We start from the raw sequence: 144,179 nt of genomic DNA on the forward strand, positions 1-144,179 counted from the left end.
AGATATGATCTTTCCAAAGTGCTGAAAGTGGGAAATATATCAATACTTTTAACCAAGAACACAATACCCACTAAACTGTCCTTCAAAAGTTGTGGGGTGGGGATCAAGATATTCCCAGATAAAAGCTGATGAAATTCATGACCACCAGACCTACCTTAAAAGATTTGCTAAAGGAAGTCCTTCAACCTGGTGTGAAAAAATTCTAAACGGCAACACAAAACATATGAAAATATAAAACTCATTGGTACAGGTAAATATATAGACAATTACATACTCCTGAAATACTATAATGGTATCATGTAAATCACTTCTAATTCTGGTATTGAATTTAAAAGACAAAAGCATAAAATAACTACTACTCGGAGGGTGCTAGGGAATAAGATTGACCAAAATATGTTACATACATATACAAATATGTCATAATGAATCCCACTATTATGTAAAACTATAATGCATCAATAAAAAATAACTAACTCTAGAACTATATTAATAGACACAAAATACAAAAAGGATGTAATTGGTACATCAATGACATAAATAGGGTGTGGGGGGAGATATAGAGTTTGTATATTGCCGCAGTCTGGCTGGGCACAAAATAACCGACCTCCACAAGGCACTTGTAGGTTCAAACAGGAACTACTTTATTGCCTGAACTCTCACCCGCACTCCACGAGCGCTTCCAGGGGAACTCTCTCACCCTCCACCGGCTCAGCGAGAACTCCACGGAACCCAAGAGAACTCAACAGGGACTCAACCGGGAAACTCCCGGAGAACTCAAAAGTAGCGGGGGGCGCCCGAGGCAGCAGGAGCCGCCCTATTGCTGGACAGCAGGGGTCCATATACAACTGAATACACAGCGTGCCCCAATCCAGCATCATCCAGTCACAGCAATTATACACAGCTTAACTTAATTATCATCATCTTAATGGCGTGCTGGCGTCACCTCTCAGCCACTCCTTCTGGCAATGCCAGGCACCATCCTGACTTGGCTGTGGCTCTCAACAGTATATGCAATTGAATTTGAATTGCTGTAAGTTTAAAATAGATAGTTAAAACTATAAGATGTTTTATATAATTCCCATGGAAACCACAAAGAAAATAACTATCAAAGATAGACAAAATAAACCGAGAAAAGAATCAAAGTATATCACTAGAAAAAGAATTTAAAATACACAAAGGAAAGGAACAAGAGAGGGAAAGAGGAACAAAATAACAAGACACACAAAAAACAATTTAAAGCACAGCAGTAATAAGTCCTAACCTAACAGAATTTTTTGTTAGTTTTATTTTTTGTGGTGTTAGGGATTGAACCCGGGGCCTTATTCATACTAGGCAAGTGCTCTACCCTCATCCCAGTAATTACTTTAAGTGCAGAGCTCCTGAATCAAAAAGATGTCAAATGGCCAAATAGGTTCAAAAAAATTGAAAAAAAATATATAAGATCCAAGTGTATCATCTGTGAGAAACTCACTCTAGATATGAGAACAGAACCCAGGCTGAGAGCGAAACCACAGGGAAAGGGACTCCATTCAAATGCAAACCCAGAGCAAGAGCCGCTACACTTCCACAAGACAATGTGAACTTTAAATCAGAAACTGACCTAAAGACCAGGACTTTCCATAAGGGTCCATTTACCAGGAAGAGGTAATAATTACAAGAACATGTGCACCTAACAGCAGAGCCTCCAGATATATGAAGAAGAGGTGGACAGAATGGAAGGGAGAAAGAGATAGCAACACAACTATCCCAATACCTCGCTTTCACCAACACAGAGATCGACAGACAGAAGATCAACAACTTGAACAACCTCCCAGACCCACCAGACCTCACAGAGGGGTAAGAAGACGTCACCTAACAGCAGCACACATTCCTCTCAAGCACAGTAGATCCATGTGAGACCACAAAACAGTCCTAACAGGTTCAAGAAGAATGAAGTCACAAGTGTGCGTCCAACCACGATGAAGGAAACTAGAAATCAATAGCCAACGGAAAACTGGAAAATGAACAATAAGTGGAAATTAAACAGCGTACCCTTTAACGGGGGGGGGGGACACCTATATCTAAAATAAGGAAGATTTCAAATCAACAGACTAATTTCGCACCTCGGGGAAGGAGGAGGAAAAACAAACTGTACCCAAAGTTAGCAGTAGGAAGGAAATAAGGATTCGAGTAGAAATAAACAAAATAAAGGATAAGAACAAGATCAATGAAAATAGGAGTTGGTTTTTTTCTTAAAAAGACTAAGAAAATCAACAAGCCATTAGATTATGAAAAAAGGGACATTTAAATAACCAAAATCAGAAAGAGGAGACATTACAACTGAGGCCACAGGAATGAAAAGAATCCTAAGACATTACTGGGAACAATGACATACCAAGAAGTTGGATGACCTAGACAAAACTGAGAAATTACTGGAAACATACAACCTATTCATTCTGTCTTTGTTTCCTGAGTGTGACACAAATGTAGGGTGCACTGGAGACGACAAAGGAGTTCATTGAAAATGCACAATCTGGGGGTCTCCCTCTCACACTTTCCACCACAACATTTCCTTGGTCAGGGTTCTCTAGGGGAAGGGAACAAGTAGAATATGCAAGTGTATATAATTGTGACATGCAGACATGTGCGTATGTATTATGTCCACCTAGTGTAACGGGGGTGTGTTTGAATATGAAGGGGAATTTATTAGGTTGGCTTACGTGATCAGAGGTGGCCTGGTCCCACAATGGCGGTCTACCGACTGAACAGCCTAGGAAACCAGTGGCTGCTCAATCCAACACGTTGGAGCCTCAGAACAGGAGAGACCAACGATGTAGCCCTAGTCCACGACGGAAAACCTGGGAGCTCCCTGGACAGCTGCTGGTGTGAGCCCGCACTGAGGGTGTCTCAAGTCCATGGGCAAAGCCTTAGCAAGACGCACAAAACATTCAAAGAGCATCCAGTTTGCTCTGGAGCTGGCTAGCTTCCACCGTTTTCTGCTTTGTTCCACAGGAGTCCCCAGTCTATGGGACAGTGACACCCGCACTCAGGGCAAGTTACCCCCTCATTTTGGAGTCCCATGTGGTGCTCGTCTCTGGAGATACCCTCACAGACACCCCCAGAAGTGTGCTTTACAAATTGCCTAGACATCTCTCAATCCAATCAGGTGCACAATCAAGATTAACCATCACAAATATTCCGTGACCCCAAATCTGCATTTTCACCAAGTGGCACCACCTGAGCTGATGATGGGCAGGCAGTGTGCCGCCACACTGAGGTGGCCTATGTGTTCAAGCACAGTCTCCTGTCGTCCTTCTGTGGGGGTCAAGGGGACCAACACAGAACCTAAGTCCGGCCGCTCTCCAGGGAAGAAACTTGCAACACAGAACTTGAACACGTCCTAGGGAATGGAGAGTTCACAAACAGTGGTCAGCAGCTAGAGGTGTTTTATTTGTCGAAAGACTCCATTATTTCACCTCAGTTATTTCAGTGGACAAGAGATTCTTAAACTATAAATCATTGGTTCTCAACCAGGGGTAATTTTGCCCCACGGGAGACATTTGACAATGTCCAAAGATATTTTTGGTTGACCCCAGTGTGGGGCCAGGCGTTCCTCCTGGTATCCATTGGTAGAGACCAGAGATGTAGCCAAACATCCCTCAATGTGCTGAATAGCCTCCAAGACAAAAAGCTACCGAGCCCCAAGTGTCATGGTAGCCCAGATGGAGAAACCAAGAGTTTCCTAAGGCTGCTGGGACCAAGTACCCCTCTCTGGGAAGCTCTAAACAACAGAAGAGAGTCCCCGGTCACAGTGCCTGCAGGGCTGTGCTCCCTCTGAAGGCTGGACGGGTTGGTCTGTGCCCTTTTTCTTAGCTCCTGCTGTAGGTGACGCCTTTGACTGGCTCAAAAATCACCCCGATTTTTGCTTCTCCTTACAACTTTCTCCTTGTGTGTCTGTCTCTTTTCTCCTTCTTGCAAGGACACAAATCGTACTAGATTAAAGGCCCGCCCTCCCCCAGTATGACCTCAAGGTGACTTACATCTCTATTACATGTTGAAAGGCCCTATTTTCAAATAAGATCACATTCATAGCTATGAAATTTTGGAAATGCAACATATCATTTTTGCAGGTGGCGGAGGGTGTTAAGTGCACAAGTCAACCCACAGCAGAAACTATACCCTAAACTAAGTTATTTGTGTGTCTCGCATTTCCTAGGTAGTGGACAAGAAGTGCGGGGGGTGAAGAATGAACACATGGAACTTAGACCAGCCACGACATGTCGTGAGACCTAACTGGGATCTTCTGCTCCTCAACTGCTTTCTTTTTTCCCTTTCCACTCCAGACCTGATCAAGCACCCCATAGACTAAATCCACCTTTTTTTAAAAGAAATACTTGAGCCAAATATACTAGGACACAAGACTAAAGAATAATGGCACCTTGGAGTGGTGCTAGATTTGTTTTCTGGGGGGAGAAAAGTTGCATATCTTTGAACCAAAACCAAAGTGAACAGCGAAATTGCTGGAAAAATCAAAAGGAGACTCGGTCGTGAGGTCTCAACCAGGAAATTCATCTTTGCAGCCTCGGGAGGGAGACTGGAGTCAGTTGGTGTCCTGCAGGACTTTGTTCCACCTTTGACACCAGCTGGACGTGGCTCATTAACATGGACTTTCTCTGTGGCTGCAGGAGCCTGCATAGCCGTTGATGTCCTATCGTCAGACATAAATGCTGACCCAACAAGATTGTTGTTTCTCACACTCTGAGTGTATTTCTGTTACATTAACAGGAGTTTGGGGACTTGAATACATTTCAAAAACCATATAAGTGATCCCGATACAATAAAAGCTTACTTTAATTCAGGCCCTGGGCTTCACCCTGAGTTATTTATTAAGTTAGTGAGTTATTCAAGCCCTTCTCCACACGAACCATTTTATTTCTCTTTGTGTCCCAAAGCAGAGGGAGGGATATTAGTTTCCTCTGGCTGTTGCAACAAATTACCACAAACTTAGTGACTTGAAGCCACACAAATTTATTATCATACAGTCCTGGAGTCAGAAGTCCTAAATCAGTCTCACGGGGCTAAATTCAAGGTGCGAGCAGGGCTAGTTCCCCATGGAGATGTTAGGACCGGCCCAGAGGAGAATCTAAAGAACAGAAACATTCATCCATAAGGAATATTGAAGCAAATGCACAAATAGGTGTGCATTTCTACCTTGCAGCTGCTATAACAAATTATTACAAATCCAGTGGTTTAAGTCGCTGAGCGGTTAATTATCTTCCAATGATGGAGATCAGGAGTTCTAAAACCAAGGCTGGGCAGGGCAGCATCCTTCTTTCCTGGGGCTCCAGAGGAAATCTGTCTTTGCCTTTGCAACTTCTAGAGACTGCCTGGCTTCCTGGGTTCTTGGTCCCTTTCTCTACCTTTACATCCAGAAAGGCAGCCTCTCCAGATCTCTGTCTGCCTTCCCCCTCCCTCCTTGTCCTCGGCTTCAGGCTTGTCATCACTCTGTGACTCTGACTCTCCTGTCTCCCTCTTTTACTTACAAGGACACTCTTGATGACGTGGGGTCCTCCTGGATAATCCAAGATGACCTCCCCATCCCAAGGTCCTTAGCTTAACCACATCTGCCTGGGCCCTTTGCCATAGAAGATAACCTATTCATTGGATCCAGGAATTAGGTCCTGGACATCTTTGGGAGGCAGGGCATTTTTCCAACGATCACAAGAGAGAAGATGGGAAATGGGAAACCAACATGCCTCTAACAAGCGTCAGATGGGGGGTGAGCGTAGCTCTCCACGAACACGCTTCCTCCCTGTAGGACCCCACTGCTCACCTTCACAGAGACAGCACTGGGGGTTCCATTGCTACACCTTCCCCCGGGGGGACTCTTTTTAATTATTTCAACTATTTTCTTAGTTTCTTTTAACTTCATTTTTCAATTTAAAATACAAATAACTTGCCCCCTTTGTCTCTGGGCCTACAGTGCTATGAATTTCCATGCACGCAGAGCTGTGGGCCACCACCATCACCATCGGGACACAAAACAGTTCATCATCCCAGGAAGCTCTCGCAGGCCACCCTCCCTCCGTCACCCTGCATCGGAGCCACCTTCCATCTGTTCTCGGTCGCTGTGGTCTAGTCATTTTGAGAATGTCAATGTAAAACCTCTCGAAGTCAGACATTGAAGGCACATGTCATAGGCTAGGGCTCCTACTAGTAGGGCCTGAAGTGGGAGTGACTTGCTGAGGGAGAGCTGCCAATGGGGGCGGGGCTGGGGGGAGGGGGACCAGACAGCCCAAGAGTGAAAGGCTGGGTGATGCTGTGGCCTTGGCCAGACTCTGGCCGCAGCTGATGCCCAGGAGCTGCAGAACGCAAATTGGCCAGTCATTCCTGCGCCCAGGGAGTCCTGCACCTGTGTAGCACAGGCTTTGACTGCTGCTAGGTGGCTGGAAAGGACTGTGGCAGGGTCCCTTCCATATGACAGGATGCAGCTGGGACCTGGTATCTGGGGGAAGAAGCTTTAGTCTGTCTGAGTCCCTGGAAGCTCTCAAACTACCCCTGCTGTGTGCTTCCGTGGATGGGAAGGGAAGTGTCCATTCTTTGGATTCTCCTCTGCTCTGGTCCTAACACCTGACTAGTTCTTATTCCTGAGTTCAATAAAATCTTTAATGTATGTTTGCTTTTTTATCTGAAGGTTTTATCATTACCTAATGATTTTACCGTTTCTTTTTTTCTTTTTAATTATCTTTGACACTGGAAAGCAGAGTAACAAGTGGTAAATGAAGCAGCAGACCCAACCGAGATGAATCCTAAGCTGCCAAAAAAAGGAATCCATGCTTCCTGCAGAACCTTGGAAATATCTGGAATGACTGTCGCCAGAGAACTCTGCAAATAAAGGTAAAAGTGAGGCAAGAAAGGGAGGATTTAAAAATCTGAAAAGAGTTAGATGCCAGATTCCCTCCCTCTTCTGCCTTTTGGACACCCAACTCTGACCTGCTCAATGACTGCACTTCATTCCTTGGTTTCTAGACAGTGTGTCAGGTTGAGGGTCTCAGCAGGTGGGTGGGGAAAGTTACATTCCAAGGCTGAAACCCCCACACTTTCTCCCCTACTGTTACGTTTTGGATGTGAGCTGTCCTCCAAAAGCTCACGTGTGAGACAATACAAGAAGTTCAGAGGAGAAATGATTGGGTTGTGAGAGTTCTACCCAATCAGTGACAGTGAATTAGTCCCCTGATAGGGATTAATGGGTGGTCACTGAGTTTGGAGGAGGGGCGCTCCTGGAGATGTGGCTTTGGGGCATGCACTTTGTATCTCTCTCTCTCTCTCTCTCTCTCTCCTTTCTGATCATTATGTGAGCTGCTTCTCTCCACTAAACCCTTCCACCATGATAGTCTGCCTCTGCTCAAGCCCCAGGGAATGGAGCCAGCTGTCTGTGGATCGAGACCTCTGAAACCATGAGCCCTCAAATAAACGTTTCCTCCTCTATGATTGTTCTGGTCAGATCTTTTAGTCACAGCAGTGAAATAGCTGACTGAAACACCTTCTCTGTTCCAAGGGAACCTGCAGGAAGGATAGTATCCTCCACGCAGGTGAGTGGACAAGTGTTCTCTGGGAAAAGGAAATACACACATGTCTGGGGGTGGTCAGGACACAGCCAGGCAGGTCAGTCTCCACGGATGCCCAGGTTTCCTCTATGTTCTCAGAGCTGTCAATCAGCCGTTTAATACCTCTTCCTAAAGACTGGACAGCCAACAGGCTCAAGACCTTTAAGAAAATCTAAAAGGCAAAGGCCAAAACAACCCAACAGACACAAGGCAGGTCACAGGGTGGGAACTAAAACCCGGCAGGAGGAAGAAACTCCCTCCCCCAACACATTAACAACCTCCGACAGACAAAATGCTGTCCCCCCTCCCCACAAAACAGGAACAAGACACTGATTTCTAAAACTGCAAACAGTAGAAGAGTTCTGGGGAGTTAAACATATGAGAGCTGAAATGTAAAACTGGAACTCTTGAAAGATCCGGTTGAGGAAGCTTTCCATAAATAGCAAGAAAGAAAAAAAAAACAAGACATGAAAATTAGAGAGAAATAAATGATCCATTGAAAAAAATGAGGAGACCACGGGGGGGGGGGGGGAGTCCAAACACCAGGAGATTCAGAAAGAGCACAGATAAGCCAGAGGTGGAGGCAAAAATCCAGCAAATTCCTCAAAATCTGAGAACCCAAGGTGGCAGGGCTCCTCTGAGCACCCCATGCAACAAGGGAGTAGATCCAACAAAAAAATCACCATTAAACTTCAGATTCCTAAGGGACAAGGAAACGCAGCTAAAAGCTGGCAAAGAACAAAGTGACCAGAATGACACTGCGCTAACACCAGCAGCTCGAGGGACTCAGTGGTAGCAAGCAACATCTAAGGGACAGTCTCAGTCGGTTCTCACTATTCACTGGATTCCGCATTTAGGAATTTGCCTACCCACTAAAATTTATTGGCAACCCCCAAAATAATACTCTTGACCCTTTTGTGGACAAGTGTGAGCAGCAAACGTTTTGAATTTCCCAAAGCACATATAACCAGGTCAGGCCGATCCTCCGGCCTCTTGTTCAGGCTCATTCTGGAAACAAGGGTCCTCTTTGGGATCTGTTTAGTGCTTTTTTTTTTTTTTTTTTTTTTTTTTTGCATTTCTGTGTTTTTCTGTGCTTTCATTGGTGAGCTCACTGTTTAAAAGAACTCCCAAGCTTAACCTGAAGTGGCATCTGGTGTTCCTAAGTGCAAGAAGCCTGCCATGTGCTGAGGAAGAAACTGGTCTTGGGGTCAGCCTGGTTCAGGTGTGAGTTAGTGTGGTTCAGCATGAGTCCCATGTTAATGAACGATCAATACACATTACACACGACGTCTTTAAATAGAAGCCCACATAAAGCAAGGTTCTATAATGATTGTTTGGTGAAAATGTTGTGGCCAGGATTCATAGGACCCTAATTCTATATTTTCCTAAGGGAACTCTGGTCCAATATTTGTTGATTCAGTGTTCATGGTGACTTTTGGAACTTGAGAATCAACTGTGCGTCTACCCTAGATGTTTTCGGTTATGTGAATAGTCTGTCATATAAGAAGCTTTTTCTTTCAAGGTGCAGTCCTGTGAATTTTAACACAGGCACAGATTGCATAACCACCCCTGCAATCAGCAGAGAGAACATTCATCACTCCCAAAAGCCCCTCCAGCCGCCCCTTTACAGTCAAGCCCCCCTTCACCTTGAACCCTGGCAACCACTGACCTGTTCTCCGTCACTGTCACTCTGGTCTTTAGAGAATGTCATATAAATGCATAGAGTACGCAACCTTTGGAAACTGGCTCTTTTTATCAACATAATGTCTTTGAGATTCATCCAAGTTTGGACATGTGTCAATAGTCCGTGGCTCTCAACAGCCTAGAATTTTAAATGCAAATGATCAACAAAGTCTGAGGCTATACATGTGAAATCTTAAAACGTCCTTCACTTGTACTTTATCACAAGAATCTACTGCATCAGGAAAGGAATGACCCAAGAAGGTGAAGACACAGGAACTATAAAACCAGGAATGCGACATGAGGGAGAAACTGAGAAGTCCCAGAATGACATTCCAGAACAATCGCTGCTCAGCTGCCCCAGTCCAGACTGAAGGATCTTCTTTGGTTGATAGAAAATCAGCCGAGATGGCTGTCTCTGAATACATTGAGAGAGGATTTACACAACCACTGGTGAATAATTCAGATGTGTTCATATACAGAAAAGTAAGCAAGCAAACAAAAGGAAATGTTCTTAACGCTAATGAAAACAAAAAGTTGCGCAGAAAAGCAAAAGTAATCGGAATACACTATGGCTCAGCTGTGGATAGTGTTTACATAATGTAAACACGGAGTATTTGCTCAAACATCATTACCCTGTGATGAGTTTTGTAGCGGGAGAAAGAGGGAAGGAGACCTCTGCGTTTCATAACAAGCCTTATAGATTAATTCTTTGAACTGTGTGCCTTTCATATGTAGGTAAAAATCGAAACTAAATTTGAAATTTTAACAGGATGAACTATTTTTTTCTCCTAAATCAGAGCTAAGAAAGACACAAAAAGCCATTTCTGATGGTATCCTGCTTAAAGTCATCTCTGAGATGAGAACCATAGATTCCCTTCTTGATAAGAAGCCAGTTCGAATTTGGGTTCCTCTCCTTAGCAACCGAAAGGATCGTGACAAATACAGTTAACTATGGACCCTCCGTAACAAAAACCAGAATCAGTCCTCACTCAGGTCCTCCACTGAACAACGCTGATCTCCATTGCTGCATCCACTGCTCTGTTGAACGGTATCGAACTTCATGTGTTGAGTGTCAAAGTGCTCCTCTGGCTGCCTGTGCATCTCAGCAGGGCTCGCTGCTAGGTGCAGGGGCCAAGGGGCAGTAGGGCCGCTGGAGGGTTTATGCTCCAGTTGCCCAGGGAACATGGCCCCATACCAACATGGCCTGGATTGGGGGTCTGGACAGAATTCCTGATAATTGTCCCAGTTTGCAGACGTGTCTGTGCTTTCTCATGGAAGCTCTTTTAGTGGCTTTAAGCTTCAGGGAATTGACCTAACCATGCCTGTGTGTCCTACCAGTGAGAGTTTCATCATTATGGAGAAATATGTGATATTCCATCAGTAAGTCAGGTTGGACTTGCGAGCCATCCACATTATCATAAGAGATTTCAATATTTGTCCATGAAAGACAGGAAGATGCTTGCTCAGAGAGCTCTAATATAAAATGATAGTGTTGGAATTTTCTGAAAAGTTGTCTTCATAATTAGTTTAATATTTTTATAGAGCCTCCTTGTACGGGTATGCCTTTCATGAACAGTGCTTATCAAATATGTGACAAGAACATCAGTTTAAAAAAGCCTAAACAGGAAGTATGTGTAGCTACTTTAATCATATAATCTGACACAAGAAATTTGCATCCACGGAAGCTAGTTCAAATTCCTCATGTAAAAGTCTGGCAATTTGTAACTGTATTGTCAATTGCTATATGTGCTGTACGATCATTATCACTTTATTATTTGCCCCATTGTGAAAAACTGTTGGGAAGAACCAGCTCAAATCATAAGGACATTTTTTTAATGTTATTTAATGAAATCCAGGAGGCAGACAAGACCAATTTGGCTCAATGGCTCAGCAAGAACCAGGTTCTCTGCATCCTTGCTCCCTACCCCAAGCTTGCCACAGGAGGTCCCCAAGATGGCAGCAGCAGCCCTGAAACTAGGTCCACTCCCGGAAAAGGCCAGAGCAGAGAGAATGGAAGTAGGAAAGAAAATAGAACAGGGCTTTCTTTTCATGTGCCTCTTTCTTCTCAGGAAGGAATTTTTTTTTTTTTTTCTCAGAAGCCTCCAAGAGATTTCCTCTATGTCTCATTAAACAGAACTTGGTCACGTGATTGTCCTCTGGTAGAACAATCCCTGACAAGAGAAAATGAGATTTTCCTATATAGATGGAGACTGGGCACAGCCTTAGACAAAAAATTAGTCTTGACCAATGTAACCAGTCGAGGATCCCCAGTAACCAGGCCTGTCCAGCTCCTGGAAGGACAGATGGCATTGGTGCCTGCAAGCATCCCTGAGAAAAGCTCTCGTGTATCCAAAGGTGTCTTCGCTGAGTCAGGCTGACAGTCGACTGTGAAGATACACTGTGGAAAGCCCTGGAATACCGCCTTACTTGGGCATCTGGAGCGGGGATCCTAGCCCACCCTAGGAGAGCCTGAAAGAGGTCTTCATAAGGGAGTTCTGCAGCACAAAAGGAAAACGTAGGCATGGTCCTGGGTCATCAGGTAGGAAACTGAATTTTAGTTGGGAAGCAAGGACAGAATACACATGGTACAGAAGCTGAGAGGAGGAGTTCCGTATGGTAGGAGATGTCTGCCATGACTGGATCACATCATCACCTTTGAGACGACTGGGATTAACATGATGTGGAATATGGGAGAACCGTATTCCCCACAGGAAGACCTGGGGAAGAAAGTAGTCCTGTCTGTTGGGTGCAGAGCAGGCTGAACTGTGTTGTCTGCAGGGCAGGCTGAACAGATGTTGGCTGCAAGGTAGCCCACGCACTCAAACCCCCCTCTATCTGGTCCTTTATCACCTGTTTATGTCAAGTCCCGCTCAAGGCTGAGCACTCAACCCCCCTTGGGCCAACAAGGCAGCTTGCAGACCCAGAGGCCCCCATTAGATTTGGGCTATAAAAACTCCCTCCTGCCAGGCCCTCCTCTCTCTTGCTCTCTCTCTCTTGCTCTCTTTCTCTTGCTCTTTCTCTCTTGCTCTCTCTCTCTCTCTCTGACTTGCTCTTTATCTTTCTTGCATGCGCTCTCTGTCTCTTGCTCTTGCTCTCTCCCTGTTCATCTCTTCTCTTCTTTCTCTCTCTCTCTCTCTTTCCTTCCTTCTTTTCTCTTTGTTGCACTGCTGCAATAAAGATCTTTTGGTTGCTCCAAGTGTTGTGGTCACTTTCCTTTCACTGTCCACTAAGGTGAGCTAAGGAAAAGCTTAGATTCACAGATCTCCTTATGACATATCATCTGCGTTAGAGAGCCCTTTCCATGGCGAGACAACCATCAGAACCACCTGTCCATCAAAATGTCCCCCACCCCACTATAGAGTTGTTTCCCAGCCCCACCCCCTTGCATTCAGCAGGACCTCCTGACTGGACTCTGCCAGGGGCTGGAAGTCAATGCAGGAAGGGAGTGGCCTTCCCAGGCCCAGCCTGGGGGAAAGGAGAGGCACACGCAAAAGGGGTCCAGGCCCTTGAGAGAGACCCTCCTGCTGACAGAAACACAGATCTCAGACTACTGAGAATAAGATAGAAGATTCTAGACTTTCAGCCCCCCTATTTGGGTACTTTTGATTTTAGTTGCCAGTTTGGCCCTGACTAAAATACTTCCCAGGACATTTTAATGAAAATCAGGATTATCAAAACAATTGCAATAGGGATACTTTTGGAATGGACTGGGAATTCGGATGAATAAGGAGCCTCTAAGAATAAATCACCAAGATTTGACCAACCACCCTTCTTTAGGAAATTAGTATGCAGAGATACTCTCATGTACAGATTTGATTCAGATATAAATCTAGATATTAATTGCACCTGGATTTGTAGTAGTAAAAAACTAGAAACTGAGTGTTCCCTAGTGAGGGTTGCTTAAGTAAACATTGATATATGTTTTATATATAGCAGAAAGCTAGACCCTTCCTAAATCCAGGAGGCAAATCTAGATGCACTTGTAAGGAGTATTTTCCAAAATACATTCGTATGCAAGAAAGCAAGGTGTGGAAGGCTGATTGCATCCCAGGGAAATGTTTAAGAAGAAGGGAAGAATATGCATCTGCCATTTTTATATGGGTAAGAGTTTTTTTTAGAGAACACCCAGTGAACTGGTTGTAGTGGTTGTTTTCTGAAAGGGAAAGGTTGGGGAGGCACCCATTCTTCACCGAACACCCTTTATATCACTTGGGTGTTTCCACGCTTATGCATTAATTATATAAAAGAAAAAAATCAGGCCTGTGCATGCTGGTTCATATGAAGTTAAATGAGCGAGTATAATATTAAATCACAGGTGTGCCACCTCAGTGAGGAGCCAGGCCAGATTCCAAGTCAACTCTCATCCAAATAATTAGTTGTGTACCCTCCATTTATTGCCCAACAGGTTCAGTCTTGATCATATCCCATTACAGAGGGTTTGGTGTTTATTTTTAGTGTTTCTTCACGGACATTTACTAAAGGGTTGCGGGCAGTTGCTAAACATTGTTAGTGAATCCATTTTGCAAAAGAAATTCCCCCTGGTCCCCTTCCAAGATTTCAGATCAGGGGCTGGGGATGTGGCTCAAGCAGTAGCGCGCTCGCCTGGCATGCGTGCGGCCCGGGTTCGATTCTCAGCACCACATACCAACAAAGATGTTGTGTCCGCAGATAACTAAAAAAAATAAATATTAAAATTCTCTCTCTCCCTCTCTCTTTAAAAAAAAAAAAAAAAAAAAAAAAAAAAAAAAAAAAAGATTTCAGATCAGGATTCAATAAAGTCAGGAGCCCATAGAGTCACCTGAGGTGTGTCTCCACCCTGCAGGCCTGGACCACAGCACATCTGGGTGGTGCCCAAGCACGTGGGCTTCAACAAGTCCCCTCAGAGCGTCTGAAGCGCCCTCTAGGTTAGAGCACCTACAGAGAGGTCAAGAAAGCCAGAACAAAATTACATACTCCATACAGCTTAATCCAACTGTGTCAGTCAGGGTCTGGACAGAGCAAAAGAAGCAACTTGGGGGATTTCAGCAAATGTAACGCAGGGAACTTGATGCCAGGTGGTGAAAGCCGAGAAGCCAAGTGGGATGATTAGAACACCTGGAAGCCACTGTCTTCCCTCACCCTGGGGTGGGATAGGGAGAGCAAAGGGAAGGGGGATGTTTTCAGACATACACATCAGGGACCAGTCACTGGCAGAAGATGAGGCCCTTAGGTCCCTTCTGTGGGATCTGGAGCTAGGGAAGAGACAGAGCCACTGCCACTAAAATACGGAGGGGACAGGTGGGGAATATCTGGCTTCTTCCTTCTACCCATTAACCAGACCTAAAAGGAGGCTAGACGTCCCAGAAGCCTGGAAAAGAAACAAGGTCAGGCTTCCCCAATATGTGGAGCTGAGCAGAGGACCAACAGACCTGGGACCCGTCAGTCTTGATTATCATTTCTCATAATATGTTTTGAGTAGAGAGGCTGCTGACACCAGTACTTTTGCAAATGTAAAACCCTGAGTTAGTCATCATTGCTAACCTTTGTCTAGAAAAATAAGGGAAGTTTAAAAAATAACAGTTATCATAAAAGTTAAGTGGAATCTATAATTTTTCTATATTTTGACATCATATCACATTTTTGTCTGTGTTTTTACTGAAACAAAGATTTGCATTTTTAGTATCTTCCATTCACCCACTCCTCCACACCAAGCAAGGTTGTAGATGCTGTACCCAAGCAAGAAAATAAGCAAGATTTCTTGCCGTGAGAACTTTTTTAGTGAACAATGAATGATTGCTGCGGGAAAGTGCATTTGTTAACATGTTTATCATGGAAAAAAACATTGGTCCCTTGATAGACTATTTTATTAAGGATATCTTTGCTCGTAAAACTTATGATAGTTAACTCAGTCAATATGTCCTCATTAGTTTTGTTACTATAGACATTGCTAGGGGAAAAAATGCTGTATTCTCTTAATAATTTAAGAAAACATCTGGAAGTCTCCTGCCAGACATTATTTAAACAAGGAAATAATTTAATAGATTGGCCATCTTAGTTAGATACTGTAAGAAAGGCTCCACAGAGCCTTCAGAGTGTCCCTCTCCACAGAGAGTCCCAGGAAAGAACATCTTCAGATAAGAGAAAGAACTCTTCGAGATGGCAGGCCAGATAAGGGAAAGGACTCTCAGGGAAAGCGACTGTGCCTTTGACTCTGCCCCTTGCCATGGCCTAGTTTAGGAAGACCTGGGCTTATCCAAGCAATAGCAAGGTGACCTAGCTGCCTGAGCAATGCAGGGGGGCAGAGGTAAGTTTCACCCCGTAGGCAATCCATCCAGTTCTTGCCAGCCTCAGGGATCTCACCCCCACAGTTTCTGGGGCTAGAATTGCCTCACCCATCCTCACTTGCCGCCTCCTTGTCAGCTCTTAATGCAAACAGGGCCTGCTCTGGGAGGCCGCCCTTACCAGCCCGCAGCTCTAGCATGTGGGCTTCAATTTTATGATCTTTGGAGATCTTATCACAATCAAGAAATGGCACTGCTGATTGGATAACAGTAACGTCTTACTTAAGAACAGGGATGTGTCCTGAAAAGGATTTGATTAGACAATTTTGTCATAGAGTATTCTCACACACTTAGGTGGTAGAAGTCAACCATGGGATGCAGCCTACCAGGACAGTGAGGCTGCACACACATGGCGGACTGTTTTGCAGTAAACTTTATTTAAGAAGTAGAAAGAGTACAGTCTAAAATGACAGTAAAAAGAATAATACACAAACCATTAACATAATTTTTCTTATTTTTATCAAGTATTAGATACTGTATATAATTGTAGGTGTGAGGCTGGAGTGTAGCTCAGTGATAGAGTGCTTGCCTGGCATGTGCAAGACTCTGGTTTGATCCCTGGCACTGAAAAAAAAAAAAACCTGTTTAATTTCCATAATTGTATGTGTAATATTTTGATACAACTGTCAGCCAGTATGTTTATTTACACAGGACACATGAGGATGAGTTTCGAAGTCCCTGGGCAGTAGCAATTTTTCTGTCAATAACCAAAATGCTACAGGAGTGGACTTCAGTAGACTGCCGCCCTGATCTTCAGACAGGCAGTACATCTGTCTGGAGGGCTGATGTACCTCCAGGCCTAGCACAGGGCCCAGCACACTGTGAGCACATGAATAAGTCATTGCTGGAGGGATAAGCACACTCTTAGAGGAGCAGCAGGGGAAGTTCCAGTAGTGACATAAGACGTTAACTATTGAAGGCCGACTATGTATCAAGCATTAGGCCAAGTCAGTCATTGGGGGGTACCTCAAACAAAGAGATTTTCTTAAATCCTTAGTTCCATGGGTACTTATTAAAAGTAAGGGGGTGGAGGAAATATATCTATTTGAATGTCTTTCTGAACACATAGGAAGACAGAGATACTAAGACACACAATACATGACAAGTGGCAAGTTCTAAGAGGAAAGATAAAGTACACAAGGGCAAGGGGGCTGAGACAGGGAGCACCGGCGCCAGGAGGAGGGGGCTTGCTGTACTAACAAGGGCCAGACAAGGCAGAGTGCCTAAGGCTGCGGATTGGAATCAAGACCCGTAGGGGTCAGGGCGGTGGCAGGTGGCAGGTGGGTGCAGAACGAAGAGAAAGCATCAGCGTTCCGGGCTGGAGGGAATGGGCTGCAGGAGGAGAAAGTAGAAAAAGAGGAGGCCGAGCGGGTGAGGACACATCAGGGAGCGCAGTGTCCTCAGAGTGTGGACACCACCCACATCGGGGACCTCACCTGGGAACTTGGAAATGCTCGTTCTCGGGCCTGCCCTCAGACCTACTGAATCAGAAACGCTTTGGAAGGACAAGCCTCCTAGCGACTGTGGAGCGCGATAAAGTTGGAGGGCCCTGGACTAGGATCTTCCGCGTTAAGACCCGAGTTACCATTCCTCTCTTCATCCACCTGGTCACGGTCCTCTTGATTCTACCAGCCGGGCAGGGGACCCACCTAGCGCTCTGAGGATTTGCCCAGAGCCACGTCCCGCCAGGTCCTCCCAGGCCCGCCACCCCGCGCCCCCACCCCGTCTGCAGCCTGCAGCGGTCTCCCGCAAGCCACCCGGGCGTCCCGGGACCGCGCCACCGCACCGCAGCCTAGGGGCCAGACGCCCGGGGCGGCAGGTGCAAAGGCGGAGGGTGGCGGCGTCCGCCGAGAACCGCAGGGGTGCGACCCGTCCTCCTGGGGCCGCTTGCCCACACCGGACGCGCTCGGCCACCCAGAACCCGGGGGGTTTCCGCGGCCTGGGATCGGGATGGGCCGCCGCTTCCCCGGAGAGCGCTGATGCAGAGCCAGGTTGGGGCGGCCGGCCCGGCCAGCGCCCTCTAGGCAGCGGAAGTGGAGCTTGCTTTACATCCGTCCTCCCCGCCTCGCAGAGTTGGGAGAAGGAAGGTTGGGGGGTGTGGAAAAAATAAAAGGAAAAGTCCTTGCACCATGTAGAGCAGCGCCCCCAGCCCTGGCACCGCAGCCGGCCGGGGACCTCTCAGTCTGCGGCCATGAACGCAAGCGGCGAGGGCGAGAGCTTCCCCGGCTCCGTGCAAAGTAAGTGCTTTTCCGGGCGCAGTGCGCGCTCCAGGGCCCAGTGCGCGCTCCGGGGCCCGGGCCCAAGCACGTCAGCGACGCAGCCACCAGGCCCGGGGCCCCGAAATCGGGGTGACGGCGGCGAGCCGCGTCTCGGGGAGCCGGCGGGCGCGGTGCAGGGGGCGCCCGACTGGGCTTGGGGTGGGGGCTCGCCCGAGCTGGAGCCAGACTGGGGGAGCCCTCCTGCGCTGCGAGACCCCCGGGAAGGGAGCGTGGGGGAGGGCGTGCGGCTCAGACAATCGCACCTCTCGGTGCATTCCCGCCCCGCCAGGCGGAGTTTGGGACTCGGGGAAGGAAGAGGGGAACCCGGGTAACCAGGGCAACCCTGATGGGGAAACTTCTGCCTCGATGGCTCAAATTTGGATTCTGGGAATTGGAGAGTCTCACGAGGTCTTGAGGGCGCATTGCAAAGCCTTTTCCACATTAAAGGTGGGGATTTGAATGGGAAACGGGCAGGGGTCGCTGTTTTTGAGTTTGGGGTTCCTTTTTATTATCCTGTTGAGGACGTCAACCTTTTTAAGTCCCCAGTATTGCCCGATGCTTTGTTTCCCAAAGTGTGGTCCAGGGGCTGAACTCAAACCAACCACCTGGGAGCGAGAGTGCGTATTTAAAAGGAGCTTTCTGCGCCCCACCCAGCTGATCTCGGGGTGGGGCCAGTGATCTGTACCAGCTGTCTGGGTGATTCTGAAGCACAGGAAGTTTTGAGAACCCTGGCCTGGCGCAAGGGTTTGCAGACACCTGGCACATAGTAAGTGCTCAACTTGTTGGCCGTTACAGTTTGGGAGACATTGACTCTCAAACTTGGCTGGGTATTTTCTGCATAATTTATGAAAAGAACAGATTTCCCTAAACCCCAACCCCTCACTCCCAGACCATTATAACTCAGTATCTCCTAAGTGGGGTTCAGTTATGTCCATGTTTGAAGAGTAATGACCCCACCAGGTCACAGGCTTGGGGAGAGGGGGTGCTGGCCTTTTACCAGCACCATCTCATTTAATCTTCCCAACAACCCTAGTAAGTGGAAAGATCTCTTCTCTCCATTTTGTAGAAAAGCCAAGTCCAAAGTCACTTTGGTAAGTGAGAGTGTCAAGATTCTAATTACGGTCTAGTTCATTCCTTGTGCACTTCCACATGCCAGCAACATTGTTTGGTATTCAAACTCCTTTATCCTGGGGATCAGCCCTGCTCCATCATTAAGGAATCCTCAGCAGTGCAAGTCACTGTGTTTCTCCAGTCCTTGTTCACCTGTTAGTCCCATGCAGGTGATTCAGTAGCTGCAGGGAGACTGTTTCCTTCCTTCCAGCCACTGATTTCAAAGGACTTCAGTGCATAGGGCCCTCTGCAAGATGACTGATGTCACCATGCTCAGCAGTCTCTCTCCTGAGCAAGTCAGCCAAATTGTGTTTCTGCACAGAGACTTGTTATCTTAGACATGGAGAAAATTAGACATCATGTAAATATCTTATTTTCAGAAAATTATAGTGCATGGATACCAGTCATCTATGCACAAAGGTAGTCTTGTACTATTTAACTTGGGGAAAGTGAAAATAATGTAAATACCTTATTTTTGCAGAGATTATATACTGCACAGGCACCGTGGAATAATGTGTTGCCATTAAGTAATTATACCTATAAAGAGATTATTATGGTATAGCACCATGTTAATGTAATATCATGTAAGAAGTTCTGTAATACATTAGTTCTATAATATATCATGATCATGTGCAATTTTTAATTGTAAATATATTTGTAATGTTCATGGGTGATACAAATGGAAAAAATATGCTTCTTTATGTTTCTTCCAAATCTTCTTTTATAAACATGAGTTTTCTCATAATAATGCAAAGAAAATTTTTAAATAAAAATTGAGATTCTCATATTAGGGACATTAATTATATACCTTATCTAACAAATATTTAGATAGTACTTTCTAATATAGGGCCATATAATACTGTGTTAATATTTGCTAAATGCTTTGCAAATAGTAACACAGTATTAACTCTTGGTATTACTATGGTAAAGAAGCAATGCCCCTGTCATTTAGGAATGAATTTTGGCTACAAGTAACAGAAACTTGAAGTACCCTGGCCTAACAAGAAGTCTGGGATTAGTTGAGTCTAGGACCAAATTAGGGGACCAGTGAAGTAAGAGCCAAAGTCAATAAGAATCTTAGCATTTTCCTCATATTTACAAGATGGCTGCAGAAGCCCCAACTACACATCTACATTGAAAGCCAAAAGAAGAGGGAACAGTGCCAATTTTTCTGCACCCTTTTTATCATGAATGCTAACTGTTCCCCAGAAACTCTTCCAGCTGTGTGCTGGAAGGGCTCAACAAATATGTAGGGGACCAAGATTATTTTGGCTAATGGTTCTTATGGTGGTGGTTGTTTGGGTATGTGGGAGGACTGATTTTCATAATAACCATTTAGTTGGGATAGGAGGTGGCTGCTGCTTCCTGCAAAGTGTCCGGCAGCCCTACACATCAAAGAATGTCCTTGCAGAAAGGCACCCGGGGCAACAGGTCATCCTGAGCCATCCCTTGGATCTGGGTAACAGTGGCTAGGACAGCTGGGATTCTATTTGCAAGAAAGAAGAAGGGTTTGAGGATATCGGCCTGGCACCTGGCCAGGTCTGCCACGCTGCCCCTTTTCCTACCAGGAATCAGGTTTGCAATGTAATTTAAAGCTGTTTGGAATTAATCGGTGACTTTCCCCTTTGTCCCATGGAGTTCCAGGCAGCACAACCGTGCTGGTTGAACTGACCCCGGACATCCACATCTGCGGCATCTGCAAGCAGCAGTTTAACAACCTAGATGCCTTTGTAGCTCACAAGCAGAGCGGCTGCCAGCTGACCAGCGCGGCGGGAACGGCCCCCGGCACAGTCCAGTTTGTATCGGAGGAAACGGTGCCTGCCACCCAGACTCAGACCACCACCAGAACCATCACTTCAGAGACCCAGACGATCACAGGTACGGCTGGGGGACTCTGGGCTAGGGGTGGCCTGGCCACCTCCCTTCCTGGAACTTGTTAAAAATACCTTGCTGGGGCCCAACCCCTGGGGTGGTAGATTCATTATTTTTAACAAGCTCCACTGGGAAGCCAGCTGCCCAGCCAGGTTTGGGAGCTGCTAGGTTAAAGCAGTAAGTGTTAGCAGTTAGAAACGTTGTCACATGTTAAGCAAGACAGACAAAAAACAGGTTTCAAAACCAAAACTATATACTAAGAAAAAGGTACTTGCAGAAAATATGTCACAGCGAAATAAGTGGTTTTCTTTGACAGTGGGTGTACATGTATAAGCCCTGAGCTTGCATTACTTGAGTGAAGGAAGGAAAAACATATTGTTTTTGTTTTTTTGCATTTTAATATGCAAACAGGCATCAGTGTCTCCCTTTCTTGTGCTACAGACTAAGAAAACAGAAAAGCCCATCCCTGCCCTCCATTGCGTCCACTCTGCCAAAACAAACTACAGACTGGTCAAAAATTTAAATGTACAAAGTGAAGCTGGGCACAGTGGCACGTGCCTGTAATCCCAGTGGCCCAGGAGGCTGAGGCAGGAAGATCCCAAGTTCAAAGCCAGCCTCAGCAATTTAGCAAGGCCCTAAGCAACTCAGCAAGACCCTATCTCAAAATAAAATATAAAAAGGGCTGGGATATGACTCTGTGGTTACATGTCCCTGGGTTCAATACCTGGTACCAAAATAAACAAACCAACAAACAACATGAAACTACTAAAGTAAATATAATACACACAGAGATACACATACACACCCGTACATGGACCTATAATCCCGTACTTAGATTTATCATCTATCTAATCTGTCTTAAGGAACCAGACAGAAAGAGTTTAAAGCAAGCCATTAATGAGATACTTACAAACAACTGTGGGTCCTGTAGGGAAATGGAGAAGGCATTAGTTAAAGGCATTCAAATACAAATTGAAAAATATATTAATGGGCTTCACCAAGAAGGCAGGTTGTGGACCACCCCCCAAGAAGGAAGAGTCCTAAGTCTGATTGGAAATGAGGTTACAGCTTTCCCAAAGTAAAAAAACGAGTCTAAAGATGAACAAACAACCTGGAAAAAAAATTTACAGCATGTGTGACTAAGACCCAGCATCCTTCCTAGACAAAGAGCCCCGAGACCCGGTCACTTCAGAGTCAAAGGACAAATAGATGAGGGAGGGAGGGGCAGCAGTGTGTGCTCTGGGGAGGTAAATTCATAAAACCTGGGCAATTTTGATATCCTTGGGATTTTCCACCTTCAATCTCTCCGTTTTATGATCTACCTAAACGCATTGACTCGTGAGCCTAGGCCAGGTATTGGTCCTGTAAGGGGGTGCTCAGGTACAGTAGGTACCACTGAGAAAGGGGGGAGCTTTGGCGCGGATGTGAGAGTCAGAGTAGAGGTCGCAGTGCAATGTGACTTAGCCTAGGAAAGGGGAGCCAGGCCTGTGTGCAGACATAAAAAGATTCTCGAGGTTAGTGCAAAAAAAAAAAACTCTGCATTTGTGTCATGTCGCACTGTACTCAAGGGAAGCTTCTGGAATGGGGATGAGACAGGTGCCGTGAATGAGATAGCAAGGCTGCATGGGAGGCACTGGAATGTCGCAGGGACTGTGGTCTCGGGGACTGTGGTCATGGGGGATCACACAGGGCTCCTCCCCAAGTGCAGCAGCTCTTTGAATCCAGGTGGTTAAACATCTAGATTTTTCAGAAAAATTGAAAAATGTGAAATTTCTCAATTTTAAAACTCTGTTGGCCAAACAGATTACATCAACAAGGCTAAGTCAGCCCACAAGCTATTCTAGCTTTTTCTAAATGTTTAGCAAAGAGATCACCTGGAGTCAAGGGGAGGAGCATTTGAAAGTAGGGGAACCAACTTTCACTGATGAGCTGTACCATGGTGTGATGTTGAAAGCTTTTGTCAATTAGCAATATTTTGTGAATCCAAAATAATGTTTCTTTTTTTTTTTTTTTTGAACCATAGATTGAACCCAGGAGTACTTAACCACTGAGCAACATCCCACCCTTTTTTATATTTTACTTAGAGACGGTCTCACTGAGTTGCTTAGGGCCTCACTAACTTGGTAAGGCTGGCTTTGAACTTGGGGTCCTCCTGCCTCAGCCTCCCAAGCCTCTAGGGTTACGGGCCTGCACTACTAACACATCAAAATAATGTTTCCAGTGAGTTTTTAAGACATGAAAATAATCACCTCAAAAACCTTCATTAAAGAAACTTGAGGTCACCCCACTCTCTCCAGAGTTTAATTCTCATTCTCAAGGAAGTGACCAAGAAAATGTGAAAGCTCGAGTGTGGTGTGGTGGTGCACACCTGTAATCCCAGCAGCTTGGGAGACTGAGGCAGGAGGATCATGAGTTCAAAGCCAGCCTCAGCAAAGGTGAGGCCCTAAGCAACTCAGTGAGACCCTGTCTCTAAATAAAATTCAAAATAGGGCTAGGGAGGTGGCTCAGTGGTCAAGTGCCCCTGAGTTCAATCTCCAGAATCAAGAAAAAAGAAAATGTGAAAGCTAGAAATCACCTTGGAGATGAGCCAGGTGCTTCTTATTTTCACAGTGGAAAAAAAAAAAAAATCAAGCAACTGTGCGTGTGGGGAAGAGGCAGGACCACTGTCCCCCACCGTCTCAGTCCTGGGACGCGAGTGTGTTCCCCTTCCTCTAGTGTTCTTCTTCTTGAAGGGTCAGTGCTTTTCCTGTCCTCAAAAGCCCAGTCCCAGTAACGCACATGCGTGTGCGACATGTGTGAACCCAGTCTGCCACTCGATGGCCCTCACCTGTGGGCCGGTCACTTCCTGTCTCGCTCACTGCCATCCGTCAGAAGAGGGGCAAGACCTGATGGGCCACTGTGAGGCTTCTGTAAGGGTTCACATGAAGGGCCAGGACCAAGTCAGTGGGTTCGGTGACCACTCTCACTGATGCAGACATCCGTGAAGGGACAGTGCCACCACCCTGCGTCTCTTCTCCACCTGGCTCAGCGGCTCCTCCCATTGTGTCTGCTCCGGGGCCAGCTACTCAAGCAGCGTGCTGCTGTCTTTTCCCTAGAAGGTTTTCTGGGCTCCACTCCCTCAAGTTGGGGCTTCAGGGTTCCATTATCTAGCAGTCCCAGCCCCTACCTGTGGACCAGGATCCCCAGGGAGCTTGTTAGAGGTGCCAGTGCCTGGCTTCACTCCTGAATGAGACACTCGGGCATCTGTATTCTTAACAAGCTCCCCGGGGAGCCAGGTCTCAGCCAGGTTGCAGGGTCACTCACTGCCCAGGGCCACAGTCTGACCCCTGCACAGCCATTGCTGGTAATCCTCATCTGCTCCCAGACTGCTCTGTCCTTGATGGAGCCAAACCCCTCCTCCCTTGGCTCCCACTTCTCCCTGTGCCATAGTTGAATATGAAGTAAAACTGATTCTCTGCCTTCTAGCTTCGAAAGCTGTCTGTTGTTTCACATATGATTTAATAACTTGCACCTAGGAGAAATAAAAATATATGTTGATGCCGGTGAACAAAAAACTACCGACCCACATGCATTTTCTAAGTTCACTGCTTAAAATCGTGGGGCTCTGTCATCAGATCCCTGAGGTGTTGGGGTTTTTGCTTTGGAGGGAGGGGGTTGTTTTTTGTGTCTTTTTTGCAGAGTTGGGGGTGGAACCCAGGGCCTGGCACATGCTAGGCAAGTGCTCTCCCACGGAGCCAGGCTTCCAGCCCAGGTTCCTGAGTTTGGATCTTGACTGCCTAGATCCTTAGGAGCCTTCTAACCAGGGCAAATCCCAAGAGTCCTCAGTGTCTCATTTTAAATGTCCATAATAAATGGAAAGACAACAGGGTCTGTTAGTTTAAGAGTCTGGAGTTCTGAGACAGACTGCCTCAGCACAAATCCTGGCTGTACCATTTGCCAACCATGTCACCTTGGGCAGGGACCTCACAGGACTATGCCTCCATTTCTCCCCCTCTCAGGCTGCAGGGGTCCTACGAGGAAGACACTTCTAGCTGTCAGTGTTGCCTCTTGTACTCACCAATCAGGAGGCTAGGAGATTTAACTGAAAAATGTTAGCACAGACAGAGGAACGGTCTTTCCCACCTCTTCTGCCTAATTTCTTCTCTTCAGGTCCAAGTTTAAAAATTTCCTCCACCTAGAAGCCAGCCCTCGTACACCTGAGGTTAGGTATCTCACCTGTTTTTTCTCTGTGCATTCATCACAGGTGTGAGTAATTAGTTACTTGATGATAAAAGCTGAAGGGGTCAGGCAATGGCCAGGTGTGCAGCAGCCCAGCAGCTGATCAAGAGGGAAGAGCAGCCGGCACCAGCCAGCAGCCAGTCCCTGCAAGGTCCAGGTGTGGCCAGGAGCTGGCCTGGTTCTCACTGGTCCACCATGTCCTTTTCCTGTTGAACATAAACAGTTTCACAGAACATCAGCATCAGACCAAGACATGTTGTGACTATTTTGGAGCAGGACCAGAACAAGACCACTCTGCCACTGTGGCTGAGTTCAGAAAAAACAAAACAAAACAGGAACATTGTCCAAGCCTCCCTTCTTTACCTATTAAGAGCTTTAGCTGTTTTCTGGTCGTTTCTCCCTCTCAATGCTGTTCATTAAGATGCAAATCACAGAGTCACCCTTGCTTGCTGATAGCTTCCGGTGCAGGTTTTCCCCACACATACATCTAACATGGTGGAGGTTTCCTCACTGCAACCAGGGGTGTGTCCCTCGTGATCTTTGGCCAGAGGATATCAACATAAGGAAGGCCCAGCCACATAATTGATTTTGAAAGCCTTAGGACAAAATCTGAAGGCCCATCTTGGCTTATGAGCCCCAAATTAGTGGTTCTAGGCTTAAATCTCCCTACAAGCAGGGACCTAGTCAGTCTTGTTTTCCTGTCCCCAGCAGCAGGCCTGGCACATCTTGGGCACTTAACAGAATAGCCCTTGAATGAGGGCAGGAGGGGGCAGAGGGAAGGATCAAGCCTGTTAATGTGCATGAAGCACAGGACATAGCCTGGGCCCATCAGGAGGGGAGCTTCAGCATGGTCTTGTGCCAGGTGCTTGGGCTGAGATCCTAGGGGTGCACCTTGCCCCTGGAGAGGCCAAGCCCCTTGGAGAAGGGAGGAGGACTTAGTCATAGGACATACAACCCCAGCAAGTGCTGCCTTAAAGGTGCAAAGAAGTAATAGTACATCAGTCCTGAGCAGGAAGTGAAGGGGTGGAGGGGTGTGTGAATAAGACCAAATGTGTAACAGACCTTTGGGAGGAAGGTGATGGGAAGGTAACACTTCTTCATGGTCTGCTGGTGGAGAAACTTGGAGTAAGATTTGGAAGCAGGGGCAAGAGAGAAATAATTCAGGGCATAGGTATGTAGCAAAAGCCATGCTTTCACTCTGGCCTTATTTCTGAAAGTTGCTGAGCATATGAATAATTTAATAAGACAAACTGTGCAGGGATTGCCCGGAGGACCTGGCAATAATAATAATTCTAATGCAGTGCTAGTTTGTGTGCCATGCACTTTTCTAAGTACTTCAAATGAAGTAATTTTTCACAACCATAAATTAGGTACTAATAATGATTACCACCCATTAATGAACCTGAGGCATAGGGCATTATATAACTTGTCCAAGAAGGGTGTGGTGGTGCATGCCTCTAATCCCAGCAACTCAGGAGACTGAAGCAGGAGGATTGAAAGTTTGAGGCCAGCCTGGGCAATTTAGCAAAACTCTCTCACTTGTTTTTTTTTTTTTTTAAGGGCTGGGTTGTAGCTCAGTGGTGGCATGTCTCCTGGGTTCAGTCCCCAATACTGTAAGTAAATAAATAAATAAGTCACTTGTCCAAAATGACAGGGACAGAAAATGATAGGACTGGATCTCAGACCCATGGTATCTGGCTGTATAACCTGTGCTTTCAAGGGTTAAGGGAAGCCTCGCTGCAGTGTTGCTCAGGCTAATTGTTTGTAGCGACCACTGGAGGTTTTGATGAAATGCAGACTCCTGATCCTCATGGGTTTCGGGGATTCCTAGGACACTGAACCAGCTCAGGAGTTCACATGCTTTCTGATGCTCTTCAACCCACAAAATTAAAAGCAGGATGAACAGTGGAGACGTTTCCCACATCCGGAAGAACAGGAAAGGCCGATCCAAGGGGGCCCTGGGGCTCATTGGTGGCACGTTCTTTTCATTTTCTTGTCCTTGGCAATGGGCATTTATCCTGTTCTTGCCCCTTGTGGCCACAGATGGCTGTTCCTGCTTTAGACTTCAGATCTCCTCCCAGACACTTCCACAGACAAGAGAGGAGCAGCTTACCTTTATAAGGGAGGAAACTCCTGATGCGCCCCAGGAACTCCTCATACCACCCTCCAACACTGGGACATGTGGAAATGCCCAGTCACACAGTAATGGAGGTAGCAAGGGGCAAAGAAGAGGGGCTCAGCAGGGAAATTCCAAACCCAGGGCCCCTCCGCAGAGCCTCACTCCTACCGCAGCCCCGTTAAATAGATTAGAGCAGTGTGCCAGAGAATTACCTGAAAAACTTGTGAAAAATACACCGATAGATATCTCTCCCTACAGACTTCACCCTAGATCTCTGCATGGGCATCTCTGGTGTGTGATCAGGTTGAGAACCACCGGACCAGGAGAGGGGGGAGTAAGGAGGGACAGCCAGCACCTCCAAGTGCCCCACAGATCTGAGGAATAACGAAATGGAACACAAGGAGGAGAAGGAAGAAAGGGGGGGGGGAAGGAATCATTATTCTTAGCCTTTTTTGTTTGTTTTGTGTTTTTCCTGTTTGCTGAGTTCCCATCCTAGTACAGGTTAATTTTCTGTCCCTGGAACTCTTTGCCCAGCACAGCCTCCTGCCTTGGTACAGTCTAAGCCAAAGGGGAAACTATATAGAAGGATGGGAAATGATGGAGAATTGAGGTCAGAGACTAACTGGGTCTCAAAAACGCGATTGAACTAGAAGCTAGACGTGTGTTAGGGCTTCCTGGACCCTCACAGTTTAGAGGCTGGATCTCAGGGCCCGTCCAGACCTACTGAATCTGACTTCGTTGTAGCCAAATCCCGGGATGGCACGTGCGCACATGGCCTCTGGCGGGTGCCCTGTGTCAGTTCCCGAGGTTTAGGCCTTGAAACCGGGTGCTGGATTCCAGGGCAGCACGTCTGATTGGCCCAGCTGCCATCAGGTGTCTGCAGCTGAGCCAATCAGCGATGGGCAGGGGGGAGTGGTCAGGGGCCCCACCCAGAGGCAGAGGCTCACTCCTGGGATCCAGACAGACCCAGAGGTGCCCAGCTGCAGAGAAGCTAGGGTTACATTAAAAATCCTAGAGAAGTGCTATTTATAAAAATAGATAACTAGATGCCCAGCATTTTGGTACATTCCTATAATCCCAGGCTGAGGCAGGAGGATTGCAAGTTCAAAGCCAGCCTCAGCAATTTAGCGAGGCCCTAAGCAACTTAGCGAGGCCCTGTCTCAAAATAAAAATATTTTTAAAAAGGGCTGGGAATGTGGCTCGGTAGTTAAGTGCCCCTAGGACACTAGTTCAATCCCTAGTACCAAATAAATAGATAAACACCTAGAAGCCTCTTCAATTTCCAGGAAAGAAAAATGGTTAATCATGTCTAAACAACAACTGATTAAAATAATTATTTTATTTTAAAATAATGAAATATTATGTTGCCCTTAGAAATTATATATTGGATAAATGATAACATGGCAAATGCTTTGGTGACAAACTTGTATAATTGTTTAGCAAAAAAAAAACAAAAGAAGAATATAAAGTACTTTAAGCCATGATTCCAGTTTTATACTCCCAAAATCTGCATGCAAAGAATATGGTAGCCATTTAGTTGATCGTTAATTCAACAAAGGTTCTTTGAGACCCTGCCCTTCGCCAGGTTCTGTTTTAGACAGGGAGAGGGAGGACTACAAGGTTGTGTGTCTCATCCTACCAAATGGAAGGAAAGATGGTTATTAAATAGTTTCTCCTTTTTTTTTTTTTTTTGAGGGGGATTACTGGGGTACTTAAACACCAAGCCACATTCCCTGCTGTTTTTCCCAGGGCGGGGGTGGGGGGGGTGTAACCAGGGATTGAACTCAAGAGCCTTACTGAACCACATCCCCAGCCCTGTTTTGTATTTTATTTAGAGACAGGGTCTTACTGAGTTGCTTAGCCCCTCACTTTTGCTGAAGCTGGCTTTGAACTCTCAATCCTCCTGCCTTAGCCTCCCAAGCGGCTGGGATTACAGGCATGTGCCACTGCACCCAGTTTAGATAATAATTGAATTGCAGTAGAGCTAAGTGGTTTGGAGAGGCACAATCCGCAGTGAACACACATGATGTGTGTCACATATGATGAGAGCAATCCGGCCATTTTTCTATCTTCTTGTACTTTCCAAATTTGCCAACAATTAGTGTTCACTTTTATTTTGCAAAAATAATAAGACTTATAATTTTTAAAAAGAGAAAAGGATTTTTAATGGAGTTTCCTTTTTCAAATATTTTTTAGTTGTAGATGGACACAATACATTTATTTATTAACCTTTATGTGGTGCTGAGGATCAAACCCAGGGCCTCACACATGCTAGGTGAGCCACAACTCCAGCCCCTTTAATGGAGCTTTTTAATTGAAGAAGAGAAGAGGAAACGGGTTGACTTTGGAGATGTGAGAGCAGTCTTCAGACAGTGGAAGGGTGACATGTGGAAAAGGAGGTGGGCACATGAGCCCATCCACTGAGGGCACTTAGTGAGAAGGAGCTAAGGATTTCGATTCCCTCTGGAATCCACATGGCAGGCTTACGTTTTAAGCAAATGTATGACCAAATAACTAAAGGCGCAGGATTTCCCTGCTACAAACCAGGGCTAAATGTGACAGCCTCTCAGACTCACCTGACCACACAGGAAAGCCAGGGACATCCCCAGGAAGCAACAATCAAACCAAAAGCCCCCGCAAGTGTGTGAGACTCAGCTGCAGGGCCAGGAGATCTTCTCTCATTGAGCAGGGACTTGATTTTAAGGGCCAAGCTAGGGGGGGGGGGGTGAGTCATAGTGGACCTTGCTATCCCCCTTGGCAGATCTGGGGCTGTCCCTGCTGCCTTCACTGCTGCTTGGTGGCCTGAGATTCCCCAAGGCTACTGCCACTCCGTCTGTAAAACCTAAATGCAGGACCAGTGAATGATGATCTGTTATTGCATCAAGTTTCAGCAATATCAGCTGATAACTGAGTGTTCCCGCTCAGGACGTCTTAACCTCCTTGAGTCTTTACTAGAACAGTAAGCTCTCAGCTCTGTGGTCTCCACTTTACAATTTGACTGACCCAAAGTAACCCTGAGGAGTAGAGAAGTGACTTGGTCAAGGCCCCAGAGCTGGTGAATGTGGAGAAGTTGGTTCCAGGTCAGTCTTACTTCTGACCACCCCCCCACACACCCCACTCCCCACACCCCACCCCACCCCCACACACACACTGACACCTGGGAATGGGTGGTGACTCCACCATCAAATCACATGCAAACACCCAAAGGGGTTGAGGGAGGCAGTTGGTCACCAGCAGTCCCTTGGTGTTCAAGGCCACAGGAAGGGTTTCCTGGGGTACCTCCGCAACAGGCGCCGTCCACAGAGGACCCTAGAGAGAAGCCAGGTTTGGAGGCATGACCCTGAGGATGCAGCCAGTTAGGCAAGCTGCCTATCTGTGTGACACTTACTGTCACCCACTGCCTCTGGGTTGCTGTGAAATTCCAGATGCCTTCAACAGAAGACCATTTTATTTATTTATTTTTTCTTATGTGGTGCTGAGAATTGAACCCAGTGCCTCACCCATGCTAGGCAAGCACTCTGCCACGGAGCCACAACCCCAGCCCCCAGAAGACTATCACCACAGTAATCATATGCCTCCTGTTTTGTGTGCAAATGGCCCCCAACGAGGCCTTCCTGGACCTCCCTGCCTCACGTTGCAAGTCCCAGCACCCCTGAGAGCGCCCTGCTTTGCATTTCTCCATGGCCTGTGGCACCTGTCGAGCCGTGTATTTCAGTTAGTTCTGGCCTGCACCAGTCCCAACTAGAATGTCACCTCCGTGAAGGCAGGTTGGTGTCCCTTTAGATCACTATTGTTTCTAGTACCTAGAACACTGCGTGGTGCACAGGAGGCACTTCATGAAACGGAGCTGAATAAATGAATGACGAGTAGCGAGATCCTAGCAGCTGCGGATGCCAACCCTGAGCCTCACAACAGCCCTGGGAGAGAGACAGGCCCTGGCCCCGTCCCCAGGTGAAGGCACTAAGGGAAGGTGACACTCGGCAGCCCCTGCTCCTGAGCAAAGACTTTCTGGTCCAGTGACTGTCTTCTTGGGTGACACATGTTACACCTGACTGGCCACACACCCAAAATGATCCCCGCAGGTGGGTGCTGATGCCCTTTGTTCTGTCACCTTCCCACCCACGATGCCTCCTGTGGCCCTGCGACAACCGAAGCCGAAACAGACACATGGAAATGTCAAGCTCCCGAGCAGCACAGGGAACAACAGAGTGACACGGCAGCCTGGGGACAACCTATGCCTGGGAGGGGCTTCAGATCCTCGGGAGCCCAGGCTGCCCCTGCTGGGACTTGTCCAGAGAGCAAAGCTGATGCTGGTGGCAGGGCAGCGCAGAGAGAGAGCCACCCGTTTCCAGAAACAGAAAGGGGCAGGCGGAGCCAGCACGTGTCGTCCAGGAGGGTTTTGAGGCCCCTGTGAGGTAGCCTGCCAGGAGGGCCAGCCCCACTCTGGGTGCCTCCCGCATGGGGGCCACCTGTTCAGGGAGTCCAGAGGTCCAGTACCTTTGGAAACCCCTCAGTCCCAGTTAGGGACAGTGGGCCACCTAGGTCATGACCACTTGAGGGGAGGGTTTGGTGCACTGGGCCCAAGTCCAGATCTGTTCAACTAGAGTAGCTGGTGCTTGTTGTAATTTAGCGGTGGCCACATCCTGATATCAAATTCTCTCATGAAGCTTTACATCCACCTCCTCAGGGGGGCGTGGGGATTATCCCTAAATATGAAATGGGTGAGGAAACTGAGGCTCAAAGGGAATTCATAACTGGCCTGAGGTCACACAGCAGCAGGCTGCTGTACAGGACCTGAATCAATTCAGAGGCCCCTTGGCACCCACCTGAGGCAGTGGTGGGCTAGGAGGCATTGGCCAGAAAGTATCCTTCTGTGCATGGGAACAAACGTGATCACAGTTGATCCCATTCTTGTCACCTCAGGCTTTTGCAACTGCTTGTCTTCAGTTTACCCACTGCATAAAATCTCTCCATGATGGTTCAGTTGTGGTGAGAAGCGCTGTTCCCAGCTGTGTACCCAGAAATGCCTGGAGACAGTAACAGGGTTGATCTGATATTAATGAAGCAAACGCTCCTGGGAAGAATGACTGAAGTTCCAGTTCTCCCAAAGCAGCAACCAGGGGAGCAGATTCCCTGTGTGTGTATGTGTGTGTGTGTGTGAGAGAGAGAGAGGGATGCTGGGGGTTGAACCCCAGGGCGCTTAGCCACTGAGCCATGTCCACATCCCCTTTTTTTGTTGTTGTTGTTTTGTTGTTTTTTTTTTTTTTCTGAGACAGGGTCTCACTAAGTTGTTGAGGCTGGCTTTGAATCTTTGAATCCTCCTGCCTCAGCCTTCCGAGCTGCTGGGATTACAGGTGTGCACCACTGTACCCAGCAAGATTCCCTCTAGACCAGGCCAGGTTAGCGTTTACTCTGAGATACTGGAATAGGGTGGTCTGTGCGGTGGCTTTCAAACTCGGGCATGTGACCAGAATCAGCCAGACAGCTGGTTAGAACACTAGGCACCTGTCACCCCCAGAGGGTCTTATTCAATGCCTCCGAGGTGCAGGCTGAGAATTTACCTTTGAAGCAAGTTCCCAGGTAGCTCCAGTGCTGCTGGCTTGGGACCACACTTTGAGAACCAAGCAGGGCACTTGAAAGCAGGCATGACCGGCAATAAATCCCAGGCTGTAAGTGAAAACCTCTCAGCCAGAGGCGGGTGCTGGCGCGTGCCTCAGAGAGGTCACGCGTCGCGATGGCAGCTTGTCAGGCTCTGTGGGCTGACTTTAACCCCCACGACATATTCCTTGAGAAGAATGGGAACCCTGGGTTTGCTCAGAGAGCAGGTGCTGTCAGAACCCAGGTGTTATTTGACAGGAACCAGCCTGTCAAATGGAGGAGTCAGGAACCGGGTTTCCTGTCAGATGTCAGAAGACTAAAGAACGCATTTAATATGAAATGAAATTTCCTAAGGAATGAGAAAGCATTGGGGCATAATGCATTTTATTGGCCACATTTTCATTGCTTATAAAATAAGAACATCAGGGCCGGGGCTGGGGCTCAGTGGTAGAGCGCTTGCCTAGCATGAATGAGGCACTGAGTTCCATCCCCAGCACCACATTAAAAAAGAAAAAAATTAAATAAAATAAGAACATCATCTAATCGAACATCTTAGATTCAAAGAAATACCGTGTTTGTATAAAGAGAATATGCAGTTAGCACCTTCAGCCTGTTATCAGGGAAGTTACTGCTTTGGGCAAGGCTAAAATCAATAGTGACGTTGGATCTACATGGAATTAAATAAGTATATTCTGTACATAAAACTGCAAAATTTTGAAGATGGTTCCTGGGTGCCTGGGGTTTGGAAAACCGTAGGATAGCAGCTCTTAGAATCACCATTAGGGCTTCTCAGCTTGATAATGTCCACCCACTGAGAAACCCACTATTTACTTATTCCTCTTCAAGGCCAAATCTTCATGTGACAGATTATAGTCTAATAAAGGAAAAAAAAATATTATGACATTGCCTATTTGTGCTCGCTCTCTTGCTCTCTCTCCTTTTGCCTAAAAACTTCAGCAAGAGGACAGGAATACTATATGTGGAAAATGTATGTTAAGAAGAATGTTATCAGAATAGTCTTACCCAGAGTCTTTCTATCAGTTCTTTTCTGGTAGTTTGTTAGGATTTTTTGTGATAAAGCTTACCAGCGCGCCTAGGGCATCTGCTGCATTTAGCATAAAACTTACCTGGTGTAAATTGTAGGAACACTTCTTCATTCGAGGGGTCTGGATCTGTTGCTTCAGAGCTGTCTCCCAGCATCTGACCCACTTACTTTCTCCTTCTGGTGACTGAATGGCTGCCACAGATCCAGGCATCCATCAGAAGCCCTGCAACAAATGTCCTCTAGTGTCTCATTGGCCTGAACTGGGTCATGGAATCGCCCTTAAACATCAAGGGAGACGGGGATGTTCGTTCTCTACAAAGGAAAAGGTCAGCAAAGGGAATGGCTGGTGGATATTTATATGATGAAAATTAATAACGACCATGTCTTTTTTTAGTTTCAGCTCCAGAATTTGTTTTTGAACATGGCTATCAAACTTATCTGCCCACGGAAAGCAACGAAAACCAAACGGCCACTGTCATCTCTCTCCCCACCAAGTCATCACGCACCAAAAAGCCTTCAACCCCACCTGCTCAGAAAAGGCTCAACTGTTGCTATCCAGGTATGGCCCCCACATGTTCTGCCTGTGTACAGGACGTGACATTCAGTCGGGGTCCAGGGCTCTTGACAGCTGGGTATGGACATGACACATACTGTCTGGCCTGAAAATCAGAGCCTCACCGCATGGACGTCACCACAGGCCCCTTCTCTCTCTGTCACTGGTATTGTGCCCAGGGGTACTAAGGCTTATAGCCACAGGCCTTCCGAAGGGAACTTGTGAGACTATACGATACTATGAATATTCTTCCTGCACTAATCCAGGGGGAAAAAAATGCTCTTTCTTTACTTTTGCTTAACTTTTTATTTGGGAATAATTTCAGGCTTACAGAAAAGTTACAAAAATAGTACAAAAATGTCCCTGTGTATACCTTTCATCTGGATTCCCCAGGATGCTAACATCTTCCACATTCATTTTTGCCATTCTTTCTAGATATATATCTATATATTTTTCCCCAAAGTCTCTTGAGAGTAAATTGTGACCTGAAGGTCTCTTGCCCTGAATACCTCTGTGTTTTCTAGAAGTAGGGCCTCCTTATATATATAACCACAGGACAATCATCAAAAGCAGGAAACTAACGTGTGTGTATGTGTGTGTGTGTGTGTGTGTGTGTGTGTGTGTGTGTGTGTAATCAAATTTACTGACCTTACTCAGATTTCGCTGTCCCACTCATGTCCTGCTTCAAAAGAAAAACACTTCCCTGCCTGGTCTGGTGTCTAACCCGTGACCGCATGTTTCATTTGGTTCTTCTGTGTCTTTAATTTCCTCTAAGCAGGAACAGTCAAGCCATTGTCTCCGAGGGGCTTGACGTTTTTTGAACAGTACAGGCCTGTCAGTTTGCAAAATGTGCCTGGACTTAGGTGTGTGTGGTGTCTCCTCAGGATTAAACTTGAGGCTCCACGGTTTGGGCAGGGGCCCCCAGAAGTGATGCCGTGCCCCTGGGGTGTCACCTAAGGGGCGAATGACATCCCTTTGTGCCCTTAACTGTGCTGCTAACCCACATGGCTTGGAGTAGGAAGTTTCTGCCAGTGTTCTCCACTCAAAAGTAACTGTGTTTTCCTTTGTAGTTAATATTTCCTTGTTTGTTTGTTTGTTTGTTTTTAGGTTGCCAATTCAAGACTGCCTATGGAATGAAGGATATGGAGCGGCATTTAAAAATTCACACAGGTAAGTCACGCGTCTTTGGCCTCTGTGTCCTAAATCCCTTTTTCTAAAGAGGAGAAAACGGTGAACATATAGAAAGAGAAAAATGAGCCGGATGAAGTGGTGCACACCTATAATCCCGGCTGCTTAGGAGGCCCGGCAGGAGATCTCAAGGCCTTGGCAACTTAGCGAAATCCTGTTGCAGAATTTTAAAAAAGTTTTTTAAAGGGGCTGGTGGTGTAGCTCAGTGATAGAGTGACCCTGGGTTCAATACCTAGGACACAAAAAGAAAGAGAGAGAGCAGGCCAGCAAGCAGGGAAGAGGAAAGTGGCTATTTCTGATCATTTTAATGTTCTTTAATACAGTTTGTCCTTCAGGATCTTCAGGGGAGTTGACCAGAATTTGAGAAGGTTCAAGTCCTTTACAAAAATGAGACTTGTAAAAATAGTAGTTTTATAGATGCCACAGGTGTATCTTTTCTTTTTTTTTCTTTTTGGTACAGGGGATTGAACTCAGGGGCACTCCACCACTGAGCCACATCCCCAGCCCTTTTTTTGTATTTTATTTAGAGACAGGGTCTCACTGAATTGCTTAGCATTTCACTTTTGCTGAGGCTGGCTTTGAACTCGAGATCCTCCTGTTTTGGCCTCCCGAACCGCTGGAATTACAGGCATGTGCCACTGTGCCTGGCCACACGGGCACATCTTACATATACTTTGGATCACTATAGATTACTCTCAACACTCAGTGCAATGTAAGTCCTATATAAATAGTTGTTGGCTGTATTTTTATTTGTACTTGTTTGTTGTTGTGGTTTATTTTTCGAATATTTTGGATTGGCAGTTGCTTGAATCCACAGATGCATCACCAGTAGAGACAGAAGCCGACCGTGTGTTATTTTTGTGTTTCCCAGATGTTTTGCATGGAGAAAGAATGGCTTCTAGGCGATTTTAAATGAAGGGTTAGATGTTCATGTTCAAAAGATTGTATTATACATGGTCAAAGAGTGTCAGTGTGTCTAGGTGAGGGACGCAGTGAATTTGACTTTATTTTCACTAGTTGTCCAGAGTCTGCAGTCGAGCCCAGCCTTGCAAGATGAAGCAGCCAACAGTTATTTTTTATATTCCTTGGCCGGAATGACTGAGAGCCTTATTGCACTGGGGTCACCATCCTATCTCATCTGCCCCACTGTGTCATGTCATTTAGATTCATTCTAATTATCCAGACCTTAATTTCATGTATTGGCAAGCATTTTCATGTGAGAAGCAATAAATCTTTCCATGTGGCCTTCAGAGGTTGAGGCTTCAGCCATCAAGCACAGCATATTTATCCTTGAAAGAGTTAAGGACCGTGATTCCTGGTGGCGACTGGGAGACCATTGTCAAAACAAATGAGAATGACTTAATTTCTGCAGATCTGCAGAGAACGCCCACATGCAGCCAGCCACATCTGTGTTTGGAGGGTGGTTCCTGATTAACTGAACTACCTCCATCATCGTCTTCAGCTCCAAGAATTGACTAGGTAGCGACCTTGCTAGTTTCCTCTGAGACAAGGGTGTGCTTAATAACCCCTGGGGACTGGTGGACAGCAACAGTCACAGGGCTCTTGCCCATAAAGCTGGCCAGAAGCCACCCGGATGCACCAATAAGCATCTGCCCCCTATTGCACACAGACAGAGCAGTGGCCACAGGGATTGCTGAGCAATTACTATTCCTGGATTTTTAAATTGACTGCTAAGGTTTTTAATAATAAAAATGATAATCTATAAGAAAATTTTAGAAGTATTTTTAAATCCCAAATGTTTGTTCTAAGATGATAGTGATCACTTTTGGCTAACTAACAACATAGTTCAGCACCTGGCTGTGTGGGACTTGGCCAAGTACATATTTGATACATATAGTAAAAAAAATGAAAAATCCCAACTCTCAGACTCTTCTAATCCTTTGACTCAACTGAACGAAATGGTTTACTATATCATTCTAAAGAATCGGCATGCCTAGCTGGGCGCGGTGACATATGCCTGTAATCTCAGCAGCTCAGGAGGCTGAGACAGGAAGATCACAAATTCAAAGCCAGCGTCAGCAAAAGCAAGGTGCTAAGCAACTCAGTGAGACCCTGTCTCTCAATAAAATACGAAATAGGGCTGAGGATGTGGCTCAGTGGCCAAGTGCTCCTGGGTTCAGTCCCTGGTACCCCCCCCCCAAAAAAAAAAAAAAAGATTTGGCATGCTTATGTGAAACTAAAAACATTCACATTTAAGTAGCACTGTATACAACTTGCTTCTTCGTTTGCTGCTGGACCTCTTCCTACATCAGCGTGTGAACATCTACTTCCTTCTCTTCAGTGGCCCCGTAGGGAGTTGATTTCAGTCACTGATGGCACATGTATAAAATACATATTTCTGGGCTGAGGTTGTGGCTCAGAGGTGGAGTGCTCACCTAGATTGTGTAAGGCAGTGGGTTCAATCCTCAGCACCACATAAAAATAAAATAAAGGTATTGTGTCCGCCTACAACTAAAAAATAAATGTTAAAAAAAAATAAAATAAATATTTCAGGTTCAAAATCATGTTGTGAATATTTAATGAGGTGAAAAAGAAGATGACCAAAATTACTTTAGGTACAAGAAAGTAGGCAATTGGGCATCACTGTAGCATGAGGCTAAATAAACAAGATGGTCCTGGGTTCTAATTCCAATTGTTAAGAGGATTAAATAAAATAATTCAGAGCTACAATACTGTTCAAAAATCTAAGCATTTAAATTAACGTCAGCCAAGAGAATTTTTTTGTGCCAAAAAAGCACACATGCACCAACAAACAATAATGATTAATCATCATCATCATCATCATCATCATCAAAAAATACACATCAAAAATGAGCAGTTGTTCACCACGACTGACATGTGTCAGGTTCAGATTAAGCTGCTGTAACAGAGAAACCCAAACACCAGCTCAAGCAGGACAGGGGTTTGTGCGTCTGTCACATAACCACCCACAGATAAGCGGGTAGGGTGGCCTCTCTGTCCCAGAAGGGCATGCAGGAACGGAAGTCCTTCTGTCCTTAGCTGCATTCTCCCACCATCTGTAGGGGCCCTGCCCGCATCTGCCTGCACTTGCTGACTCCGCAGGTGTCCCAGTTACAGTCGGTGATAAGGAGGAAAGTGCTTCCTTTCACAAAAGGGACACACGACTTTCCCGCCATTGCCTTAGACACAGAGCTGGGAAATGTCCTCTCTGGCTGGCCAGCCATGACCTCTGCTAAACCTTAGGGGTTTCAAATTTTAGGGTTTGTCTAGTGTGAAAAGAGAAAAGAGAATAAATACAGGGGACATGAGTTGTCCCCGCTCCCACACAGCTGGAGTCTGAATTTTTATTTTGTTTGCCTCCTGTTATTAATTGGGAATTCTCATTCATCATAGAAAGAAGTTTCCAATAAGCAAAAATAGAAGAAGAAACTGCCCCTCCACCACGGTGGCCCTTTGGGCACCCTCTAAGTGGCTTTGGGGTTTTCCAGATATCCTCAGGGAGTTGCGTAATTCCTCTTTTCCAAGGTGGCAGGAAATAAGCTGTTTCTTCTTTAATCTTCTTTCCTGCTGCCCTTGGTGTGTGTGTGAAGGAGACAAACCCCACAAGTGTGAAACGTGTGGCAAGTGCTTCAGCCGGAAGGACAAGCTGAAGACGCACACGCGGTGCCACACGGGCGTGAAGCCCTACAAGTGCAAGACGTGTGACTACGCGGCAGCCGACAGCAGCAGCCTCAACAAGCACCTGCGCATCCACTCAGACGAGCGGCCCTTCAAATGCCAGATCTGCCCCTACGCCAGCCGCAACTCGAGCCAGCTCACCGTGCACCTGCGCTCCCACACCGGTAAGTCCCGCCGCCGCCACGCTGCGCCTCGCCTCCCTGGCTGGCAGCGTTGGGCACCGCAGAGCCTCTGGTCACAGAGGAGAGGGGAGGTGTCCGATCACTTCCACTGTTGCAATTTTGCTTTTCTTCTGCCTAGAAGAGCCTTTCACAGTTAAATCAGGGAAATCGTCAAGTTTGCAACTTTACAGATATTTTTCTATAACATGACGTATTTGCAAGTAAAACATAATAATTGAGGAGGAATGCTAAATGAAATAGAGATATAAGCAATGGATACTTATAAACTTCTGGTTTATGGCCAGACATTTTGATAATGTTTAAATTTTCCTCTGAATAGTTCAGCACGAAGCAGCTGGATCAGCAAACACACCGGGTGGGATGTAGCTCAGTGCAATGTGAGAGGCCCTGGGTTCCATCCCCAGCGCTGCAAACACGTGCGCGCACATACACACACACACACACACACACACACACACACACACACCAGCACAGAAAAGTGAACTGTAGATGACTCAACAAGTTATTTTTCTTTCAGGGTGTGTATAAGCTAGCTGTTGATATACAATGATGCTGCATAACACAACCCAGTCTCAGTGGCTTCATATAGTAAATACTCATGACTCAGGTACTTCAGGTCAGCAGGGGGCTGCTGTGGATGTTGGCTCAGCTTAACCATGTGTATAGCAAAGGCTGTGTCCACAGACCTTGGCTGAGATCTGCTGGCTGCAGGCTACTGGCTGTCCTCTGGCCTTGGCTAGAATGACCTGACTTTGCTCCATGCATCTCTGATCCTCCTCCTAGGACTGTGGCTGACCTAGACTTGTCCTCACAGTGATGGTAGAGGGACTAGCAAGCAATCCTTTCTGGGTGAGGCCCTTTCAGGCCTCTGATTACACAAGTCTACTTATGTCACATTGGCTACAGCAGGCAAGCTACGTGCTTGGTCCTCGTGTCTGATGAGCTCACCCACAGTGAGAGGTTACCATAAGGTCACATGGCAAAGGTCAGGGACATGAGGAGGGTGAGGACTTGGGACCCTTGTGCAAATGCATTCCACCTTCATCCCCATCATCATTCACATCTCTCTCACAGGTAAAATGCATCCATACCCACCCCCAAAGACCCCACAAGTCTCATCCTGTCTTAGGGTCAGACTTGAAGGCCAGGGTTGTGTGGTCTCCAGCAGGTCAGGATATGGTTCCACTTCGTCTGGAAAGAGCCAAAATAAAGAGACTCCAGGTCCAGTGCCACACACCCAGCATGCAGGGGTCAGACAGCCAGGACAGCCACAGTTATCCTGCTGTTTGGGAGGGGGTGAATGGAGACCCCACCACCCACTGGTCCAGAGCACTTCTGAAACCCTCTGGGCAGATGCTCCCAGGTTCCCCCATTCAGGAGACAGGACAAGTTTCAAGATTAGGCCTTGGGTTAGCTGCCTGGTTCTTCCCTCTGCCTACTAAATCATCCTTCCCACTTGTGATAAGGGTTGGAAAACATCCTCCCAGGAGCTTCTCAGCCTGCTTCCTGCCCTCCAGAATTGGGGGGTCTTTTTTGCATTTTATGCTGGCCTAGGCTGGTGACGGTTTTGCTGGTAGAGCCATCTTAAAAACATGGTGGATTTCCTGTGTGCCTGTATGCCCGAAGCCACACACCTCTTCTGGAGTCTTGCCTCTTCGCGTGCCTCAGAGACTTCCTTCTTTAATGTCCCCCAGGTGCCGGAAAGCCTTCCGTCCAGCTAAGGGAACCACTTCGGAGTTTAACAGAATCCTACATCCAGACCCTTCGTTTCTCATTTGTCTTTTCTCTTAAGATCAGTTCCCTGAACAGGATCTTCATCTTACTTTGAAAATCTGGTTGGAGATGAAAAACTATATCCAGCAAATCTTTTAACTTATTCTATATTCCCTCTAAATTTTGCTTTAGACAATGAAAAGCTCTTTTTCAAGCTTTTCCTCCTCACAGTACCTAATCATAGGCAGCTTCTGAAACACTCTCCCTATTCTGTCTAGAATTTCTCTTTCTCAGAAAGCTCAAACTCACATGCCTTCTGCCCTCTAAGTTATCCCAGGTGGCAGTTTCACCAAATATTTGTCATGAAATGCTTGCCATTTAATGGGAATTGTCATCTTTCTAGTCTCCACCTGCAAATCAGTCCCCAAACCAGTGCTACATGTTTTGGTCCTCTGCTTTGGCAGTACCTCATTTCTAGATACTAAGATCTATATCTGTTTGTCACTATGATGCAACATATTAAAAAAAAAAAAAAGAAAGAAAGAAAGAAAGAAAAAATCTTCACCAAACCTATGTAGATACAACAATATGTCTTTTCTGTTGACATCTTTGGGATCAGCTGGGGACCACCAGGTAACTACTGACCTTGACTGGGCTCACAAGTCTGAGAATCTGCTGGCCATCGGCTGGTTGGCCACGACCCTTGGCTGGGGTAATTCATCTTTGTACTACTTGTCTGTTGTCGTCTTGGGATGAGAAGGCTAGGCCAGGACTGATCACCGCGTAGTAAAGACTGAGATACAAGCAAGCAAACTCCATAAGGCCATGTCAAGCCACTCCTTCTATCAAGTGTACTTAGGATACCATTGGCCAAATCCAGTGACATGGTTGAGCCCGCTACTGTGGGTGATGGCAAGCCACCCTGCCCGCAGTGGGAAAGTGCACAGAATCACATACACAGCAGAGGCCGTGGCCACAGGGGTGGGGGCTGGGGAGGGGGGGGACTTAGGGACACTTGTGTAAGCTATTAAGCAAGCTATGACATTAGCATAACTGATGCCCAACCGATTCTTCAGTATTCTCCCTCAGACTAAGCTAGAGAAAGTCAAGGATTTGTTTATGAAAGTGATTCCCTGCAACCTATAACGATGAATTTTCCACTCAGAGCAGTATGTTTTCTAAAAATTTAGGTGTATGCCATTTCTGCATTGTCTCCATGGAATGTTAATTTTTCTATTGTATAAATTGGTGACACTCGTAAAATTGTACATTAATAGGATTCTATTTTTACCTTTGAGTCGATTCAGGATACTAAATTATCAGTCATTTCAGTACCAACTTAAACTCAAGAAAGATTTTTCAGCTTGAACGTATCAGTGCCTTCTTCATTCAGCAACATCCCTTAAGCCCACGGTGTGCCAGAGCCCGAGGGGATTCCGGTAGTAGGTAGGAAAGTCAGTGGCTTTGAAGACCTTACAGTTCAGTGGTCCTGTCTGACCAGTACACTTCATTTAAGAAATAAGTTTGTTCTTCTAGAACAAAATACAATGACAGAAGAGTTTAGATCCTTTGCTTTTCAGGTCAGAAAGTGCTGTTACACTCTGCAACTTAGCTCTGAGATTTGCTCATCTGGTTTTTCTGGTTTTCGGTTCTTTTGATTGTTCAAGAAATGAAATGACTGTCACAGTAATATGAGCAGGGAGGTATCTAGAAAACTCTTGTAGAACATCCTGAGCAGGCGTTATTGCTCATGATTCTTTGTAGGAACCCATGAATAGAATTTAGGAGGTAGGCCCTTGAACTTGAATGTGAAAAACTTATTACTTCATTTTCGGAACATTTACTGGAAATAACTGTGTCCTTCAGTTATGAAAACAGGCAACCAGTCTGGTAACACAGCACATGAACTTATTGCCAGCAAAAATCACAGATGCTTTCATCACACTCGTGCATCTAGATGGAAATATCTTTAGCACACTTTTCTATTTAGAACTGTTGTTACAAGACCCGCCGCTAGCTCTTGTTATTGAATACATTGATAAAGCGTACACATTGCCACATCACAGAGTTTTTTCTTTTTTCTTTTAACATTTTCAGTAACTGTTTCAATCTAGTTGGCCTCTTTTGTCTTCCTGTTGTTTTTTAGTCTATTTTGGGCATGTAAAACATATTGTTAGAGGGGTTGTAAAGGCTTCACTAACCTGCCAAAAGGGGTGATGACATAAAAAAAGTTAAGAACAACACTCTAAGGCAGAAAAAAGGAAATTTTTTTCAGAAAGGGTAAATACCTTAGGCTTTGAAGGCCTTACGGGCTCTGTCACAGCTGTTTCCCTCTGCCATGAGACTGTGAAAACAACTGTGGGTAAACAAATGGCTGTTTCCAATAAAACTTTATTTACAAAAACAGGCTGTGGGCAGCATTTGGCCCACTGGCTGTGGCTGGTCATTTTTGTTCTCAGGTCAGTATGCATGATCTTGCTGGTATTTGGTCATGCAGTATATTGTGAAGACTTAGGCTTCCCAATTTTCAAGAAGCATGTTAAATTGCTCCCTGCCACCTCTATTGAATTCATCAAGCAGCTCATGGTTATGTTGTAGGTTTTATACAAAAAAAAAAAAAAAAAAACTGGAACATAATCCCAATCTTTTGAGTATATGGCCTTAGAAAGCAAACATTCATTAAATAAACAATTACTTATTTGGCTCCAGAATCAGTCTGGGTCGGAATCCAAGCCCTGCCACAGACCACTGGGTGACCATGAACAAATTATGTAGTCTCTCTGGGTCTCAGCCCTTCTGTACAATACTATTAGGACTGATATTAATAATAATGTCCAAAAGAATAAAATAAAATATAATAAATACTAGCCCCCATGCCATGGGATGTTGCCACTGAAAGGAGACCATTCGGTGGAGAGCTCAGCACAGTGTCCCCAAAAGCAATGGAAGACTGTTAGCTGCTGTTATTTCCTTTGGTTAAGCAATATCGAAATGAAGGGTCACCAATTTGCTTGAATTATCAGTGCCTTAGATAATTTGGACTTGGCGTTCATTGAGAAAATAAATTTTACAAATCGTGTCCATCCAGATGTTTGCAATTTCACTTTCCCTGCTCATCTTTCAGCAAATATGATTTTTTTTTTTGAAAAATCAAGCAGCTGGATTCTGTAACTTCACAAGTAAAGAACGCAGCTGGCCATGTGGGATAAATAAACTTTGTGCAATAAACTTGTCTCTATTAATAAAAATCTGCATGAAATATAAGCTGGTGTTTCTGTCACTGTAAAAAGAGAGTCCTCGGATGAATGCAGCGTGGAGCTAACCCATTTGGAAATGTGTTGTTGACTCAATTACAACATGTAACTCAATCAAAATCGACGGATTATACAAAATTATGCAACTGTGAGCCATTAACTAGCAAAGTGGGTGCATTAACTGTATGAAGATAGTTTGATTGTGTTAAATATAAACGAGTATGTTTGCAAAACTTTTTTGGGACTATTATATAGCTCCTTTCCAACTCCCATTTTTCTTCTGGGCTTCCTAAGGGCGGTAGTGTGCAAAAGCACGTGGTGGTGGTTCAGGTGTTGGGGAAGAAGAGAAGTCCTTCCCTCCTCCCAGGGGCTGCTGGGAGCTGCAGTTAGAAGGTCGCCTCGCGCTCGCCTTGGTTTAAGCAGTTTTCTGGTGTGTGCTACGGGGGGATCCTCTGTGGTTGTTGCTGCCTGTTCTTATGGAAACCTCACCTTGTGTTGACAGGGGACGCCCCCTTCCAGTGCTGGCTCTGTAGCGCCAAGTTCAAAATCAGCTCGGACTTGAAAAGGCACATGCGCGTGCACTCGGGGGAGAAGCCTTTCAAGTGCGAGTTCTGCAATGTCCGCTGCACCATGAAGGGGAACCTCAAGTCGCACATCCGCATCAAACACAGCGGGAATAACTTCAAGTGTCCACATTGCGACTTCCTGGGTGACAGCAAAGCCACCCTCCGGAAGCACAGCCGCGTGCACCAGTCGGAGCACCCGGAGAAGTGCTCAGAGTGCAGCTACTCGTGCTCCAGCAAGGCGGCCCTGCGCGTCCACGAGCGCATCCACTGCACCGAGCGCCCCTTCAAGTGCAGCTACTGCAGCTTCGACACCAAGCAGCCCAGCAACTTGAGCAAGCACATGAAGAAGTTCCACGGGGACATGGTCAAGACCGAGGCCCTGGAGAGGAAGGAAACCGGCAGGCAGAGCAGCCGGCAGGTGGCCAAGCTGGACGCCAAGAAGACTTTTCACTGTGACATATGCGACGCCTCGTTCATGCGGGAGGATTCGCTCCGGAGCCACAAGAGGCAGCACAGTGAGTACAACGAGAATAAGAACTCCGATGTGACCGTCCTCCAGTTTCAGATCGACCCCGGCAAGCAGCCCGCCACGCCCCTCACGGTCGGCCACCTCCAGGTGCCGCTCCAGCCCAGCCAGGTGCCCCAGTTCAGCGAGGGAAGAGTCAAAATCATCGTGGGGCATCAGGTGCCCCAGACCAACGCCATCGTCCAGGCCGCTGCGGCCGCAGTCAACATCGTGCCACCTGCCCTGGTGGCCCAGAGCCCAGAGGAGCTCCCAGGGAACAGCCGGCTACAGATCCTGCGCCAGGTCAGTCTGATCGCCCCTCCTCAGACCTCGGCGTGTCCGAGCGAGGCAGGCGCCATGAGCCAGCCGACTGTCCTGCTGACCACCCATGACCAGACCGACGGGGCCACGCTGCACCAGACTCTCATCCCCACGGCCGCCGCCGGGCCCCAGGAAGCGTCCGGCAACCAGACGTTCATCGCCAGCTCGGGCATCACGTGCACTGACTTTGAAGGCCTTAATGCTTTGATTCAGGAGGGGACAGCTGAAGTGACCGTGGTGAGCGATGGGGGACAGAGCATCGCGGTGGCCACCACGGCTCCGCCGATATTCTCCTCCTCTTCGCAGCAAGAACTGCCCAAGCAGACGTACTCCATCATCCAAGGGGCGGCGCACCCCGCTCTGCTGTGTCCCGCCGATTCCATACCAGATTAGTCCTGAGAAAAGGGGGACAAGAAATGAGGAGTAGTGTTCTGTAAAAGGTTTGCTCTTGATGTTTTTAAGGATTGCCGTGACCGCCCCCTGTAATAAATGGTATTTTGAACTTCTTACTGTAATTTTTTTAACACTGTAACTACTTTGAGACCACCTCCGAATCACCGCCTTCTACGGTAGAATCTTAAATGTTACCAAGATGATTCCAATCAGGAGTGGGGATTAAATGGGTGAAGTAGTGAATACATTTGTTTGTTTCCAATTTGATGTTTCAACTGTAATAAAGGTTCTTTTCCATCTCATTCAATTTGTGTAGTAGATGGTACTTCCTAGCCTCTCTTAAGCCCCATTCTGAAATACCTCCCAGAATTTGGGGTATTAGTGTATTACATAAGATACAAATCTATTGGCTTGGAGAACCATTTTCTACATAATGTGACATGAATACTTGAAAAAAAAAATGTTTAGTGCTAATGAACAAACAGTTCCCTAATAAATTGATACCTGGTTAAAAGATCCCGAATGTTAATGCTTCTTGAGATGTGGTTTGGGTCTGAGGGAGTGTAAATCATTGTATAATTAAAGGGAACTGGAAGTAGCCGAGGCTTTTAGTTCTCTCATGAATATTGCACAAACACTTTACCACCTTCACACTTATATGGAAAAAGTGCAGTACCTAAAGTGACCCCTTTTTTGTTTTTTTAATTTCAGACTGAAGATCCTGACATTTCTATTTAAACACAAATATGATGCAAGTTTCTACTAAAATTTGAGAGAACTTTTCTAGGACTTTTTTTTTTTTTTTTGGTTGTTGATATCTGTGCAGATCCAGGATCCAGATGAATGGTTTTGGAAAAGCACCTAGCATAGGTTATATTGAGAGGGAAATTCAAATTGTATTCTGTTTTGAATTGAAATGCTATTTGATCAGTAGGTGGCGCCAGAGAGAAACTGGAATTACTCCTATTTAGACCTATAAATATCCTCCAGGGGTTTAATATCTCTGATTTTCCATGTAGACAAGGATTGATAAAGAGGGGTGGTCACTATTCTGAAAGAGGCATGATTAAACTGTTATGAGCATACTTAGATGCATTTTTGCCTAAGTTGTCACTTTTACTTTTTCATAATATATGAATTTATATATATGCAGCTCGGTGGCAGGGTCCATGCATGAGGCCCTGGGTTCTATCCCTAGGAATAGGAAAAAAAAATTTTTTTGTTATGTAGATCATCTCACCTTCATATGAAGATGTTATTTGTGCTTTGGGTAAAAACAAGCTAGGGAAATAAAAAACAGTGATGTTAGAAATCTTGAGGGTTTGCCTATTAGACATGCAGATCCTGTACCCTTCGAAAGAGCCAAAGAGTTAGAGCTGGATTTTGTCTCCCTTCTTTCTTGGATTCTTAGTATTTGGATATAATTCTGAAGCCTTATTGCATAGCTTTGCCAGACTTTCTCTATTTTCATGTCAGTATTGGTAGTAGTGAATTATTAACTGGTTTTGGTCTGAAACAGGAATTCCTGCAGTGTACAATGCTAGAAATTTTTAGCAATTTTCTCATTTTGGAATTACAGTGCCTCCCGATCTACAGTTTTGCTTTCTTGCTTTCAGTTACCTATAGTCAAACTGTAGTGCTAAAATATTAAATGGAAAATTCCAGAAATAAGTTCATACGTTTTTAAATGCCTTTAATATAGTATGTTGTTGTAATTGTTCTTTTTGTTGGTTATTGTTAATCTCTTCCTGTGCCTAATTTATAAATTAAACTTTGTTGTAGGTTTATGTGTATAGAAAAGAACATAGTGCATATAGGGTTTGCAACCATCTGCAATTCAGGCATTCAAGGAATGTCTTGGAATATGAACCCAGAGGGTGGGGGACACTACTGTATTACTTGAAGCTCTTTAGAAAATTACTCAGCCACCTTTTAACTATGAAACCTCTATTACAAAACTGTTTTCTACATTGTTCTTCTATCCCCAAGAGTGTCCCTTTTTTCAACTTTTAAAAGAGTTTTTTCCTGTTGTAAATATGATGTGTATTCAAGATAGGACACATCACAAATGGAATAGTATGGGGAAAATGAAGCTACTGATAACCTTCCAGGCCACGTGTAAACATCGTCACCAGCTTGGTGGACATCTTCCAGTCTTTTTACCTATGCTTCCACGTGTATGTTTTCTACTCCAGTGATGAAGCCAGGCTTGAGTTTACTCTTTTCTTCTTGCATTCTGTATTTCTTTCCATATTCTCATATCTTCACCAGGCAACCACCACATGTACAAACAGACACACAGGCATACCTATACATACGCAGCATACTCCGATATTATAAATGACGACAGTAAAATTTGTTCCCTGCAATAAACTGTGCACAGAATTGTGCAAAAACCAAGCTAACAACCCCAAACCTAACCCTCCCAACCCAAGGTTGACGTTCTCTGTGTTCACGTGTGCATGCATGTACTCTGGTGAAGGTAACATAGAAAAGGGTTTTCCTATTTCTAGAGTAATTGGATTGTGCAATGCATACTTCTCTGCAGCCTGCCTTGATTATTCCATTTATTGACAGTCCTGTGGGTCAACACAGCTAACCCTAGTTCATTTGGTTTTTGGCTTCTTTCAGCCAAGGGTAGTAGTGTGAATGTCCGGTGCCCTCGCCAGCTATCCCCTCTGCGTGGATATTTCGGTTATTTAGGGATTTTCCATCACAAACTGCAAGTCAACATCCTACATAATTCTTCAGATTCAGTGCCTTTTTTTTTTCTTTCTCCAAAGACTAGAAAGTGTGCTTAAAACTGTGTTTCAGTGAGTTTCTGTGGCATATATTTGCATAGATCCCAATTGACTTTCAAAATGGTAGTCTCTCCTACAGAGTGGCCCAGCCACCTGCAGTCCTGCCAGTTAACAGTCTCTTGAAGTGGCCTGTTGAGTGAACCAGTTATCTGCTCTTTGTGCTTCCCAGCTGGTGTCTGCACGTCCTGTGACATCTCCAGGCCTGATGAGCACCTGGCCTTGCAACTTATACTTGTCCTCCCTCATTTGTCTCAGCTTATTGGGGAATTGGGGATCTAAACCCCACATCTGTGGCACGGTGCTCAGTTTTCTCCCCTTCTATCTCTTGTCCTTTGACTTTGCTTGTGACACTGTGGCCAAATAAAACAGACTGCTTTTTATGTAGTCTGCAATTCCATTCTTCATTTGTGGCTCTTATATTTCTTTAAAGCCCTCCTCCCCCTGAGATGAAGAGGTTCTTTTTCTTTAATATTTTTTTTTATTTGCTTCTTTAGTTTTAGTCTGCACCCTATGGCAGCCAAGATTCATATTTATATTTTCTGGTATATGGGTTTGGCTATCCACTGTGCCACCACTACAAGTTAAATAAGATTTTCCTTAGAACTGAAATCCTGATTTTGCCTTTGGTGTAGATTGAGTTCCCAAATATACTTGGATCTCTATTCTGTCCCATCGATCTTTACATCTTCTCTGGCTTGCCAACATCAAATATTTGATTGTTGGTGTTAAGGAATACCTTAATCCTTTAGACTTACAACGTCTTCCTGTTGCCATCTAGTCCCAAAATATTCTTGGTGATTCTTAGATATTCATTCTTCCAAATGAAGCCATTTTATCCAATAACTAACCCCTGACACACAAACACACCAAAAAACAAAACAAAAAATCTTTATGGGACTTGGACTGAATCGCACCAATATTATGTGTAAAAGGAATGACTTAATGGAGCTGCAATTATATCTCAATGGTGGAGCGCTTGTCTTGCACGGGTGAGGCACTGGGATCAATCCTCAGATCACATATATATACATGAATAAATAAGTAAACAAACAACAATAAATAGAAGTATTGTGTCCATCTACCACTCTTCTATTCAAAAAACTTTGATTCCTGTTGTAATCATTATGTAATAAAATGATATCTAATTTTCTTCATACACAGTCTATTACCATATAAGACTTTAGTTTCTCTATGATTATTGTAATTATGAATGGAAATATTTTCTATTTCAAAATAGTTGTTGTAAGCATAAAGAAAAACTATTTTTATATATTTGTCAAACACCATTAGCAAAAGTTCACATTCATCAACATGAAGTAATGAAAACCCCTAATCTCTGATAAATAGGATTTATGATGATTATAAAATAGTCATCTCAATTCAAATTGTGTTTTCTCTTTCTGCCCCATGTATTTACTGTTGTTTTTTTTTTTTGTTGTTGTTGTTGTTTGTTTCCTTGTCCTATTGTCTTGGGACTGTTGATATAGTTGATATCCCTGTTGTGTTCTTAATTTTAACATGATTGGCATTAACATTTCCCATTTTGATGGGTGGGGGTGGTGGCTCAGTGATAGAGCACTTGCCTAGCATGAGCAAGGTACTGGGTTTGGTTCTCAGCACCACATATAAATAAATGAAATAAAGGTCCATTGACAACTAAAAAAATAAAAAATAAAAAAAATATCCTGGGCTGGGGATGTGGGGCCTGGGTTCGATCCTCAGCACCACATACAAACAAAGATGTTGTGTCCGCCGAAAACTAAAAAATAAATATGAAAAATTCTCTCTCTCTCTCTCTCTCTCTCTCTCTCTCTCTCTCTTAAAAAAAAAATTCCCAATTTGATATAATGTATATTCCTACAAGTAATGGTTTTTTATAGTTCTCAAGTCATTTTCTTCAAGTAAACATTTCACGTAAGAGTTTTTATCAGGGTAGGTTGCTGAATTTTATCAATATCTTTTCAATTTTTTACCATATGGGTGTGCACTTGAATGTGTTGATAGAGTGAATTAGTATACCACACATCCTGTATTATTGAATCATCTTCCATTCCTGGGGCAAACCCTCTTGGCCATGTTGGATTATTCTTCTGATACTTTGCTGGATTCCATTTCCTATTTTTTTTTAATTTTTACAACCATATGCATAAGTGTCATTAATCTCAGTTTTCTTTTGGTGCTATCTCTATCTGGCTTTTGCTTGTTTTTGTTTTAAGTCATGCTAATCTGAAGATAAATTGGAGTCTTTTCCTTCTTGTTCAATGACTTGCAATAGTTTGACTATCAGAAATTCTCTGCTGTGTTCTCTGGGATGATTCTCTTTTTCATGTTCATTTTTGACAAAGTTTCCCATTTTTTTCTGTGATTACTGGTCTGTTCATGTTGTTTATCTCATCTGAATCAATTTCATAATTGATATTTTGCAAAAGGAAAAAAAAATCATTGATTTGTTCTAAATTTTCATGTCTGTTATCCTATACTTCCATTTAATATTCTCTTAAAAACATATATATATGTATATATGTATATATATCTCATATAGTGTATATAGTATGTATATATTATATATATAAGTATTGAGTATTATTTATATATATTATAGGTATAATATATATATACCCATATAATGTTTTCATCTCAATTTGCAAAGGATTTATTATGCATTTGTATTAAAATGAAAGTAGAGTTTTTCCTTTTATTTGTTCTTTCTCTGTCCCTCCTCCACTGAATTTCAGATTTCAACTTCAACAGAGATTGTCCCCAAATCTGCTTTTATTTCAGTTTATTTTGTTATTCTCACTTCCGATCTTAAATTCACTTATTCCTCCTTGAATAACAAAACATTTAAAGCTGTACCTTTTTCCATTATGATCCACTTAAGGTTAAAAAAGTAATTTTTTAAAGTTAAAATCACGGCTTATACAAATGTAGAAAGAACATCTGTCAAAGATTTTATTTCAGTCATTAATTCAAAGGGAGTCAGTAAGATATCACCTCAGGTTCAAAGAAGAATTCGACAAATGCGCTTAGACAATCAAGACTGCTGGAATAAATTTACAAAGGGGGCAGACTGGATCAGTATCTCCAGGTGACAAATCAGCGGACTCCACCAGACTAAATCTGTTTAATGTTTACTTGTTTACAAATTACATGCATTATTATATATTTCAGTAACTGACAAAGTTGTAAAAAACTCAAAACCACGGGGCTGGAGATGCAGCTCAGTAGTAGAGTGCTTGCCTAGCATCCTGAGGCCCTAGGTTCACTCTCCAACACAGCAGAACAACAAAAATAAAATAAAAGGCACCAACCCCTACAGAGTAGATCGCCAGGTTTGGGGACTGGCGATGCCCTCAATCATCTTCATTGTCTACTTCAAACTCTTTCAAAAATTTCCCTTACATCTGTAGGCCTATAAATTTTATAAGGAATCTCCTTTCTTTTCCTGAATTTCAAGATTTTTTTTTATTTCAGTTGTAGGGTTGGTTGGGAGGTGCAGAATCCAAGGGATGAGTAAAGACATGTTTCCTATTTTTTAAGTAGTTACAATCTATTTTGGTTTTTTGTTTCTGATGTTAGTAAGTTTTCGTCTCATAATGTGACCTTTAAAATACATGCTTTTTGTAATTTTTCAATTTCTGTAATTTTTCAATTTCTGTAATTTTTCAATTTCTGTGAGGCCATTTATGGGACAAATTTCTGTAAGTATTTGGTGGTTATCAGAGAAGAATGTATATGTAGTCTCGGTAAAGTTCACATTTTTACAAATCAAATCATCTTTGTTATTCAAATATTCAAGCCCTCTCTGGCAAACTGAAAGAAGGATTCCAAAAACTTGGAATTGCCTTGAGTGGGCATGCTGGGATGGAGCGCAGGGCCGACTGGGGCCAGGCCCGCGCAGCCCTGACTTAGCTTTTGACCAAGCTTCTCTTGTGTTACGGGGGATTTCATTCCATTGTGTTTTGTCGTTTGTAGGTGGTACCTGTGGGACCGCGGCTGTTGCGTGTTCTTTGTCATCTTCATCTTAGATAATGTTCCTTCCATTTAATAGCTTCAGCCTTAACTCATGCTTTATCTCATGGTAATATTCTAAGTCTCAGCTTATACCTTATTACCTTTGCCTGATTTATCTTCACCCATCCCACTGGTTAAAAACCATCACCTTCTCCTTGCTATGACAGGGAAATTCAGATATTTTATCTTTATCATTCTATTAGTCACTTCCATCTTATGTAATTTTACTATTTATAAATTTGTGGTTTTCTCCTTTTCTCTAAGTTTTCCTGTTCCTACAGATGGTGTTAGGACACATCTCTCTTCTAATAGCTAATGGCTATTTTCCAATCTTCAACAATCATTTGTAAACTTATATTTCTTCCTAGAATGCCCTGTCCCCAAATCTTTAGTGTTGCCGAGATAGCTTTCAAGTTTATTTCCAGGCTCTGGTTAAGTAAGTCCTGCCTTCCAGAGTGTCGCTTATATTAAAATACCGTCTGCTCTTAGATTCAACCAAAATCTGCAACACACGGGGCTCAACACAGTTCTTGGACTCTTCTTCTCCATTCCACGCCTTTGACTTCATTTTGCTTGGTTTGAGTGATTCCTGGACTATGTGCTTCAGAAAGGGCACAGGGGGTTCTTCTTTTGACCCGTTTGAACATAGGATCTTCTCTGCAGTCACCTTTAAACTCTGTTCTGGTCGGGATGGGGAGTTCATACTGCTCTGATCCAAGTCTAGACAAAATGCCGTGTTGCCAGGAGAGAAGTGGGCAGTGTCCCACCTTAGCAAATCAGGTTGAAAGAGCCAGCCAGGGAAGTTTCTAGAATCTTGAGAGTGGCTTGATATCAAGACACAGTGTTGATCTTATCAGCCATGAAATTGTAATTATATAAATTGAAAATCATATTTTTTTTATCTCTCTTGCCCATGGGGCTCCAAGCTTTAAACATTTCATCTACATAAAATTATCCTTAGAAAAAAATTGATCAAAACAATATAAAATTATGATACATTATGGTAATTATTAAATATAAACAAAATATTTACTGAGACTCTGAGTCTTAATGAGGTAGTCAGCCTTGGTTCGGCATCAGTTTATGTATCCTTACTAAATATTAATTTTTAAAAAAAACTGGATTTTTTTAAAAGTTGCCACCATGAGATATAATTCATTTTCATTTATATTCCAAATATTCTTTTTATTGATGTCAACTCTAAAGTTTCATTCAAACAAATAAACATATAAAAAAATTATATTGTGATAGCAATGCCTCTCGATTATTTTAACTCCTTTTAAATCATATACCCCCCCCAAAAAAAAAAACAACAATCACATGTTGGTCAATCATAATTAACTGGGTCAATATTATCAAAAGCAAAGAACTGAACGCTGACTGGGGTTTCTTTTCCCATCCTGGAGTCACTGGATTTTATAACCTCGACATCTTGATGTCCCAGAGTTTTCTCAGCTCTGTGCATTGATCACATCAGGATTTTTCTCAACTAGCCACTTTTCACAGCTGAGTGTGTTCTTACCTTCTCAACCTTAAGAAAAAGTACCCATGGGAGTTAAGATTTGAGAAGGGATTTCCTTTCTCGGGCCTGTGTACCTCTTGAAATACCTTGGTCTATTCCCAAGCTCTAGAACCCGTTAGAAGACCTTTGTCCTAGATTCAGCAAAAGCCAGGTGACAGGGATGTCCAGTATTATGGACTATGCAACTCTCAACTCTGCCATGGTGGTATGAAAATATCTGTAAATAACTGGAAAGAAGTCGGTATGGCTGATTTCCAATAAAACTTCGTTTATAGACATTGACGTTTGAATTCCATATAATTATCATGTTGTGAAATATTATTTATTGTTTGACCTTATTCTCAACCGTTTAAAGATGTGAACACGTTCTTGGCATCAAGACCATACAAAAACAGCTTGCCAACCCCTCACCCGGCACCCCCTCTACCTGAGATTAGAGTTAACATGAAAAGTTAAATGAGTCTCAAGAAAGTGAGGCAAACAGGAGTCTTTTAGATTTAAATTACACATTATGGCATATTTTTTTACTGAATAGAGAATTCTGCTTAAGTAATTCGACCACCTTTTAAGGCTTTTTATCATTGTTATTTTCAGCACCAGGTTTAACAAACATATGAATCTACTTCCTGAAATAGTAAAATCGCCCTGCATTCTGTTGTGGGATTAGCCTATAAACTCCTAAAAAGCCACAGGGCTATTTGTGATCCTTGATGCCACCCTTCCTGAAACCCTCACAGAGAAGCACCTTTAGACTAAAAAGTTGTAAATGCCTAACCGGCCCTGGCTTGTGTCATGATGACACTTGATTACATAAAATCACAGACTCCTCACCGCCAAACTGAAGCCTGTTGACCTCCATTTATAAATGAGTGACTTCACCATAAAACTGAGCCTCAAATCTGAATTCGACTTTTGAGTGGTTCCTGCAGAAGATTTGGTTTCCAGAAAGGGAAAAGGCAGTTTCTCTACTAGATAAGGAAGTTCGCAAGGTGGCAGCCTGGACAAAATCTGACTCCACCCCACGAGTGGATCCACGAGTGCCTGAAGTTTACGCAAATTAGGGGACCCTCTCTAAGGTGCCGGGCTGGGGGTGCAGCTCAGCGGCAGAGTGCTGGCTTAGCAGGTGTGAGCCCCTGGGTTACAAAGAGAAAAAAGAAAAACTGCAAAATCATGAATCCAAAATGGCAAATAAAGAGTCTTTCAAAGGGCAGAAAGAGGTAAGGAGTTTTCATTTCAGCATCTTCACAAGTCAACCTGCCTCAGCATTTAGTTCTCCTCGGCAGGAAGGAGGAGGGATTTCCTGCAATCAGGAAAATTCCTTTCTGAGGACGAGAGAAACCACTGCTCTTTCCTTTCCGGTTAGCTGGACCCTAGACCGTGGGGAGGTGGCCACGTCTCACTTCTCTTATGGAGAGAGTGTTGTCCCAGAAAAACAGACTGTCCCTACCCTGGGCAGGGCAGCAACACAGTGTTTATGACAAAGACCAAGCCCTCGGGTACCGCCTTAAAAATTGTCATTGGAAGTTAAAAGAAAATGACTTCACCTCTCCATTCCCCGTCCTTTTAGAACGGACTTTTTTTTCTCTCACTGCACTTTTGTCAATAGAATTGAATCTCTTCTACTTGTAAGTCAAACAAGTCCGTTCAAGGGCCAACTGTGCTCGGGGTCTGCTCTGTGTGGGCTGCTGAGTTAGGCCGTCTGGTTCTCCATTCACGTTTTCCCAATGTCCAACCAGTCTTCTTTACGATTCCCCTGTCTCTGGTCCGTTTTCCACAGTAAAGCCCAACTTCTGTTCACCCTGGTGACTACACTTGGGCTGATCCTAAAGCTGGGGTCGCTCTGTGGCTGGGCAGGTGTTTTACAACATGAGAATCTAAACTTGAATTTGAAGTGGAGCCACGTTTCCTGAGAATCGAGTGCCAGTGATTTCATTAACTCCCTTCAGGGGATTTGGTTCTTTACAGTCATTCTGAATCTCGGAATCGTCTCGTAAAATGAAGTTGTTTTAGAGCCCAGTTTCTCAAATACTTTCCTGAGGAGGGCTGGGGGAGCAGCCTTTGGGTGTGGTCTTAGGAGGGGTGCTAAAAGCTTATTTTCTTTTACTTTGGAGCTTTCATCTTAACCAGAATGCTTTTTAAAAGTTAGCAGGAAAGCACACCTGTCATCCCAGCAGCTCAGGAGGCTGAGGCAGGAGGATGGCGAGTTCAAAGCCAGCCTCAGCAACTTTGCAAGGCCATGAGCAACTCAGTGATACCCTGACTCTAAATAAAATACAAAGTAGGGAGGGATGGGGGTGTGGCTCAGTAGCTAAGTACCCCTGGGTTCAATATCCAGTACCACCCCCCCAAAAAAAAGATAAGCACAAGTGTCCTGATTCATCGAAATAACTGACCTACAACAAGACCACCACGTACTCTTGGAGGGATTGCATTAAATAATTGGCTTGAAAATCAAGCAGAAGCATCCTTACAAAGACAGTTTAGAGAGAGAATGTTGCCAGATGGAAGAATAAGCAGTCTGGTGTTTGAAATGAGTCTGGCCTCTCAGAGACAAACCAGTGAAGCACAGAATTTAGATTGGCCCAGATAGTCAGGAGCGCAGCTGAGGTTGAGAAGCCGAGTCAGCTCCATGTCCAGCAGGGAGACCGGTATTCAATAAAAGAAATAAGCCTCCATCCAGTTCTCCAATGCACCTGTAGCTCCTTTCTGTATTGTCTCTATTGATCTAGAACTTTCTTTCCTCTCCTCTATGGCAGCCCCTCATCCAGCTGATTCTAGGAGCAAGACAGCTCCCCCTGCTGGAGCAGAGATTAAGCCCATGCTTCCCTAGGACCCGGATTGATTGGCAGTGTCCCCGTTGTACCAAAGTCTTACTGTGCACCGACTGCTTATCGCATAGGCTCCCAGGAGCCAAGCATGCTCCATGAGGGCAAGAACCATGCATCTAGCCCACCATTACCCCCTGATTTGTGGCATAGAAGCTGGCAGGTAGTAGGTGCATAATGTTTATTAAATAACGGTGATTGTGATTTTTCAGTGATAAAAGCTAAGATTTATTGTGTCGTGTTTGTGCTAAACTCATCATATCATACTGTAGTCCCTGAGGGAGGTACTGTTAAGACATGGTGAAGAAAAGGAGGTGGAGCCCAACAGCCTGGTGTAAGAATCACCTGGAAAACTGGTTTTGAATACCTACCTTCAGCCCCAGGGCAGCTCAGTAAGTTCTAATAAAGCAGATGGGGGGCGGGGGGGGGGGGTTGCTGGGAACATGCATTTAAAATCCAGCCTCTGTGGAGACTGCGGGGATCCAGGCCTCCTGGGAAATACTAGGATAAAGAAGCACAGTCTTAGAGAAAGTAAGAGACTTGTGCGTGCGGATGTTGCAGAGCGATTAGCCCCAGACGTCCAAACCTGGAGCCCGCCCGCCCTCCTGCCCCTCAGCAAGTTCCCACTGGCCACCGCCTTCTTCCAACTTCCTCAGTCTGGGAGCCTTTTGTTCACAGGGATCTGCTTGCCCTCTACTTCCCCGTTCATGGGTCTCTTTCTTGCCGATTTGGCAGGAGGGAATAAGAAGCAGACCTGGGAGGCCTTTGGTGTGCGGTCACGGCACCTGTCCCCCAGTCGTGAGCATCTGATTCACAGCTGTGATTTGGGAATTTGAAGTGTCTTTGCTGGGAGCCTCTTACACCAGGATGTTTCAGTGTTGTGTCAACAGCATCCTTCTGTGCTCCATCCAGTGAGCTGTCTAAGCCTCTGGCATCTGGCTTTACATGAGTTTTCTCAGAGTTTCCAGAATTCAAAGGTTGTCCTGGAACACCCTTGCTCTAGGGATCCTAGCTGCTTAGTGTCTGGAGGGAATGTGTGTCTGTGGGTTCGCTCTTTGTATTCTGCTTTTCTTTGTGTTGGCATCAGAAGAATTCTCCTTGGAGTAAAAAACAAGGCTTGCAACTGAAATTCCCCTTGAAGTCATTAGCCAGAATTGAATCTTCTGGGAAGATTTCGACTGAGGAATACAGAACGCAGGGGGTGATCTCTTCCTCCCCCAGCAGTCCTGCTACTCCTGCTGCAGGTCCAGGGTTTCTGAGGTCCCTTCAGGGGCTTTTCACCCCTGGGCTCCCTGCACTCAGGCATGTCCTGCAAGCTGCATGAACACAGCCTGAAAGAAGGCAGACACGTGTTTCAGCCAGCCCTGACACTCAGGTGCCCTTGCTGACCTGTCTGCCCTCCCAGTGAGATGGGGAAACAGAGCCACAGAAGCAGAGGTCGTGTGGCTTGCCCAGGATTGCTCTGCTGGTCACTGGTCTCACTGCACTTGAGCCCAGGTCCATTCCTAGTGCAGATGCCTCGTGGCCCCCTGCATACCTCCTGCCCTAGGGCCTGGCTCGAGCAACAGCCAGAGGCAAAGGGTGTGTTCATGTTGTTTGGTTTCATTTTCCAGTTTTCTTGCTGCTTTAAATGCTGTCCTGGTGTGGTGGAAGCAAAAGAGGGTCCCCACAAGTTCCCAAACCTGAGGACATTGACATTGGGAGTTGTCAGGGCCACATTATGATTGTCCAGTGCCCTGAGTCCTTTTGCCTGTGTAGGTCCCTTTCTAAACACACTCATGCATGCACACACACACATGCATACACACATGCAGACACATACACACATGAGTGTGCACATACACACAAGTGTGCATACAAATGTACATGAACATGCATACACATGTGTGTATGCATGAATCACAAATATGCATTGCATACAAGCATGCACACACATGCACATGCATATGCATACCAAAATGCATGTGTGTGTACATACACATGAATGCCTATGCATGCAAATGCACACACACCTGCACATGCACATATACACAGGCAAACTCATGCATACACACATGTGCATAGATACAAGCATACAAACATACATGTTCAGACACAAACAGGCACACTCATACACATGCATAAAGATACACATGCAATATACATGCCTTAATATATTCACACACAAATATGCATGCATGCATATACACGTTCACGTCTGCATAAACTTTCACATATACCTACACACATGCATACATGCACAGATTTACATACAAGCATATACATGGGTATATGTGCGCACACATACACGTATCACATGCATGCACATGTACACACATTCATGTGCACACACATAAGTGTGTGTGCATACACAGGTGCACATGCATTCCCAAATGTGCATGTATACATGTGCATATAAACCCACATATGCACATGTACACATGCATGCACACTCATTCATGAACATATGCAGACATGCAAGCACACACATACACTCACACGTGCACCCATACACGTGTATGCACACATCTCTATATATTGAGAGATTTTAAATTATATTTCACACTACATGGCTATAGAGATGGATAAATCCAGGCTGCATTGCATTAAATTCTTTTCCTCTGATTTTAGAAGAATTTAAAGCATTTGTAGGCCCTGAGGCCCATGGGCACTGTGCAGAATGGAGAAATCAGCCCAGGAGGGTGGAGATCATCACCAAGACATGAAAAATGTAGGAGAATTTTACAGTCTACAGAGAGAAGAAATGGGTTGAGCAGAAGGATAATTACTTATCTTTGTTTTGGCCAGTTTTCCTTATAACAGCTTTGCAGAGATAAATTCACAGGCCATAAAATTCACTCTTAAACTGTACAATTCACTGGTTTTCACTGTCTTCAGATTTATACAACCATTAACAGCATCTAGTTGCAGAACATTTCCATCACTCCGAAAGGACACACTGCACCCCTCAGCAGCCACCCCTCAGCTCGCACCCCGACTCCCAGGAACCACCCATCCTGTGCTCTGGGTGTGTCCCTTCTGGGCATCTACATAAACAGACTCAGCCGCAGCCGGGCCTTTGTGAGGCTTGCTTCACTCACCACAGTGTTTTCAAGGTTTGTCCTCGTTATGGCTGTATCGGCACTTCATTCTGTTTACAGCCAAATAATATTCCATCATCTGATCAACATTTTACCAGTGTAAGGGAAATATGGGCTGTTTCTTTTGTTTGCCTGTTTTTTTTAAAATGTTGATCTATTCAAGTCTGTGAATTTATATCATAGTACCTTCTACCTACTGAGCCTTTCCTGTGTATGTCACATTCAATCAGAGGCCACTGCTCTTAAAGAGCCATATTGAACAAAGCTGCCATTTGCATCTGCACTTTAGAGAATACAACAGAAAGGTTGGGCAGCTGGCCCTGGGCCACACAGCCATTTATTTTACTTGGGATTTAGGAGTTCACTTGTCTTGAGTCATCTAGTGACTAAGGTCTTGTTCTGGAGCTAGAATCATGCATGAGAAATCTAGTAAAGGGCACAGTGCATTCACCCAGAATTGAGTAAAGCGTGGTGTAATTAAGGCCAGCCTAGTGGTCACTCTGAAAAGAGCAGGATGTCAGCAGTGAGTGACATGCTTCCCTCTCAGCTGAGGGGGAAAGGCAGGCAGTCGGGGGCAAGGGACTGTTCTCACCTCTGAATGCACGAACATTAATGAACACTTGCTGTATGCTCGGAACATACAGTATTTTATGCCTCTCACAACCAACTCTCAAAACATCGAAGGTGACCAGAGGAAAGCCCTGTCTACGCTCAAATCAGTCACCTGTGCGTTCCCCACAGGGTACACGTATTTGTATTACTGTCACATCTCGACAGGATGGATAGCCAAGATTTTGTGAACATAAAAATTATAAGCAAAACAGTCCTTTGCAATATTCTATGATCCAACTATCTTTTTCTTTTATTTTTTTTCAATGTTGTTAGCTATAATTTTTAAAATAAATTATTTAGAAAGCAGTTCAGGGTTTAATGCTGAATTGGTATTTCTTGAGCAGTAATGAAAGTCATTTATTCTGGACCTTCTTTTTCCAGTATTCTCTTGTCTTGAGGGTTACTTCACTGAATTTTGAAGGAGGTAACTTTTAGTTATTAGGAAAAAGAAGTCTATGGGCGAGTAGCTACTCAGGTTTCTTCAATTCACAGGTGGGTTCATTCTGGGCCACACCTATGGGACTTTTCACAGGGCCCAAGAGGACCACAGGCTTGTTGATTGAGAGGCACAAGCCCACCACGGCTTACTGTCTATTTTCTCTCCCAAAGGCCTGAGTCTTGGGAGCTGAGACTGACCTGTCCACTCTAATCCTGGGAAGCTCGGTAAATGCTTCCTGAACTCATTTGTTCCTTCAATAAACGTTCCCTGAGCACTTACTATGTCCCCGATGCTGCTGTGAAAACTGATGAAGATCTTGCCCTGGTGATGTCTACCTTCTAGTGAGAGAAGCAGAGGAGAAACACTAGACAGAGTTCATGAGTACTTGCCAGGGGCTCAGAAACCCAAAAAACACAAATTCAAAGCCAGCCTCAGCAAGAACAAGGCCCTAAGCCACTCAGTGAGACCCTGTCTCTAAATAAAATACAAAATAGGGCTGGGGAGGTGGCTCAGTGGTCGAGGGCCCCCGAGTTCAATTCCCAGTCCTACCACCCCAAAGTAAAGATGGGCACTCCTTATACCGTGTAAGTTCCATTCATTTCAGAGTAAGAAGAAAAATATAGGTATATTTATACCATATATATAAGACTCCCCATCACCCAAACTGGGACACTTCTTATTTTTTTTTTTTTTTGTATTGGGGATTGAACCCTGAGCATTTAACCACTGAGCTACATCCTCAGCCCTTTTTATTTCTTATTTTGAGACAGGGTCTCACTAAGTTATTAGGATCTCACTAAATTGCTGAGGCAGGCCCCGACCTGAAGTGGGACGCTTCTAAGTGGCACTTTGGATAAGGATCCTGTGAGGACGGGTGTGATCAGCCCTTGTTACTGAGGAAGGTCAAGATCAGATGTCAAACAGTGCTGAATGCTGCTCCCCTGTGGTGGCCTGCAGCAACACACCCAAGGCAAAGCTCAGAACTGCCCTCCTCTGGTCAGTTTTCCAGGAAAAAAATAACAAATCATATGCCCTCAGGCAGATGAAAGTCTGAATGCTCCACTCAGGACTTTAGATATAAATTTATGATTACTATAAATGTATGGCTCCGTCTTAATCCTTCTGACGTTATTGCCGTTTTTTACTGTTGGTAGCTGGGGTAGATTGGATTACTGTTTGGGACCCTTACTCTCTCCCTCAGGAAGACCTTGTCCACTGGCATCATGGTATGGGGCGGGCCTCCCTGCCCCACTGGTTTGGGCGAACGGTGGGACTTGCTTTGGCCAGTGGAGAGCTAGTGGGCTGCTGGGAAGAGGGCTGAAGTGGCCGTGAATTTCCCACACCTTGCCCTTGTGCTCTGCCCAGGAAGACCATGCCCTGTGCAGCCTGTGGCCCCAGGAGAAATGAGCCCCACCTGGGTAGAGTTCCACCCCAGCCCCAGCCTAGAGCCAAGCCCAGGAGAGGCACAGAAAATAAACATTTGTGCGGAAAGCCGCTGATATTTTGAGGTTTCCTGGTGACACAGTAACCAGAGACTCATACAGTAGACTGTTGGTGAATGTCCTCCACTAGGGATCTCCTACTGACTGTGCCCAGTGCTCAGCCCTGGGATGAGTGGAACCACATTCTCCCTGTGCCGCCTCTTTCAAATCACTTTCAGCACAAGGATGGTGAAAAAGGCAAAAAAGTCCTTGTGAAAATTATTTCCATCTTGGCTTCCTGACTTGCTTCTTTTCCTCCCCCACCCCCTCCTCTTTTTTTTTTTCTTTCCCTGAACAATTCTCTTTTCTCTGCCATAGCAGGGCTCCCCACCCAACCTGCCAGCACCTGCCAGCCTCCCTAAACTTTCAGGAGAGGCAGGTTTTCCCCTGTTGAGACCCAGCCCTACCAGCAGAAGGGCCTGTAAGGGGGGCCAGGGACTAGAAAGGCCCTGGCATTGGGAGACATTGTAGCTGCCTAAAGAGGAATCATCTAATTTGGGGCTAAATCTAAGCTACCCTGCACCTCCAGGGGAGCCCAGCTTCAGATTAATTTGAAAGATCGGTGTTTTGAATTCTCTGTGAGAACCTAAAGTTTTCTGTTTTTTTTAAAATGTCTTGCAATTTAACAAGCTGCCGTCATCTTTTTTTTTTTTTTCCCCTTTTGGTATCAGGAATTAAACCCAGGGGTGCCTAACCACTGAGCCACATCCCCAGCCCCTTTTTATTTATTTATTTTTAATTTGAGACAGGGTCTCCTTATGTTGCTTGGGGTCTCACTAAGTTGCCCAGGCTGGGCTCAGACCCGTGACCCTCCTTTCTCAGCCTTACCAAGTCATTGGAACCGTAGGCCTACGCCACCAGGCTGGGTCCCTGCAGTCATCTTGGTAGTACATCTTCCCACCTAATCCAGGTAAAGGGCATAGGCACGCCCACATTACCCATAGGCAGGTCTTTTCAGCCAGGACTGGAGGCTGAAACAGGTCCATGGAGAACTGGGGCAATTGGCAAGGAGTGCATTGGTTAAGTACAAGGGCTGTTGGGTCAGAAAGAATTGGATTCAAATCCCAGCTCCACGTCTTCCCAGACATCGGACCCAGATGAATGATCTAACCTCTGAATCTCAGCTTCTCCCTCAATTCATGAGTATAATAACAAGTGCCAAGAAGCCCTTTTAGTTTATTTGTTTATTCATTTATTTTGAGACAGGGTTTAAGTTGCTAAGACTGGCCTCAAGCTTGCAATCCTCCTGCCTCAGCCTCCTGAGTCGATGGGATTACAAGCGTGCACCACCAGGCCCAGCTTCTTTTCAGAAATTCTTATGTTCACTCCTGCCTACGTGTATATATTTTTGTTGTTTTACTTTTTCTTGATTCTTTTTCATGGTCTCTTCCTCTGAATATTGTTCTGTAGCTTGTCTTTCTTTCTCTGTTGATTTAATAATATATCTTTTATTCAGGATTCATGCCCTAAACGTTTATAAAGTTCCTACTGTGCGCCGGGCACTTCTGTATACGAGGTACACCTAGAGGGTGGACTCAGTCCGTGACTCAGATTCCACAGTCATTTCACATCAACTCATGTAAAACCAGCTCATTCTTCCAGGGACGCTTAGACCAGGCTCACATGCGTGCAAGGCCCTGATAACTAGAAAAATACCTGAAGGTATCTGCCGTGCGGAGCAACCAAAGCTTGCCCACAGGCCAGCAGGCCAGATGCCAGAGCTAGATGTTTTAGTTCCGGATTTCTTGGGTGTTCCCTCTGCCGTGATTGAGATGGACGTCCCATATTTGTCTATCTGTCTGGGGTTTGCTGTTCTGCTTTGCTCACCGCTCTCCACCTCCTTCCTCTTTGCATTATCTTGTGGCTTCCGCTTTCCGAGGGTTTTGAAGTCGTTCTAGCATGCACTAGGCAACAGGGTGAGGGGACACGAGCAGGACACCAACAGCAAGTGCTGCACGGCACAGCCTTCCAGTGTCCTGCCGGTCACATCAGCAGATATGAGTACATCCTTCCCTTCCCTCTGCGAAAAGGAGTAGCATGCCCTGTGCAAAACTCGATTCCTTGCTTTTTTATTATTTAATATATTCAGAAGACCCTAACATATTTACACAAAAGAGTGCCCTCCAGCTCAGCTGTAGAGCATTCCCCCTGTGGCTCTGCCGTGGCCCACTTCGAATGACCTGCAGACACACGGGGCTGCTTGAGGGCTTCTGCCATCCTGGAGCTCCGTGAAGAATAATCACGTATTACCCTGGGTGTGTGCGAGGGTAAGAAGAGGGTAGATGGCCAGAATCCCCCTGAGTGTGAGCAAAGCACACGGCCACCTTATCACATCCCCATTCCCAGACTCCCGGGTAGTTTGTGTGACCATGTGACTAGACTCTGCCCAGTGGGACCCCACCAGGGCAGTGTCCACCCTTTCCATCCGCACAGACCTGACCACTTCCCCCAGTTATCCTCCTTCGTTGCCTCGGGATAAGACAGGATAATACCTGCCCAAAGCCGGCCTGAGCTCTGCCCCGGACTCTTCAGGAAGGGAGCAGGTGTCTCAATTGCCGTGACCAAGTGCCATGGACTGTGACTGCGTAGCTTATCAACCACAGAAATCCCTGCTCGACTAGTCCAAGTTCAAGGCCCCAGAGCGTGTCTGGGAAAGGCTGCCTCCTCCCAATGGCACCTCCTAGCTTCACGGCCGTCCCCTGGGGGGAGGCAGTGTGGACGGAGTGGCCTCTCTCGGGAGGGCTCTCCCCCTTCAGGAAGGCTCCACCCCCAGGCCCTAATCACCTCCCGCAGCCCCAACTCTTAACACCATCACCATGGGGCGGGGGGGGGGGGGGAGCATGAATTTGGGGGGCACACAGGCATCAGACCATAGAGGTAAGAAAGGAGCCGGCAATTATGTGATTCTCTCCCTCTGCCACCCAGAGCCTCGGGCATTCGCCTCCCCCCACCTCCTGCACCCCGGCTTGCCCACTGGGGCGTCTCAGCAGTGTCCCCTCTTCACCTCCTGGGCTTTGTACAGGCTCCCCCTTCACCCCCTTCTCTACCCGCCTCCTCTTCGGGACCCTCAGCACCTCAATCATCGTCCTGTGACTTCCCTGAAGCCCTCCTGTTGCGCTCCTGGAGATGAGCGTGTCCTCCGCCCCCAGTGGGGACCAGTGAGTGTTTGTGAAACAAAGGCCAGCCCAGGGAGGGTCCTGGTAGACAGGGAGGATGTGTGGCACTAACAACCCCAAGATGACAGTTGCTTTGTGCGATGTCACTGTTGTCACAAAGGGTGGGAAACATTTTTGGTCGGGGGCAGGTGAAGGAACTGCCCACCCCAGGCCTTCCACACGCTGCGGGGGCTAGGAGCTGAGAACCCTGTTCTTGGAGAACACACTTCTGCAGCTCAGGAAGGCCAAGCCTGTAGCAGCCAGCAGCTGAATGAGAGGCTGTTTTCTCTTTAAAAAGAAAGTGGCCAATGTATAGTATGTCCCCAGTTCTTTCCCTTTCCAAAACTGTGCCTTAGTGACTTGTAAACCAGTTTCTAAAGTGGCTTTATCAATTCACATTCCCATCAGTATATATTGGTTTTTAAATTCTCAGGAAAGCCGACTGTGAACACAGGCCCTAATGCAGCCATTCTGCACCTACACCTTCCTGTGCATAAGAATCACCTGGAGTTCTTGTTAAAATGCAGATTCTGTTTCCAGAGTGTCTCCAAGTTAAACTTGTACACAGAGCACCTGGGGACCTCGTTAAAAAACAGAGCCTGATTCTAATGCTTCTCAAACTTTAATGTGCAGAAAACTCAGCTGGGGGATTTGTTAAATGCAGATTCTGGGTAGAGAGAAACACATGAATCAGGAGACCTGGGTAAGACTGTTCCTGGCTACAGGGCTCCTAATTACCAAACTAAAGAGCGCCCTTGGCAGGGAAGGTGTACCTGTGGTGCAGCCCAGCCTCTGATTGCCTGAGAGTGAGAATAAACAGGCTCCGGGGCGGGGCGGCGGCCACATGCTGAATCTCAAAGACTTAAAGATGCAAAAGTAAAAAAAAGAGAGAGAGAGAGAGAGAGAGAGAGAGAGAGAGAGGCAAAACTAGGCAGCACACTATTAGGTGACAGCGTTTTTCAAATAATGATCATGCAAAATCACACAAGAGGAAGAGGGGGGCAGAAGGCAGGAGAAGCCTCCACATGTGCAGAGTTTCTTTGGCCTAAAGAAGGTTCCATAGCTTTAGCCGGTGCTGGCCACAGGGGTGTTCATTTTATCCCTTAAGTTACACAATTACATTTTGCACATTCTTGTTTGTAGGCTGAATTTTGTGACTTAAAATTTAAAAGCTTGCTGAAAGGTAAGGCGCCCGCTGCCAGTCACTTCAGCCTCACTGCAGACACCTCTGTCCTCCTCCCCAGGGATAGTTCCTGTTACCAGATCCCTGGTCTCCTGAGCATTCACAAGCGCATGTCTACGCATCCAGTCTGTGAAGGAGAGAAAGATATATATATATATAGAGAGAGAGAGAGAGAGAAATGCTATCATATATGTGTTTGTCTACACGAAACAGTGTAATTTATATACTTCCTGGCCTTTGGATGTTTTACTTCATGTATCTTGAAGGATTTTCCATAGCAGTGCACAGACAAATACTTTATTCTTTTAGTTAGTTACATAGAATGCATTCCATTGTATAAAGTTACCATGATTTCATTATTGATTTTAATTATTTCTTTTCATTGTAAGTAGTATATAAATACATTCTCTTAAAAAAATATCACTAAAGATAGATGTAGCCAATATACATTCTTCCTATATTTTTCCTCTGGACTTACATATATTTCACCATGGAAAACATTATGGGCTTTTTAAACTTTATTTTGGTGCTGGGGATTGAACCCAGGACTTTTTTTTTTTTTTTTTTTAGTTATAGGTGAACATAAATTCTTTATTTTATTTTTATGTGGTGCTGAAGATCGAACCCACACTAGGTGAGCACTCTACCTCTGAGCCACAACCCCAGCCCCTGAACCCAGAACTTTGTGCCTGTCAAGCATGCCCTTTCCCCTTGAGCCACACTGCCAGTTGCTAGCATAAATGTATTTGAATATGTGTTTAATTCTAGGTATCTATGTAGATCTTGCCTTTTTCCTTAATGCATTATACCTTGGAGCTTTAGCCAGCATATGTTCATAAATGTGGCTGGTTATTTTTGTCCATTGCCTGACATTTCATGGCAGAGCTAAACCCCAGTCTGATCTGGCCATTCCCCTATTGTTGGACATGTAGGTTATTTCTCAGTTCTGTTGCAGTGGTGTTGCAACAGGCATCCTTGGCCATTCCCCCTTGTGTGCATGTGCAAATGTTTCCTTGCAAGAGAAGAGAGAGAAAGCAGAATTTATAGATCACCGGCAGGGTGCATTTAAAAATCTATTGCCAAACTGCCCTCCAAAGTGGCTGTAAACATTGATGTTCCCACTTGCAGTACATTAGAAGACCAGTCCCCCTGGCATAGATGTTATCAGCACTCATGATTTTTATTGATATGATAGGTGAGAAGAAAAAGGGAATTCATGATTGCCTTAATTTTTATTCTCTTATAATTAGTGAGGCTGAACAACTCATATGATTATTGCCCTGAATCTGCATTTAACAAGTTCCACGGCTTCTGCACATTAAAGTTTGAAAAGCATTAAGATCAGGCTCTGCCTTTTAATGAGGTCCCCAGGTGATCTTCATACACTTTTAACTTTGAGATACTCTGGAACCAGAATCGGCATTTTAGCAGGAACTCCAGATGATTCTTATGCATGGGAAGTTTGAAAAGTATGTAGTTTGAAAAGTTTGTAGTTGTGAAAATGCCGTGTACATGGGGAATAGCTGGGAAATGCTCAGCATGTGTGTTTAATCTTTCAGACAGGTGGACACAGTATTTCAATTTAACTTGACAGTCACTAATCTTAAGTGAGCTTGAGTTTGTTGTCATTTGTTTGTTGTGGGTACCAGGGATTGAACTCAGGGGCACTTAACCACTGAGCCACATCCCAGCCCTTTTTATATTTTATTTAGAGACAGGGTCTCACTGAGTTGCTTAGCACCTTGCTTTTGCTGAGGCTGGCTTTGAACTCATGATCCTCCTACCCCAGCCTCTGGATCCCCTGGGATTTCAGGCCTGCGCCACCATTCCCAGCTTTAATTTTTTGTTTTTTAATGTGCCATATTTCCGTTCTCTGGGAACTCTCTGAATCTTCTTGCTTTGCTTCAAAGACGATAGTGTGGTTTTCCTGTAGCATCTCTGCTGTTACCATCCCCTGGCCCAGGACTGCTGTCTCCCTGGTTCTTCCCGTGGCTGGCTGTCACATTCAGGTTGTAGCTCAAAAGCCACTGCCTCTCTACCACCCTCTCGCTCTCAATCACATCCCTCCCTACTGTTCTGATCCCAGCACTGACCACTATCTGAAGTGACCTTGTGCATTCATTGGTGTGTTACTCCTGACTGCCCTGCTAGGCCCTGTCTGGGATGCCACCTTGTCCCCAGCACCTAGGACAATGCTAGGCAACAGTGTGGGCTCAAAATGCCTTGTCAGATGGACAAATAGATGAATTCCTGATGGAGTATGATGAAGCCATAAGACCTGCTCCTGTCTATCTTTACAGCCCTTCGGAAAGTCATTTGTACCTGGATAAACATTGGCTTGGTCACGCTGTAGTCAATGGAGAGCAGCAGTAGTAACAATAGAAGACGAGAGAGGTGGCTCAGGAGACAGGACCCAGGCCGGGGGCGCTCACACCTGGGAGGCCCGGTATCATGTGCTTTTATCTATGTCTGTCTCTTTAAGAAAGAAGAAAGCTTCACTCACTTAATGTGTGGACTTTAGCTGGTAGGAAAGCAGGAGAACTCTGTGACTCAGAAGAGTTGAGGGCTGTCACCACATGCTTGTTTGCTTCAAATTTATTTCCATGTAAAATGGAATATCTGTGCCTAGTTAAGGGGAACAACCAATTATAGATGAGTGTTAGGTGTTATTATGGATAACTATAACCCTTACCCTATGATTATAAAGAATTATTAACAGAGTAGCGTCTAACAGACAGTATTCTGTGCACCCTGTGTGCATAAACCCATTCATCATAATCCCCTAGTGTAGTGACATTGCCATTTCACCAGTGAAAAAAATGGGACACAGAGCAGCTTTTTTAGAGGATCACACATCAGGGAAGTAACAGGATTCTTTTTTGTGTGCTGGGGATCAAACCCAAGACAAGACCTTGAGCTTGCTCTTCCACTGAGCATACATACCCCCACCCCCCAAAGAGCCAGGTTCAAAGTCAGGCAGGTTCCTGTCTGTACTTAGTTCCTACATTGTGCCGAGACACATCCTCAGCCCTATTTTGTATTTTTTTTTAGGGACAGGGTCTCACTGAGTTGCTTAGCACCTCACCGTTGTTGAGGCTGGCTTTGAACTCAGAATCCTCCTGCCTCAGCCTCCCTGAGCTGCTGGGGTTACTGGCATGTGCCACCAAGCCCAGCCTGCCTCTGGGATCTTCCCGATGCTTTGGAAAGAGATGCTGAGTGACCAGGAAACTCTTGTGTAATTCAGAGGTGCATTATTTATCTCTTGGCAAAATATCTAAGAGTTATGAAAGTTACAGGTTTTCTCCATTATTCTTTTACAAAGTGATAAAAGTGGAGAATTTATTAACTTTCTCTGTGAAGAAAGCAGGCTACCCGGCAGTCATTTATAAAATCAGGATAAAGGCAGCCTATCAAGAATGAGGAAGGAACTTGCTTTCCACAGAATCGTCCTGTGGAGAAAGAATTTTGAAGGGCAGGAGGGACGACTCCCTTGCTATGTGACATTGTTGCTGAAACAAGGAAAGTTGTCACCTGTAAAAGCTGCTCTCTGCATGCTTAAACTTGTCTGTTCAACTGTCTTCTCAAAAATAAAAGAAAGTTTACGTGGGTTTGAAGGCCACTTGATAAAAATATAGTGACTGACACACCCTCTTCAGTTCAATTTGCCTTCTCAGGACAGATGAAAATTTATCAGCCAGATTCCAAACTGGCATAATTGCCAAATATGATTGAAAAGGGGAGAGTCATGACTACTTAAGCATAATATATTTGGCTTTCACTTAGATCTGTATTTCCTGTAACTCACCTATTTTTTTTTATAATTTTCCAATTATGATACTTAAAATCAAGAGGTTAAAACTGAACATGTTAATAAACTTAAGACCGGGACTTTGAAGGGATGTTTTGCAAAATAGCAAAACAATCCTTACAAAAATAAAACCAATCAGTTCTTGCCATTGTACTGGTGGGAAATATTCATACTTTTCACTAGTGTTTTGATGAAATAATACATTCAGCTGGGCATGGTGGAGCATGCCTGTAATCCCAGCATCTTGGGAGGCTGAGGCAGGAGGATCGTGAGTTCACATCGAGCCTCAGCAACTTCACGAGGCACTTTGTAACTCAGCAAGCCCTATCTCTAAATAAAATGTAAAAAGAGGCTGGGGATGTAGCTCAGTGGTTAAGCACCCTTGGGTTCAACTCTCAGTACCAAAAAAAAAAAAAAAAAGAATACATTCAGGGAAAATATAAACTGAGGGGGTAGTAAGATACCATTTTTTTTTTATCAATATAGTTGGCAAAAATGAAGACTTTACAATGAATTTCCTTTATGGGGAAGAGTGTGGCTGCATGTTCTCTCTTAGCCCTTGCTGGGGACACATAGTTGGTGCAATCAGCTTGGTGTTATCTCTTATACTACTCCAAAGTACACATTCACTCAAGAGAAAGCTTGGCAGTTTCACAAAGCTCATGGGTCATAGCAGCACTGTGCACAGTGGCCAAGACCTGGCATGGACCCAAGTGTCCAGCAACAGGACAGTCAATCAACCATGTTTTTTTTTTTTCACACAATGAAATATTACATATAAGTCAAAATGGGTGAGCAATAACAGCAATTTGGATGCTCTTAGAAATAATATAAGGTGTGGGAAAAAGTAATTCCTGGAATATTATGTACCCTTTTATGAAGTCCTTTAAAATTAAAATTGTACACATTTTTTTTTTTTTTTGTGGTGCTGGGGATTGAACTCATGGCTTTGTTCATACAAGGCAAGCACTCTACCAACTGAGCTATACCCCCAGCCCACATTTTTATTTTTTTAAATACTCCCAGAGCCAGGAAACCCCAGTAAACATTCTTTATAACTTTGTTTTATTTTTGCATGTGGTGCTGAGGATCAAACCCAGTAACTCAAGGGTGCTAGGCAAGCACTCTACCACTGAGCCCCAGCCCCAGTCCCCAAATGGTGTATGTTTTTAGAAATACATGTTGGTGTAATAAAACTTGCTTAAGAGAAAAAGGCAAAGGAGTGAAGTTGGTAATGTTCCTTTTGATGGTTATCAAATGGGGAAAGGAGTGGAGGGAACATAGAGATGTAGCTTGAGGTTAAAGTTACTAGATTTTAGGTGGGAAGAATTTCTCTCTTACTTATTGTATCACAATAAGCCAAAAGGCACCCAAGCAACCCCACAGAAGCAAATCAGCAATAGCACAGTAATGATTATGTGTCATGGACCAGGAATCGATTGTGTGCACAGGAGGCGAAGTAATGCCCACCTGGAGTAAATGCACTGGTGTGTACACACACCTGGCAGTATAAAGGAGGGTCCCTATGTCCGCCGCTCCTCTGCCCTGGGTGCCCCCCACCCTTCCCCAGAGGCAGTCACTGTTCCTAGTTTATCCCGACTCCCCAGGCATTTTCAGGAGCCACCATGAACAGCAGTACAAGTATGTCTCCAAATGCGTACAGATATGGGTAGCTACGCACACAGCCCAAAGAGACTAAAAGTTGCTTTTGTAAGTCTTGGGGATTTAACCTTGAATGACTTCACCCAGCTTTACACAAACATTCCTAAGTTGATTCACAACTTGAAAAATCCAGGGGAACTTTGAGGAAAACAACTCAGCTTTTGAGAAATGTAAAAATGCACTTCTTACAGGCCCTGCCACGGGGGGGTTGTCAACATACCCTCTGTAACGGAGGGCCTATCACAAACGCTGTTGACGCCCACAGGACCCGGCAGGCCATCTTTCTTGGACTCTCCACACCATAAAACTCACCTGCACTGATTGTAAAATACAGATCAGGGGGCCCTAACCCACGAATTCGGAGCTGAACCTGGCTGGGTCTTTAACAACAGGGCCCCCCCCCACGTGATTCTCAGGTTCAGGCAAGCTTGGGGCGCAGCCCTGCCTTAAGTAACTCCCCAATTTGAAGAAAGTAAACACCTGTGGGATGTAGGTGGCTTCCTCGCTCCTTGTTGGATGTGGTTCATGTGGTGCAAGGAGGGTTCCCCTCGGGTCTCATCAAGGACCCAGCTAGTCTGAGCATGAACGCCAATTAGCCTAAACCCCCGAGGACCGCGCCTGAGTCACCTGCGAGGCGGGGCCGGCGCCCTCGGCCTCAGAGGCTCCTCCTGTGTGGTCCTCGACCCGGGGCGCCACGGTCCTAGGACAGGAGCTTGGCCCGGGAGCTGGGAGCAGCGTGCGGGGCGGGAGGGATAACAACACAGATTCCTGCCCTCAGCCGCCAAACCCAGAACTTGGCGGAATCTGCATTTTAACCGACTTCTCCAGGAACAGTTCACCCCGCATTTGGAGACACTCTGGTCCCCTCTAAATGTTATATTCGACTCCGCAGCCAAGGTTGAGAAGCACGAGTGGAGGTCGTTCTCCTCCACCTTGGCGGCGCATCGGAATAACCCTGGGAGCTTTTTAAAAAATAGACCAACGCCCAGGTCCCAGCCCAGACCAATTAAGAGCGAGTGTAAAAGCGCGGCGTGAGCGGCAGCGGCATCACCTGGGAGCTCGTTAGAAATACAGAAGCTCGGGCCCCACCCTAGACCCACACAGTCAGAATCTGCATTTTAACGAGATCCCCAGTGACTCGTGCGCACATTAAAGTTGGAGGAGAGCTGCGCTTCTGAAATTTTAATGGGCAAAGGAATCACCTGGGATCTCGTTAAAATGCAGACATGGTTTCTCCAACTTTAATGTGCATGCGAATCACCTGGGGATCTTGTTAAAATGCAGATTCTGCTTCAGCGGGTCTGGGGTGGAGCCCGAGAGTCTGCATTTCTAACGAGCTCTCGGGTGGTGCGGGCTGCCCCGGCGTGGACCACTCGTGCGCAGGACCCCTGAGGTCTCGGCTCCAGGCCAATCAGCCGTCAGGGCTCGGAATAAATCCTCGCGCTCGGCTGAGGAGCTGAGTCGCCGGGACGTGCGCCTTCCGGCTGAGCAGGGGGCAATTTCCGAACTCGGGGAATTCGCTGGGTGAAGTAGGCCACTCGCACCCACCCGCCGGGTGCCTCGCCCTCGCGCCATGTCGCGTCGCAAGCAGGCCAAGCCCCAGCATCTCAACTCCGAGGAGTTCGCCGAGGTGGGCCCGCAGGTGACGGAGGAGCTGAGTGAGTAGGGACGCCCTGCTTGGGAGTTGGGGACAGTTGCTCTGCCGTCCTTAGAACCGAGTGGGGACGAGTCTGGGCAGGGGGCGTAGAATGGAGAAGTAAGCTTCCAAGTGGTGTCCTGGACCTCGGACCTGGGCGCGCCCGCCCCGGCCTTTGTGAATGACATGTCCCCCCTGGTAAACGACACCCTCGGAAGGTGACTGTGCCCCTCCCTCTGCGGATTCCCCCGGCTACTCCCGCACGCGCTGACAAACGCCTGGTTCGCCTCCCAGACACGCTGGAAGGACACCTCGGAGGCTGTCTTTGGGGTGTGCGGGCTCCCTGGGCAGCGCGCTCGGAAGGTGGACATTCAGGGACCTGCGTTGGTCCCAGGGATGGGGTGGTATTCCTATCGGGTGCCAGACCTGGGGCTCGAGACTGCAGAAGAACAAAGCAATGAACAAGGAGGACAAAATTCGGTGTTCCTTAGCTTGTGGTCCAGTGGGGACGAGAGAGTGGCGCGTGAGATTAACCAGTCAAACGTAGGACGCGTTAAGAGATCAGTGCTGGAAAAATCATGCCAACGCCAAGAAGGGGACTTGTGAAGTGTGGTGGCGGCAATGGGGGGCATTTCAAATGCGTTGTCCAAGGAAGGTCTCACGGAGGGGGCACCTTCGCGGGAACCGAAGGCTGGGAGCGAGCGGTGGAGACCGCGGGGCGGGGCGGGGCGGGGCGGTCTGGGCCAGGGAAACGCCGGCGCAGAGGCTGGAACCTGGGGGTCAGTGGAGGTCCGAGACCTGGTGTCAGCGCAGCACGGGTTGTGACTGAGGCGGGAATCACTGGGGGCGGGATTCAGGACAGTGATAGGGTCATCCCAGCTGCCACGTGGACTCCTGGCAAAGACGGCTGCGACGTGGACTGGCTACCCTAACCCCGCGGGGTAGCATGTCTCCCTACCCCCAACCCCGGAGATCACAGGATCCTCTTCCTGAGAAAAGCCTGCGGGAGGGGAGCTTTTCTAAGTCGCGGAATTCCTTGTCACCCTTGGCACACCCCGCCCCCATCGGAATCTCTGCGGGAGGGTGGTGATCTGCACTTCTAAGGAGCTTCTCCTGAGTGTCTAACGCTCAAGCCAAGACAATGTGGGTTCCTACTTTTCTCTCTGCCTTCCCCTTTTTCCTAAGTAAGGGGGTGGGGAGAGGAGTTTGCCCTGGACTTTCTCGTCTTCTCCCCTGTATTTTCCCTGCCCAGAAAGCGGTGGGGGCTGGGTATCTGGTCCTCTCTCTTTGAGAGAGCTCACACCTCCAGCAGTGCTGGCGCCCCGTTATCTTCAGCACCACCCTCCATGACCATGGGTCAGATGGGCTTTGACTACACCTTCTGGAGAAAGTGGTGGAGGGAGGTACTTTAATGAAAGTCTTCTAAAGTAATAGTTTGCATTTGGGGAAAAATTAAATCAAAAAATAAAGCTTAGCTTAAGCAAAGTACATGAGGACCCATGTGCCTGAGACCTAGGTAGGCTGGAACTGTAGGGTCCCCCTGGAGTGGGAGGCAGGGTTCCTGCTGATCCTCTGCATAAAGGGAGAGTTGGGAGGTTCTGGGGATATTGACTCTTTGAGGGAAGTGATTATGGAAGAGAATTGCTGAAAACTGGGCCTGGAGCTCAAAGTCAGTGCTCTGAGCTACTTTTTATTTCTGTGAACAGTCCTGGTTCTCGGGGAGTAGGAAATGTGTGGTGTGTTCTGGTCAACTCTAGGCGCCCTGCAGCAGGAGCAGGGCTTGTTAGTGTGCCTGGGCCCAGCCAGGGCTGGAGGAAAGGGATCTTGGAACTAATTCGCTCTATGTGCACAGCTTGGGTCTCTGACCCTGAGCAAGGGGCGGGGCCTTTTCATTAGGGTGAAGCTATTCTTGAGTTGCAAGGCCACTTGCAAACTAAGGAGCTTTTGGAGGGGAATGTAGTGGGAAAGGCTAAATTGTTAGACCTCCCATCACCACCAGTGAAGATGGAATGATGGTCAGCAAAACAACCAGATGCAGAAGACCAGCAACTTCTCCACTCTTCTGGGAGTGGAACCTAGGGACCTGGTTCAGGTCAGGCAAGTACTCTGCCACAGAGCGACTTTGCCAGCGCCACCAGTGACTTCTCAAAGGGCAACAGTGCTTGCTGTGCTAACCTGGTGTCTGACAAGCCTGGCACCCCCACTTTCAAGCTCAAGGGGTCTCTCCCCCAGCTGTGCCTTCCTCAGGAGAGTGGGCTTCTACTTGCTTTGGACTCCTAGATGCGCCAAGGTGGAGGCTCCTCTCGCCTCCCCATCAGAGGCTCTCCTGGGTGTGGTTAGTGTTGGATGCAGTCCCAGGGGCTCTACAGACCCATCTTTTTTTTTTCTTTTGCCTTTTTTCAAGTTTTCATTAGAAACGTGCATGTTCCTCCCCCTGACAGTCCAGGAGCTCTTAAGTGTACCTCAGTGAATGAAACGAACATTTATACTGTGCTGACTTTGGCGCCACGAATCTTCATCCATCCATGTCTATGAGACAGGCACCATAATGTCCATTACAGATGTGGAACCCAGGAACAGGGAGGTTCAGTAACTCACCCAGGGCCACACAACAAATAAATGGTGGAACTGAAGTTCGTAACTGCCGAGCTGGCTTCCCAAACAGTTCCCTAAACCCCTGTTTAACAACACCTCATTTAGGTTTCAGTTTTCGGTCTAACTTGACCACCGTGGAATAAGAAACCCTGGAGATTTTAATGGTTTTCTTTAAAATGTGAATTGTTAATTAGTACAAGATTTTGTTTGTGCCCTCCCCTGAAGGGCATAGGTTGGGCACCGTAGGTTTCAGTCAACTAGAATCTTCCATCCCTGTAACCCTGAAGGTCTCTGGGCTTCTTCCCTCCATTCTCATGGAGCAGAATTTTTCAGTGTGATTCCCAGACTACCAGTATCAGCATCAACTGGGGACTTGTTAGAAATAAAAAAAATTACCAGTTCTACCCTAGACCTACTGAGGCAGGAGCTCTAGAGATGGGGCCCAAGCCACCTGTGACTTAACAAGCTCTCTAGGTGATTCTGATGCACACTCATGTTTGGGAACCACTGGATGAGAGTTATTCCACGAATGGGCTGGGTGTGGGTGTGGGTATGGGTGCGGGTGTGCGCTCACGCGAATGTGTGCAGATTGCAGAAATGTACTAAAATGGAAAAGATATTTCATCCCCTAAGCATCCATACAGCTACCTTTCAAAGGATCCCAGCTGCATGCTCACCACAGTCATCACAGTCCTGGAAATCTCTGGGATAAGAGCTGGTCAGCCATAGAATCCTTAATCCTTTGCTTAAAACTTGCTCTGTACATGGTAGACATGCTGGCATTTTATACCTTTATTTAAGAAGTCTCCAAAGTCTAAACCAAGGAAGCCACCCATGCATAAAATGTGTCATCAGTAGCTAGAACAGAACATAGGAAACTGCATTATAATGCTAAATGTCATTAAAGTCTTGGTTGACACAGGGTTCCTCAGTGCTTCTCAGACCTCGCATGCATGAGTCTCCTAGGGATGCTGCAAGGGTCCAGGCTGATGGTGTGGGTCTGAGGTGGGGCCTGAGGTTCTGCTTTTTTTTTTTTTTTTTTTAAGATACACATGACATAGAGTGTGAGGTTTGGCATTCTTTACTAGCTCCCAGATGGTGCTGATGCTTCGGCCACCGCCCTTTGGGAAGCACAGGTTTAAATCTCACAAGGAGTATCTTAAAAATTCACATTCCTGGGATCTACCCCAACTCTCTGCACATCCACCTCCTAGTCTTTGAGTCTGGGATGAGCTCTCTGATTGAGGTGATTCTGACACAGGGGGTGTCAGATCCCACTGGGATCACTAACATGCGTCTAGTTGGCACCGTTGACATTTAGGCCACTTCTTTTGGGTAGGGGGTGTCCTACACATTATTGTATGTCCAGCTGCATCCCTGCCTTCACCCCCTATCAAACATGCATGTACACAGATTGTGACAATCAATCGTGTCCCCAGGCATTGCCAAATGGTCCTCATTTGAGAGCCGATGGGTTCTATCACTTGTTCAGACCCTTGTTATGGGGCTTCAGGTACCCAACTGCTTGGATGTGACAGTCATAGCTCTACTCACTTTGGCATCTGAAGCCAGGTATCTGTGAGCATTTTCTCAACATGTTATCCTGAGAGCTGACAGTTTTCATCTCCTTTAACTGTACAACTCTCAGGCATGTAAATTGTCACTTGATGAGTGAACCGAGGCTCAGAAGGGTTAAGTAACTTGCCAGTAGTCATACAGCTAGCACATAGCTGAACAAACTATCTTCCTAGGACTGAAGTCCACACCAGTGTGCTTTGGGTTGCTAATGGCAAAGCTCTCATTAAAGATAGAATCCATCTTTTATTATAATCTGCAGCCAAAAGTTCTCATACCTTGACCTGTAATTCATAAACTAGTCCACATCTCTGTTTGTTTTTCAAAATCTCACATTGACAGCACTCCCGCTTGGATTTCAGTCTATTTGAAGATAAATTACCTTTGAGTTATTTAGGAACTTAAGTAAGTTATTCCTAAATAACTTATTTAAATACTTATTAAAGTTATTTAGTCTTTGTTATAGAAATTCTTAACTTCATGTGGGTCAATCTCACCCATAGGCTTGTCTAACCATTTTGCAGGTAAGAATGTCGATTTCACACGGTTCAGTCGTACTGCAAATAGAATAATGGCACAAACTGATACACCTATTGCTCAGCTTCACAGTTAACAATTCATGGGGCTGGAGATGTGGCTCGGTGGTAGAGTGCTCACTTAGCATGTCCAAGGTTCTGGGTTCAATCCACCACCCAGCACCACCAAAAAAAAAAATCACAGTTTAACATATATAACAGCAACAATTAACTCCACATGGCCAATCACATTCCTCCTGCACACCACTATTCTACCCTGAATATTTTATACCACTTGGAAACATGTCCAAATCGTCCCCAAACCATGAGGATGCATTGAATTCATTTCATCTTCACACCCCTAAAATCTACAACTCTGCCAAGCTCTCGGGGAGTCGGCACACTCTCACTCTTAAGTGGATCTTACAGTGTGTGACCCAATGTGTGACCCAATAAGGCTCTAGTATTTTAGATCCGCATCCCAAGTCCTTCCGTCTATGGTTTTACCTCTTCAATCTTCACATTGTTTGTTGGTGTAACTGGTTTTTGCTGGAGAGCAAATGATACTCAAAGCAAGGTCTGGGCCTGTTGAACTGAAACAAATCCTGTCATCCCAGCTACTGGGTGGGGGTGCTCAGGCAGGAGGATCCCAAGGGCCAGGCCAGCTCAGCAGCAGAGCCAGGCCCTTTCTCAGAATATAAAAGGGCTGGAAATGGGGCTGGAGATGTGGCTCAAGCAGTAGTGCGCTCGCCTGGCCGCACGCATGCATGCGGCCCGGGTTCGATCCTCAGCAAGACATACAAAGATGTTGTGTCTCCTGAAAACTGGGGGAAAAAAAAAAAAAAAAAAGAGGGCTGGGAATGTGGCTCAGAGGTAGAGCACCCTGAGTTTAATCCCCAGGGCTGGGGGAATAGTATCAAATCAAGTGGAAGCATTTAAAGCCTGCACTTGACATTGCCAGGGCCTCCAGCTTCCAGTCATATCTAATCATAACAATTTTTGGACCTTTCTATCATTTTCCTTGTAATTCATGTTATGTTTGACAAAAGTATCAGCCTGTGACAAATTGGAAATTGTTTTTAAAAACTAGGACTTCAAGTCATTCTCGGTGTGCTTAAGTGGCTTTGAGTTGGAATTGTGCCACAGATGTTAATCCCTCTGTCACCTGTGTTTCTAGGAAATTGGTAGTTACAGGAAGAAGACTTTTGCAAGACAAACTGTAATGTCCATGGCTTCCATTTTTTTAAAAATGTTTTTGGAAGCCAGGTACAGGGGTGCGCACCTGTAATCCCAGTGACTTGGGAGGCTGAGGCAGAAGGATTACAAGTTCGAGGCCAGCCTTAGCAACTTAGTGTCACCCTGTCTCCAATTTTTAAAAAGGGCTGGAGATGTGGCTCAGTGGTGAAGCACCCATGGGTTCAGTCTCTAATGTAAAAAAAAAAAAAAAAAAAAGGGGGGGGGGAGAAAACCAGGTAAAGGAAAGTGTGATCAGCTAAACCTACGTCTCGGACTCGCCTTGGTGGTTGTGGTTGAGAAATTCGGTGACGCTTCATGTCTCAATTTCAGCTTCAGAACGAGACAGTCACATTCCAAAGCCAAAGCCTCCTGAAGGCGGAGACACCCAAAAGGCTCCCTCAGAGTCAAGGGAACAAACGGCCACCCTTGGAGAGAGGACATTCAACTGCTGCTATCCAGGTATAGTACACCTGGCGCCCGGAGCCCCTTCCCTGTGCCAGCTCCTTGGGAATTCACTCACCGGTCCCTGCATCCTCCCACAAGGTCAGGACCTGGGGAAATCCATATCCACACATAGTCTTCCTGGGGGGGCGGGGGGGGGGGGCTCCAGAAGTCGTGGAGCATCCAGAGCTCCTTGTCACGCCCAACAGAACATCAGATTCGTAGTAGCTTCTATTCGGAAATCCCAGGTGCCCCTTAACTTGGGAGGGGTCACTTCTGGATGAATTCATTGAAACTATCCTAAGTCGAAAATACGCCTAGATTACCAACTGTCGTCTCGGAACACTTACCTTAGCCTACAGCTGGGCACAGCCGGCTAACAGAAGCCTATTTTATAGTCGAGAGCTATCTTGGGTGGGTAACTTATCGAATACCAGATGGAAGGTGAAAACCAATGATGGAGAGAGTACACTCTCACTCCGCCATGAAGTTGACAATCACGAGTCAAACCCTGGTAGATGGTTGGGACTGTGTGTGTTTTAAGAACTGTGCTGTCTTCCCTTCCAGGGTGCCACTTCAAAACTGTTCACGGCATGAAAGACTTGGACCGCCATCTAAGAATCCACACAGGTGAGTGCCCATGCACATGTTCAGCAGGCCTGGGATGTGAGGGAGGGCAGGGTACCAGGACCCAGCAATGGTAGCTTCTTAGAAACAGTCACTGTGTGGACCTGCAACCCATCAAGGACTTTTGCAAACTGCTGAATTCTAATCTATTGGTCTGTTTTGCACTCTGAATCTTATCCATGCTTTATTTTGTCATTTGGAAAAGGCTGGTTTACCATTTCATTATGCCATGGGGGGGAAATTCACTTGTTGATGTCTTCTCAGAAGATCTAAGTGCAGGTTGAATATCCTTTATCCAAAATGCTTGGGACAGAAATATTTCAGATTTTGGAGTTTTTTGTTTTGTTTTTCTAATTTTCAGTTATTTGCAGAGACTTTACCAGTTGAGCATCCCTAATTGGAAAAATTCAAAATTCTCTGAGATGTGGAACTTTTGGAGCCTTGTGATGAATTAGGCATGTTCCATAGGTTGAAAAAAGCTGTGAAACCAAGAGTCAGACCTGTCTTCCAGAATCCTACGGCTAGAGAGCCCAAGAGTCCTCATGGTACTCTGGGTCTTTTTCCTTGATAACAGGCTCACTTAGTTCAAGGGGGGGGGATACTGGGGATTGAACTTGGGCACTCAACCACTGAGTCACATCCCCAGCCTCTTTTTTTTTTGTAATTTATTTAGAGATGGGGCCTCTCTGAGTTGCTTAGCACCTTGCCATTGCTGCTGAGGCTGGTGTTGGACTCGGGATCCTCCTGCTTCAGCCTCCGCAGCCCCTGGAATTAGACGAGCACCAGCACGCCTGGCCCCCCTTAGTTCATTTTTAAGAATGTCTGCCAAACACTGAGTATGAAAAGCACTGAATAAAAATCACGACTTGTCAGTTGTTGTTCATCAAAATGGTGTGACGTGGGGAAACCACTAGCTCAGCTTCAGTGTGCCTGTCACACAAGCATGTTCCCTAGAGGAACTTCAGGTTGCCGCAGCACCTGGAGCTTGCTTCCCACTTCATCACGCAGAACTTACTCGGGGGCGACCGAGTCTGTTTTTACTGCTTCCTCGCTGCGCTCTGAGTGGACCTGACTCTCTTCCTGGGGGCGGGTGGCCGTGGCCCGCAGAGCTGGTGCTACCCAGCAGGTCTGCCCCACCCTGCTCCCGTGTCAGCACAAATATCAACAGTGACAAAGACAAGCCGTGTGTACTAGAATGGAAATACACTGGACCACAGACTCCCAAGGAAGTCTCCGACCCCCCCCCCAGCACCACTGACTCGCCTGGAGAGCGGGCAGCTAGTTTGGCAGGTGTAAAGAGGGTCTAGGGCGCGGATGGGCAGCTAGACCGTGTGCCCAGTGCCCGGGGCGCAGCCCTGCAGGAGATGTGTCCCCCAGGAGGGTGGAGGAATATACTGGCTGTGGTCACGTCGGGGAGGTCCTGGAAAGCCGGGCCTTGAGCCTACATTGGTTCACCTTTTCATTGACCTTCATTCTGAGGTTACGTTAGTATTTTAATACCTTAAATGCCAGTTCATTCCAGGGGAAGAAAAACGAAATAATTTTGAAATACATAATAGAAATAGGATGCCCTGTAGAGAGGGAGAAAAGCAGAATAGAAATATGCTCTGGGGCCGGGGTTGAGGCCCAGGGGTGGAGCACTTCCCGCGCATGCGTGGGGCACCAGGTTCGATTCCGGCACCACATAAAAATAATGAAGGTATTGTGTCCATCCACAACTAAAAAAAATATTTTTTTTAAATATGCTTTATTCCTACTGTGCCCCATGCAAAACCTTGAGAATAAAAGCATCATGTTAACAGGAATTATTTCTGAATGGAAAATTTTAAAACGGCTTATTCTCTCATACAATGAGTGTATCAGCAAATACGCCTCTGTTTGTGTATATTTACGCACATAGCTTTCATTTTCCGGTTTTTTTAATCACTCCATTGAAAAGTGAATAAAGCCTTGTTTGAACGTACAGTGCCAGAATGAATTCCCTTTGCCACCTCTGCTTCCTTACCAGCACCCCCTGCCTTCCCTGCATCAGAATCCATCTGGAAGACACAAAAGCTGCTACATTCTTAGACAACAGCCCCACGTGTACTTTCTAAGAAACTGAAATGCCCCAGAGCTGTAATTCAAATGGTGTGATAAATGGGGGGAGGGGGAGTGCTGGGATGTAGCTCAGTGGGGGAGCACTTGCCTCACAAGTACAAGGGCCTGGGTTCAATTCCCAGCACCACAAAAAAAAAAGAAGGCTGGAAACCGGTGGGGGAGGGGCAAGAGGAGTGTCGGGCCATTGGAGGAATGGATATGGCCCAGTCAGCAGTCAATCAGGATGATGTCACCTCTCCATTCCAAGTGGAGTATGTGCAACCTTAAGCCAGTAACTAGGAGGACAAGGCTGTCTTTCATGCGAATAAGCTGGAGGAGAAGATCAATTAAAACTTATAACAGGACAGAATGTCCAGACTACATGGTTGTTATGTGTCAAAGGCCGTAAGCAATGAAGTTCAAGTTTGATGAGGATACTATATTTTATTCATCAGGCTGGCTGAAGTTAGCGAATTACAGAACACCATATGCCACTGTTCATTTAACCATTACTCCACCCCCCTTCCCTAGCTGCCAGTTAAGATGAGACTGTGGTTATATTAGGGTGAAGACTGGGGTTGGGAGCAAGCCAGCAAGAAAGGCATAAACACTGTCATGCAAAGATATTTGAAAATGGTCTATGTGTAGCTGGGCACAGTGGTGCATGCCTATAATCCCAGTGTCTCGGGAAGCTGAGGCAGGAGGATCGAAAGTTCAAAGCCAGCCTCAGCAACCGTAAGATGCTAAGCAACTCGGTGAGACCCTTTCTCCAAATATAAAACAAAATAGGGCTGGGATGTGGCTCAGTGGTCGAGTGCCCTGGGTCCAATCCCTGGTAACGGTAACAACAACAAAAAAGGAATGGTGTGTGGGTAGGCTGCAGCTCCTTGCTGTCGGCCTCTCCACTCTAATGTTCCTGGCGGTTCTTGGGGACAGCCTGGGTGGACAACCGTGTGCACATGAAGGTTTTCTCCTGCCATCATTACCAGTGACTCTGAGTGCCTCTCTGCTAGTCAGCCTACTTATAAGTCTTATTTTGCCTCCCCTGGTTATTTCCATAATTTCAGAACTCCTGTTTGCTTTAACAGCTGCAAGCTCTGAGTAGGGCATGTCTTGGATCTCATGTTTATTGGATCAGCCGAGGGTAGTTGCAGGGGTGGAACTCTGTGCTGGCTGGAGAGGTCCTGGACATGGGGTTCTCCACTAACCAGGGTCTCTCCAGCTACCAAGGCCTTGTACTCTTTCTCAGGCCTCAGTATCCTCATTTACTGCCAGCCTGGGTGACAGTGAGTATACTGGAGGGCATCAGCAAAGGAAGAAGTCCACCTGAGCATTCTCAACTAGTAGCCAGAAAGCTGCCAGAGGCCCGCCCCCCAATACCTGCTGCCCTGGTCCTGGCTACTTCTGTAACCACTCCCTTTGGTTACAGAAGGGAGTCTGGCCTATGATTTGCTTCCATCTGAGTTTTGTCTCCTTTCCCTGAGGGTTCCTTCTTTCTCAGCCATCAATGAATGGCATGCTTCTTTTTCCCAATGTGCTGATTTAGCCTTCAGTCAGGGTCTCCCCGTCCTCAGGCCTTGGGAAAGGAGGCAGAGGCCATTTGCCCATCTTGGTTCAATCTGTCGTCCTCCTGGTTAGTTGACACTTAAAACCTTGAATCCTTATGTGTTTGAAGGAGACAAACCACACAAGTGTGAGTTCTGTGACAAGTGCTTCAGCCGGAAAGACAACCTGACCATGCACATGCGGTGTCACACCAGCGTGAAACCACACAAGTGTCACCTGTGTGACTATGCTGCCGTGGACAGCAGCAGCCTCAAGAAGCACCTGCGGATCCATTCAGATGAGCGGCCCTACAAATGCCAGCTCTGCCCCTACGCCAGCCGCAACTCCAGCCAGCTCACCGTCCACCTGCGCTCCCACACAGGTAAGTCTGGCCCACAGACCTCAGGACCTTGCTTTTCTCTAATTTCTTAACCTCCTTTTACTTAAAACAAGAGCAACTTTAAATGACATGGTGGTAGAAGCAAAGGAATTTGGAGTTTGTGGTTATGTGACTTGTCAAGGTTTTCTTTACCACAACAGCAGCTTTCAGTAAAACAGTCTGACGGCTGAGTTTTATAACTTACCTGCGGAAATATAGGTTGGGATGGGCACTCAGTATGACAGCCAAGCAACAAAGGATGTATCTCAAATAAACATTGGCTCTGGAAACTGGGCGTTTCAGTATTTGACTTTGTGTGGTTTAACCAGGGGATGTGGCAAAGTCAGTTGAATATAATTGCAAATCAGACTTCTTGAAACGTTTCCTTCCCTGCTGTGGACCCCACCAAAATTCTAGAAAAACAGGACCAACCCATTGTGGCACAGAAAATTGGGGGGATGAAACATTCTTAGTGAGGCTCATGATGAGCATTTCTAAAGAGTTTATGGATGGCATCAAGCAGATAGGAAAATGCAAACATTTAAAATTGACTAAAGAGAGCTGTATCCAAGTTGACAAATGCAGGCAGCCATGAAGGTGAGAGCCAATCTTTCCAGCCAATGTCTGAATGCCCTTCGAGCTCTCGACGTGGAGTTAGCCAAGTGGACAAGGAGACAGCCAAGGCCTCAAAGCTCAGGGGAGAAGCCAACACCCATACAAAAACCAGTCAGTCTGCTCAGAAGCAGGCATCAAGTTCTCATCCTTAAACCAGGCTATCTTTCTAAATATGGTCAGCCAAGGATTGTGAGCTATTTGAAAGAAATGTATGACATGACATGAAATGTACCAACTGTAACCAATAATGAATCCCCAAAGTAAGAGGGTCCTTAGGCAATAGACAAAAAAAAAGTTTGCTTTCTGTTTGCTGACAACAACTAGCAAAAATGTTCCATCTAGAACATTAGAGCTCTATGAAGAGATAGAACAAAGACATGAACTAAACCCAGAGCTATTAGCAATAAGGTTAAAGAAGTTTCCCAGTAATGAGTGGAGGAAATTGGGGTAGAGAACTGAGAATAAAAACTGTAACGTGGGGTTCTGAGGAGGCCTAGGAAGAAAAGAAATAGAAGTGAGAAAATCAAATGAGCAACTAAAAGGATCCCACAATTATAAGGGGCCAGGAAAATGAGAGAGCTCACAAGATGCCAACCAGGAGGAAGGGAGTTGGAAGGGAAGAGCCATACCTAGAAAGACTTCTCGGCAGATCGCCTCCTAGAGATGGTGAAACTCACCCTCAAAGTTGAGAAATGATTTTGACCTTAGAATTCTGTACCCAGCTAAATTGTCTTGTGTATGAGTGTGAAATAGAAGTAAATGTAAGGATTCAAGACTGTTCTCCCAGCCACCAAAGTGGAAGTTACTAGAAGATACTCTTGTAGCAAAAAAAGGGAGGAAACACAGTGTCATGAAATATATTGTGTGTGATGGAGTATAGCTACCTGGCATTGCAGCAAGGAGAGGTGTCGGGATAATACATGAAAGAACATTGAGGGGTGGGGAAAATTCACAAAAAGCATTTTTTTTAATCACATGAAGTAAAAATTAAGAGACTGGATAACTTTTGATATATGTGAGTTTTTTTTTTTTTAACTCAAAAACCGCACAGCCCCAATCAAGAACCAAGCTAAGTAGTGGCCAAAAATGAGCATGTGAAGAAAAGAACAGCTTAACCTTGATGGTCATTGACACTAGCCACTGGTTGGGTGTGACGATGGCCCTATAAGAAGATGGTTGTTATTCTGGTGCCATCTTTGATTCTGACAAATATCACATACTCTATCCTCACTTAAATTATTTGTAGTTTGGTTCCAGAGTTGAAATCTGAATATGACTAACATATGGGAATTCACAGGACAGAATGGAAACGTTTTTTTGACTTAAATGTACAAATAAAGCTGCTTCTACTAAGTGAGGAGTTAATGGGGAGAGGAGAGGGATCCTCACCGAACCTCACTCAGATGGACTAAACCCTGTTACCTTTAGGAGGTAGCTTGAGAGGGCAGGAGCCATCGCCTACAGCTTGCAGGAGGTGGCTGGCTGGCTGGGATGAGTGACATTCTTATCCTTGCTCAGAGGATATGACTTTTCATCATGTGTCCCTGTCCCTACTACTGCAGTCATCTGTGAATTTATACATAAAACTAAATCTGTAGTTAGAAAACTTAAAAAAAACTTTCAACTAGTAATACAAGCCAAATAACTGATTGTAACATAAACACTGTGGTTAGCCTGTTCCTAAATCTTACCTTTATTTGGAAAATGCATGTGACCTACACCTCACCTCTTCTTCCACTTTTAATTCCAAGATGTCAGTTAAAGAGTTTCAATCTAAAATTCAACTGTCATCCAGAGTAGACTTGGAGGTCATGAGATCTCCATCAAATCCCTGATACTTGACCCCCAAGCCTCAGTTGTCCCATGTGTCAGATGGGTGTAATGGTCCTCTAAGCTCATTACAGGACCATTGTGTGAGGGCTTGGTCAGTTGGTGCCCAGGGTAAGCGTGTTCTCAGAAGTTGCCAGTAGTTGGAGTTCGGAACACCCGGTCTTCTGGCCGCGGCCAGGTGTGCTGATGCATGTTTGGGGGAGTTCTGTTTGCTGCCTGCTCTAATGGAAACGCACCTTCCGTTGCTAGGGGACACCCCCTTCCAGTGCTGGCTCTGTAGCGCCAAGTTCAAAATCAGCTCGGACTTGAAAAGGCACATGATCGTGCACTCGGGGGAGAAGCCTTTCAAGTGCGAGTTCTGCGACGTGCGCTGCACCATGAAGGCGAACCTCAAGTCGCACATCCGCATCAAGCACACCTTCAAGTGTCTGCACTGCGCCTTCCAGGGCCGGGACCGGGCCGACCTCCTGGAGCACAGCCGGCTGCACCAGGCCGACCACCCCGAGAAGTGCCCCGAGTGCAGCTATTCCTGCTCCAGCGCTGCGGCCCTGCGCGTGCACAGCAGGGTCCACTGCAAAGACCGTCCCTTCAAATGTGACTTCTGCAGCTTCGACACCAAGCGGCCCAGCAGCCTGGCCAAGCACATCGACAAGCTGCACAGGGATGAGGTCAAGACCGAGAACAGGGCCCCGCAGGGCAGGGAAGGGCTCAGGGAGAGCGGCGCCCACCAGATGGCCAAGATCGTGACCCAGAGGGCCTTCCGCTGCGAGACCTGCGGTGCCTCCTTCGTCAGGGGCGACTCCCTGAGATGCCATAAAAAGCAGCACGGCGACCAGAGTGGAAACAAGAACTCGGACTTGGTCACCTTCCCGCCTGAAAGCAGCGCCTCGGGACAGCTCGGCCCCCTGGTCTCTGTGGGACAGCTGGAGGCCCCCCTGGAGCCCAGCCATGGCCTCTAGTGCAGTCAGGGTGGGCTGTCGGGGTTCCAGGCAGGGCCAGGCGGACCGTCCATTCGGGAGCTGGCTGTCTCACCTCCCGGGCCTCCAGCAGCCCAGGTTGAAGCAACTGTAACATGGGGACAGGCCTTACCCGAGCCACATCACGGAGACACTCCTTGACACTGCCTGAGCAGTTTGCCTGGGCTGCTCAAAGGTGGGGACCACGGATTCTGCTCCGTCCAGCAGACAGACTTGTCCGTGATGGACTCCGACTTTAAAACTGACCCATCCCTGATGGACTTGTTCAGCTAATTAGAGGACGTAGAAAACTAAAACCGAACTGATCTGTAGAGTGGGGAGGGTTAAGTGGAGGATGGGATATGTGGAGGGTAATGGTGGGGGCCTGGGAAAGTTATATTTCTTAACCTGGTTAGTGATCGCAAGAGCATCTGCCTTATACATTTGTGTGGTTTCTTTTATCTGTTTTACAATAAAAAGGCAGACTCATCTGTAGAGTGACAGAAGAGGAACACGATTTTTCTTTACATTCCTCCATACTCGGGTTATGGTAGAGGAAAGGCTTCCCGAGCCCCATCCATTCAGTGACTTAATTGTAAATCCCATGCACTTGGGATTTAGCCTTACAGTGATGCAAAATGCAGTTTGACCTGGAGGTGGCGCCAAAGGTCAAGCTAATGGTAGCGCAGCCTGCGCGGTGGGCGGTAGAATTTGAACAACAGAAGAGTTGTGTCAGAAAGAAAAGTGGCAGGGTGGTAAGCTCTGGACCTGGTTCTGGGATGTGAGATATTTGGAACAGCCTAAAGCTGAGGTTTTTCGCAGCACAAAATGCACTTGGTGTTTGCTAAATGACACAGGTGAAAATCTAACCCTCATAAGCAGACTTTATCCTGGGGTTGACACTCAGGAGGCTAGAGGATCCCTGTGGATATATCATTTATCCAGAGCTGATTTGTTTGTCTACTTCAGTGTCTTTCCTTTCAATACAAACTTTGTTTAATATAAAGCCTTGGGTGCCCTCATTCAGCCAAACAGGTATGTTTTTTGGTTTTTTTTGGGGGGGGGTTGTTGTTGTTAGTTTTTAATATTCTTAATTGTAGATGGACACAATGCTTTATTTTTTTATTTATTTATTTTTAATGTGGTGCTGGGGATCGAACCCAGGGCCTCACACATGCTAGGCAAGTGCTCTACCACTGAGCTACAACCCCAGCCCCAAACAGGTATGTTTTGAAGTGGACTAATCTACTGTTGATAAACTAGAAAAAAAGGATGTGATGGCAAATTTTCATAATTTCACTCATAAGATAGCAAAAGGTACGTAGGTTATTTTATGACAGCAGTTTGAATAACCCTGACTCTATCTAAGTTCTACAGCAGGTGGTGTCTGAAAAGATTAAAATCATAGCAACTCCCCATGATAGAATTCATCATTACTTTGCTCGGGAACTATTGTTTGGGGTTGGAAGAATGTTGGGCGGCTGAATGCTGGTGCTCTTGTGCAGATTGGACAACTGTTACCTCTCTGCCTTCGTCATGCGTCTTATCTGCGTTTCTGGAAATAGAAGGTGGTTGACCTCTTGTGTGGGAACTCGGATCAGAATCACAAACGCCTCTTGTACTTGGAAGTTATACCTCTTCAGATAAACAGGAAAGATGACTGTCCTTTTAGCAACAGCTTTTTGTTAACAGCTATGTGGACTTCAAGGGCATTTGATCCAACCTGGTATCACTTAGCAAATTTGGATTCTCAGAGCCACAGGTGAGCAGAAGTTTGGGGCCGGGTATTAAATATTTCGGGCTTCATGGAACTATAAAGTCTTTTTTTTTTTTTTTTTGCATTTTGTAGCCAGGGGTTTTAGCACAAAAATAACCAAAGACAATGAGAAAAGAACAAATGTGTTTGTTTTCCAATAAAACTTCACAACAGGCAGCCGAGGGGTTGTGGACCAAGGTGGTGATAGGCCAGACCTTCCCAGCAACTTCTGGAGCATACTAAAACAGGCCGAGCTTTCTGGCAGAGCCACAGATAAGGATTTGCATAACGCTGAGAATGTAGCTGAAGAGAATAAGGCTGAGTTAGAGAAGATGTTGAAAACTGTAATAAATTTTAGAAAATTTTGAGACAGGTGAGGATTCAGAGACAAGTGAGCTAAAGGGACACATAGGGCAGGAACCTTCCAGGAGCAGGGATGGTTTTACCCCTGCCTTATTGGCAAGGAACTTAGAAGGTGGCAGTGGGTGAGGTTAAATACAAGTCACCCAGAGTGAACTGGCTACGCACCGGCTGGATGAGACCATCGCTAATCTTGGAGTAGAACTGAGAAGCAGCTTCAGTAGTGAGGGCTACAGATGCGACGGAAGTGCCGTTTCCACACCAGCCCTAGTTTGTAGAGTCACTCTGGAAGAGGAAGTCGAAGAGTACGTTTGCCTTTGACTTCACTTGGACCAGGCGTTGCAAACTTTTTCAGAAAAGGATCAAATAGTAAATGTTCGGGTTTTGTTGGCACCATTCCCTGCGAACACTGCCCAGTCTACTCCCTTCTGCTGCAGTGGAACGATCACCCCACTCCGCCACCATAACCAAAGCCTCTGCAGAGAATGGGCACAGAATGGGCTGCGCAGCAGTAAACTTGTGTCTGCAGTAACAGAGCATGATTGGGATGGAGGCCACAGTTTGCTGAGCCTCAAGTACAAGCAACATGGCAGCGGGGTACATGTTAAGAACTGCGTACTTCTGTGGCCACTTTAAAGAAGGCTTTGCTTAGTGCCACAGACAGGTGAGTGTCAGGTGAGGTACTAGGAAGGACTGGATCCTTCTTGATTTTTTTTGGCTCAGCAGCTGTGAAATCCCCAGTGAAGAGTCTTGCTTCTTTGCTGGTGGTTTCTTGCTGCCTTCTAGACACTATCGATCAGGAATTTTTATTTGTCCTTGAATTCATTTCTTTAGAAAAAAGCACCAACCTCAATTCCTGTTGCTACAGGGATCAGCTGGAGTCCTAAGTGAACCAGATTGAACCCAGGGGCTCTTTACCACTGAGCTAAATCCTCAGCCCTTTTTATTTTGAAACACTAAGTTCCAAGCTGGCCTGGAACCTGTGATCCTCCCACCTCAGCCTCCCATGTCACTAGGACCACAGGTATGTGCCATCTTGCCCAGCTTGGGCCATATCTTTACCTGGACTGCATTCTGGCAGGCTGCCCCAAAGCTGGAACTGGGATGAGACATGAGAGACACTCCCCTCGGGTCCCAGATTTAAGGGGACAGAAGAGACTCAGCCACTAAGAACCGGTATTTTAATGGAATATATATATATATATATATATATATATATATATATATATATATATATATATATTGTTTTCTGATTTAAAAAAAAAATATATATATATATATATATATATTTTTTTTTTTTTTTTTAAATCAGAAAACAATAAATAGCCCCACCTGTCACCACTTTGTTCTCCTTAACAGGTTATCACAGGTTGTCCTGTGAGGCAGGACTCTGTGTGGAGGAGTGGGAGGCTACCTTTGTTTAAAATTCACAAGTTGGTTTGTGGACCGCTTTGCATTTTGGTTTTTGAAGCAATGACCTTTCAGTGTTCCCTTGGTCACTGAGATCTGGCGCCTCCTTCAGTGCTGGTCTGAGGCCATCTTGCCCACTGCAATCCCTCCCCTGTCCCGTGTCCAGGTGTGGCACCTGAAGGATGACCTTGACCACAGTCCAGTGCTGTTAGGGAAGCAGCATGGCGGTGAGGTGACAGGACAGTTCTAAAGAAGCCGCCTCCTAAAACCACTTGACAAGTAGTGCATGTATTCCACGTGCACAGGGAGAATAGACGAGGGCATCTGTGATGCTCACCGTGAATGACCACCGCCATCAGCACCGAGCTGCCCTCCAGCCCAGAGCTTTTCACCTCCTAACAAAGTGTGCACCCTTTGAGCCCCACCTCTTGGCTTCCCCAGTGCCTGGTAGCCTCCTGGAAGCTGCCCTCCATGATGGCTGGAGGGGCTGGAGGAGGTGGAGTTCACGGCTGGCAGCACTCTCCGGCTGACATCCAGCCACGGATCTTACCTCTGATTCTCCCTTGGGCATCTGTAAAATGGGCTGTCAGGCTTCTGGCCTAATGATGAAATCTACTGGCCTAAAACAAAAACGGAAGTTGGTCCCCTCTATGCCCTCCCCCCACCCCTCTTTCTTTTGTGGGGGGTGGGGAGGGAAGAATAGCTGAGAACTAGTACCGAAGCTTGGGATGGTGAGGGGATCGTGGTTTGTCTGCCTCCCCCGCACCCTACCTCCTCATCACGGGGTCCAGGGTGGCAGCCTGAGGTCCCCCCAGGAGCGGGGTGAGCTCCCTCCTGTTGACACTACTGGCACCCATCAGCCTCTGCCCCCGCCCCACCTGACTGCAGAGCAGTGGCAAAGGCAGGCAGCGCCCTCTGGAGTGACCGGCTGTGCCCGGGAGAACCCTGAATGGGACACGGGAGCCACCAGTGCTGTCTGTCGTCTGGGCAGTAACGCAGGCTCAGGTTGGCGGCAGCGTTTCCATATGGAAACCTGGTGCACAAGTCCTGAGCGCACCACACACACACACACACACACACACACACACACGCACAAGCCGTCCATAGATCAGCATTTCGGTCTTCTCAGAGATTTTTTGAGGGCACCTCCACCCCCTGGGCATGGTCGCCCATGGCAGCCCCCAAGGCCAGTGAGTGCCACCTGTGCCCATCTGCTGCAATCCCCTGGGAAGCTCTTTGGTTGTGGAATCTCCGAGAGGGGACTGGGATCTGTGTTAGTCAGTGCTCCTCACTGTGACAGAACACCTGAGATAATCAAGAAGAGGGAAGGTTTATTTGCGCTCACCATTTTCAAGGTTTCAGCCTTGGTTGCTTGGCCCTATTGCTAAGGCGGGAACACATTGCAGAACACCTCAGAGTGCCAGGGAAGTAAAAAGACAGGAGAAGGCTGGGGTCCCGGTGTCCCCTCCAAGGACACACCCCCAACAACCTAACTTCCTTCCTCTAAACTCCACCTTCTGAAGGTTCCACCACCTCCCAGTGGGGCCAAGGTGGTGACCTGATCTAACCCATGGACCTTTGGAGGGCATTCCAGATCCAAATGAGAGCGGCATCTGCAGAGCTGACTCTGTGCAGCCTGCAGGACAAGCTGTTCCCAGGGAGGACCCCGGCTGTCCTCCTGGGTGTGTGACGGTGTCGCCACCGTTGGCTCCAAGTTCTGTTGCATGCTCCACTATTGCCATCTGGGTCCAGTGGGGTTTTGTTGTTGTTGTTGTTTGTTTGTTTTGCATCAGACCCTACAGATTATGTAGCCAGTTTTCTAAATGAAAGAAAAGGACACACCCAAGAAGGAGCCCTGTTTGTATCACTGGGAAGTGGCAGGGCCCTCAACCCTAGAAATGAAGACTCTGGCTGGGCTGACCAACCAGGGTCCTGGACGGGAGGAATACTCAGACCGAGCTAGTAGCCGTCACACATGTCCCTATGTGACTCTGGTCAAACTTTGTGATGGAAGGCATTTGTATCCCTTTGCAAAGGAAAACTGATTTCAGAGACATGGACTTGCTGGTGACTCGCTGCTAGTCCAGGGAGCCAGGCCCATCGTGTGTGCTGGGCTCCAGGGCCCCAGGTCTGAGCCTCCACCAGCTTCCTAAGACTAGGGTGTTATCAGTCAGCTTTTCCTCACTGTGACAAAATGCATGAGAAAATCCACTTGAAAGGTTTATTTTGGCTCACAGTTTCAGAGGACTCAGTCCATGGTTGGCTGGCTCCTTTGCTATCGGCCTGTGGTGGGGCAGAACACCATGGCAGGATGGGTACAGCAGAACAGCTCCCCTCCTGGTAGCCAGGAAGCAAACCAGGTGTCCTTCATCGGCACAATGGACAAAAACACACAGTACCCTGCCTGGCCACTCACACCCTCCCGCTTGTTGGCCCTTGATGAGTTATTAGCCACTGCAGGGTGATGCTGCAAACCACCCTTTCCAAAGCCCCGGCTCCTCACAAGGGCTTATTTTTCTCACTTACGGATGGCGAGGGAGGCTCAGCTACAGGCCTCTGGTTGACAGGACTTGGCTTCATGCTTTAGATCTAGTTCAGGTCTCTCCCTTGGGTCGGTCAGCAAGTCCCAGGACCTTCTCCTACATATTGCGGGAGTGCAAGAGGGTGGGCCAAATGCAAAACCGAAGGCTCTGGTCACCTCACGTGCACAAGCCCCGAGTTGGCTGTAGCCAGCCCACGGTCACAGGGATGGGGTGACAATGTGCCTATGGTGGGAAGGCCCTACAGAGTTGTGTAGCACAGGGTACAGTACCAACCAACTGCAGGGGGGTGACGACTCGGGACCTGGAGTCTAACCCAGGGGTCAGCAAGCTGGCCTGCTGCCTGCCATGAATAGTTTTGTTGGAATTTCAGTCTGCAGTCGAGATCACTGTAGATTCCCATGCAGTTAGGAAATAATACAGAGGGATCCCTTCTGGCCTTCACCCAGTTTCTCCCCATGGTGACACACCAATTTGGGGGGCAGTGGAGTAGGCAGATAACCAACTTTGTCTCTCTCTCTCTCTCTCTCTCTCTCTCTCTCTCTCTCTCTCTCTCTCTCTCTCTCTCTCTCTCTTCTGCCCTGCCTGGTATTGAGGCTCAAACCCAGGCCTTCACTCTTCCACTGAGTGGCATCCCCAGAGCTTGCTTTTTGGTTTTGGTGTTTATACAGAGGATTGGACTCCGGGGCACTCGGCCAATGAGCCACACACCCCCAGCCCTATTTTGTATTTTATTTAGAGATGGGGTCTCACTGAGTTGCTTAGGGCCTCACTTTTAATGAGGCTGGCTTTGAACTCAGGATCCTCCTGTCTCAGCCTCCCAAGCCGCTGCACCTGGCTTTTGGATTATTTTTTGAAGGGATGGGTACTGGGAATGTAGCTTTACCACAGAGCTACATCCTCAGTCCTTTTTGTTTTGAGACAGGGTCTTGCTAAGTTGCTGTCTGGCCTTGAACTCCTGCTCCTCCTGCCTCAACCTCCCCTGTCTCTGGGATTACAGGTGCACACCACCATGCCTGGCCAGAAAATGTCCTTAACCATTGGACATTTGGATTTCTTCTAATTTTTTATAATTAAAAATAATGCTGTGTTTATCATCCTCACACATAAAGCTCTTTCTGTGTATTGGACTATTTTCTTCTGATGGTTCCCAGAAATCGAATTACTAGTCAAAGGTTCTGAACATTTTTAAGGCCCTTGCTAAATGCTGCCAAATTGCTTTCCACAGAGCTTGTACCAGCAGGGCTGAAAGCCCGTTTACTGTGCCCTTTTCCAAATCAAGTATTTTTTTTATTAAGCACTGTACTAATTCAGATAAGCTGAGCATCATTATAGCAGTAGTTGTTCTTACTGACATTAGTTGAGTTTTTAAAAATGCATTTGAAATCTTATTTACGTTGAGTGATATATTAAATATTAATATTTATACAATCATATGATGAATATATGATTAGTATAGTTAATACATAATATAGTACAATTTAATCACTTATTAAATTGAATTAATTTATTAATCTATTTATCTTATTAATATTAGATAATATGTAATGTGCGTTAAATAAAAATATCTGGCTACCCCTTAATCTGACAGTGTAGTAAACTTTATAAACATAAACTCATTTGAAATTTCACCACATGAACTATTGCCTGAGCTAGCAAAAAGAGAAGCCATTAAAAATCTGGACTTTTTGCCCCAAGAATGTTGGGCATTTATCCCATGAGCCTTGATTTGCTTGAACACTGTGAAATACAACTTGTCTGCAAATCCCAGGACTCAGCAAACCCTGGATCCTTTAATGGGACAATGATGCTCAGGAAAACCCAAAGCTGCCAGCACAATTGGTTTTTGGTGATGACTGTGCTTGAAATTGGCCAGCAGGGAACCATTTCCAATTGATTACCTTTCATTGCTAATAGCCTCCAAGATGCTCCAACTCCTGTATTTAAATGTAAATCTTGATAGTGAAACAAAGCTGTGATCCAGGAAGGGTGACAAGGGGTGGGGCCACAATAAAATAAGTGGACAGCTTTGCAGGACTTCCAGTAACTCTGAGGGCCCCCTAAGTATTGGAAGTGTGTGGCGAAGCACGGAGCCCCTGACGTCAGAAAATTGAAGGGGCACCTTGAGGGTGGGTGGGGAGATGGCGGAATCCACCCCAGCAATCCCTTAAAGCTGGACGCATTCAAAAAGCAAGGAAAGAGGAGCGGGAATCCAGCATCTATTCAGAGCTGCTAATTGTGCTCTCATTTCCAGAGTCTCAGTGCATTATTTGGGAAAAGATTCAAGATTACTGCAAAGTAGCTTAGTTTAAGAACAGCTGAAAATGTATGATATGAATAATCCAATCATGTGCAAAAGAGGGCAGAGGATTACGTATGACTTGTCCAGTTTGCTTTTCAGATCCGGAATCTTAGCACCCAACATGATAGTTTCTGCATTCATAGGTTGGGATTCTGTGTAGTCTATTGGAAAAACCAGCAACACGAGAAGAAAACCACTGGTATTATGACCTTATCCGAGATACCTGTGCTGATGCCGTAACTATCGTGAACCTCTAATACTGTTAAAAAGAAACAAAGTCAATGCCTTCTACTCAGAAACATTTATTTATTGCCTACTGGGTACCTGGCATTGTGTGGAACAACCTAGAGACACAGGAAAGATAACAGAAGATGACAGTTTCTTTTAACAAATCCTATTTATTGAGGCTGTGGCAGGAGGATCGAGAGTTCAAAGCCAGCCTCAGCAAAAGCAGGGTGCTAAGCAACTCAGACTCTCTAAATAAAATACAAAATAGGGCTGGGGATGTGGCTCAGTGGCTGAGTGTCTCTTGGTTCAATCCCTGGTACACACACCCCCCCACACACAAAAAAAATTCTATTATTATAGAAATAATACATGATGGGGCTGGGGCTGTAGCTCAGTGGTAAAGTGCTTGCCTTGCATATATGAGGCACTGGGTTCAATCCTCGGCACCACATAAAAATAAATAAAGACATTGTGTGATTATCTACAACTAAATAAATATTTTTTAAAAAGAAATAATACATAATAATTCTAAATAATTCAAGACTTAATGTATTTTAAAATGAGGAATATGGGGACAGTTCAACAGAAATGGATCAGGAAGGGCTGGGGATGTGGCTCAAGCGGTAGCGCGCTCGCCTGGCATGCGTGCGGCCTGGGTTCGATCCTCAGCACCACATACCAACAAAGATGTTGTGCCCGCCGAAAACTAAAAAATAAATATCAAAAATTCTCTCTCTCTCCCCCTCTTTCTCTCTCTTGCTCTCTCTTAAAAAAAAAAAAAGAAAGAAAGAAATGGATCAGGAAATTGGTTATTAATTGGAAAAAAGTAAAATTAGATTACATGTTTTAGTTCCCTATAGTTACAAAAATAGATCCTTGTTGACTAAATAACCTAAAATGCAAAACTATGGAAGTCGTGGAATAAAATGTAGAAGCATAGGTGTATGACTTCATTCATTTTATCAGTCAGTCAGTGGTGCTAGGTAGAGAGCCAGGGCCTCACACGTGCTAAGCAGGTGGTGACTCCCTGAGCTATGTCCCCGGCCCCATGACTTTTTACTTAAAAAGCACATAACCTGTCAATAAAGAGAGTCATCACCTCCACATTATAAACACTGGCCCTAAGGCTGGGGATATAGCTCAGTTGGTAGAGTGCCTGCCTTGCATACATAAGGCCCTGGGTTCAATCCCCAGCACCACAAAAAACAAAACACTGGCCATAGGAATGATAGGACACGATCAGGAAAGTAAACAGACAAGCAGAGCAGGAGGCTTCTACTCAGAAACATTTATTTAGTGCCCACTGTGTACTTGGCATTATGTGGAACAACAGGGGGCATATCCTACCTGTAGGAGGCCAATGATTAACATCCAGGACACACAGAGATTTCCTTCAAGTCAATAAGAAGACACTACTCACTCGGTGTGGTGGCACATGCAGGCTGAGTCAGGAAGATCGCAAGTTCAAGGCCAGCCTCAACAACTTGGTGAGACCCTGAACAACTTAGCGTGACCCCATCTCAAAATCATAAAAGAAAAATGGCTGGGGCTGGGGAGGTGGCTCAAGCGGTAGCGCGCTCGCCTAGCATGCGTGCGGCCCGGGTTCGAACCTCAGCAGCACCATATACCAACAAAGATGTTGTGTCCGCCGAGAACTAAGAAAAAATAAATAAATGTTAAAATTCTCTCTCTCTCTCTGTCCCTCTCTCTCACTCTCTTTAAAAAAAAAAAAAAAAAAAAAAAAAAAAAAAAAAAAAAAAAAAAAAAAAAAAAAGAAAAATGGCTGGAGATGTGGCTCAGTGGCAGAGCACCCCTGGGTTCAGTCCCTGGTGCTGAAGAAGAAAGCAGCACCCTGTGGGGGAAACGTGGGGACAGACAGTGACAGAAGAAGGCACACATGGGTCAGCACCACACAAGGCCAGACCTGACCTGACTCGGGTGGTGAACCTGAAAATGACAGTGAGGCTGCTACTCACCGTGAGATTGGCAGTCCTTCTGCAGGAGGCGATGGCAGGAATTGGCAGACTGTCTAACATATGAGCCTGGGATTTAGGGTCGTCCCCATGGTACATGAGCTTGTCTCCTTCCTGTGTCCAGCCAACACATTGGCGTGGGCAGCATTGTGAAGTTTCCCTGAGTGGTCCTGCTGTCTGAGGAGGAAGTGGGAGACAGAACAGGGGTCCTGCGGCGTGGCTGGAAGGGTAGACACGCATCTCAGGCCAGCTCTGCTGCTTCCTGGCTGAGATGCCGGGGCAGGTTGCCCCCAGTGCATCCACCGCCACCCGTCACTGTAAGATCTTCAGTGGGTGCCTCAGTGCCTCCAGACCTCAGCCGCCGCCTCTAAATGGGAAGAGTAAGTAAAAAGAAGGCATCCTTGATAGCAAGTCCAAATCCTAACTCATAGTAGGTGCTCGATTAATGGTGGCCATTAGAAGGATCATTGCATTCGACTCTCCATGACAATAGGCCCTGGGACAACCCCAGAATACATGCTGGCTAATTCCAGTATCTGGCCTCAAATGTTCAAAAAAAGATTCTAATTTCAGATAATAAGGAAACCAAGATAGCACTGGTAAATTTGGTGGCCTCCCCACCCTATACATTTCTTTAAGAATTTTAGGAATGAGGAAGCTGACACTCCCATGCCTCAGGCAGGGTGTTCTTTACCCTGTAAAAATAAATTTAGGAATGAGATGATGGCCGGGAGTGTCCTCCTGATCTGACATAGGCACCTCAATGAGTGAAGGGACAGACAGATACACACAGATTATATGATTCATGGGAAGCATTAGGGCATTTTATATGCATCTATTTCTCCTTGTCCTGCTTGACGACACTGCAGCCAAGCATACTGTAACTTTTTCCCTATCGCCCCAAACACCTATTGACCAACAATTTCAATTGATATGTATCCAAATTATATTTCCTGATCTTTTTTTTTCCTTTGAGCATTTAACTTTCTACTTTGGAATAATTTTAGATTTAGAAAACAGTTGTGACAATAATACCCAGCTCCCAGGAGAACCTCTCCCCAGGTCCCGTACAGTTAGCATCTCACACGACCACGATCCAGCCATCAAAACGAGGAGAGTCGCCTGCTGCAGTCCTGTTAGCTCACCCAGAGGCTCAATCAGACCTTGTCCCTCTTCCCATAAAAGTTCCTTTTCTGCCCCAAGATCTAATTCAGAATCCCGGACACTCTGTCTTCCTTTGCCTTCCATGAACTTAACGGGATTAGAGAGGACTGACCAATTATTCTAGGATGATCTCCACCCTGGGGTTCTCTGGGCAGAATAAGAGGACGCCCCTTCTTCAGGGTGTGCTGTGGCTTTCGGGCCGGATCAGCATATCTCATGACTGGTGATGTCAACTCTGCTCCCTGGGCAGTGGCTCTAGGGCTCCTCCACTGGACAGTGGCTGTCTTTACCACTGTCCTTGATTTGTGTCCTTGAAACGTGTCCTGAGCATGTGCCTGTCCATTTCTCACGTTCTTTTCTTGCCCCAGCCCTGGAATCATCCATCAGTGACCTCCCCTGCAAGGTGATTCCTGTGATCGCCAAGGGTCACTTTCAAATTCCATCCCTCGTTTGGTACTTTTTAACTGGAATTCTTCCGGAAGGAAGAACCGTCCTTTCTCGCATTTATTGATTCACCTATAACTTGGGTGGCACGTTATTCTCCTTACTTATTTGGTTGCTCAAATTATTCCAGCTCTGTCTCCGTCACTCCTGGGTCTTTCCCACACACCCCCCTCATTTGTAAAGCCCTTCCTTACTTCCTGGCGTCACAGGGTGCTCCAAGCTCATCTTATATATTTCCTGCCTGAGTCCTGAAATCATCCATTTCCTGAAGGGACCCTGTTCCTTTTATCAGAGAATAGTGTTTAGAGGTGAGGACCTGGGCTCAGCTGTGCCCAGTGCTGCAGGTGTCTGTGGGCTCAATGTCCACCCCTACGGCCACCCGCTGCAGACCATCTTCATGTTCCACTTGGATAATTGCTTCTCTTTTGTCTCCACCCTTCCAATCTTGCCCTCTTCCAATTCATCCTTCAGCAGAAAAATCATCTGTAAAACACGTTCTTGACAGTATCCTTCCCTTGCATAAAACTTGGGATGTCTGCCATGTTCTAGCACAGGGTGGGCAAGGATTTTTTCCTAAGGGCCAGAGAAGGAATGCAGGCTCCTCTGTAACACAAAAAAAGCTCTGTTTCCTGCTGTAGCCAGAACCTTAACCAACCAGGCCCAGGCCAGATAGAGCCTATCCATCATGACCACCTGCTGTGGCAGGCCCAGCACTGTCCCGGGGGCTCTGGGAGGGTCTCTGGAGGTGTCCCATGATGTTTCTGCTCTCAAGGAGGAGATGGAGGGCCAGGGGAGCACGCAGACAATGTGTTTTCTGGGCTGGATCCTGTAGAAGGAAGAAGGACCTCTGGGAAAACTGGTGAAAACCGCAGGAAACTCCTGGCTGGGTTGATGGCGTTGAACCCATGTTCACGTTTTAGTTTTAGCAAGGTCACTGTGGTTGTGGGAGATGCGTACGTCAGGAGAAGCTGGGCAAAGCACACAGGAGGGTTCTCTGCACTGTCTTTGCAGTATTGATATAAAATCTAAAAGTAATCCAAAATGAAAACCTTTAAAATTTACAAGTTGGCTTAAATGGTGTAGATACATATCGTAGGCCCCAGGGGGAGTGCGTCCATCCCTAAAATCAACAGACCTGGAATGATCCCACAACACGTGCATCGAGGGACTGCTGTGAGTTCCCATGAGATAGCAGTCAATGCCCGGATGCACAGGGGACAGTCTCACTCCTGCCATTTCTTCCCGTCTTGTTTTTTCCCTCCCCCCCAGAAAAATGTATAATTAGTTGGGTTCAAAATTTGGAAAATAAAAAAAGGGAGAGGTGAGCTTTGCGCTAAGGCATTGGAGTGGCCAGGGTTCCAGTGAGAGCAGCAGGGACCTGGAGGGTGCAGCCTGAAAGGAGCCCAGGGGTCACTGCGGTCAGTGTTCAGTTCTATCAAAGTCATTTCTTCAGCTACTGAAAGGAGCCATTTTTATGTTAACGCTAGTCTTAAAAACTTGCATTTTTTTTTTTTCTAACAAAACTCAAAGATGAGCAAATACTGTGAGGGTTTTTCACAGTGGCCCTTATTGTTAAGGCAACAGACTGGAAACCACTTCCCTGCCACCAAGTTAAGGAGGCATATGGCTACATCCAGTCCTCGGACTTCTCTGAAGACATTTGGAAACACAAAACATGCAGACATAGATGTGGTCACCTGTGAAGACATCTAGGAAAACAACAACCGCAGAAAAGGTTATGCAAGGATGTACGTAGTGCGCTACCACTTGCACATCAAAAAGAATGTAGAGGCCAGGTGCAGTGGCACAGGCCTGTAATCCCTGTGGCTTGGGAGGCTGAGGCAGGAGGATCAAGAGTTCAGCCAGCCTCAGCAATGGTGAAGTGCTAAGCAATTCAGTGAGACCCTGTCTCTAAATAAAATACAAATAGGGCTAGGGATGTGGCTCAGTGGTTTAGTGCACCTGAGTTCAATGCCCAGTACCCACCTCCCCCCTCCCCAAAATAAAGAATATAGTGGACTGGGATATGGCTCAGTAGGAGCATGTTTGACTGGCATTGCCCTGGGTTCAGTTCCCCAGTACCAAGTGTGTGTGTGTGTGTGTGTGTGTGTGTGTGTATGTGTGTGTGTGTGTGTGTGTGTGTATGTGTGTGTGTGTGTGTGTATTCTTATATTTACTCAGTATCTCTAGGAAGAGACACAGAACCTGCTAACCAAGGCTTCTACTTGCTGAGCACCAGAAGAAGACATTCATCCCATCCATCTAGTTAAAATTGTATTTGCCATAAATTTTTACACTTCTTTTTTTTTAGGAATTTTTAACAAGAATTCATGGTATATTTGCTGTGTGTGTGTGTGTGTGTGTGTGTGTGTGAAGCTGGGTCTCAAGCCAACCTCCTGCTGCAGCCTCACCAGTAGCTGGAACTACAGATGCATGCCCCTGTACCTGGTTTACTCTTTAAGCATGTTCTTAAACTTTTTATTATGGAAAATGTCAAACACACACAATGGAGTGAGAATTATAATAACCCTCCCTGCACCCAGGAGCCAGCTTCCACCATTGCCAAATTCTGACCTCCTGATTGTGGAGGACATTCACATTGTTTCCATCAATTGAAAATAGAGGTAATGAGGGGCGGGAGTACAGCTCAGGGTGGAGCCTAGCATGGAGGAGGCCCTGGGTCTGTCCATAGCACCTAATCACCAGAGCAATGACAACAAAAATAATTGTAAGAGGAACTGAACTCTGATCAGAGGAATTGATGCTTTAATTTATATGTAAATTTCCTTGCCATAAAGTGAATAGTAAACAGCTTTGGAGCTCCCCCCAAATTATTATGTTAATATAAAATTCTATGAAGGAAGTGGAATTGAAGTACCAGTTTAAGAAGAAAAATTTACATTATAAAAATTCAGTTATTAAAAATAGCTTTTTATGTTTAAATGGATAATGATGGAGCCCTAGGATACATGATATTTAGATTTGAATGTATTTTAACATAATGATATGTGGGGCATGGTGGCTCATAACTATAATCCCAGCAGCTGAAGAAGCTCAGTTCTGATCATTGTCTCTTTCCCACTATCCCTCTGACCAACTTGGATTATCCAGAATGCAAGGTTGGTTTAATACCTGGAAGTCAGACAACTTAATTCTCCCATTCACACCCAGGGTCACAGACATCTGAGTGCCCTGGACCATTATATACACACAGGAAAAGTGACACCTCCTTTCTTTACTCCCCAGAAACCTGTATAAAAAACAACCTGTTTTCTCTTGTTGAATTTGTACTTTCTTCAATGCATTGGAAGAGGAAAATAAGACACGTGTACCCTAAACACCTTCCTTTTAAAAAATGGCAAACACTCTCCCCTGCCTCATAGAATGCTTGATCTCAACAGAATCTTCTTTAAGTGTGGTTTATTGCTTTGTGTGCAATTAGAATCCTTGCAGATTCTTGCACCCCCCACCCCCAGGCATGCAAGAGGCTGAGGGGATGGGGGAGGAAGGAAGAAAAAAGAGGGAGAGAGAGAGAGTCAAGGGCAAATATGCCCCTTGGAGCCTGGTCCTTGGGGATGGCACTAAACATCCACCATAGTGACTAGTACTGCTCAGGCCCCGGGGAGAACTCCTCTGCTCTGTCATCCTGTGACTGCCAAACAAAAGTCACTTCTTCTCATCTTGAAGTTGTCATTGTGCTGCTGCCAACTTCAAACAGCACTGCTGCTCTGGGGAGAGGGATGCAAGCAGGAAAACATCTTGAAAGAGGAAGACACAGCTGAATTCCTGGTCCATGTCCTCTTTCCTAGAGAATAGGCCATGAGAAATGTATGGCCAGGTATCCCTAGCAACATCTGAGCCTCTCCTGTCTTGCTCCTCATTGTCTGAATTCATTATTCCAACGGTGCTTAAAGAACTCAGTATTGCACAGTTGCATATTGCAGTTGAAATTTGGAACAATTCATATTATGTTTAAATGTGCTTCTATAGCTGGGTGTGACAGTGCATGCCTGTAATCTCAGCAACTTAAAAGGCTCAAGCTAGAGGATTTCTTTTTTTTTTTTTTTTTTTTTTTTTTTTTTTTTTTTTTTTTTTTAAAGAGAGAGTGAGACAGAGAGAGAGAGAGAGAGAGAGAGAGAGAGAGAGAGAGAGAGAGAATTTTAACATTTATTTATTTTTTCTTAGTTCTCGGCGGACACAACATCTTTGTTGGTATGTGGTGCTGCTGAGGATCGAACCCGGGCCGCACGCATGCTAGGCGAGCGCGCTACCGCTTGAGCCACATCCCCAGCCCCTCAAGCTAGAGGATTTCAAGTTCAAAGCAAGCCTCAGAGACTCAGCAAGACCCTGTCTCAATATCAAAAATAAAGGGCTGGGGATGTAGTTCAGTGGTAAAGCACCCTGGGTACAATCCCCTTTTCCTAAAACAAAAACAAATATGTATATAATGAGTATGTAAAAGCTTTTTAAAATTAATTATATTTTGGTTTTCTTTAAATAATTTCAGTGTAAAATCTTAATATTAATTTATTACTATTTACCTTTCCATCCTAAATAATTTTAAAAGTTCAAAAATATATATATTAGAAACTTATGGGATATTTTTAACATTTAATTTTTTTTTTTTTTTTTTTGGTATCAGGAATTGAACCCAGGGGTGCTTAACCTCTGAGCCACATCCTCAGCCCTTTTTGTATTTTACTTAATAGACAGAGTCTCACTGAGTTGCTTAGTGCCTCGCTTTTTGCTGAGGCTGGCTTTTAACTTGCAATCCTCCTTTCTCAGCCTCCTGGGCCAGTGGGATTACAGGCGTGTGCCACCGTGCCTAGCAACATTTAACTTTTAATGAATGTATATTTAAGTTTTTTATGCTTTGAATATAATTGCATTTGATTTTTCTTTTTTCATTTTTTAAATGGCAGTTGTAAATAGGCAAGCTCAGCCAGTGGCAACCCGAGAGATGAATTAGATCCGTGAGAATGGCTGTTGCCAGGCCCGTCAGCAGAACGCCCAGGCCTGTGCAGTACTGCCCTCCCCCATCTCTGATGGTTTTTCTGACTTTCAATCATATATGAATTGTAGCTTTACACATACATTTGGCTTTTGTTATTATCGGTGTATACCTGTCAAGTAGTTGGATTGGATGTTTGGTTTGATTGGAGACTTTGGCACATGCTAGCCTGCAGAACACAGCCCAGAACCTACAACCATGCTGGCAGATCTGCCAATCTGTTCTGCTCTGCCCGGTGGGTATACCTGAGTTCCAATCCTTGCATTACCCTAAAAACTTTGAAGATCCCGAAAGTCCAGCTCACTGTGGCTGTCACCCTCTCTGTGGTGCTCCATGGAGTTGTCACAGTTTTGCTGCTACCTGGAGCTGGGTTCAGATGGTCCTAAGTTCAGAATCTCGACATTCCGAACTAGAGAAGCTCCTGTGCTTTCAGTGAATACTGTGGATACATGATAATTCATGAACACATGAAGCAGCAAAGGTGTTTTCTTAGGCAACATTTTTATCCCAGAACATAGAATCATTCTGGTCAGATCCTATTTTTCTTTAGTAATTGCAGTCACAGGTCACAAGTGCTTCCCGCCACTGTTTCCATTCACTGGTTCTTAGGCCTCTGACCTGTTTGTTGATCCTATTTCCACACCAGGAAAGGGACGTGTCTTCCAATTACTTGTAGAAGATGTAACAAGAAGAGCCAGGCACAGTGGCGCACACCTGAAATTGCAGCAACTCGGGAGGCTGAGGCAGGAGGATCACGAGTTCAAAGTCAGCCTCAGCAACATTAAGGTGCTAAACAACTCAGTGAGACCCTGTCTCTAAATAAAACACAAAATAGGGCTGGGGAGATGGCTCCATGACAGAGTGCCCCTGAGTTCAATCCCCGGTATCAAAAAAATAAATAAAAGATGTAACCGGAAGGCAGAGTGCAGAGAGGCCATTGATATTCCCACAGGAAATCTCAATCCCCTTTGCCACTGGAGGCGAAAGCAAGGAAAAGGGGCAGGAGGAAGAAGGTGAAGGAGAACTAGAGCATGAAAGGAGGAAGGAAAAGGAGATGAGCAGAAGTAGGTGGAAGAGAGGAGGAGGAAGAGGAGTGTTGGGGAGGAATCCTGGGAGGAGGGGGAGCAGGGGGACTTCCCTCAGGGCTCCACCCAGCTTCCGCCCACCCTTCTTCCTCCTGCCAGGCTTTCCCCAGTTACAGTCTTTCACAGAGGAAGGAGAGACCAAGGTTGCTGTCACCACTTCCTAAGAGTGAGCCTTGGTGAATTGGAAACTTTTGGCTCCTTCTGAGGCACAGCTGGCCAGAGGACACCACATTTAGGGAATTTTCTAGTACGCTCTCTGCGCCGTTAACATGGCTTAAGTTACCCCAGTGCTTAATGTATCTGTATATTCAATGACATTTGAAATTCTCTAGCATTTGACCACGTGGAACTGGGAGCCCAAAGATCTGAGTATCTCTCCTTTTGCTTTTGCAAATCCATAGGAAGGGCCAGGGCCCTTTTTTCCAGAAAAAGTTTACTTATTAAAACTCAGGCGCATATCCCGACATGCCAGGACAATGAAGCTCTTGTGCGCCTGTAAATTAACTTCCCCTTCCACCATGGATATGTGCTGATGTCTATAAACCCTACAGGAGGAGCGAGAGGGTCTCGTGTAAGCAAACAAGCCAGACTATGAAGTCCTTCGGGAGCCCTGGGTGCAGGATCCCTCCCCAGCACCCCTTAGAGACAGGCCCTTGACGATTTAAATCTTCTTTGTTTGGGTCTTGGAATGCCATTGATACCTTCTTTGTGTTTATAATTGTTTTAATTAGCCACCCAGCAGGGGCACCTCTCCCAGCTCTGATTATGGAATGGACAGTACAACTCTGTTAAAATAAGGCACAGACCTAAGGCCTAAGGCTTGCTTAATTTTACCCCACCCATCCCCTTCTCCATCTCTCCCTTTCTCCCTCTCTCCCTCCTTTTCATTTTCATCTTCTTTTGTCCTCCCCACTTTTTTGGGGGGGAGAGGTGACTAAAAGTTTTGATACCCCATAGTTTTGCTTTTTATGTATCAACATATGGAAAAAAAACTAATGCCATGTGAACCACATCTCACAGAGAAAAAAACAGTGCAGATTCGCCTGTCCGCTGCGCCTGCTAACATGTTATAAACCTGGAACATGATCATATCCCCTGCAAGTCCTCGGACCCTGATGTCAGCTGGAGGGAGGGGAAAGTTTGCAAAGAGGGAAAAAAAAAAATGCTGGTCCCTGTGGTTCCCTGTGTTTTGTTCTTATGGACCACAGCCTTCTTTTGTGGATGAAATCTGGAGAATCAATTATGATGCAGATCTCATGGCCAGGGACATTTGGACTTTTGAAAATTCTTGCATTGTTAAAATTGACTGTCACCCTCCAACCCTGAGTGCATGTGCAGAACGTGCACACACGTGCGCGTGGGCTCACACACACACACACTTCGAACTCTGTGCCATTGCTGGTATGACCACAAAAACATTGCCTGACCCAGAGCATTTCCTAAGAATGTACAGAAACACAGGCTTGTTTGCGGCTTGGAACAATGGCCAGGGTCTCCCTCTGTTTGTGAATCTATAAAACTACTGACTGGAAGTCAGAACAGGCAGGTCTGTGTGCACACAGCAGTCCTCCTGCACTATCATGCAAATAGTCTCATTTATTTGTTTGTTTATTTATTTATTTAGTATGTGTGTGTTGTGTGTGTGTGCACTAAAGTACCAAATAACCTGTCTGTGTTTTAAAAGAAATGATAGCTTAGAAAAGGCCTTGTTTGTTTTTCCCAATCAAGTGCATTTAAAGGTTATTAGATGTTGTTGAGCCAATTTTATTCTGGAAATTTTCAATAGTCAGTTTCGAATCTATTTCCTCTCAAACAGTCTGACAAAGGAGGAAGGGGAATTATTTTGAGTTTGTATATGAATATATGGCATCAGGGACCTTTCAAACCAAATATAGTTATGATTAAATTTTTCTCTGTCTGGATTATTTTGGGCTCAGTAGCCATCGGAGACCCAAACATTCACTTGCTTTCTAAACCAGCCACATATCAAGGACGGTGAATAAAGCCCTATAGCAATTTGTTGGGTGTGTTATTAAGCTTTGAAATTCAAGGACAAGATTTAGAAGAAAAGGACCTGGTATGACCAATGGCCCAGGAATGGGAGGTTCCTGCAGGGGCCTAGTGGCTTTGGGGGCACTAAATGACTAGAGGCTAAAATAGTGAGGCCTGTCTTGCTAGCAGTCTTCATGTGTGATGTAAATATGTCCCTGAAGATAGTTTGGTGTCTGCACAACATTGCACGCTAAATGTCTCTTTTTTTTATTGCTGGGGATTGAACCCAGGAGTGCTGAGCCACTGAGCCACATCCCCAGCCCTTTTTCACATATTATTTTGAGACAGGGTCTCCCTAAATTGCTAAGGCCCTTGCCCAGGCTACCCCCAAACTTGCAATCCTCCTATCTCAGCCTCCAGAGCCACTGAGATTACAGGCATGAGCCACCACACCTAGTCAACAATGTTAATTGTATATTTTAAATGGTTAATTATATGCTATGTGAATTTTACCCCATTAAAAAAAAATAAGACAATCTTTTAAAAAGATCACATAGTAATTAAGATTTGGGGGCTGGGGATGTGGCTCAAGCGGTAGCGCGCTCGCCTGGCATGCGTGCGGCCCGGGTTCGATCCTCAGCACCACATACCAACAAAGATGTTGTGTCCGCCGAGAACTAAAAAATAAATATTAAAAAATTCTCTCTCTCTCTCTCTCTCTCTCTCTCTCTCTCTCCTCTCTCACTCTCTCTTAAAAAAAAAATTAAGATTTGGAAAGAACTTGAAAATGTATATATTTTTAAAAATGAGCGGGCCCTCCTCAGAGGATGGAGGGATCCATATTCAGAACATGCATCTTATTTTGTAGCTGAGGAGCAGGAACCTGAGTAGAGACCTTTGTCCTCCAGGGAGGTGTTGCACCCTCTTGGGGACTTTGCGCTCTGTCCAGTGGCACTTGCTCCATCAATATGGCAGCTAACCAACGGCAGTCAGGTTCCCGAGTGTGGGTTTACAAAAACTGAATATTTCTTGTTGGTTAAGAGGTTTGATGGTGGGAAAGGCTGGGCTCAGGAGCTGGGCAGAAGCGCTCAGTGGCTTGCCCTGAACTCCCTGGCCCCACCTCCACCTGGAGGACCAAGCACTGCCCCAGCCTCCCAGGGCAGGTCGGGATCCCCAGAGCCAGCCTGCTATTGGGCTGCGCACTGTCTCTCATTTAACAAGACCTTAGTAACAGATCATCTCTGCTTCTGTGGTGTGACACCAGCCCAGGCTCAAAGACAGAGAGGTCTTGGACATCAAACCCAGGGCCTCGGACATGACAGGCAAGTGCTCCACCACTGAGGTCACCCAGTACCAGCTCACTCAACCTGATCTTCCCTCTTAAGAAATCGGGAGTGGGACACTAGGGTTGAACCAGAACCCACGGGTGCTTTCCCACCTTACCGCAGAGGTACATCCCACACACACACACTTTTTTTGTACTAGCAATTGAGCCCAGGAGCACTTTATCACTGCATTATATCCCCAGTCCTTTTAACTTTTTAAATTTTGAGACAAGGCCTTGCTAAATTGCTAAGGTCAGCCTCAAACTTGTGATTCTCCTGCTTCAACCGCCTCCTCCTCTTCTTCTTTTTGTTTAGGCTGATTTTTTTTTTAATTTTTTAAGTTGTTCATTAGTTATACATGACAGTAGAGGACATTTTGACACATTGTACACAAATGGAGCACACGATGTCTCATTCCTCTGGCAATACATGGAGGAGAGTCACTCCAGGAGTGTGACCATACATGTATATAGGGTCATAATGTCTGTCTCATTCTACCATCCTCCCCACCCCATAGCCCACCTCTCCCCTCCCTCCCCTCTGCACAATCCAGAGTTCCTTCATTCTTCCCTACTCGCCCCCGCACTATGGATCAGCATGCACTGATCAGAGAAAACTTTTGGCTTTTGGTTTTAGGGGGATTGACTTACTTCTCTTAGCATGATATTCTCTACTTCCATCCATTTACCTGCAAATGCCATAATTTCATTCTTCTTTAAGGCTGAGTAAATATTTCATTGTGTATATGGACCACATTTTCTTTATCCATTCATCTGTTGAAGAGCATCTAGGTTGGTTGCATAAAAAATAGCTATTGTGAATTGAGATGCTATAAACATTGATGTGGCTGCATCACTATAATATGCTGAATTTAAGTCCTTTGGGTATAAACCAAGGAGTAGGATAGTTGGGTCAAATGGTGGTTCCATTCCAAGTTTTCTAATAAATCTCCATACTGCTTTCCAGAGTGGTTATACCAATTTGCAATGTATGAGTGTACATTTTCCCCCACATCCTTGCCAACACGTATTATTGCTTGTGTTCTTGATAATTGCCATTCTGGCTGGGGTAGTTTTTTGTTGTTGTTGTTGTTTTTAATATTTATTTATTTATTTATTTTTTAGTCTTCAGCGGACTCAACATCCCCGTTTGTATGTGGTGCTGAGGATCGAACCCAGGCCGCACGCATGCCAGGCGAGCGCGCTACCATCTGAGCCACATCCCCAGCCCCGCTGGGGTAGTTTTGATCTGCATTTCTCTAATTGTAGAGATGATGAACATTTTTTTCATATGCTAGTTGATCAATTGTATTTCTTCTTCTGTGAAGTGTCTGTTCAGTTCCTTAGCCCATTTATTGATTGGGTTATTGATGGGGGGTATTAAGTTTTTTGAGTTCTTTATATATCTGGACATTATTGGCCTGAGGTGTGTGTGGTAAAGATTTTTTTTCCTATTCTGTGGGCTCTCTCTTCACATTACTGATTGTTTCCTTTGCTGAGAAGAAGTGTTTCGGTTTGAATCCATCCCGTTTATTGATTCTTGATTTTACTTTTTGTGCTTTAGGAGTCTTGTTAAGAAAGTCAGGTCCTAAGTAACATGATGAAGATTTGAACCTACTTTTTCTTCTGTTAGGTGCAGAGTCTCTGTTCTAGCATCTAAGACTTTGATCCACTTTGAGTTGAGTTTTGTATATGCTGAGAGATAGAGGTTTAATTTCATTTTGCTACATATGGATTTCCAGTTTTCCCAGCACCGTTTGTTGAAGAGGCTATCTTTTATCCAGTGAATATTTTTGGCACCTTTGGCTGGTATGAGATAAGCATATTTATGTGGGTTTGTCTCTGTGTCTTCTATTTTGTACCATTGATCTACATGTCTATTTTGGTGCCAGTACCATGCCATTTTTGTTACTATTGCTCTGTGGTAAGTTCAAGGATTGCTTTGACTATTCTGGGCCTCTTATTTTTTCAAATGAATGTCATGATTGTTTTTTCTAGTTCTATGAAGAATGTCATTGGGATTTTAATAGGAATTGCATTAAATCTGTATAACAATTTTGGTAGTATGGCCATTTTGACTATATGAATTCTGCCAATCCAGGAGCATGGGAGATCTTCCCATCTTCAAAGATCTTCAATTTCTTTCTTTAGTTTTCTGTAGTTTTCATTGTTGAAGTCTTTCACCTCTTTTGTTAGATTGATTCCCAAGTATTTTTTTTTTTTAGGCTATTGTAAATGGGGTGGTTTTCCTTATTTCTCTTTCAGTAGATTCATCACTTATATATAGAAATGTGTTTGATTTAGGGGTATTGACTTTATACCCTGCTACTTTGCTAGATTCATTTATTAGTTCTAGAAGTTTTCTGATGGAATTTTTTGGATCTTCTAAATATAGAATCATGATATTGGCAAATAGTGATAGTTTCAGTTCTTCTTTGCCTATTTGTATCCCTTTAATTTCTTTCATCTGTCTGATTGCTGTGGCTAGAGTTTCAAGGACTATGATGAATAGAAGTGGTGAAAGAGGGCATCCCTGTCTTGATCCAGTTTTTAGAGGGAATGCTTTCAATTTTTCTCCATTTAGAATGATGTTGGCCTTGGGTTTAGCATAGACAGCTTTTACAATGTTGAGGTAAGTTCCTACTATCCCTAGTTTTTCTAATGTTTTAGACATGAAGGGGTGCTGCATTTTGTCAAGCTTTTTCTGCAGCCATTGAGATAGGATTCTTGTCTTTAAGTCTATTGTTACGATGTATTATGTCTATTGTTTTTCATATGTTGAACCCACCTTGCATCCTTGGGATAAACCCCACTTGATCGTGGCGCACTATCTTTTTAATACGTTTCTGTATGTGATTTGCCAGAATCTTATTGAAAATTCTTGCATCTATGTTCATCAGGGGTATTGGTCTGAAGTTTTCTTTCCTTGATGTGTCTTTGTCTGGTTTTGATATCAGGGTGATACTAGCTTCACAGAATGAGTTTGGATGGGTTCCCTCTTTTCCTATTTCATGGAATAATTTGAGGAGTACTGGTGTTAATTCTTTGAAGGTCTTATAGAACTTGATTCATTGTTCATTAAAGCAGAACATCCCTTTAAGTGTTGTGGGGAGTTCAAAGTTTCAGCAATTTTAAGGCTAATTCTGTCTAAAGATTTAAGACAGGAATACTTTTTGTCATTTATTTGGCAGATTCTGATTCCCCTCACAGATGTTCTTGAGCATCTATATCCATAGGTGGGTTCATAGGTGGATATACACACACCCCGGACCCCCCACCCCTGCACTTACCAAGCAATCTGCTCATATAAGCATCACCCTTGCCACCGGCTGGCGGGGACTCTCCCTCGACCCTCTCTCTCTTGCTACCTTGATTGATTTCTTCTGCAGTCCTTCTCTAGATCTTGAAGCACGCCAGGCAACAAAGGGCCCTCCAGAGACACGTGTCTGGTTGTTTAAATAATAAACTCGTATTCAGAAAATTAATGAAAGAAATTTTTATTTGTGGGCTGGGGATGTGGCTCAAGCGATAGTGCGCTCGCCTGGCATGCGTGCAGCCCAGGTTCGATCCTCAGCACCACGTACAAACATAGATGCTGCGTCCGCTGAAAACTAAAGAATAAATATTTTTAAAAAAATTCTCTCTCTCTCTCTCTCTATCTTTAAAAAAAAAAGAATTTATTTGCTTGCAGACACACAGGACACTTCATTCGGGGGCTGCAGTGCACCAGGCAGATTTCCAACGCAGCACCCAGCGCTTGACTTATTTATTTATTCTCTTTTAAACCCTCTTCTCTCTGAAGCTCCAACCCAAATACCGAGAGGCCCGTGTTCTTCAGAGCGTGTTCCAGGCCACTGAGTTCTGGAAGGAGCAGGCTGGACGGCTCTGGCGTGGGCTCAGTTACATCAGCAGAGGGACCTCCCGGCCCCGCCAGCCTCAGATGATTTGGGCCCCGCTCAAGAGGTGCCCCTTATAAGTGACATCACTCGCATCTGTGACGACTTAAGCCTCCTGTTTCTTTGAAAATGGAATTTGAGAATAGGAAGGGTTCTTACTCTCTAAACTAATTAGCAGTGGCCAGTCACCTGAGGAGGCCAGAGCAGCCTCACGATGCTCCATTGACCTGGGAGTCCCCCCACCCACAGCCCAGCCATCCCCAGCCACACGCCCACCCATGCGGGGAAGGGGCCTCCACTTTTTAAACACAGAGACCAGCGAAGTGTGTTTTTAAAAATCTGATGTGACCTGGCAAGCCTCTAGTATTAGAGAAATGGACTTTAAGAGAAAAAGCTACACAGAAGGATCAACATTTTTCCCCCCTGGGGCAGTACTGGGGATTGAACCCAGGGGTGTTTAACCACGGAGCCACACTCCCAGCCCTTTTTTATATTTTATTTAGAGACAGGGACACATTGAGTTGCTTAGGCCCTTGCTAAGTCGCTGAGGCTGGCTTTGAACTCACAATCCTCCTGCCTCAGCCTCCCGAGCCACTGGTATTACAGGCCTGCACCATCACCCCCAGTGGATCAACATTTTAAAAGAGGAGATGGTGAGCAGATTTTTCTTACTCAGCTGTAATATAGAAAATATGTATTTACAGTATGAATATATGTGATGTTCCACATATTATATTTATAATATAAATATATGCTCTGTTCCATTTTCATGTGGATCAACCCGGAAAGTATATTAGGTGAAAAAAGAAAAGATGGAATAGTATATTAAGCATGTATGTAGGCAGCAGATATATATAAATATTTACTTGCATTTACCTAGAATTTTTTGTGTGTGTGTGGGGGGGATAATCAGGGATTGAACTCAGGGACACTTGACCCCTGAGCCACATCCCCAGCCCTATTTTGTATTTTATTTAGAGACAAGGTCTCACTGAGTTGCTTAGTGCCTCGCTTTTGCTGAGACTGGCTTTGAACTCTCGATCCTCCTGCCTCAGCCTCCTGAGCCGCTGGGATTACAGACATGCACTACTGAGCCCAGCTAGAATGTTTTATTTTGTTTACTTATTTTGTGTGTGTGTGGTGGGGGATCAGACGTAGGGCCTCGTACATGCTAAACACATGTCCTCTGTACCACTGAGCTAGCACTAGCCCCTCATACTGTTTGATTTTAATTTGCCCCGGGCAGGTATGGCGTGTTCAAACAGAAAAAAAAGGATATAAAGGCATTGAGTCAGAGTCGTATCTGGAACTCTTTGCATTCAGGGCTCTTAGTCGTTTTAGGGGGGTGAGTGGGTATAGATTCCACTGAGAATCTGGTGCAAGCCACAGCCGTTGGCATGTGCAAACTATATCTGCATTCAATTTCAGGGGGCTTCACAAACCCCCTTGAGTGCCATCCGAGGCTTTTACAGAGTGGTACTCTAGCAGAGAGATGACCACCACGCATGGCATACTCCTTCCACTTGTGTTCTGATTTATTTATTTTTTATTTTATTTTTTTTAATATTTATTTTTCAGTTTTTGGCAGACACAACATGGTTGTTGGTATGTGGTGCTGAGGATCGAACCCGGGCCGCACGCATGCCAGGCGAGCGCGCTACCGCTTGAGCCACATCCCCAGCCCTTGTGTTCTGATTTAAACCCACACTTTTCCTACTATAAGAACTAAACATCTTACTTTTTTTTTTCAATGTTTTTTTAAAAGCATTTCTTAAGTGGCAGGATGTGTGTTGTCATTGTGGGGACAAATGGTATGTTCCTTGTTCCCCAAATGATCTCAACTGTTTCTGGGGTTATTGGCCAGTCCTCCTGGGACCTGCATAATTCCCCAAATGAAACAATATGTCACAGGTGAGGCCCCTTCCTAAAAAGGAATTAATGCTTTTTATTGATGTAAAACTTTGTTGCATCCAATCACAAGAGAAGAGTCCCTTCAACCCATCATCCATCAAGGCTCTAGGTCAGGGTTTCTGAATCCGTGCGCTGCGGATGGTTAGCAGCCTCTTTGGTCTCCCTCCCTTAGATGCCAGTTGAAGCCCCTGCTGTGAAAACCAAAAACACCTCCAGACACTGCCTTAGGGTCAACATCTCTCCCACTTAAGAACCACTAAGGAGTAGGGTACCAAGGCACACATCTGTACTGCCAGCTACTCTGGAGGCTGAGGCAGGAGGATTGCAAGTTCAAGGCCAGCCTCAGCAACATAGTGAGAACCTGTCTCAAAATAAAAAATAAAAAGAGCTAAGGATGTCCGTCAGTGGTAGAGCACAGCTGAACTCAATCCCCAATACAAAAAAAAAAAAAAGAGGGAAGGGAAGGATTTGAGCCTCCTGCTATGTCCTTCTCACAGATAACTGTGGACACTTAGGAGTTCACAACCCTGGAGGAATCCTTGCAGACCACTATCCTCCTGAACCATCCCCATGTGCCTACACCACCTCCGGGAGTTTAAACTCAACCTTGTTACCACTGACTGGCTAAAGCCATCTGGTTTTTATGACCCCCAGCCTGACTTCCGAGCCCAGCCCCAGAATGCAGTCCGTGGAGCCCAGTGTAACTAAAATCCCAACCATCTATGCGACAATGCCGTTGCCAGAAGACATTCACCGTCTCTTGCAGCTTGAAAGTATCCCCCTAACAGGGCTTAATGGAGTGCACCCACCAAGGGGCAGGCATGGTCAGTGTCCCCTCTGGAAATAGGACCCTGTGGGGTGGATCACTCGCTGGTGCTCTCCTGTGGTTCCTGCAGGGGAAGGATGTAATCTTCTTCCTGGAACTTAAGGTTTCTAAGAGGGAAGACGTTTTACAATCTCAACAGCCAGACAGAATTCTTTTATTCTTTCTTTTCTTTTTTATAGTTAAAGTCTTTTTCTGTGTGTTTTCTTAGAATAACCATGGATCATTATATTAATTTTAAATAACAATTTCCCCCACTCTTGGTTACTAAATAAACAAATACATAGAAAGCACACGAAAAAAAAATCTTTAAAAATATGAAATAGGTCCAAAGAAAGAAAACAAATCATTGTGAAAATCAACATGGAGGAAAACCTACAGAAACACTGGTCTGTCCATCTACGGCACACCGTGGTGACCAGGGAAACCGAGCATAGCAACTCAGAATGGAGCCTGGGACATGGGGCCAAAACCAAGTCCATCAAAGACATAGTTTCCTTAAATGAATTCCACTAAGAAAGTCTAATGTTCTAACATGATTCGAACTCTGAGCAAAATTCTAAGCAAATAATTCTTCTTTTTTTTTTAAATGTTTTATTTTGGTACTGGTGATTAAACTCAGAGGTGTATAACCAGTGAGCCACATCCCCAGCCCTTTTCATTCATTGTTTTGAGACTGGCCATCACTAAATTGCTTAGGGTCTCCCTAAGTTGCTGAGGCTGGCCTTGAACTTACGATCCCTCCTGCCTCAGCCTCCCAAGTTGCTGGAATCACAGGCATGTGCCACCTCACCCAGTTTCTAAACTAATCATTCTTAATTTCGTTAGGCCAGGATGCCTTTAAGAATTCTATGATAATTTGGCATTTGGAATTTTCATTTGTTGACTTTTTCTGCTGCCTGTGCTTGTGATCTCTTTATTTAACAGAGGTGATCCATTCACATGACTCATGATTCAAGAGGCACAAAGGCCTATGCAATAGAAATGTTTTCCTTCCTTGTATCCCAACCTGCAGTTCCCACCCAGAGGCAGCCGTCACTATGAGTTTCTGGACCTTCCTGTAGATTTGTATACATTCATAAGCAAACATTTTTACACTGTCTTCATTTGTTGTTACAAATGAGGCATTTTAAACACCCTGATAGAGATTTGCTTTTTTATCTCCATGTGCAGTTCGGAGGTTGATCTGTATCAGAAGAGAGCGAGCTGCCTGCCACATTTATTTTAATAGCTAAAAGCTTCAGAATAGGACGCGGCACAGGGTTCTAACCACTGGCCGGCAGACTGCTATTCACAGCGCTGCAATGATTCTTTAAATGCAGAAAAGTATATTGTAGCAACAACTTGAAAACCACCCAAACCACTTGAGCTCAGAGAGATTCCTTTGCAATGCATCCCAGATTAAGAAAGCTGTTCTCGAATTTTAAGAAATTTTAAACTAAACTACATCCATATATAAACTACCCATATATAGATATATATATACATGTGTATATTACACACACACACACACACACACACACACACACACACACACATACACCTATATAAATATTCATAGTATTTAAGTCAATTGTTACTTGTACCTAGAATGCACCTCTGAGTTCAATCACCAGTCCCTGTGAGTTGTGCTTTCTTACTCTGGTTCATGGATGAAAAAGCCAAATCTCCGAGAGACTGAGATATGCAGAAGCAAGTCAGGGTCAAGTCTCAGATCTGGACCCTCATCCTCCATCGGTCCGTCTCTTCCCCTCCTGCCTCAAGGAACACACAGCTGGTCTCTCTGCTGGGCTTACGGCTTCCCAGGGCTTCAAATGTGTTGAGTCTTCTGAGTTTTTAAACAGCTGGATATTTCCCTGTTTCCCATTTTTCACTGGTTTATACCAACATGCACGAGCATCCTGTGGCTAAAACTTAGCGCGTGTCCTTCATTATTCCTTTACAGAAAAATATCTGTGGTGATTTCTTATTTATTTTGGGGGCATCAGCTTCTCTCCATAGCCTGGCTTTTTCTCTGTGGTGGACAACGATTTCTTCTTTGTTTTTCTCACACCAAGGGTGTCAAACAGGTTGTACAAATAGCACTTAAGCAATCATTATTGAAAGAATAAATATATAAATGAATGAAAAGTTGACTCCATTTTCCTGATATCAGCTGATATAAAATATACTGTTACATCAGGGTCTTATAAATGGTACATGTTAAGTACCTGGGATAGCAATTGCTCTTACCCCAAGTCACCTTTCTCTTCTTCCATATAAACAGAAATCCTGACCATTAGTAGGATACACTGTTCTCTGGGATAAAGACTACATTTCCCAGAATCCCCTGCAGCTATTAAAATCATGTGACTACATTCTGGCCAATGAGATGTAAATGACTTTCACTTGCACCTTCCCAGAAACAGCCTTAGAGAAGGAGTAGATGTCTCTCCTGGCCTGCCTTTTTGCTATTAGGAAGACATTGAGAGGCTCTTGGAGCTCATGCTTCCATATTGCAGTGAGAATTACTACTGGAGAATAGTGGAACAGACAGACAGAATGAGCCTCCGTTCCTCACGATCATGGAATCCCCACATTGGTACTGACCGACCTGTGTGTCCACAGAGACATAAACTTGTTGTGTAAACCATGTTAACTTTGCATTTTCTCTCCTGCAGAACCAGACTTAATCCTAACTCGTTCAAGGCTCAAAAAATACTCGTTGACTGATGGATAAATAACTTACATGAACATTTTCTCAATAGTAACTTGCTCAATGTGATAATAGTCAAAACCTACTTTCCCTACCCCTGAGCTACATCCCCAGCCCTTTATAATTTAATTTTGAGGTAGAGTCGAGCTAAGTTGCCTCCTAACTCGGCCTGCTGAGTAGCTGGGATTACAGGCACAAGCCACTGTGCCTGGTGTCCTTACATACTTTTTAAATGAGATCAGTAAACGATATTAACAAATATGATTTTTAAAATCTTTGGTAATGAAATGTGCCTGTGTTTTTAAAATCTGTATAAGTCAGTTCAACAATATTTCCCAGATGACCGAGAGGTGGTTTCAGACTCCGAGGGTCAGGCAGAGCCACAGAGTCTTACTTTCATTTTTCTTTCTTTTTGCTGTGTTGGAGGTCAGTCCCGGAGCCCCGTGCGTGCTGGGCACAGGCTGCACCCCTGAGCCAGACACCAGCCCCCGCCCGAGTGGTAGATTTTAGTGCAACAAACATCACCAACAGTTCAGAGACTCTATTAAAATGAACCTTTAAGAAACCCACTCACGGGAGCTGGCGGTGTGTATCTCAGTGGTAAAGCACTTGCCTGGCATGTGTGAGGCCCTGGACTTGATGCCCAATACTGCCAAAAAAAAAAAAGAGTGGTCAGAAACTGCAGTTTGCCAAGTCATGGTGACGTATTGAGATAGAATCACTACAACTATCTGGAAAGACCATTAACATATTCCTCTCTGTGCTGGGCAGTGGCCAGTGGCAGAGGGCTTGTCCCGCATGCACAAGGCCCTAGCTCCATCCCCAGCACCCAAAACAAAAAGGGTTACTGTTCCTTTTCCCAAAAATTCAGATTTTTTTCTCATACTTCAGTGGAAACAACTCATGGCAATAGACTGAACACAGAAACGCAAACAAGGACCATGCCGTCCTCTGGTAAAGGCAGACAGACATTGAAGGGATCTGCAAACTCTAGAAAGGACTGAGTGCTACTCTCTTTGCTAGATGCTTTTTGGAAATCAAGTTGTTTATAATATATTTCAGAAAAATTCTCACTTACATTTACTACTGTCCAATGGGATTTTTACTATCATTTTAAATATATTAACATAAGATTTTTTTTTTTAAAGGAATTCACTTATTTATTTAGGTTCTGGGATTGAGCCCAGGGTTACTTTGTCACTGAGTTGCATCTCCAGGCCTTTTTACTTTTTATTTTGAGGCAGGGTCTCAAAGTTGTTCAGGGTCTCATTAAATTGCTGAGGCTGACCTCAAACTTGACATTTGCCCTCCTCAACCTCAGAGTCACTGAGGTTACAGGCGTGGGCCACTGTGCCCGACATAACAAGATTTTTAAAATTTTTTCTTAGTTTTCTAAGAGACAAGAAACTTTGAGAACTGGTTGTTTAGAGGAAACCAGGAATTAGTCACCATTCGCTTTAGCAGAATCGGGAATAAGAAGAAATAGGGGGTGGCTAGGGTTATGGCTCAGCGGTAGAGCACTCTCCTGACACGTGCAAGGCCATGGGTTCGATCCTCAGCACCACATAAAATAAATAAATCAATAAAATAGAGTTTAAAAAAAATTGGCAATCTGGCAGGCAAGCCAGGCTGACTCCAGTCTTGTTAGGAACTCAGATTGTGGTGAGTGTAAGTGTCTGTGTCTGTTTACTTATTTATGGTCATTTCAGGGTATGACCTATATTAAACTTCACAGCACTGAGCTTCACAGAGTGTAGGCCCAACAGTCCTGGCATTAATTAGACATCAAACCTTCAGCAGCAGCCGTGCCTTTGGGACCCTCAGTGTCCTTATCTGTGAACCGGGATACGATCCGCAGGCTGCTGGGCTGTGGTAGGCACGTGGCATTAGCTCTCGTTTTCCTTACGGTTTTGCTAATGTTCTAAGTCACAGTCATTCTCATAGACTTTCAGTTCCATGAGTAGACAGGGCTACCAACAGGGCGTTTTAATGTGCCATGCGCTGACACAAGACCACAATGACCTGTGGGGCCCTCACTGACCCAGAACTGAATATTTCCAACAAGCAGGCGATGGCGAATTCCTCTTCCCTTCTCTTTCTTGTCCCCTGTCAGCTGTTTCATCTATTGATCATCTCCACACGCACATACACACACTCTGCTGGTGCCAGGCATGATGGTGCACACCTGTAATCCTACTATCTTGGGAGGCTGAAGCAGGAGGATCACACGTTGGAAGCCAATCTGGGTAACTTAGTGAGACCCTGTCTCAAAATCTAAAAAGGACTGGAGACACAGCTCAGTGGTAGAGCACTTGTCCCCAGTCCTGCAAACACAATCAAAACACAGAGACCCAAACAACTCGGCAGTCCCTAAGAGGAACACAGGGCCCTGCAAATGCTCAGACATCCTCACTTTAGTGAATCCCCTCCTGCTGGACACAGGTGTGGGTGTAGACTCACCTCCTCTGGGATGGTCTTGGGCATCTGCCTGTACCACCTCTAGTTCCTCCTGGCCTGGCAGCTGGAAAAATCACAAACCAACCAAAAGACGTCCCATGGGAAAAGTGCTACACAACTGTCACAGGGGCCTCATCTTTTGCCAGACGAAACAGTCCCCTCCCTACAGCATGACGACCATCACTGCCAAAGCCACATCCGGGAAGGACATTCATAAATGAGGCTTAATCTTCCCTAATTTCAAGTGACAAGATGCCTTTCTGGTACCTTTTAGAAATTCAAGGAGGACAGGAAGCTACTCAGAGACCCTCCACTTACTGTACTGTGTCACCAAGGATGGCCTCAAGTGATTTCCTCTACTTTTGTCCAGGCCTCTAAAGAAAGTGATACTGAATCACCTCAAATTCCCTTCTCTCTGGGGTCCCCTCTGAGAAATAAAGGTATTAACTGTTCAGTCCTATTGCCGCTCACGCAGGAAATGAATGGCCGAGCTTCCTACTGGATAACCAAACGGGCAAGAAAAAGAGCAGAGGGTCCCCCCTGGAGGCCCCGGGGGAGGCGGAGGGTCCCCTTTTTGCCTCCCGAGAGTCGGGGAACACCTCCTCACACCCTCACGGAAGCCAGAGGCTCCTGAATGGAGACGGAGCTGCAGCAGGGCCAGCCCACCCTGGCGGAAAGGCCCGGCGCGGGCTGCCCACGGGCGCGCAGTGGGAGCAGGAGGCCCTGCGAGGCCTCGGGAGCAGAGCCTGGCCTCCCTCCTCCCAGGCTCGAGGTTGAGCATATCAACACATTCCTGCCCACGGTCATCAAACACGGCGAGCTGTGGAATGCGCAATAATTTGTCAGGCGTCCTTTTAGCCGAGGCCACTCGGCAAACCCTGGCCGGGCCCCTTGACCCTGGGGAGGGCGCCCTTTGACCTTATTTGGGCCTCTCTCCGGCCTCGCTCTGACCAGATGGCTAAACTATCAGAGGCTTTTACGAGGGAGCCCTGCTTTCCCAGCTCAGGCCCTGTCGGTCTCCCCTGGAGGCCCGCCCTGGAGGACACCTAGGAGGCCCCCTCCCCCGCTCCGCGTGTGCGCACGGGCCACGGTGTTTGCAGAGAAAACAGCTGATGCCCAGATGAGGACGATTTCAGCTAAATATTTAAAATAGCCATCAAGAAAGGGATGATGGATTGGTTCTTTTGGTTCCGGCCTGATCTTTTATCAAGCTGCAGGCAACCGCGGCTCCTTCACACCCTCTCCTTCCGGCAGCCCCCTTCCTGGGCCTCCACCTTTCAGGGAGGCTGGCTGCCGAATTAAAAATATCAGACCTAATTGCATTTGGAATTGAAAAGGATGTCATTTCTTTCTTTCTTTTTTTTTGGGGGGGGGTGGGGTGGGGTGGGTGGGTACCAGGGATTGAACTTGGGGCTCTCAACCACATCCCCTGACCTATTTTGTATTTTATTTAGAGACAGGGTCTCACTGAGTTGCTTAGCATCTCGCTGTTACTGAGGCTGACTTGGAATTTGAGATCCTCCTGCCTCAGCCTCTCGAGCTGCTGGGATGATAGGTGTGCGCCACAGCGCCTGGCAAAAATGATGTCATTTAGGGCTGGGGTGTGGCTCAGTGGTACAGACTTGCCTAGCATGTGTGAGGCCCTGGGTTCCATCCTGGGCACCATATATAAATAAATAAATAAATAAATAAATAAATAAATAAATAAATAAAGTTAAAGATCCATTTAAAAAAAATGATGTCATTTCTCAATGTTAGATTTCCAGTTCAATGATCCGAGCCCCTGTGTGCAGCAGGGTTTGCACTTGCAGTTTGTGCTGTGTAATCCCTGGACATTTGCACACGAAATGATCGGCATGGCCAGTGAAGGGGTGCACACCTGTAACCCCAGCTATTTGGGAGTCTGAGGCAGCAGGATCTTGAGTTCAAGGCCAACCTGGGCCACTTAGCAAGAACTTGTCTCAGAAAATAAAAAGGTCTGGGGATGTTGCTCACAGGAAGGGCATTGGCCTAGCCTGGGTGAGGCCCTGGCTTCAATTCCCAGTACAAAAAAAAAAAAAAAATGAAATATATAATAGGGGCTGGGGTTGTAGCTCAGTAGGAGAGCACTTGCCTAGCATGTGCAGGGCTTTGGGTTCCATCCTCAGTGCCACATAAAAATCAATAAAATAGAGGTCTTATTGTGTCCAACCCCAGCTAATAAATAGATATATTAAAAAAGAAAAAGAAATATCCAATAAAGTAAACACTTGAAAAGGACTTGGGTTATATAACTCAGTGGTAGAGCACTTGCATGGGGCCTGGGTTGAAGTCTCTCTACTGCACCCCCCCACACACACACAAAAAGAGAGACGATTGACATGAGTTGACTCAACAAGTATTTAGGAGTGTAGCCAGGGGCTGACCACAGCCTGAACAGGTTCAGTGGAGGAGAAGGAAGGCCCCCCATGAGGAGGTGCCCAAGTTCTGGAGGTGGGACAGAGACGGACACAGCAACCCCAAGTGGCAGGTGGCAGTAAGTGCTGGTGAGAACAGGAGGAGCAAGGTGAGGAGGCCGCTGCACAGTTGGCATGGTGGAGAGGGCCACACTGGGGAGGTGATAGGAAAGCCAAGAGGTGAACCAGCTCAGGAAGACATAGCCAGCCCCAGGCACCCAGCTCGGTTTTCTAGTCGCCACATTAAAGATAGAAAAGAGAAAGGGGGGGCTGGGATTGTGGCTCAGCGGTAGAGCGCTCTCCTGTCATGGGCGGGACCTGTTCGATCCTCAGCACCACATAAAAATAAAAGCATTGTGTTGTGTCCATCTACACTAAAAAATAAATGTTAAAAAAAAGAATTAAAAGAAAAGTGGGCAGAAATAATGTTCATATATTTTTATACTTATTTTCAATATGATTTATTTACAATATGATTTTATTTTTAATTGTTAATTTATCTTTATGACCTGTTATTTTAAATTTATTTAATATTATATTTGTTATACTTAACTTCATATGTAATATTTTCTAGTAGCCATATAAGTTAAAAAAATGAGTGGAAGTAATTTTAATACTTTTTTATTATTTTGGGGGTTTTGTTGTGGTGGTGGTTTTTTGGGGTGCTGGAGATCAAACCCAGGGCCTCGTGCATGCAATAAACAAGCATTCTACCATCTGAGCTTTATCCCCAATCCATTTTTATTATTTAAAATTTTTTTTTTAGTTGTCAATGGACCTTTATTTATTTATTTTTTTTTATTTATAATTAGTGCTGAGGATCAAACCCAGTGCCTATACACATGCCAGGCAAGCACTCTACCAGTGAACCATAAATCAGCCCCAATATTTTTTATTCTAATAATTTATTTTATTTGCATTATAATTTTTATTTATTCAAGAGCTTTTTTATTCATTTTATTTGATATTGACTTTTCTGTTTTTGTTTTGTTTTTTGGTACTGGGGATTAAACCCAAGGGTGCTTACTGAGACACACCTCCAGACCTTTTATATTTTTTATTTTCAGACAGGATCTCACCAAATAGCTTAGAGTCTTGCTAAGTTGCTGAGGCTGCCCTTGAACTTGAGATCCTCCTGTCTCAGCCTCCTGAGTCCCTGGGATTACAGGTATACTCACCATGCCCAGGGACTATGGATTTTTTTAAATTTTCTTTTTCATGAGTGTTGTTTATTTTGCTTAAAATAATACTTTGCAAGTACTATGCCTTTTCAGGGACTGTATTTCTTTTTTAAAAATATTTATTTGTTTGTTTTTTAGGTGAACACAGTATCTTTATTTTATTTTTATGTGGTGTTGAGGATCGAACCCAGTACCTTGTGTGTGCTAGGCGAGCATTCTATCACTGAGCCCCAGCCCCAGCCCCATGTATTTCTTTTTTAATATTTATTTAACAATATCTTTTATTATATTAAGCCTATATGTTAAATGTTAAATTCCCTAATAGACAGACTTACAAAGGTAAAAAGATACAGGTAAAACTAAGTTTAATAATACCTTCTACTTTTGTTTAACTTAAACCAATTTCTTTTCTTTCTTTCTTTTTTTTCTCTTCTATATTTATTTTTTATTTATTTATTTAATTTTTTTGGTACTGGATTTGAACCTTGATCTCAGTGGTTCTCTACACCTGAGCTACATCCCCATCCCTAGCCCTTCCCCCCCCCCCCCGTGGTGCTGAGGATCGAACCCAGAGCCTTGTGCATGCCAGGCAAGCACCCTACCAACTGAGCTATGTCCCCAGCCCCACATCCCGAGCCCTTTTTATTTTTCATTTTGAAACTGGGTCTCACTAAGTGGACCAATGGGTGAATAGCATATACAGCGGGGATACACTGCATAAAAGGACTGAGCCTCTCCCAGGTGCATACAGCAGGATGGGAGACGGTTTCTTCACATTCAGGAGGGGGTGTATAATCTAAAACTTATAAATTGTTAATTTCTGGAATTCTCCATTTAACATTAGTTGATCCTGGTAATTAAAACTGCAGGAAGCAAAAACACTGATACGGGGACTGCAATAAATTAAAATTAAGTACAGTTGAGAATCCAGTAGCCCTCGCCACATGTCAAGGTGAGACGGTCATCTGCAGCACTTGTCACCCTCTTGGATACCACGAGTCTGGGGAAGAGCACCTGAGGCACAAGGAACATCAAGAGCACGCTCAGGAAGCTGGGAAGAGCCTGGCATACTCCAGGAGCAGCCTGGGACTGGGAACTCCAAGGTGCCAAGGCAGGGAAGGGTCAGGATAGACTTCCGTCGCCTTGGACTCCTTGGGTCTCATAGGCCGGTCAAGTGCTTACGTTTACTATAAATAAATATGCTTAGCCCCCCGAAGGGGAAAGGGGATTATTTCAAGAGCAACGTAACATCTTCACACCCGAGAACCTATGAGCACACCCTCGAGAATGTTCTGAGGTCCTAGGAGGCCAGACCAACCTGAAGCGCAGGAACAGACATAAAAGCCACTTGGACGTGATCCATACATGCTGTTTTTCCTGTGTCCTTATCTCTTTGTCAACTGTCATATCAACACGAGTGACAATGTGGAGGGTGGCTAAGATCTTAGACTTTGTGGTCAGGTAAGCAGGATGCTGCTGACTTAGCCTTTTGAAAATTCATTAAACGATTTTTTACAGAAAAAAAAAAATGTTTTTCTGAGCCAAGCACAGAGGTACACGCCTGTAATCCTAGCAACTAGGGAGGCCAAGGCAGGAGGATCACAAGTTGGAGGATAGCCTCAGCAACTTAGTGAGATTTTTGTCTCAAAAATATCTCAAAAAGGATGGAGATGTGGCTCTGTGGTAAAGTTTCCCTGGATTCAATCCCCAGTATCAAAAAAATAAATAATAAAATAAAATAAAAGTCAGTCTAAGCTATCAATGTAGACCACCGTACATCTTTAGACATACGCTTTGACCTGCAATTTGAAGCTTCTCATTAGTTATCCATGCTCACCCTTGGGCCTTCCTTATCCGAGTTTTATCAATGGCAAATGTTGCCAGCTTCGTCGAGTTATGACTATAGACTGAGGAATATGAGAACAAGGAGGCTACTTTACCACAGCTGTAACTTATCCAGGGTTTGTTCTGGCCTTTGATTTGGGGGCTGTCTGGCGTTCCCCCTGATTGCATTAGGAGCAGCCGTAGGGGACAGATGGAATGGCCGGGTCCTGGAATCAGTTAGAGTGGAGGCTGCACCCCTGTGAAGGGGCAGGGAGGAGGGAGCATCAGATCATCCTCCAAGATCCCAGCAGCAGCTCTCTGCTGGTGACCTGGGGAGAGGACAGGGCCTGCGTCAGGACACGGAACCTGGGTAGTCACACGGGGCTCTGAATTCACAAGAGTCCCATGCTGGCTTAAATTCCTAATAATATTTTAACGGGAGACCCTACATTGCATTTTTCACATGTTTCTACAAATTCTGTAGCTGGTCCTGGATCTTAAAGAAGCTCACGCCCAGGTACAACTGTGACCGCTACAATGGGTGACAAGTGTATTGTACACCAAGGAAACAAGTCTGATCACAGATGACATAAATGACCCAAGCAGCCTACACAACTATCTCGGTTAATCCTCCCATCAACCCATTTTAGAGATGATACCACTGAGCCTTGAAAATAGTAACCGTTTGTTTAACAAGCACTTACTATATGCCAATCATCTCGACAGGCATTTTTTTTTTTCCGCACATCCCACTGACCTTTCACCATGATCCTGTGAGAATGTTGTTACTGACTGCCCTCACTTTAATTCTTCTTATAAATCCAGGCTATTAGGTAAGAAGAGGAATAGAGTGGTCCAAACCGAACAGGAGCAAGAGGGTCATGAAAGTCATTTTTAAAGTCAGACAGAAAAGATTTGACAGAAAAAACTCACCAGGCCAATGCTTGTTCTTTGAAAAGACTCTAATCAAAACAAGTCTAACTGGACTCATGAGAGCAAATAGAAAAGAACACAGAAATACAAATATTAGGGATAAAAAGATGGTTTAACTGCAGATCCAGGACAGATGGACAATTGAACTTTAATACCATAACAAAATTTCATGCCAAAGAAGATAAACGTTGAAAAGTTAGCAACTCCCTACAGAATTATCATTTATCAAAACCGAACCAAGAAAATCCAGAAACCTCAAATGTGCACACATTGTTGAGGACGTTGACTTAGTAGCTAAACTCTGTGTGTGTGTGTGTGTGTGTGTGTGTGTGTGTGTGTGTACATGTACGTACAAGTGCACACACGCTCACACACCAGGCCCGACCAGGTGTACAATCTCACAAACATTCAGAAAATAGGAAATGAGTGACCATTTACCGCTGCCTAATTCTGATCACTAGCACTTATTGAGCACTTGCTGTGTACCAAGCACTCTGCTAAAAGCTGTGTATGCATGATTTCATTTAAGTGAGCTACGATTACCCTCATCTCATTGAGGAAACTGAGGTCCAAAAATCGCCCAGGGTAACGCAAATGTCAATGGCAAGGTTGAGATTTGAACCAGGTCAGTTCCACAACTAGTAATTCTTACTTCGTTGTGCAAACTGAGGCCCAGAACTGGGTGAGGGAGGCCTCGTGTCTGGGCCTAAGGAAGGAAGAGAGCAAGACTTTGAAGTCTCTTGTTTTATCTCAGTGCCTGGGTATTCAGCAGTCACCTAACTGAGCTCCACGGGACTCCCAGTAGAGTTTCAGATCACATGTCTGTTGTTATCCTCCTGAGAGAAAATTGCCATCGTCACACGAGGGACATTGTCCTCTGGGATCTGAAGGTACCTGGGACTGGAGACGTGACCTGGCAGCTATGTCAGCCCATGATTAAGAACAAGAATAGCTGCAGAAGAATAGGAATTGTGTGGTGTCTGTTTCTGTTTACCTGTGGAATCCCATTATGACAACGGCCACTTCCAATCTTTAAAAAGTAATCAAAACATTGCCAGGCAGGCTGGGATCCCAGTGACTAGGGAGGCTGAAGCAGGAGGATCACAAGTTCTGAGGCCAGCCTCAGCAACTTAAGGAGATCCTGTCTCAAAATAAAAATAAATAAAATAAAATAGAATTGAAAAAGTCTGAGGATGTAAGTCAGTGGTAAAGCACCCCTGGTTCCAATCATCAGTACCAAAAAGAAAAAAAAAAAAAGAGACTCTGAAACTGAAGCTCCGTAAGCCAAACAAATCCATCTGAGCCTCTAGTTAAGCCGCAATTTCTGATTTGCGTTTTGGGGATAATCAGAAACAGGGCTGACGAGGGTGGAAATGCCCGACATTGGTGACTCGGTGTCCTCGGTAGGTCAGGCCTCTGCACGGACGGACGTCTGTGAGGTTATGGTTGATGATCTTGTCCATCCTGTGGATGAGGGACTAAGGCTCACAGACCTGAAGTGATTTGCTCAAGGTCGCATAGGGGACAAAGGTGGGATTGAGATTCAGACCAGTTTTGATATCTGGACCTCGGGCTGCCTCTGGTGGCAGCCAGGAGAATCATCCCAAACTGGGCCTTCTGTGCTCTCACCCTGATACCCACCGCGGCTCACTCGTATTAGTTTAAATCATTCAGCTGGGGTAGCCAGTGATTTGCAAAAATAACATTTCCCAAAATACACATCTTTAAAAAGCAACTTGGAATGTTATTTACTTTGCAAATTCACATTTTATGGCCTTGATGCATGAAAATCTGAAGGTATGTTTGAGGATTTTCCTAATTTCAGTAAATACTTGGAACTTCCAGTGATGAATGGGGGCTGAGACGGTGTAGAGCCAAAGGGGCACTTTTTTGGGGGGGAGTGGGGATGGGTACCAGGGATTGAACTCGGGGGCACTCGACCACTGAGCCACATTCCCAGCCCCATTTTGTATTTTATTTAGAGACAGGGTCTCTCTGAGTTGCTTAGCACCTCGCCGTTGCTGAGGCTGGCTTTGAACTCGCAACCAGCCTCCTGCCTCAGCCTCCCAAGCCACTGGGATTAGAAGCATGTGCCGCCATGCCCAGCTCAGACATCACATTCTTGCAGAGTTTTAAACTGTACAAGAAATTCATATCTAACATCAAGGTTTATAGCAGCTCAGTTCACAATAGCTAAGCCATGGAACCAACCCAGATGCCTTTCAACCAATAAAATGGGCAAAGAAAATGCCATATATATACACAATGGAATATTACTCAGCCATAAAGAAAAATGAAATTATAGCATTTGCTGGTGAATGGATAGACCTGAAGACTACCATACTAAGCGAAATAGGCCAAAGGATGAAGGTTCTCTCTGATGTGCTGATGCTAAAACATTCAATAAGGGGGCTGGGAGGGAAGAATAGAAGTACTTTGGATTAGACAAAGGGAAAGAAGGGAAGGGATGGGGAGGGGAGAGATAATGGAATGAATCGGACATAACTTTCCTAGTTCACATGTGAATACACGACCAGGGTCACTCCACCCCGTGTACAACCACAGGAATGGGAAGGTGTGCTCCACGTACGTATGCATGTCAAATACACTCCACTGTTGAGCGTCACTAAAAAAGAACAAATATTTTAAAAATGGATGGAGAAGCCAATTCAGGCTGAGTCATCAGGATGTCCCTCCCTCCACAAACCCCTCCACGCTGCCAACGGAATCCTCTAACTATTTCAGTCTCGGACAGAGCCTGGGTGCCTGTACTTGAGGGCAAAGGGCCTTCACTTCACAACCTGGTGGCGGGAGCCATCGATGTCCTCTGTGCACATTAAAAAATGCAAAGAAGACAAGCCTTGCCCTCCCCAGGGACGTTCCTAAGCATTCGCTGAAGTGCACAGTATTAAAAGACGATCCGCTGGATACAGCCCTCCTGTGGGTGGTGCCCCCAGGCTGCCAGGTTCCACCTGCAGGGCTTCTACTTTAACTTAGTGGAATCTTTAAAGATTTAAAGCCAGAGCTGACCTTTAGTCTGGTCAAACCATCTGCCCACTGTTTCCTGTTGCTGGCACTAGAATCAAAAATTCACTTCAGCTCAGGCTAGGCGTGGAGGCGCCCGCCCGTCATCCCAGCGATTTGGGAGACTGACAGGAGGCTCAGACGTCCAAGGCCAACCTAGGAATTTAGCAAGACCCTGTCCTAAAAATAAAGGGGGCTGCGGGTGCAGCTTGGTGGTAGAGGGATGCTAGGTTCCATCCCCGGGACCCCAAAAAGAAATTCAAAAGTTCAGCCCAGAAAGACCCAGAAGCCTCTGTGTCTGAATCCTGAAGGATCATTCCCTTCTCAGTTCAGTGTCACTTGAGAGCGGCTATCCCCAGGGGGCTGCTGCTGTTGGCTAGCACACCGCCACCTGCACTTGGCACTGATACAGTCCCATGGGTTGAAATGGGAGCAGAACGTGATTTGAAAACAGAGCCAGCAGTGCCGAGGTGCAGAAGGAAGCCAGAGATGGGCAAAGGAATCCTCGTCCAGCTGCACCCTGGGTGGCCACGAATCTGGCCACAGGGGTGGCCTGGGGGCTTCATGGGTGCTGCGCGGCTACCCACACCTGGGTGGCCTGGATGGGCAGGTTTCCCTGGGGTCCTGGGTGTGGATCCTGGGCTCCCCACTCAGCTTCTAGAGAGACACTCTTCCCCCGTCACCCCCGGATCATCTCACACGGGAGAGAAATCAACAGACGGTCGAAGCCATGTCTTTCCTGTACTTCACCTTAAACCGGGTTCTGTGACATGCCCGAGCTGGCATATTCTTTAAATTTCTGAAATTAGCCACGAAGGTGACTTAGCTGCTTCTTCACCTTCACCAGAACCTACTTATCTAATTCAATCAGAATCAGGACTCTTCAGTCAACAAGCAGCTCACCCACATCTAACGGCCAAAGCATGTTATTCTTTTCCTGGCCCAGTGGTGGCCACTGTTCCCAATAGGTCCTATGAGTGAGTGAGTGTGTGTGTGTGTGTGTGTGTGTGTGTGTGTGTGTGTGTGTGTGTAGTATGGGTATGTGAGGTTTGGGGTTGAAGACACAAAGGGTGGGCCAGCAATCTCAATCTAAATTAACTTTTTGAACTGGGAAAACATTCAAGGCTTATTATTTCATTTTCTTTCTTTGTGTGTGGGTGTGTGTTTTCAACTAACTGATTAAAAGTATCAGTCACAGCACGTCAGAAAGGCGGAGTGATGGGGCTCCTTCATATTTGTCACCTTGCCTCACACGCCTTTGGAAAACAGTGCAGAACACAGCTCTGCGCTTATCAGCCTGCCGGGCACCTGGATCCCCAGAATGAATCACTTCAAGGAAGGGAGGCCCGTGAGTGAGGACGTCCCGTAATTCTCTCTAAACACCCACACCCACGCCCACCCACGAACGACTGGGGCATCATCAGCTTCTGCTGTCACTCTCCGTCATTTGCCACCCATCCCACTTGCAGCTAAAATGTCTTCCCTTTACAAAAGAATTCAGCAAAGGCTTTGCACTCAGGGCTTTCAAGGGAGTTACCTTGATGAAAAGCAGTCTCTACACCTGAAAAGAAACAGGTAACCAGCTTAAGAGAAATTCAGCACAATTACAAGTTCAGCCCATCCAAAGGATAAGAAGTGTGGGAAATTATTTATGTAACTTTTTTTTTTTGAGCAGAGTGATATCTATTAGGCAGAAAACAAAAACAAAAAACCCTCATAAAAGTCACAAAAGGTAGACTTCGAAAACTCCTCCCTCCCTCCCCGGGCTCCTGGGTCCCCTCAGGAAGGACCAGTGGGAGCACTATCATTTGGATCAGTCAGAGGAGATCCTGGATCCTCTCTGAGCACTGCCAAAGGCTCTGGTTATGTGTGGTCTAGGGTTTTTTCTCCTGTATGTTTCTTGATTTCTAACATTGAAGATGGTCATTTCAGCAGGACCTTCATTAATTACCTACAGTGGTGACCTTGGGCCAAGGAAAGGGGACGTCTAGATGCTGAAAATGTCATGCATTACCAGTGCATCCAGCTGCCTGCAGGGTTTGAACTCACTTCACTGCCGTGAGGCCCGCCTGGGAGTCGGGCTGGCGTCCAGCAGGAGCTCACGCCAGGCCATTCTGCTTGACACCCTGGAGTCTAGGCTCTGGTGCCAAATTCCTCACCATGGGGGCATCTCACAGGAACGCCAGACAGCAGCGTGCCCCACCACGGTTTTCGCTCCTTGGATCGCCTCCCTCCCAGCCTCCACAGCTGGCCTCCACAACGTCCCTGAAGGTCCCAGCTGGTTCCCGCACCAGGGGCACTTCCCCCACCGTTTTTTTTGCATGATCTCACTGTTCAGGTTTCAGCTCAGAATCCACCACCTCAATTTCCTCATCTACAGAAAGGCACGATGATTACCGGCCAGGTTTTTCCAAAGATGAAAGTTGGAGCTAGGAACGTAGCTCCATGGTTGGGTGCCAGGCCCCAATACCAGGACTCAAAAGAGAAGCAAGACACAGGAGTTCCCACCAGGCCTGCCTGGCACTAAGGCTCTCTGAAAGGACCTGGGATCTTCATTTGTATGAATTGGTCCATATTCGCCCCTACCCTGTCAGCTTCCACGAGGGGAAGGTTTGATCTTGCCGCCCCACAGATTTAGCTTTTCTTTAGCAACCCTCGCCAAAGGCTGTTTTGAAAAGAAATGAGATAACACATGTCAAGTGTTGGGAAGGGTGTCTGAAATAGATGAAGCATTTATCACCTGTTAGTGACCATTATTATTTTTACTATTTTAATGTGAACTCGGGTTTCTGATGCTTTCGTTTATTTCAGGAGGGCCAAAAAGCATCTTTGTTTGACTGTTTTTATATCCCAATTCCTGTTCGTGGCTAGGAAGCAGGGTACAGGAATTCAGATGGCAGCCATCACTGAAAAGCAACAAAATTATATAAAACCGGGGGAGGGGGGAGTCGCTTGAGGAAATTTCAGAGAGTGCATCAGCAAAAATCATGCACTAAATGATTCTGCCTCGCCCTGGAGAGTCCTAGCCTGTTAGTTCAGGACTCCAAGACACCAGTGTGGCTCTCTCTTCAGCTGGATTAGAAAAGGTGGGTAGGGTCCCCGCAGAAGAGTACAAAGGGTTTACAGAAGAGAGGGGGCGGGGGCTCTCTGCTTTAGGAAAATTGACTTTCATTCAACTTTGGAGAGTTGATTGTAGAAATCTGGGAGTTCAAGCTGGAAGTGAAAGAGAGCTATCATTTTTAACTCTGTCCTGTGACGTGCTGCTGTTCAGTACCATATTGAAATTAACGTCTGAAAAAGAAAGGAAAGTAATTCTTTTGGAGAATCTCAACCAGAAAAATTTGCGTAGTGGTGGCTAAGTTTTATGTAGCAAGCAACAATAAATTGGTATATTAACACTTCCTGGTAATAGCTTTTAAAACCCATTATCTTTAGCAAGCAGCAATTATTAAGAACCCAGATGCAACTCCTGGAAAATTTTCAAAATTAAAGCTCCAGCATGCTTATTAATTGGCCTGTGTACAAATAAAAGGCTGTAATTTATATACAGCAATAGCTACCTCCAGCTAACTTTTTTTTTTTTTTCAGTGCCAGGGATTGAACCCAGAGCCTTGCACATGCTAGGCAAGTGAGTGCTCCATTGCTGAGCTATATTCCCAGCCCTTCACTACCTCTTCAGGAGATGGGAACTGAGGTTAGGGATGGTAGTCAAGAGAGACATTTTATTTCCAGCGTATAAATGTTTCCACAGGACAAACCGGGTTGGTTTTTGAAGCTGGATGTGGTGGCTCAAGCCTTTAATCCCAACACTTGGGAGGCTGAGGCAAGAGGATTGCAAGGTGGAGGCCAGCTTTGGCAGTTTAGCAAGTCCCTGACTCAAAAAAAAAAACCAAAAAAGCCTGAGGATATAGCTTGGTGGCTACAATATCAGTTCCAAAAATATCTCTAGTATCAAAAAATAAAATAAAAGGAAATGTGCTTTTATAATTGTAGGTAGGAAGGAAGGAAGGAAGAAAAGAAAGAAAGAAAAAGAGAGAAAGAAGAAAGAAAGGAAATTGAACCAAGCACCTTGGTTTAATATTACCCCATTTATATTTATTGTACAACACAACAGCATAACCTCCATGTCTTTTCCCTTATGTGAGTAGTGATAGCTGAGCACTGAAATCTGGGTTTATGATCAGATGAGCCTCCACAGGCTTGGGCAGCTCCTCCTGACCCGTCCCCCCCACCCACCTCTCAAAATAAATAAACCTGAGGACGCGCACCGCCCCCGGCTTGAGCAGAGGAGGAGGCATCCTCCCAGTCAAAATGAAGAAGCAAAGCTGCTCAGCCCCTGGGACGGCCAGGGCACCCCTGATTCCTGAAAGATCCAGTGTGACACTTGATTTCCTAACAAACAGATAAACAATGATTTTTGTGCAAAAAAAAAAAAAAAAAAAAGAAAAAAGAAACTCCCGCCTCCCCACCCCAGAGGGGTGTCTGTGGGGTGCGTGGATTGTAAAGCTCTGAGCCGTGACGGCGGAGTCATGGTGCGTCCGAAGGGATAAGGGCAGATAGAGGCTATCAAAGGGGCCTTGACACATGGATGCTAGCAGGCCTGTCTCCCCGGAGCATCTCTGCGCTGACTGACAGGGGATTAGGCCCCGGGAGGGCCCTGAACAATGGCCGGAGCGGGCTGGAGGCCCAACACCTGGCTGCAGTGGCCGGTCCTGGAGGCTGCGCTGCCACCGCAGCTGGGAGTGGGCAGACTCTCCCACCGCCCCCAAGCGCCCCTTCCGCCAGGCCATGCAGGGCCCCTGGCTGGCCGCCCCTTCTCCTGGATAAACATGTTTGGAAAATCGGTTGGGACTGGGATTGTTTGTGTTCTGGGCTTGGGGGCCGGGCAAGCCCAAGATGCTAGGAATTCAACAGTCGCCTGCTGGGCGTTCTTACAGACCAGGGTCTCAGATGACCAGCAAATGGGGTGGGTGGACCCCGTTTGGATCCTGATTCCAATTCACCCAGGGTCAAGCAGAGGTTTTTGACGTGCTGGAGCTATGGGAAGATGGGCTAGGGGTCAGGGAAGACGGGGGGCACCCTTACTTTGTGAAAGTGATAATGCCCTTGCATATGGTATTTTTTTTCCTAAATAAACTGGATATTTTTTTGATAAGGAATATTAAAGTGCATAGGATAAAATGTCATGAAATCTATGATATGTTTTAAAATACTTAAGGAAAAAAAAAAAAAGGAAGGAAAAGTAGAACAGAATCTTACTAATTACTGAAGCTGGATAATGACCCAGGAGGGTCCCAGAGGGATCATGGCACTCACTACTCACTGTACTATTTAGACTGTGCTTGAATTGTTTATTTATTTGTTTGCTTGTTTTTCCAGTACTGGGGGTTGAACCCAAGGTCTTGACATGCTAAATAAGTGCTCTACCACTGAATTTCATCCCCAGCCCTAAGTTTAAACATTCTTACCAAAAGAATTGTTATAGGCCAACTTGTGCACACCCCTGGGATGCATCCCTACCACTAAAAAATGAAAACATAAAAAGAAATCACGATAATAATGGTAGTAATAAGGTTTTCTCAAAGTGTTCCAAAGCGTGTCCGTGGTGTCTGAGAGCTTACAGGATTGGCTCCAATATGTGTGTGATCTCCTTGAATCCTCTGGTGGCATCTGTTTCAGTGGCCCTCCCCGTGGATTTCTTTTAGACATTGAACTCTACAGAAGTCACCTCATTTAAGCCTTATCAACTCAGGTAAAGGTCAGTACCATTTCACAAATGAGACACAAAAGGGGAGTAATTTGCCCAAGTCTCATGGGTGGAAAGTGGCAGAGCAAAGTATTGCATTAAAATATTATTTATCCTAATTATAGGTTAATTAAAAATAATAACAAATATAATTTACCACGATTATTGAGTTTTAGACGCCCCCTTATATTTAGTCCCAGCCCTGCTCAGTTGGTGGGTAAAATGAGATGTTTTAAACAGTAAGTAAACAGCGTATCTGTCCCCTGCAAACCAAGCCTCCTCCCTCTTTAGGCTCCTACCTGTCAGCAGGCGGGAGAAACGCAGCACCTCTGATGACTGGGTTTTCCCTTGTCCAGAAATTTTAACAGATGATGATCGTAGTCAGAAGATGACAACGTTGGACAAAGTCCAAAAATAGATCATTGGACATGGCCGTCTCAGCTCATGAGGGAAGAAACGAGTTGAAGAAATGGCATTTGAACAAGAACTCTAGGAACCAATATTTATAAATAGGTCTTAGAAACAGGAAACCAAAGGCTGGGGTTGTGGCTCAGCGGTAGAGGCTCACCTAGCATGTGTGAGGCCCTGGGTTCATCCTCAGCACCACATAGAAACACATAAAAATAAACACTGTGCCTAACTACAACTACATATATATATTTATTTAGAAAAAAGAAAGAAATAGGAAACGGAGGTCAGCAAATTAGCAAGGCCTTGTCTCAAAATTAAAAATTAAATGGGCTGGGGATGTGGCTCAAGGGTTAAGCATCCCTGATTCAATCCCCAGAGAGCACTGGAAATTTTGCTTAGTGATTGTCAGTTATTGTAGCTGAACATAAAAAAAAAATACTGATTTAAATGGTGGGTATGAGAGCTGGGACTGTAGCTCAGTGGTAGAGCCCTCGCCTAGCACGTGGGAGACACTGGGTTCGATCCTCAGCCCTACATAAAAATGAATAAAATAAAGGTCCATTGACAAAAAAAAAAAAAAAAAAAAATTGAAAAAAAAATGGTGAGGATGGAACCCAGGGACTCTCTACCACTGAGCTATGTCCCCTGTCCTTTTATTTTTTTATTTTGGGACAGGATCTAAGTTGCCCAGACTGGGCTCAAACTCGCCATCCTCCTGCCTAGTAGGCCTTCTGAGTGGCGGGGACTGCAGGTGTACTCACACGCGTGTGGCTTGATCTGACATTTTAAAGGGAGGACTGGCACTGGGGGGAAAAAGCATGCTGTTAATAATAAGTTTAATGGTTCACTTTTCAAGAAATGCCAGGAAAGAGAACACTGCGTCTGTTTGGGAATCAGCATGAAATTTTTAGCAACTCTGGGTCAAAAGAGACTGTGTCTAATAACAAGAATAATATATAATGTAATATATATAATGTAATATTATATGTCATATATTTTTCATAATCATGTGTACTCATACCCTAAACATATATATGCATATATATGTATATATAACATTATAATATATTATATATTACAGTGTAAAGGTTAGGTTTAGGTTTTATATACATATGGGACACTGAACCAAACACTCCTTAGACATGAGCTAATTTAATCATATGAAATAGTCCCCCCATTTCACAAATGCAAACAATGCCCAAAAGTCTCCTACTAGATAGAGGCAGAGCAGAAATTTAAACCCAAACATGGCAAAACCCCTGAGAACCATTTACATCAGGGACAAAAAACTAATCAGTTGCTTGATTTTTATGTAAAGGGACCCCAAGCCCCCGATGGCTTGGTGGGAGCTCATACCCTTCTGTTGGCTTCTGAGGCAGCAGAACCCCAGATTTTTCCAGAATGGCACAGAACTTAAAATTAATTTTCACATGTAGGCATTCCTGGGAGAGAAACAGCAGATATATATATATAAAAAAAAAAGGAACCAAACCTTTCTCAGTTCATCGTGAGTCTTTGAATCGCTTCCCAGAAAGTCAATAAAACATTATCCTACTGACCCTAAACCAAACTATCAAGAGAATTTTTAAAAAAGGAAGTGATTCTGACTGGTGGCCCATGGAACACGTCCCAGCAAGTGGCACCAGCAGAGACCCTCCTTAGATGAGTCTCAACACTGAAAGAGGGGACAGTCACTGGATGTCCCTCCACAGGACACACATCAAGGAAAAGGAAAACAAGTGAAATCAATGACAGGTTTCCCATAAATTGCAGAAACATAAATCACATAATCTCTGGGAAGATCAGCACACTGTACCCAGTCTCCTCATACCCAAATACACAGTTTTCCTCCTCAGATATTAGGTCTGTGTCTTAGAATTGAGGGCATGCTGCAAGTTAATCAGTCTACGTTTTTCTTTCTGAATAATACAGAAAATAATTATGTGACTTAGTCTACAGTGTCCTGGAGTCAATGCAATAATGTGTCAGGAAATCAGTCACATCTTCCGGGCTCTCCCTAATAATCCCAGTTTATATCAGCAAATTCTGTTTTAGGAGATTTAACTTGAGTACACTTGTTGCCTTATGATTGTGGCAAACAAAGAATACCAGGCCAAGCTGCGGGAACAACTCGAAAGTAAAATTGAATGCGTGGCCGGCAGCCTCCAATTGCTTATTTGAGAATCAAAGCTTAATTGTTTGGTTAATGCAGTGCCTGCTCCCCCAGCCGTCCATAAGTTTAAATCTGCTGGAGATGATTTGCTTACACTATAGAAATGGCTCAATTTTTCATATTGGCTTGCAAAAGTTTGGTCTGTGTTCAGCACCGGAGCAGAACATAATGGCATGTGTGAACTGTGTGTATCAGTGGAAAGCCCCTTGAACTCCGCCTTATGGGAACAAAGGGTCTCCAAGATGCATCCGAGTCGCAGATGTCGAGTTATCTGAAGGGTCAGAATGCCAATTAGATATTGAACATGGCAGGAGGAGGGAGGAGTTTCCAAAACAAACCCAGGATGAATAGGAGCAGTCCCCGAGTTGCGGCTTAGGTCCTGCTGTTCTTTTGTACAATGATTTGTGGCAAATTTGTTTTGTCACTGAGGCATAATTCCCCTGGGTCTTAAAGTGATTTTGTAATCACCCAAAGAATTTTTGTATTTAAATATGATTTTCCTCATCGAAACTGGATATAAAAATCTTAAGTATAAATTGGAGCAGGTCACAATACCCACGAGGAGATGTAATAAGAAGATCAGTCCTATGCAGAAAAATAGAAAACAGAAGGAGTCAAGAGGGAGAAAATAATTAAATTTAAATAAATTTTTGGATAGAAATCCGAACGAATTCAGGAGATCGGCTTTCACACTTTTTTAAAAGAAGGTTGTCAATGGGTTCAGCTGTTTACAGATGTTATCAATTTAACATAAGGGTATAAGATAAGGGTATATTTTTAAAATCTCAGAAGTCCACAAAGGAGAAAAAAAATGTGGGAAACCTGACATCCCCAATTCTTCTGTGGTTGATTGCGTATTTGTCTGGGTGTTGCCTTCCGGGGCCACTCCCGGAGGAACGAAGCCAAGCCCCAAGAGGAGCCCAGTGGCATTGGGTTTAAGTAATTTCATTGAGCTCCTGGAACACTCCTGGTTATTTTTCTCCCTTGAAACCACCCACATAAATGAAGTCACATGGCTGAGCGGGGCCCCACCCGGCTCCCTCGCTCCTGACTCCCAGGGAGTACCAGGCCCTGGAACACCAGAGCCACACCAGCAAAAGGAAACGGGACGGCAAGGACTTAAATCAGTCAGCGCTGTGACCAAATTATTTAGTTCTGTCTTGACCTTTGCAGGTCAGATTTGACTATTTACGCTATCTACTGGGGCATGGCTCTTTCTCACTGCTTTGCCTGTTAACAATTCTGACCCAACGCCCTCCCAGCCTGCAGCCCCCTCATATTAAACAATCGCTAATTACCCCTGGAACATATGCTCCCGTTTTAAAATGTCATTTGAATAAAAGCCCCAAACTGAAGCCCTCCGTTTGCTTCATGCATGAAAGCAAAGCATAAGTGTTTGGACATCTTTGAGAAGCCAAACCCTGTCGGGTTTGAGGGATAAGTGGAAAATAACCTATCTTGCTGTAATTATTCACTTGGAAATTGCTTAGATTAGACTGTTCCTAAAAATAAGTATTAAAGACCCCAAAAAGTCCTTTGAATCACATTGTTAAATACGCAAAGTTCCTGCAGAGAATATCCTTTTGTCCTTGCTAAAGTTCTTAAATGTAAAAATATTCCATGACATCCCCCCCCCATTCATCCACCCTATGAATACAAGCATCAATTATGTGCCAGACACCGAGTTAGATACTAAGATACACGCGTGAGCAAGACAGCCAGAATGCTCTGAAAAAAATCTGATTTTTTGTTATCGGCATTGAAAATGCTACATTTGTTGAGGAACAATTAAGATAAACAGATGTTTACATTTCCAGTGTTTTTCAGGAAGAGAGAGGAAGATGAAGCTACACGTCAGGGCGTATGATTAACTTTCCACAGTTTCTCTCAGATTGTATGTAAGACATAAAGATAAAATTTTATTGTTCACCAAACAAAAATAAAATAAAATAAAATAGTTCAGCTAGAAAAAAAATAATAGTAATTTAGCTACAATAATAATTCAGATAACATAATAACCGTGCAGCTAAAGCTGATCATCCGTGTGACCGACATTTCGCGTGGGAATTTCTAGCAGATTGGTTGCAGGCCTCGGACCCCAGTGTGGGTCGTGGGCCTCCGAGCTGCACTGTCCCCACGCCATCTGAGAAACCCCTGCTCTCACGAGGAGGTTGCGGCCAACAGGAGGACCAGAACAGGAGGTCATTCCCCGTGACTTCCGGACTTCCTGCCCTTTATGTCCCTGCACATAAACCTCTAATTCATTTCAGAATGCAAAGGTCGCCACAAAAAAAAATTGAGGCTAAATATACCCTTTTGTCCAGCAGAAGGATCACAGAGATCTTTCTTATTCTTTTGACCATCACGTGGCCTGGCCAGGTGTTTCCCATATCTGCCTGGCCATGTGGAGGGTGTTTACAGACCTCGAGGCGAGCATTCAACACTCTTTTAAAATAAACCTTTTGTTTGGAATAATTGTAGATTTATAGAGAAGTTGTGAAGTTGATGCAGGGATTGGCTGTTACCTCAATTCCCCTAATGGTAACTTCTTACCTAGCCACGGTACGTTTGTCCAGACCCTGAGGTGAACAGTGGCATGATCCTATTAATGGAGTTCAGCTCCATAGGTTCACCTCATTTCCCCACTGAGATACTTATCCAGGATCCAGTTCGGGATTCCATATTCATTAGGTATTTATCGACTCGAGAATGGGGGAAAATGTATTTGGGGAGGGCTGAAGTGACACAGCTCATCCAGCATGTGCAAGGCCTTGGGTTTCACCCCCAGCACCTCAAAAAAAAAAATATTTGAAAATTGCCAAATAGTTTTAAGCGACATTTTAGGAATAAAATGTCTGAATTTATTTTAACCAGAGGTAGATGAGAAAAGAATTCATATTTCATGTCCAAATTAAATTTCAGCAGAATATATATTTTCTCAGTTGAAAAATTCTCTTTACCCAAGTAAGGAAATAACAATGTTTTCGAATTCAAAAAAGAAAAGTAAGGGGCTGGGGATGTGGCTCAAGTGGTAGCGTGCTCGCCTGGCATGCATGCGGCCCAGGTTCGATCCTCAGCACCACATACCAACAAAGATGTTGTGTCCGCCGAGAACTAAAAAATAAATATTAAAAATTCTCCCCCTCTCTCTCTCTCTCTCTCTCTCTCTCTCTCTCTCCTCTCACTCTCTCTTTAAAAAAAGAAAAGAAAAGTAAAAACAGACACCTTTGGAGATCAAAATGCCAGTATTCCATCTCGCCCTTCACATCTGTAGCAGCTAACACTGACGACACTGTGTTGACGCTGTTAGCCTCCTGGGCCTCAGCTTCCTTTCCATGGGATGGATAATCATTGTCCTTGGAGAAATAGGACACTAGAGTGGATAAGGGTGTAGACTCTGTTAATTGGACTTTCTGGTTCAATCTGAGCCAGCCCACTTTTCGACTATCGAATCTTTGAAAAATTATGGGACTAACATCTCATGCTTTGGTTTCTCATCTGTAAAATGATGATAATAATAATAGTGCCCGTGGGGCTGGGTTGTGGCTCAGTGGTAGCACATTCGAGGCCCTGGGTTCGACCCTCAGCACCACATAAAAATAAATAAATAAATAAAATAAGTGTATTGTGTCCAACTACAACTAAAAAAAATAATAACAAAATAAATAAATAAAGATATAAAAAATAATAATAATAGTGCTCGCTTCAGAGAATTATCACAGGGATAATATGTATAGAACACTCAGAACAGCATTTAGCATCCAGACATAAATATTTATTATTATTGTTTGGGGATTTTTCTAAGAATTAGAAAAGGGTGGTATATGCCTGTAATCCCAGGCATAACACCTGGAGGCTGAGGCAGGAGGATGGCAAGTTCTAGGACAGCCTCAGGAACTTGGTAAGGCCCTGAGCAACTTAGCCAGACCCTGTCTCAAGATAAAAATAAAAAGGGTTGGAGACATTGCTCTGTGGTACAAAAAATTAACAAAAATAATTAAGAATTAATGATGTTAATACATGTAAAGGACTTAAAACATAATGTCAAATTAATGTCCACTCTAATTATCCAGTGCTGACAAAGGAAAGAGGGGGAAGGGCATCCTACTTTCAAAACTCAAGTGTGTGGAACTCTAGTCAAAAGTTAAGATTTGACCCACAATTCTGCTGAGAATCTAGTCCACAGAAATACCTACACAAGTGTGTGCACACGATGCCCATTTCAGCAGGATTCCGCCAAGTGCATGCAACCATCCCCTGCAAAAAAAAAAAAAAAAAAAAAGAGAGAGAGAGACAACTTAAGTTTCCACATCCTGAGAATAATAA

The 144,179-nt window shown here is 45.3% G+C and overlaps 1 protein-coding gene across 5 annotated transcripts; it reads left to right on the forward strand.

Moving 5' to 3' along the window:
• Positions 1 to 17,609: 17,609 nt before the first annotated feature.
• Positions 17,610 to 89,267, forward strand: Zfp64 (ZFP64 zinc finger protein). 5 transcript variants are annotated; one of them, XM_021726329.3, is made up of 9 exons: positions 17,613 to 17,826; positions 20,596 to 20,835; positions 34,204 to 34,368; positions 35,470 to 35,532; positions 39,123 to 39,374; positions 80,614 to 80,742; positions 81,292 to 81,354; positions 85,106 to 85,357; positions 88,049 to 89,267. In XM_021726329.3, the coding sequence occupies exons 1-9, from the start codon at positions 17,781 to 17,783 to the stop codon at positions 88,756 to 88,758; spliced, it is 1,920 nt and encodes a 639-aa protein (XP_021582004.2). In that variant the 5' UTR covers positions 17,613 to 17,780; the 3' UTR covers positions 88,759 to 89,267. The 5 variants fall into 5 exon arrangements, with proteins under 5 accessions (XP_077908027.1, XP_021582004.2, XP_077908026.1 ...); XM_078051901.1 differs by lacking the exon at positions 39,123 to 39,374 and having other exon boundaries at positions 17,610 to 17,826; XM_078051899.1 differs by lacking the exons at positions 80,614 to 80,742; positions 81,292 to 81,354; positions 85,106 to 85,357; positions 88,049 to 89,267 and adding an exon at positions 44,862 to 46,661 and having other exon boundaries at positions 17,623 to 17,826; positions 20,602 to 20,835.
• Positions 89,268 to 144,179: the final 54,912 nt, after the last annotated feature.

This window comes from Ictidomys tridecemlineatus, chromosome 5, assembly GCF_052094955.1.
Source record: "Ictidomys tridecemlineatus isolate mIctTri1 chromosome 5, mIctTri1.hap1, whole genome shotgun sequence".
Classification (NCBI taxonomy): domain Eukaryota; kingdom Metazoa; phylum Chordata; class Mammalia; order Rodentia; family Sciuridae; genus Ictidomys; species Ictidomys tridecemlineatus.

What these genes read in the sequence shown, in the direction of transcription:
- Zfp64 (XM_005325207.5), top strand. Translation starts at nt 17,781, where the DNA reads ATGAACGCAAGCGGCGAGGGCGAGAGCTTCCCCGGCTCCGTGCAAA. An exon ending in CTTCCCCGGCTCCGTGCAAA is followed by an intron (nt 17,827 to 20,595) that starts GTAAGTGCTTTT and finishes TGTCCCATGGAG; the next exon opens with TTCCAGGCAGCACAACCGTG. An exon ending in GCTCAACTGTTGCTATCCAG is followed by an intron (nt 34,369 to 35,469) that starts GTATGGCCCCCA and finishes GTTTGTTTTTAG; the next exon opens with GTTGCCAATTCAAGACTGCC.